At 38.7% G+C, this 144,179-nt stretch overlaps 1 protein-coding gene, 1 non-coding gene and 2 pseudogenes across 2 annotated transcripts; 3 read left to right on the top strand and 1 right to left on the bottom strand.

The window, feature by feature from the left end:
• The first annotated feature begins 17,615 nt into the window (after window positions 1-17,615).
• LOC120862325 lies at window positions 17,616-17,717 on the top strand. The gene has a single exon (XR_005720752.1). It is a non-coding gene; the product is annotated as a U6 spliceosomal RNA (small nuclear RNA).
• Window positions 17,718-57,837: 40,120 nt separating this feature from the next.
• On the top strand, window positions 57,838-110,143 carry LOC120862187 (transmembrane protease serine 11E-like). Its single transcript, XM_040238305.1, has 10 exons — window positions 57,838-57,926; window positions 77,091-77,207; window positions 81,078-81,199; window positions 83,644-83,711; window positions 92,731-92,894; window positions 96,989-97,027; window positions 99,730-99,907; window positions 101,396-101,655; window positions 102,717-102,859; window positions 109,048-110,143. The coding sequence occupies exons 1-10, from the start codon at window positions 57,917-57,919 to the stop codon at window positions 109,207-109,209; spliced, it is 1,263 nt and encodes a 420-aa protein (XP_040094239.1). The 5' UTR covers window positions 57,838-57,916; the 3' UTR covers window positions 109,210-110,143.
• LOC120862240 lies at window positions 90,005-91,489 on the bottom strand (annotated as a pseudogene).
• An 18,311-nt stretch (window positions 110,144-128,454) lies between the features above and the next one.
• LOC120861598 lies at window positions 128,455-140,681 on the top strand (annotated as a pseudogene).
• Window positions 140,682-144,179: the final 3,498 nt, after the last annotated feature.

Below are 144,179 nucleotides of genomic sequence, written 5' to 3'. Positions count from 1 at the left end.
GCTTCTGACTGACTGGCTATAAATCAGAGGTTCCCATAACCCCATCCTCCCTTGCTACCGCTTGACTGATTTGCTGGAACAGCTCATAGAACTCAGGAAATGAGTTTACTCACTAAATTACCTGCTTGTTACAAAGGATTTTTTTTTAAAATATAAATTAATAGCCAGAAGAAGCGATACACAGGGCAAGGTCTAGAACAAAGTAGTTTCTGTCGTCTTGGAGTTTGGGACCTGGCACAGATGATACGGAAATGTAATTGTAACTGAACAGGACCCTGATGCCTTCCTGGGACAGACCCTCCTCCATATCCTCTGCTTTAGTTCCTCTCTGAAGTGCTTGGATAATATTATTTAATGCTCATTTCCTGAAATGTTCTGCAGATGAAAAAAGCCTCCTTATCTCCAACACATGGACGATGTTAATTACTTGACAACCATGAACGCATAGCTCTAGGTCTCCTGGAACCTAAGGACTGATAATATTCACCTTGTGTGACCCCACCCTGCTACCTCACATCAGCCAGGGAACTTGATCAAGCTGATCATGAATCTTGTGACTCAATGATAGGGAAGCCTCTTTGCTGTTGTTGTTCAGTGGCTAAGTCATGTCCAACTCTTTGTGACTCCATGGACTGCAACACACCAGGTCCCTCTGTCCTCCACTATCTCATGGAGTTTGCTCAAATTCATCTCCACTGAGTCGGTGAGGCTGTCTAACCATATCATTCTCTGCCACCCCCTTATCCTTTTGCCATAAATCTTTCCCAGCATCAGGGTCTTTTCCAGTGAGTTATCTCTTCATATCAGGTGGCCAAAACTTCAGCTTCAGCAACAATCCTTCCAATGAATAATCAGGGTTGATCTCCTTTAGGATTGATTGATTTGATCTCCTTGCTGTCCTAGGGACTCTCAAGAGTCTTCTCCAGCACCACAGTTTGAAAGCATCAATTCTTGGGCATTCAGCCCTCTTTATGGTCTAACTGTCACATCCGTACATGACTACTGAAAAAACCACAGCTTTGACTATATGGACCACACTCCACCTCCCTCACTTGGCTTTTAAAAGTGCTTTACCAAAAGTTTTGGGGGAGCTCGAGGCTTTTTAGGGCATGAGCCACCTTATCGCCTTGCATGAAGTTGCAAGGAATGTTTCTCTGCTCCAAACTCCATTGTTTCAGTTTGTTTGGCCTCACTGTGCTTCAGGCACAAAAACTTGCATCAGCAGTTTGGTTCAGCAGCCTGAAAGCTCTCCGAATTTTTTCTTTTTCTAAAAAATTTTTTATTTATTTGGCTGTGTTGGGTTTAGTGGCAGCATGCAGGATCTTCGTTGTGTCATGTGGGACCTTTTGTTACAGAGTACAGACTCTCTAGTTCTGGTGCTCGGGCTTAGCAGTTGTGGCACACAGGCTCTGGAGCTCAAGAGCTCAGCTTAGTTGCTCCAGCATGAGATCTTCGTTCCCTGACCAGGAATCGAACCCCTGTCCCCTGCATTGGAAGGCAGATTCTCAAGCACTGAACCACCAGGGAAGTCCCTCAGAACCACCCCCCCCTTTTTTTTTTTTTTTTGAGTTTTTATGGAAGCTTCATTGCAGCGGCTTGAATGATTAAATCACTGGCCTTTGATAGTTGAACTCAATCTCCCACCTCTCAGTCCTCTCTGGAGGTAGGGAGGTGGGATTCAAGGATCCAAACTTCTAATCACTTGGTTGATTCCCCTGGCAACCAAACCCCACCCTTAGGTGACCTAGGAGCTTCCCAATAGTCACTCAACCCGGGTTCGATTCCTAGGTAGGGAAGGTCTTCTGGAATAAGGAATGGCTACCGCTGCAGTATTCTTGCCTGGCAAATCCCATGGACAGAGGAGCCTGGTGGGCTACAGTCCATGGGGTTGTAAAGAGTTGGACACAACTGAGCGACTAACACTTTCACTTTGGCTTCCCAAGTGGCACTAGTGGTAAAGAATCCACCTGCCAAAGCACGAGATGCAAGTGACACAAGTTCAAGCCTTGGATGGGGAAGATCCCCTGGAGAAAGAGATAACAACTCACTCCACTGTTCTTGCCTGGAAAATCCCATGGACAGAGGAGCCTTGTAGGCTACACTCCACGGGTCACATAGAATCAGATACGACTGAGCTACTGAGCACACGCAACATAACAAAATACACTTTTATGGCTCCAGTCACTTAGGAAATTCCTAGAGTTTTAAAAGCTCTGTACCAGAAATGAGGATGAAGACCAAATATATATTTCCTATTATAAATCTGAGAAATGAAATATTCCTGCCATATCAGTAAACAAAGATGTCACAGCCCTCAGAGATTCTGGCCCTCCAATTGCGAATTCCTGAGCCCTGAGGATGCCAGGAAGGAGAACCATACCTGTGATGGAGCAGCCATTAGGCTACAGCCACTCCCTACACTGAGCCTTGAGGAACTCAGGGACGGGGCTCAGGTAGCTGAGATGCATAAAGTGATTTCAGTGAAGCCTGACTCCTGCATCTTCCCATATATAAAAAAGTGCTAAATTCCTGCACTTGAGATATCTGGTTTTCTTTATTTCACAAAAATACTTTTGATGTTCAGACTGTGTCTTGTTGCAAACCTCTGTATAACCTGACTCCCACCCTCTTCCACCACCCCCTCCAACCCCTCCCTCGTCTCCTCAAAGCAGTGTCTCAAGGCTACTTGACATGCTGCCTCCTGGGTTTAAGTCCTAAACATTTCTTCCAAATAAATAAGACATAACTACCAACTTTTAAGTTGTGACTTTTTTTTAGTAGACAAATCATAATATTATAATTACATGCAATGTAAAGAGACTGTTATAATCCAGTGAAATAGTATTGTGGTTAAGAACAAAGACATTTTCTTTTCTTTTTTTTTTTTTTTTTTGCTGTGCAGCATATGGAAAAAGCAAGAGAGTTCCAGAAAAACATCTATTTCTGCTTTATTGACTATGCCAAAGCCTTTGACTGTGTGGATCACAAGAAACTGTGGAAAATTCTGAAAGAGATGGGAATACCAGACCACCTGACCTGCCTCTTGAGAAATCTGTATGCAGGTCAGGAAGCAACAGTTAGAACAGGACATGGAACAACAGACTGGTTCCAAATAGGAAAAGGAGTACGTCAAGGCTGTATATTGTCACCCTGCTTATTTAACTTATATGCAGAGTACATCATGAGAAACGCTGGACTAGAAGAAACACAAGCTGGAATCAAGATTGCCGGGAGAAATATCAATAACCTCAGATATGCAGATGACACCACCCTTGTGGCAGAAAGTGAAGAGGAGCTAAAAAGCCTCTTGATGAAAGTGAAAGAGGAGAGTGAAAAAGTTGGCTTAAAGCTGAACATTCAGAAAATGAAGATCCTGGCATCCAGTCCCATCACTTCATGGGAAATAGATGGGGAAACAGTGGAAATAGTGTCAGACTTTATTTTGGGGGGTTCCAAAATCACTGCAGATGGTGACTGCAGCCATGAAATTAAAAGATGCTTACTCCTTGGAAGAAAAGTTATGACCAACCTAGATAGTCTATTCAAAAGCAGAGACATTACTTTGCTGACTAAGGTCCGTCTAGTCAAGGCTATGGTTTTTCCAGTGGTCATGTATGTATGTGAGAGTTGGACTGGGAAGAAGGCAGAGCTCCGAAGAATTGATGCGTTTGAACTGTGGTGTGGGAGAAGACTTCTTGAGGGTCCCTTGGACTGCAAGGAGATCAACCCTGGGATTTCTTTGGAAGGAATGATGCTAAAGCTGTAACTCCAGTACTTTGGCCACCTCCTTCGAAGAGTTGACTCATTGGAAAAGACTCTGATGCTGGGAGAGATTGGGGGCAGGAGGAGAAGGGGATGACCGAGGATGAGATGGCTGGATGGCATCACAGACTCGAAGGACGTGAGTCTGAGTGAACTCCAGGAGTTGGTGATGGACAGGGAGGCCTGGCGTGCTGTGATTCCTGGGGTCGCAAAGAGTCGGACACGACTGAGCGACTGAACTGAACTGAACTGTACAGCATATGGGATCTTAATTCCCCAACCGGGGATTGAACCTGTGCCCCTATAATGCAAATGTGGAGTCTTACTGCATCACCAGAGAAGTCCCTAGAACATAGACTTTTAATCCAAATTGCCTGGTTTCTAAACCAGTTATTTCATTGACTGAGTACATGACATTTGAAAAGATATTTAATATCTATTTGTTTAGTAGGGATAATAACAGAACCTTCTTCATAGAGTGAATTTGAAGTTTTAGTGATTCAATATATCTAAAGAATCCAGAACAAAATCCAGTACATAGTAAACACTATATTATTAACTGTGATTGTAACAGAAGAATCTGTTATTAATCCTTGCATGTGGAATCTAGAAAGATGGTACTGATGAACCTATTTGCAGGGCAGCAGTGGAAACACAGACATACAAAAAAGACTTGTGGACACAGCAATGAAGGAGAGGGTGTGACAAATGGAAATATTAGCATGGGAACATTTACATTACCATATGTAAAATAGCCAGTGGGAATTTGCTGTATGACTCAGGGAGCTCACTCAACCTGGTTCTCTGTGACAACCTAGAGGGGTGGAATGGGGTGGGAGGGAGGTTCAAGAGAGAGGGGACATATGTATACCTATGGCTGATTGATGCTGATGTATGGCAGAAACCAACACAATATTGTAGAACAATCAACCTTCAATCAAAAAAAAAAAAAAACAAAAGAATGTTACCAAATCTCAGCTCATGCGCCCAATGAACAGGGAGGTCAAACAAATGGAACTGAGTTTGGAGTAAAGAAAGGTTTAGTGTAGCACCAAAAAAAGAGAGAAACTGAAGTTGAGCGGGACCCTGTGGGACTCTCCCAGGTATAAAAAACTTACTGTGTCTTCGTTCCTCTGACTCCATACCATTTCTTGGGCAGATTTCAAACATTTATGGTTAGAGAAATGAAAGAATTCAGAAACAAAGGAAAAACAGTCAAAAAACAATAGTGCAATAAGAAAGCAGAATCCTACTCCTCCCTCCACATCACCCCAAAGGAATATACATTGCAGTATACCTTTGAGTTCTTCTACAGGACCTATTGGAAAAGGGCATGGCAACCCACTCCAATATTCTTGCCTGAAGAATCCCATGGACTAAGGAGCTTGGGAGGTTACAGTTCATGGGGTCCCAAAGAGTTGGACAAGATTGAAGCGACTTAGCACACACAGGAACTATGGCTCCCCACCCAGGTGGAGAATAGCAACTACATACTGAGACCCCAGACAGGTTGGAACCAGAAGGCTCAGGATTAAGATTCCTAGAGCACTGCCCTGTTACCTCACCACCAACCAATCAGGAGAAAGTCACATACCCTACAGCCCCATCCCCAGATTTTACCTATAAAAACTCTTCTCTGAAAATTATAGGAGAGTTCAGGTCTGTGAACAGGAGCCAAGCCACCCCTTTTCCTTGTGTGGTCCTTTCTCTGCTCCAAACCCTGATGTTTGGGCTTATTTGGCCTCGGTGTGCATCAGGCATATGACGCACATGCATATGAGTGCCATACCCTTACCTTTGGCAACAAAATGAGTCAATAGCATTAGCTCCAACGGCAGGAGGAAAAAAAAAAAATGCCTAAACTTTCAATTGACTAGTTTGGCTAAAAGATCAAACAACTCCTAAGAGGACTTTTGCAGATAAGAACGAAAGGATTCAGAACAAGATGGTGGAGGAGTAGGTGGATGTGGAGTACATCTCTCTCCATGGATACATCAGGAATACACCTTCAGACACAGAACTGCGTGCAGAACACCAGCTGAGAGTGAACAGGAGTACCTGACCAGTGGAAAAGAATATATAGTACCACGCAAAACTCGGTAGGATGAAGGAACTAGGGGGAAAAACAGGAGTGTTAGTAGGACTGGACCTGCGTGGGGAACTGAAGCAGGGGTCCAATCCCCACATTGGAGCAATTGTCTGAGTTAGAGGAGAAACATTGAACGCTGAGAGTAAAACAGCTGATCTGTGGCAGCCTAAATGGAATGAGAATCAGACAGTCCTTACAGCAGCCATACATACCCCAGACAGGAATGCTGGTCCCCTGGAAGGTGCAGGGTGGGAGCTGGAGTTCAGGGATTGTGGAGCAATCCCAGGGTGAGGGCTGCTGTTAACTGTGGAGAGATAGACTCAGGGGATGTGAGGGAGGAGATCGTGGTGGGAAATGCTGGTGGAAGAAAGCCAGGAAGCTATGGAAGCAAGGCAATACTGCTGAGTCACACACAGTGGGTGGAGCCATCACCATAGCCTCTCTCTCCTCACCCGCAAGCATTGGCAGAAGAACAATAGAGAGGCTGGGTTATCAAATGCCTAACTCACTGAACTACAGAATAGGACTGCACCCAGGGTGCCCCTTTAAGTGCCTGATGCACCAATCTACAGAGTAGGACCCCAGCCAGGGGGACCCCTCTATGTGCCTGATGTGCTGAACAAGAGAAGGACCCCAGGCAAGGGAGCCCTCTAAGTGCCTGAATGGGCAGAGCTATGGAGAAAGACTGGCCAAATAGGCCTTCTGATCGCCAGCTACAAGAGGCTCAAAAAAAGATTCTGATAGGGCCATAACTCCTGCAGTGGAGGCAGACGTGTCCCTGTACACTTTGCCCCGCGAGGGTCCCTGCAAACCAAGCAGCTGTGCCACCTTCACACTCAACTCTCACTGGGGCAGAGCTGCCTCAGGCAAAAAAAATCTTTCGTCTATGCATGCAAGATCACTTCGGTCATGTCAACTCTTTGCGACCCTGTAGACTGTGGCTTGCCAGGCTTCTCTGTCAGGGAGAGGGGTTCTCCAGGCAAGAATGCCGGAGCCTATTGGCCAATACTGGTTGCCTTACCTTTCAGAACACTATTTCCTGTGGCCCTAGCCATCAGCTCCCCTGAGTATCTGGTGCTGCCAGAACCCCTGTGATCCAAGCAGCTGCACCACCTCCACACCTGGCCCTCACAAGGGCAAATCCAAGTCCTCCAGGGAAGCCTCAGGAGCAAATCCCAGTGGACAAACCACATATAGAGGTGGAAATAAAACCACAGTTGAAATACAGGGGCAGTGTGGCTAAGGAAGAAGACCCAAAACCTTCCCACCAGCTGTACAAGCTACAGATTAATTCCACACAATCACCTAGGCAGACTGTGTCTATGGAATATATAAAAGGTCATAGAGAACTCCCATAAAAGAAAATGTGCTAGTTCTGATGGCTGTGGATGTTGAAGGCAAAGACACACAGGAGTAGGGCCAGATTAGAATCTGAGCTGCCCCCACAGCAAGCCCAGAGATCAGCACAGTGGTTGAGGGCATTCTAAGGAGGTAAGGTGGACAGTGACTCCCAGCTAGGGAAAGGACTCTGACAGCAATGACTCAAGAAAAACATTTCTTATTCTTATGTTTTGACTTGTTCTGTAGATTCTTTTGGACTTTTTTTCTAACACCACCCCCCCCACCCCGTTGTAGTTGTTGATTTTGTTGGCAGTATGAAGTCCAATTAAGCTTTTGAGCTTTTATTCTCCTCAGTCACATTTTTTATTGTTGTTCTAAACCTCTGCCTCTAAGTTGGGCTTTTGCAGCTCAGAAGAGTTTTCCTTTTTTTCCTCTCTCTCTCTTCTATCTTTTTTTAATTTTAATTTTTAAACCTATTATTATTTTCTCTACATTTATTCCTTTGTTTGTCTTTCCTACTGTTCTTTTCCCCTTGCAGTTAATCTTTAATATATATAAATCTTTTTCATCTATCTCTATTTAATGTTGCATATCTATTCTTTCTTTCTTTTCTTTCCTCTCAACATATATGTTAGTTTTGTTTTCATTACTTTATTCCCCACTTGGCACCTTGCTTTAGTTTTGTTTTCCAGTTTGTGCTTTAGTTAGTTTTGTTCTTAACTGATAAATATAATTTTTGATTTCCTTTGTTCTCTGGGTCAATTTACTGTACTTTATTTTTGTTGGACTGTTTCGACTTTGCACATGAGTGTATATGTATATTCCATTATTTTAATTATTATTTGCCTGCTTCTGTAACTTCCATTTGTCTGGGATTCATCTTTGGTTTCTCATTTTTGGATATTTGTTTTAACCTCACTTAATACCATAACAAACCACTTGTGGAATCTTCAGTCCTGACCAGAGATCAAGAGCCTTTGGAGTGGGAGCATTGATTCCAAGACCCCAGAATACCAGAGAACTAACCCTAGGGAGTATCAAATAGTGAGAATTCACACAAACAAAACCACTTGAATACAAAACCGAGCATCATCCAACCACCAGTAGCACCCTGTGCAGGATGTCTCATCTAAACAACAAACAAAACAAAAATTCAAGCCCAATCATCATCAGACAGGATTAACACTTCACTCCCCCTTGCCCATCAGAGGAAAAACAAACAAACAAACAAAAACTCAGCACAAATCTCACCCTATGCAAAGCTTACACAAACCACTGGATCAACCTTCAGTTCAGTTCAGTTCAGTTGCTCAGTCGTGTCCAACTCTTTGCGACCCCATGAGTCACAGCACACCAGGCCTCCCTGTCCATCACCAACTCCTGGAGTTCACTCAGACTCACATCCATCAAGTCAGTGATGCCATCCAGCCATCTCATCCTCTGTCGTCCCCTTCTCCTCCTGCCCCCAATCCCTCCCAGCATCAGGGATTTTCCAATGAGTCAACTCTTTGCATGAGGTGGCCAAAGTACTGGAGTTACAGCTTTAGCATCATTCCTTCCAAAGAAATCCGAGGGTTGATCTCCTTCAGAATGGACTGGTTGGGTCTCCTTGCAGTCCAAGGGACTCTCAAGAGTCTTCTCCAACACCACAGTTCAAAAGCATCAATTCTTCGGTGCTCAGCTTTCTTCCCAGTGCAACTCTCACTTCCATACATGACTACTGGAAAAACCATAGCCTTGACTAGACAGTCCTTTGCTGACAAAGTTATGTCTCTGCTCTTTAATATGCTGTCTAGGTTGGTCATAAATTTCCTTCCAAGGAGTAAGTGTCTGTTAATTTCATGGCTGCAATCACCAACTGCAGTGATTTTGGAGCCCAGAAAAATAAAGTCTGACACTGTTTCCACTGTTTCCCCATCTATTTCCCATGAAGTGATGGGACTGGATGCCATGATCTTAGTTTTCTGAATGTTGAGGTTTAAGGCAACTTTTTCACTCTCCTCTTTCACTTTCATCAAGAGGCTTTTTAGCTCCTCTTCACTTTCTGCCATAAGGGTGGTGTCATCTGCATATCTGAGGTGATTGATATTTCTCCCTGCAATCTTGATTCCAGCTTGTGTTTCTTCTAGTCCAGCGTTTCTCATGATGTACTCTGCATATAAGTTAAATAAGCAGGGTGATAATATACAGCCTTGACGTACTCCTTTTCCTATTTGGAACCAGTCTGTCCAGTTCTAACTGTTGCTTCCTGACCTGCATACAGATTTCTCAAGAGGCAGGTCAGGTGGTCTGGTATTCCCATCTCTTTCAGAATTTTTCAGTTTCTTGTGATCCACACAGTCAAAGGCTTTGGCATAGTCAATAAAGCAGAAATAGATGTTTTTCTGGAACTCTCTTTTTTGATGATCCAGCAGATGTTGGCAATTTGATCTCTGATTCCTCTGCCTTTTCTAAAACCACTTGAACATAAGGGAGTTCACGGTTCACGTATTGCTGAAGCCTGGCTTGGAGAATTTTGAGCATTACTTTACTAGCATGTGAGATGAGTGCAATTGTGTGGTAGTTTAAGTATTCTTTGGCATTGCCTTTCTTTGGGATTGGAATGAAAACTGACCTTTTCCAGTCCTGTGACCACTGCTGAGTTTTCCAAATTTGCTGGCATATTGAGTGTAGCATTTTCACAGCATCATCTTTCAGAATTTGAAATAGCTCAACTGGAATTCCACCACCTCCACTAGCTTTGTTCATAGTGATGCTTTCTAAGGCCCATTTGACTTCACATTCGAGGATGTCTGGCTCTAGGTGAGTGATCACACCATCGTGATTATCTGGGTCGTGAATATTTTTTTTGTACAGTTCTTCCGTGTATTCTTGCCACCTCTTCTACCTCTACTTCTGTTAGGTCCATACAATTTCAGTCCTTTATTGAGCCCGTCTTTGCATGAAATGTTCCCTTGGTATCTCTAATTTTCTTGAAGAGATCTCTAGTCTTTTCCATTCTGTTGTTTGCCTCTATTTCTTTGAATTGATCGCTGAAGAAGGCTTTCTTATCTCTTCTTGCTATTATCTGGAACTCTGCATTCAGATGCTTATATCTTTCCTTTTTTCCTTTGCTTTTTGCTTCTCTTCTTTTCACAGCTATTTGTAAGGCCTCCTCAGACGGCCATTTTGCTTTTTTGCATTTCTTTTCCATGGGGATGGTCTTGATCCCTGTCTCCTATACAATGTTACAAACCTCCATCCATAGTTCATCAGGCACTCTATCTATCAGATCTAGTCCCTTAAATCTATTTCTCACTTCCACTGTATAATCATAAGGGATTTGATTTAGGTCATACCTGAATGTTCTAATGGTTTTCCCTGCTTTCTTCAATTTAAGTCTGAATTCGGCAATAAAGATTTCATGATCTGAGCCACAGTCAGCTTTTGATCTTGTTTTTGTTACCTGTATAGAGCTTCTCCATCTTTGGCTGCAAAGAATATAATCAATCTGATTTCAGAATTGACCATATGTTGATGTCCATGTGTAGAGTCTTCTCTTGTGTTGTTGGAAGACAGTGTTATGACCAGTGCGTTCTCTTGGCAAAACTCTATTTGCTCTGCTTCATTCCGTATTCCAAGGGCAAATTTGCCTGTTACTCCAGGTATCTCTTGACTTCCTACTTTTGCATTCCAGTCCCCTATAATGAAAAGGACATCTTTTTTGTGTGTTAGTTCTAAAAGGTCTTGTAGGTCTTCATAGAACTGTTCAACTTCAGCTTCTTCAGCATTACTGGTTTGGGGATAGACTTGCATAACTGTGATATTGAATGGTTTGCCTTGGAAACAAACAGAGATTATTGTGTCATTTTTGAGACTGCATCCAAGTACTGCATTTTGGACTCTTTTGTTGACCATGATGGCTACTCCATTTCTTCTAAGGGATTCCTGATGCAGTAGTAGATATAATGGTCATCTGAGTTAAATTCACCCATTCCAGTCCATTTTAGTTCACACCCAACATAGGAGCAACTCAATACATAAGACAAACACTAACAGACATAAAAGGATAAATTGACAGTAACACAATAATAGTAGGAGACATTAACACCCTGCTCACACCAATGGACAGATCAACAAAGGAGAAAATTAATAAGGAAACACAAGTCTTAAGTGATACATTAGATGAGATGAATCTCATTGATATCTTCAGGACATTTCATCCAAATGCAGAAGAATACACCTTCCTCTCAAGTGCACATGGAATATTCTCCAGGTTCGACCACATCTGGAGAAGGCAATGGCAACCCACTCCAGTGTTCTTGCCTGGAGAATCCCATGGATGGGGGAGCCTGGTGGGCTGCCATCTCTGGGGTTGCACAGAGTCGGACACGACTGAAGCAACTTAGCAGCAGTAGACTGCACCTTGAGTCACAAATCAAATCTCAGTAAATTTAAGAAAATTGAAATCATATCAAGCATCTTCTCCCACCACAACGCTATGAGACTAGATAAAAATTACAAGAGAAAAACTATAAGAAAGACAAACATATGGAGATTAAACAACACATTTCTAAATAACCAACAGGTTACAGAAGAAATCAAAAGAGAAACCAAAAAATTTCTAGAAACAAATGACAGAGAAAACACGACAACTCAAAGCCTATGGGATGCAGCAAAGCAGTTCTAAGAGGGAAGTTTATAGCAATACAATAGTACCTCAAGAAACAAAAATAACATCAAATAGACAACTTAACTCTATACCTAAAGCAACTAGACAAAGAAGAACAAAAAAAACCCCCCAAAATTAGTAGAACGAAAGAAATAATAAAGATCTGAGCAGAAATAATTGAAAAGGGAATGAAAGAAACAATCGTAGCTGGTTCTTTGTGAAGATAAACAAAATTGACAAGCCTTTAGCCAGATTCATTAAGAAAAAAAAGAAGATTCAAATCATAACAATTAGAAATGAAAAGGGAGAGTTTACAATAGACAATGCATAAATACAAAGGATTATAAGAAGCTATTAAGAACAACTATATGGCACTAAAATGAATAACCTGGAAGAAATGGACAGATTCTTAGAAAAGTTCAATCTTCCAAGACTGAACCAGAAAGAAATAGAAGTTATGTATGAACAACCCAATTACAAGCCCTGAAATTGAAGCTGTGACAAAAAAAAAAATCTACCCCTCACCAAAAAAGAAAAAAGAAAAACAACTCAGAACCAGATGGCTTCACAGGAGAATTTTATCAAATGTTTAGAGAAGTGCTAATGCCTATCTTTTAAAACTTCCAAAAAATTGCAGAGGAAGGAACACTTCCAAACTCATTCTATGAGGCCACCACCATCCTGATACCAAAACCAGACAAAGACAACAGACATAAAAAAGAAAGCTACAGGCCAATATCACTGATGAACATAGATGCAAAAATCCTCAACAGGATTTTAGCAAACAGAAGTTAGAAACACATCAAAAAGCTCATACACCATGATCAAGTTGGGTTTATTCCAGAAATGCAAGGATCTTCAGTATATGCAAATCTATCAATGTGATATATTATATTAACAAATTGAAAGATAAAAACCATATGATTATCTCAATAGATGCAGAAAAGGCCTTTGACAAAATTCAGCACCCATTTATGATTAAAACTCTTCAAAAAATGGGCATAGAAGGAACCTACCTCAACATAGTAAAGGCCATATATGATAAGCCTACAGCAAACATTAATCTTAATGGTGAAGAACTGAAAGCATCCCCCCTAATATCAGGAACAAGACAAGAGTGGCCACTTTCACCAGTATTATTCAACATAGTTCTGGAAGTTCTAGCTACAGCAATCAGGGGAGATAAATAAATAAAAGGAATCCAGATCAGAAAAGAAGAAATAAAGCTCTCACTGTTTGCAGATGACATGATACTGTACATAGAAAACCCTAAAGACAGTATCAGAAAATAACTAGAACTAATCAGTGAATTTAGCAAAGTTGCAAGATGCACAATCAATACACAGAAATCACTTGCATTTCTATATACTAACAATGAAAAATCAGAAAGAGAAATTAAGGAATCAATCCCATTCACCATTGTAAACTTACCTAAGGAGACAAAAGAACTGTACACAGAAAGTGATAAGACACTAATGAAAGAAATCAAAGACTACATAAACAGAGAGATATTTATGGGTAGGAAGAATCAATATGGTGAAAATGACCATAGTATAAAATGCAATCTACAGATTCAATGTGATCCCTATCAAATTACTAATGGCATTTTTCACAGGACTAGAACAAACAATTTCACAATTCATATGGAAACACAAAAGACCCTGAATAGCCAAAGCAGTCTTGAGAAAGAAGAATGGAGCTGGAGGAATCAACCTTCCCAATTTCAGATTATACTACAAAGCTACGGTCATCAAGACAGTATGGTACTAGCACAAAACAGAAATATAGACCAATGGAACAAGATAAAAAGCTTGGAAATAAACCCATGTACCTATGGGTACTTTATTTTTGACAAAGGAGGCAATAATATACAATGGGGCAAAGACAGCCTCTTCAATAAATGGTCCTGGGAAAACTGGAAAGCTACATGTAAAAGAATGAAATTAGAAGAATTCCTAATACCATATACAAAGATAAACTCAAAATGGATTAAAGACCTAAATGTAAGACCAGAAACTATAAAACTCTTAGAGGAAAACATACAAAGAACACTCGATGACATAAATCAAAGCAAGATCCTCTATGACCCACCTCCTAGAGTAATGGAAATAAAAGCAAAAGTGCACAAGTGGGACCTGATTAAACTTAAAAGATTTTACATAGCAAAGAAAACTATAAGCAAGGTGAAAAGACAACCCTCAGGATGTGAGAAAGTAATAGCAAATGAAGCAACTGACAAAGGATTAATGTCCAAAATATGCAAGCAGCTCATACAACCCAATGCCAGAAAAACAAGCAACGCAATCAAAAACTGGACAAAAGACTTAAACAGACATTTCTCCAAAGACATACAAATGGCTAACAAACACATGAAAAGATGCTCAACATCATTCATTATTACAGAAATGCAAATCAAAACTACAATATCACCTTACACTTGTCAGAATGGCCATCATTGAAAAGTCTGCAAACAATAAATGCTGGAGAAGGAGTGGAGATAAGGGAATACTCTTGCATTGTTGGTGGGAATGTAAATTGAAACAGCCACTATGGAAGATGGTATGGAGATTCCTTAAAACACTAGGAATAAAACCACCATATGAACCAGCAATCCCACTACTAGGCATATACCCTGAGGAAACAAAAACTTAAAAAGACACATATATACAATTGTTCATTGCAACACTATTTATAATATCTAGAACATGGAAGCAACCCAGATGTCCATCAACAGATGAATGGATAAAGAAGTTGTGGTACATATACACAATGGAATATTACTCAGCCATAAAAAGGAATGCATTTGAGTCAGTTCTGATGAAGTTGATGAACCTAGAACATATTATACAGAGTAAAGTGAGTCAGAAAGAGAAAGAGAAAGATCATATTCTAACACATATATACGGAATCTAGAAAAATGGTACTGAAGAATTTATTTACAGGGTAGCAATGGAGAAACAGACATAGAGAACAGACTTATGGACGTGGGGGGAGGGGAGGAGAGGGTGAGATGTATGGAAAGAGTAACATGGAAACTTACATTACCATTTGTAAAATAGATAGCTAACAGGAATTTGCTGTGTGGCTCAGGAAACTCAGACAGGGGTTCTGTATCAATCTAGAGGGGTGGGATGGGAAAGGAGATGGGAAAGAGGTTCAAAAGGGAGAGGATATGTGTATACCTATGGCTGATTCATGTTGAGGTTTGACAAAAAACAAAAAATTCTGTAAATCAATTATCCTTCAATAAAAAAATAAATTAAAAAGAATGAAAGGATTCATTAATCCACTGAAAAATGACTGCCTCTTGTCTATAAAAAAAGAGTTTTTGCTTTTTGAAAATGAGAAACTGTTAATTTCTTAATTTTACTCCCAGGGGTTTTCCAAATTTCAGACATTATTTGTGAGTGAGTCTGCCCAGCATTCAGAAGGCTAAAAGCAAAGGAAGGAAAGCTACAGAGAAGCATCAGTTTTTGTCCCAGGGCTTTGCAATGGAAGTGCCACCTGCATCTTTTTGGGGTGACACCTGTCTTCTCCAGGCATTGTGGTTTCTCCTGTAAATGTAACAACCATTTGTCTTTCTGACAACATTTAATTGTCAGGGAGTTTCTCAATAGGGATCTCTGAGCTAAAATCTCAAATTAGATGCATCTACCCACCCTTATATCATAATTACTCTTTTGGGCTTTTAAAAAATAACTACATACATCACCAGTTTCACAACTGCTTAAGTGAGTGGTAAGATTAGTAGGCAAACTCCTAGAGAAATCATGCTGGTGACCACAGTTATTAAAGTGCACACTGTTTAAATAGGTGCATGTTTTCCTAACCACTGGACCACAAAGGCATTCCCATGAAATGTTTGCATGTTGTCAGGAAGGCACCAAAGTTTGAAGATTTCTTCAACATAATAGTACTGACTTCGCACTTCAGAACAAAAATTAAGGGCTTTGTAACGGGGTTGCCTTAGCTTTATACTGCTTACTTTGGGATTTCCCCTGATAAACAATATCATGCAGTATTTTGAGTGGACATTAAATTTTCCCTTTTAAGAAACACAGATGAAATTACAGTTTGTTAGCTGCTTTATTACGGCTTCCCTGGTGGCTCAGATAGTAAAGAATTTGCCTGCACTACAAGAGACCTTGGTTTGATCTCTGGGTTGGGAAGATGCCCTGGAGAAGGGAACAGCAACCCACTCCAGTATTCTTGCCTGGATAACGCCACAGACAGAGGAGCCTGGTGGGCTAAAGTCGATGGGGTCACAAAGAGTCGGACATAACTGAGCAACTAACACACACACAGCTGCTTTATCAAGCCTTTATATGATAACTAGTCATCAACAATTCTTTCCTTAATCGGTTTTAGTTTGGTCGAATATTTCCCAGAGTAAAATTAGAGGACAGGATATTCCTGCACATATATAAATTAATTTATAATGAAACAATACACATATTAGAACTGAGAAAAGCAATAGAAATATTGATATCACTAATGAATAAACTATTTGGTCCAGGAGATGAAGTGATTTGTGCATTCTGGTGTGTAGGGCTAGCAAATTTTCTTAAGTTATTTCTGGACCCTTTACCTTAATTTCTAACTCAAATTAGCATTATATAAGTGATCGGACAGTTCATAGAGCAATACTGACACTGTGAATAAATTGGGCTTGCTACCTTCATTTCAGATCCTTTCTATCTATCTATCTTTCTGGTCAGATGAAAGACAGGACTTGGTTTAGCAGCTGTCTTTAGTAGAAGGGATGAATTCTGAAGGAGATCAGCCCTGGGATTTCTTTGGAAGGAATGATGCTAAAGCTGAAACTCCAGTACTTTGGCCACCTCATGCGATGAGCTGACTCATTGGAAAATACTCTGATGCTGGGAGGGATTGGGGGCAGGAGGAGAAGGGGACGACAGAGGATGAGATGGCTGGATGGCATCACGGACTCAATGGACGTGAGTCTGAATGAAGTCCGGGAGTTGGTGATGGACAGGGAGGCCTGGTGCGCTGCAATTCATGGGGTCGCAAAGAGTCGGACATGACTGAGCGACTGAACTGAACTGAACTGAAACCAAAGCTTACTCAGTTAAGCCCAGAATATCCATCTATACCGGTGATATAATACTTCTACTTTTGTTGATTCATCACTTTTAACAGAGTACTTAAGCCTTTTTATTGTGCTGGTGTTTAAATTACACCTTTCTATGTTCCCAGCATTCAAACTAAATAAACAGTTTCGTCACTGAGGTCTCTTTAGAGATAAAATAATTATTACTTTTTTCTTATGACATGTTTATTGTAAACATTTGAAAAACTACATTAAAATAGAAAAAAAAATCACAATATGAGAGACTCATTTTTTTGGATAAAAAGGAAAATTTGTGTTTGTTCTTAATCTATAAATAGTAAATAAATGCTTTTTACAGAAACTTTATTTATTTGGCTATGTCCCATTTTAGTTTCAGCTTGCAGAATCTAGTTCCCTGACCAGGGATCAAACTTGGGCTCCCTGCATTGGGAGCTCTAAATTTAGCCACAGGACTCACCAGGGAAGTCCGTTCACTACTGAAATTTCAGATTATACTTATAATCAAAATCAGTTAAAAAATTAATCTAGACATCATGTAAAGATAGTCATTGTTAGATTCTCATTTGTGTTTGCTTTTCTACTTATTTGGTATTTGATGATTTTCAGATCTAAGTAATATCAAAGTAATAATTTTTTAAAAATACAAGCACCATAAATAAACATCCAAGCAAGCTTCATGCTTGTTTCCACAGCAAATATACTAAAATCGGAACTACACAGAGAAGATGAGCATGATCTCTGCCAAGGATGACAGATGAATTTGTCAAGTGTTCCTTATTTTTCAGTTATGCAAGATAAATATTACACTTCAATCAAGGTGGGAAAAAAGTGCAGGCTTATATATTTTCATAACAAGACTGGCCTTACATGAACTGTGACAGTGAAATAATCCCTTCTGACATGGTGCCATAGCTATAAACATAGGTATCGTGGCAGATATTGGCTGCAGAGGCTCCTGGGCTGCTGAGAGAACACTTGTCAGCTTTGTTTCTGTGGGTGAGGCACTCTTCTGTGTGCTCCACACCCCTGCTTCATTGCAAGATGCACCCGAAGGCAGGATGCTGTCTTCCTTCTTGACCTGACTCTCTTTCTACTTTTGAGTTGCAGTAGAGTTGGATCATGGAGAAGGCAATGGCACCCCACTCCAGTACTCTTGCCTGGAAAATCCCATGGACGGAGGAGCATGGTAGGCTGCAGTCCATGGGGTCGCTAAGAGTCGGACACGACTGAGCGACTTCATTTTCACTTTTCGCTTTCATGCATTGGAGGAGGAAATGGCAACCCACTCCAGTGTTCTTGCCTGGAGAATCCCAGGAACGGGGGAGCCTGGTGGGCTGCCGTCTATGGGGTCGCACAGAGTCAGACACGACTGAAGTGACTTAGCGGCGGCAGCAGCAGCAGCAGAGTTGGATCATCATGTATTCTGTCTTCTTCCTCACCACCTGAGATTTGAATAAGAAGGAACTTCTCCGTGGAATTATGAGGATATTAACAGAGGCCTCTGAGCAGAAAGCACTTGGCTTTCACATCATATCAAAAAGAAAGGAGTCGTTGGAGAGGCAATAATTCTAGAATCGAGGAGTTTTAAAAATATGAGGAAGGATTTCCTCTCAGGCTTGTATTATTCAACCAACAATATGTGTTGCTTTTAGAATGAAGAACTTAACACTAGAAACGGAAAACTTAAGGGTGGCTGTGAAGGCCAAGGTTTAGGGGACTTTTTTGCTAACACTTTTTCCTAAAATATTATTTAGAGAAGTAGGGAAAATATATTTCCTTCTAAGAAAAACAACCTTGGCAAGATATCAACTTTTCTAGAGGAATCAGTCAATTCTATTTTTCTGTTTCTGATTGTTATGGATTCTTAAATAACATCTTAAAAAAAAAAAGCCTCTCCAGTGATAGTCTAGATTAAGCAGGTTTCATTGTCTCCACTGAAAATGAAGTATTGCTTATGGAGAATCATGCCTTATTTGTTGTACTTAAATGGTTAAATCTAAGGCTTTTCACTCATCCCCATTCCCACTCCCCTATGAGAGATGTTAATATAGAAAAGTCTGCCACCCTGGTGAGTAATATTTATTGAAACTTCAACTTTCAAATGCTAGTTTATGTGAAAAGACATCTGTTTATTTTTTATATTTGCATTATCTATGTTACCTTTTAGCATAATGTCTTGGGTATATCATTTTTCAGTAGTAAAACAATAAATATATATGGAATTGAGAGGTCCAGTCAAGGGAAAGCTCAATTAATTCTGACACTGCTGCTGCTGCTGCTGCTAAGTGTCTGACTGTGTGGGACACCAGAGATGGCAGCCCACCAGGCTCCCCCGTCCCTTGGATTCTCCAGACAAGAACACTGGAGTGGGTTGCCATTTCCTTCTCCAATGCATGAAAGTGAAAAGTGAAAGTGAAGTCATTCAGTCGTGTCTGACTTCTAGCGACCCCATGGACTGCAGCCTACCAGGCTCCTCCATCCATGGGATTTTCCAGGCAAGAGTACTGGAGTGGGGTGCCACTGCCTTCTCCAATTTTGAGACTAGAAGTCATAAAAAGAACATGTTTGCTACAAATCTTACTGGTTATTTCATTCTGAGCTTGAATATTGGCCATAATTTAGTTGAAGCATATGTGTTTATATAACCAGTATTAAAAAAGGTTATAGAAAGATTCCCCCAAAGTCTCAGCTTTCTCTTCTAGGAAGTATGCAGGCATTATAGAAAGTAAATATTCCCTTTCACTTTGTAATATTTATCCTTCTTTAATGTGTGAGGGAAACATTTAGATCATAGCCTGATCTAAGAAAAGCAATTTATTCTTTGGCAAAAATTTCTAATGCATAGTTTACTTTGACATACCTCTCTGATGGCGCTAGTGGTAAAGAACCCATCTGCCAATGCAGGAGACATAAGAGACATGGGTTCGACCCCTGGGTAAGGAAGATCCCCTGGAGAAGGGCATGGCAATCCACTCCAGTATTCTTGCCTGGAGAATCTCATGGACAGAGGAGCCTGGCAGGCTACAGTCCATAGCGTCACAAAGAGCTGGACACAACTGAAATGACTTAACACACACACACACCTCTCTGGATACAAGCCTCTGTTGTTTGATGTAAATGAATATTTTTGAATCACTTTTCAGGAGAAATAGCAAAACATATGTACCCACAGTACTTTCCTTAAGGCAAGGTCTCTAGTTGCATATGTGCTGTGCTAGGCAAGTTTCCTGTAAGGGCATATGCCACACACTAGGATTTTTGCCGGAGTTAGTTTCTACATATCATTCTGCGTTTGTCACACATAATGAGAGCTTGTGTATACACAAGTGGATGTGTAAGGGCCATTTGGCAACTATTCCATTAAAAACACTGCTCTGTGTATGTGTGCTCAATCGTATCCAACTCTTTGCAAGCCCGTAGACTCTAACCCTCGAGGCTCCACTGTCCATGGAATTTTCCAGGCAAGAATACTGGAGTGTGTTGCCATTTCCTACTCCAAAAACAGTGCTATTCTGCTTTTCAGAAACAGGAGGGCAAAGCATAAATTATTAATGCATGTCCTTTTCCAGTGGCAATAAAAGTGATATTTTAAAATCAGGGTAAGGATGTAAATTAATGAATAATTAGTGAGATTTAAAATTGAGAGATTTTTCAATTGAGGAAGATTTGAATTGCTTATTTCTTTTCTTTGGACAAGACTTATTAACTATTTGTCTGGTTCCTCACTGTGATGGATTTGAGAGCAAAGGATACCTTGCCATTGACTATTAATGATTACCAGTCATATTACTTCTTTTTTAGCAGATTAAAACTATCCTGGGATGGTTTTCTGGCTCACCTATTTCTTGGCTCATCATTCTCATTTACCAATTGTTATTACCTCATAATGCCTGTGCCTCAGGCAGAAACAGCTTCCAAGACCAGTATACTACTGTTTGCCAAAGAGAATGGCTGTTCCAGGCCTGTACGCCAAGTGTTTAAGGGCCCAACTGGGCTCTGGTTGTAAGTGGTAACCTCAAAGTTGTCTTGTTTATTCAGTTTTTCTACTTTTTTTTTTTTTTTGCATACTCTCTAAAATTATACATGGTAATTGGAAAACTTGAGGAGATTAAAAAAAAACTAGAATATATATCAGTTAGTTTAAAAAACAGATTGTACAGAAAATGAAAACAGAAAGGAATCTTTTTAAAATATCATTGGATTAATGTTTCCTCCTCCTCATTCTCTCTTCTCACTTCTTCCTTCTCCTTATACTTCTTCTTTTCCTTCTTTCAAGTAATTTCTAACATATCCAAAGGCAAGGCTATGCAGTTAGAAAATATTCTACTCCTGACAAAGAAAAACATAATTTAGTCTGTTAAAGAGATATTTATTGACCACATGGTCAGCTCACAGATTCTACAGACAAAGGTAAAACTGTGAGACTTGAATCCTAAGCAGTTCCTGCTGCATGGTAGTAGACATGAGCTTGGATTTTGTAGAATAGGGATGATCAGAAATTCTCAATTTAATTCTGTATTCTATGTGATTAATGTTTGAGATAAGTTACATTGTATTGTTGGCACAAATGCTTGTCCACTATTTCAGATACACCCTATGAGTGCCAGGAAAGAGTGAAGGTAGAAAATATTTCATTTGTCAATATTTCAAGACACTATTGGTTTAGGGAAACTCATGAAAGAGCTCAGAATGTCCAGTCTTACTGTAGGCCAATGAAGTCTGTATCTGAACATAGCTGAAAAGTTCAAGACTCTCAGATAAATCAGCAATGCTTTCAGAGATAAGGAAAATTTCTTCCTTCATTAAGTGATATTTATGTGTCTATTAAGTATAGTTATTCATTGTACATCCTTTGAATTTTTTATCCATTGAATTAAAAATTAATGTGATCCAATGAACAAATAAAATATAACCCTATCTCTTCAGTATATAAGGACATTAAAAAACAATGTTATGTTAATATTCTTATTATAGGAAGCATAGAACAAAGATGGAAGACTGGAGACAATGTTATCATTTGCATTATTTCAGCATCATAATGGTGGAATGTTATTATTTGCATTGTTCACCACCTTAAGAAGAGGTGGCAAGAATACACAGAAGAACTATACAAAAAAGATCTTCAGAACACAGATAACCACAATGGTGTGATCACTCACCTAGAGCCAGACATCCTGGAATGCAAAGTCAAGTAGGCCTTAGGAAGCATCACTATGGACAAAGCTAATGGAGGTGAAGGAATCCCAGTTGAGCTATTTCAAATCCTAAAAGATGATGATGTGAAAGTGCTGCACTCAATATACCAGCAAATTTAGAAAACTCAGCAGTGGCCACAGGACTGGAAAAGGTCAGTTTTCATTCCAATCCTAAAGAAAGGCAATACCAAAGAATGTTAAAACTACCTCACAATTGCACTTATCTTACACATTAGCAAAGTAATGCTCAAAATTCTCTAAGTGAAGTTTCAATAGTACGTGAACCAAGAACTTCCAGATCTTCAAGGTGGTTTTAGAAAAGGCAGAGGAACCAGAGATCAAATTGCCAACATCCTTTGGATCATAGGAAAAACAAGAGAGTTCCAGAAAAACACCCACTTCTGCTTTACTGACTGCACTAAAGCCATTGACTATGTGGATCACAACAAACGGTGGAAAATTCTTAAAGAGATGGGAATACTAGACCACGTGACCTGCCTCTGGACATGGAACAAGGGACTGGTTCCAAATTTGGAAAGGAGTACATCAAGGCTGTATATTGTCACCTGCTTATTTAACTTATATGCAGAATATATCATGCAAAATGTGAGGCTAGATGAAACACAAGCTGGAATCAAGATTGCTGGGAGAAATATCAATAACTTCAGATATGCAGATAACACCACCCTTATGGCAGAAAGTGAAGAACCAAAGAGCCTCTTGATGAAAGTGAAAGAGGAGAGTGAAAAAGCTGGCTTAGAGTTCAACATTCAAAAAATGAAGATCATGGCACCTGGTCCCATCACTTCATGGCAAATAGATGGGGAAACAATGGAAACAGAGGCAGACTTTATTTTCTTGGGCTCCAAAAATGTAGACGGTGTCTGTAGCCATGAAATTAAAAGATGCTTACTCCTTGGAAGAAAAGCTATGACTAACCTAGATAGCATATTGAAAAGCAGAGACCTTACTTTGCCAACAAAGGTCTGTCTAGTTAAAGCTATGGTTTTTGCAGTAGTCATGTATGAATGTTGGAGTTGGACCATAAAGAAAGCTGAACATGGAAGATTTGATGCTTTTGAACTGTGGTGTTGGGGAAGACTCTTGAGAGTCCCTTGAACTGCAAGGAGATCCAACCAGTCGATCATAAGGGAAACCAGTCCTGAATATTCATTGGAAGGACTGATGTTGAAGTTGAAGCTCCAATACTTTGGGCACCTGATGTGAAGAATTGTCTCATTAGAAAAGACCCTGATACTGGGCAAGATTGAAGGCAGAAGGAAAAGGGGACAACAGAGGATGAGATGGTTGGGTGGCATCACTGACTTGATGGACATGTGTTTGAGGAAGCTCTGGGAGTTGGTGATGGACAAGGAAGCCTGGCATGCTGTAGTCCATGGGGTCACAAAGAGTCAGACACAACTGAGTAACTGAATTAAACTGACTGACTGACCATGATAATATGCCATGATTGTGTATTGATTTCCTGATATATTTGGAATACACAGTCCTAGCACTGTTGGAGTTAATAAGAGTTGAGCCACTACTGTAGGTATTTTTTCTCTCAGAACTTTAAATAAATTTAGAATTTCCTCATGTAGTAATTATTGTATTCCCAATATCTGATCATTTTTTGGTTTCCCCTTTCCCCTCCATTGTATTGGAAAATAATCTTTCCTGAAGAGAGTAATAGAAGGAAATGATATAGAAATAACCAAAAAACGATAAAGTGTGTGAGGGGGATAGTCAATACTAGCAGATTAACTTGGAATAATCACATCAGTGGACTGAGCTAAAATTGAATGTAACTGAGTGGGTGCTCAGGTGTGTCCAATTCTCTGAGACCCTATGGACCATTATGGCCCACCAGACCTTTCTGTCCATGGAATTCTCCAGGAAAGATTACTTGTGTGGGTTGCCATTTCCTTCTCCAGGGAACTTCCCTGACCCAAGGATCAAATACATGTCTTCTGTGTCCCCTGCATTGTCAGGCGGATTCTTCACCACTTGAGCCACCTGGGAAGCCTAAGCCAAAATTGGGAAACGGCAGTTTAAAGGATGGTCAGTTCAGTTCAGTCGCTCAGTCGTGTCTGACTCTTGCAACCCCATGAATCGCAGCATGCCAGATCTCCCTGTCTATCACCAAGACCCGGAGTTCACTCAAACTCACATCCATCGAGTTGGTGATGCCATCCAGCCATCTCATCCTCTGTCGTCCCCTTCTCCTCCTGCCCCCAATCCCTCCCAGCATCAGAGTCTTTTCCAATGAGTCAACTCTTCTCATGAGGTGGCCAAAGTACTGGAGTTTCAGCTTTAGCATCATTCCTTCCAAAGAACACCCAGGGCTGATCTCCTTTAGAATAGACTGGTTGGATCTCCTTGCAGTCCAAGGGACTCTCAAGAGTCTTCTCCAACAGCCAGGAGAAAATGACTGAGTTGCAGAGCAGGAAAGACTAGATGGAGAAAGGAATGAGATATAAATGATAGCCATCAGTGAGAAGGTGGTCAGCGTAAAAAGAACTATGAATAGAAAAGAAATCTGTTTTTGGATTGACACAATGGATCATGAACTACAGCCAGAAATACCATCTGTCAACACTGTGGGTCTGTGGCTGAACATAAAGGCATAGATGATCTGATTGATCCACTTTGATTTCTAGCTCTGGGATTTCTCTAGTTTCTACTCAATATCCTATCATTACAATTCTTTATATCTGCTACTATCTTTCTCCCTTAAAAGCCAGTGGTTTTTCTGATACTTCCTTCTAGAGACTAGAGTCTTGCTTTGAGTTAAGATTCCCACTAGTAAGAATTTGCTGAGGTAGACTGCTGCCTGGATCTCTCTGCATGTTGCCTATTGACAGACTGCCTACCTGTCATGCCTTAATCATCTTCTGTTACATTTTTCTCACCTGGGATTTGATTGTTTCCTTGCCACTCTTTTTCCCAGATAGTATGTTCTACCTTGCTTTTTTTTGAGCAGACACTTGTGTAATACTAACTGTCCCTACTTGCCTTTAGTTGGAGCTGGTGCTGGACCTGTGTTCTGGACTGTCCCAACAATAAACAAATCGTGGTCCTCATTCATTCATTCATCAAACATCACTTATCATCCAATTATGTGCTTTGCCTTGTGCTTGGTACTTGAGACATAATGGCAGAAATAACCATGGATGGCACAAGCACTCTCACATACTCCTGATGAGAGTGTAAATTGATAAACTACAGTGGGGAGTAATTTGACATTATTCTTTAAAGTTGCACATGGACATTTCCTGTTATCTGACTGTTGCCTGGTTTTGTTTATATTTATAATAGGGCTTGTTTCTCTGCATTTGCTTCACTTCCATTTACAATATTCTATATTGTTTACACAAAATTTATCAGTGGACATTTTGCACAGGCACTTTTCATAATTACAAATTGAATTAAAAACTATTCACATAAATAGAAAGGATTTGTTAAAAATAACCCAACACAGAGAAGCCTTGCTATCCTTTGCTTATTCTTTTCTGACACTTTGTAGCCTGCATGACACAGCCAGAGCTTCACCTCTGGAGTTTATGTAGTTCCTTACAAACAGAAGATACTGACTCTACTCCACACTCCATCCAATCCAGATCGTTCACCTGTCAACATCCTGTTTTGAACTGTAGGGCAGCAGATCTTCCCCAAAGCAAACACAACACGCAATATTCTCTTCTATACGATTCTATCATACACAAGTGTGAAATACTCATACAGATGAAACATTTGTGACAACTGAGGAAAATATAACTTTTAAGATGTGTTTTCTGTGAGAAGGTGTGACCCACATCTGAATCAGTGATACCCTGTAGTCTTTAAAAAAAGGTCACATTTTTTCCCCTTATTTGCTGGCTCTAAAGGAAAACTGCTTGATTTCTGTTCTATTTAAGGCTAAAGCCTGGCAACACACCTTCTCAGGAAGGTAAGACTGAGTGAAAAACAAGTGAGAAAGTGGTTGAAGGTGAATGTGAAGAGGCGACTGTGAGAAGATCCCCTTACCACTTGTCTACATATGTCTGCAGCTTTATCAGCCTGTCACTACAAACTGAGGTTATCTTTTATGTTTGTGTCCAGATAATTAAGGAAATGACTGTCTATCCACTTGCCAGATGTTAGAACTCACTTATCTGCCACACCGTTTGGAGAGTTTCCAGGGTCCTGCCTTGGCTGTGGCTAGGAGCTCTGCTGTGGCTTCTCATCCTGCTGGCCAAGGGATGTTTGTTACCTCTGCCTCTAACTGCCAGCTCCTAGGAGGGAACACCATTCTTATAATTCTCCATAAGACAGTTGGGACCTTGCCAGGACATTTGCAAGGATTACATGGTGTGTGCATGTGTGCGTGCTCAGTCGTTCAGTTGTATCTGACTTTTTGTGACCCCATGAACTATAGCCACCAGGCTCCTCTGTCCATGGAATTAACAGCCAGATATTGGTGGTCATTTGAGTTGGGTGACATAGCAGTTGCCAGCACAATGTCAACCAAGGTCTGGCTGGTCATAAAAATATGTGAAGACTGTTGGTGTAAGAAAAGTGGCCATGACATTTGGCTGCAGAATCAGGAAAGAGCAGGAATAATATCAGTGCAAGTTGTGGTAACTGGCTCGCACATACTCCATTTAAAATGAGAATTTGCTGTTTTTAGAGCTAACTGGTTACTGGCCCATGGAAACAAACTCAGTTTTGCCAGGTCTGATTTTGTGAGAAAAGTCTGAAACTCATATTTTTAAGTGAAACTTTATTTTTCAATGCTGGGCACTCAATTTTTAAACTTTTATTTTAATATGACACTCAGTTCAGTCACTCAGTCATGTCTGACTTTTTGCGACCCCATGGACTGCAGCATGCCAGGCTTCCCTATCCTTCACCAACTCTGGGAGCTTGCTCAAACACATGTCCATCAAGTTGGTGATGCCATCCAACCATCTCATCCTCTGTCATCCCCTTCTCCTCCTGCCCCCAATCCCTCCCAGCATCAGAGTCTTTTCCAATGAGTCAACTCTTCGCAGGAGGTGGGCAAAGTACTGGAGCTTCAGCTTCAGCATCAGTCCTTCCAGAGAACACCCAGGACTGATTTCCTTTAGGGTGGAGTGGTTGGATCTCCTTGCAGTCCAAGGGACTCTCAAGAATCTTCTCCAACATCACAGTTCAAAAGCATCAATTCTTCTGTGCTCAGCTTACTTTATGGTCCAACTCTCATATCCATACATGACCACTGGAAAAACCATAGCTTTGACTAGACAGAACTTTGTCAGCAAAGTAATGTCCCTGCTTTTTAATATGCTGTCTAGGTTGGTCATAACTTTTCTTCCAAAGAGCAAATGTCTTTTAATTTCATGGCTGGAGTCACCATCTGCAGTGATTTGGAGCCCAGCACTACCATGGCCAAATCAAACACTTTTGTGGACTTCAGTGGGACTGTGGTCTATTAGTTTAGAATCACTCTTAATAGCTGCCATCATAAGTAGCTACTCTTGCAACCCAAAGCCTAGGTACACTTCCAGGTCCCTGCATTGCAACCATCAGGCTTTCAGTGGCATGTGCACACACACACACACACACACACACACACACACACACACACGCACGCACACACAGTGCCTATGTGGGAGAATTCCGTTCTTCTGAGGGGAAAACTCACATCATTTCCTCTAATGGAGTCTGGTTTTACCAGCTACTCAAAACAGTCACAGTGTTTGCCCAACTCCATCTCAATTAATGGGCTTCCCAGGTGGCATTAGAGGTAAAGAATCCGTCTGCCAATGCAGGAGACATAAGAGGCATGTGGGTTCGATCCCTGGGTTGGAAATATTCCCTGGAGTAGGAAATGGCACCCCACTCCAGTATTCTTGCCTGGAGAATACCATGGAGAGAGGAGCTTGGCAGGTTACAGACCATAGGGCTGCAAAAAGTAGGACACAACTGAGCAACTGACACACACACCTCTCAACTGATACTTTGTGTAAAAGAGCTCCTTTATAGTCAAGATGTCACTGCCCCAAATTCAGTAAAGTTTGCTTTCAGTCTTGCCTTCAAGGTAAAGCAAAGCAAAGTTGCAAGTGCACATGAAATATAATTTCATCACTTGCCCCTGTGGGAAGAAATTCTTGAACAAAAATTATGAACATAGCCTCTAAGACTAAATTAGTAATTTTCAGGTAGAGTATAGATTGAATCTAAATTTAGGAGAAACTGTCTTCAGTTCTGTGAAGGCAGCATTGCTAATAAACCACATTTATATTTTTATACACTTTCATATTTATGTGTATATATATATATATATCTACACTTAAGCCCAATCTTAGACCCCTTCCTGGGGGTTACTTTTCCACATTCAAGACTCCCCTCGAGAATAATGAAAAGCTACTTGTGTACAAGTGTGAGGGCCAATTTCCACATCAGAATGTGGAAAAACTGCATGCTGCCTTCTCATTGGAAGTTACTCCTGCTTCAAAATTTAAAGTCCATACTTCACTGGATAGTTTCAGGACCTCAACTGAAGGCAAAACAAATGGGTAAACAGAAGCATAGACAAGTAGAGTCCTTAAGTCTACCACTCATAGTACAAAAACAATATGATGCTAAGGAGAAGGTGAGAGGGCACCTCCAGTTTTTGGATAACCCAGCCATGTAGATGTCCCTTGTAGGGAAGAAATATTGGGTACATTGGAATTATACAACTAATGCCTTCTGTTCTGACTTCATGCTCATTAGACAATATTCTGAAACTTTGATTTTCCCAGAAGATTTGCTCCCAGAAGAGAACGTGCTGGCCAGGAAAAATTGAAAAACATGTTCCACTTAACCAGGTTGGTAATATTTCTCATCGTAAATTAATGAACAAGTTTTCTGGTTATACATTTCAGTTACATAAATATATAACTCTATGTACAAATATATTGGGAGTGTTCTATGTATGTTTCATACTCAGATATTTGATAATTTGATTTTAAATAGGCATTCACAGATGGCAACATGAGTAAATTAAAATATCATCTTGTATATTCACTTTTAGCTTTTCATTGTTTATGGACTTGAAAAAATGAATTTTTATTTCCTTTTCTCAAATTATTTTTCAAGGTTAAATAAATTCACATTTCTCTATAGGCAGAATTTGCACTACTCTCAAGAGGGAAGAAGTAAAGAAAATTCACATTTATCGACAGCTTAGTAGTTTTTGGCTCCTTAAATATATTATGTCATTTGTTCTGCACTATAACCCTGGGGTTAAAAAAAAAAGATATTCTCCTCATTTTATAAAAACAGGTTTAAGTGTGTTCAGTAAAACTTGCCCTGGGTCACATGATTAGTAAGTTGCAAGGCTTAGATTTAAATTTAAAGAAACTAAGATGATTATTTTATTTCTTCTGATTCATTACATATTTTTTAAAAATTTATGTATGCATGTATTTGGCTGCATTGGGTCCTTGGATCCTAGTTGTGGGATGAAGGATCCTTGTCAAGTCCGGGATCTAGTTCTCTGATCAGGGATCGAACCCAGGCCCCTTGCATTGGGAGGGCAGAGTCCCAGTCACTGGACCACTAGGGAACTCCCCTGATTTATTATTGACACATTGTAGCCTAAACCTCTAAAAGAACATATAATCATGTGTGTAAATAAAAGTTTCAATCTGCCCTAACCAAGATTTAAGTGGTGTTTCAGTGAGCCAGATTGAGAGAGGCGGTGCCTGAAGGCTGGCAGACATGCAGGGTTGTAGAAGAAAGGACTTTAGAGGTAGGGATTCAGGCCAGAGACACGAGCCAAGAAAATTTAAAACACAAATTATTCTTTGCAAGGAAGTGGGGAGGCACAGGGGAATCTGTGAAAATTCGTGTATAAGCCAGCTGAATGTAGCTCCCAAAGAATCAATTTAGTTGCAGAGAAATGAATGAATATGTTCATACATAGTAGGCAGTTGGCAGGAGTCATAATGTAGGATCAGCTGTATATTATATCTGAAATACATAAACTTATCTACATACTTAAACTCATATATAAAATTGGAAAACAAGACCATCAAATTCTCAGTTACTGTTTTCTCTGAAGTATGAGTTTGTTTACTTGATAATTGGACTAGGTGTAGAATTTCAGGTTCAAAATTTGTTTTCCTTCCATGTTTTGTTCTGTTGTTTCAGTGCAAGCAGTTTTTATTGTAAATCTGTTTCTATTATCCTATTATAAGGAATGTATCTTTTCTTTCTAGAAGCATCAAGATTTTCCTCTTTACTTGCTATCTAAGAGTTCACCATCTAGTGTCTTTAATTTTGTGTGACATTTTCTGGCCCTTTTGAGGTTTCATGTGTTTGCAAAGTTCTGGGAAATGCTAGTGATCACCTTCTGAAATATTTCTCCTACCATGTTTTCTCTAAATCTGCTGAAGGATGTTATGCCTGGTGGTTACAATCAGAAAGATTTGCTGATGGTCTTCTGGGTTGGGAATGCTCCTCATCCTTCTTAGTGTCACCAGCCCTCTAGCATGCTGGGCTATTTTTCTGCAAAAAGTGTCCAAATTTATCTTCCTGCAGGGAGGTAGATACTATTTACTTTGTAGGAGTGGGAAGAGAAATATACTAGAGTTGACTAGCCTGGCTCCTCCCTTTGTGGTATTTGAGGTAATTATCCTGCCAGTAGCATCTGGGTCTAGCCTCTTTTCCTACATTTCACCATATTGAGGCACGGAGAACTTGTGTTGCTGGTCTCAACTCCTAGGTTAAAACTTTCCCAAGAAAATCCTGGTCTTTGATCTTTCTCTTGTCTGTGACATTTACCTAGATAAAATGTCTTCTACTGTTAAGAACGAGCTTTTCATAGGTATGATATCAAGAACCGACAAACAATATGAAATAATGGAGAACACATAGAAAGAGTTCCCAGAAAGGGTTCTCAGGAATTGGTATTTGTTGTGCTTTGAATATTTTGATAACTACTCTAAGAAAAGGTTCTCAACTCTCAGATCAGTTTATGGAAAGGACTATTCATACTCATACTGATGCATGAGTATGTAAGGAAAACAGTCATCACAAATCTCTTGCCACTGAGTCCTACCTTTGCCTGCAGCTCAGTGAGAAGTAACTTGCATAGCATCCTATATGAGGCGGTAAATGTTTCTAGTATCAAGTTACAGTAACCTTTGCCCTGATTAAGGGTGGAAAAGAAGATAATACCATGTAAAACTTTTCATGCATTTACAGGAAAGAACTGCTATCTTGGTGTCAAATCTTGAACTTAAATAACAATGGTCTTGAATGTAGTTGCTGTCTTATTATAGTGGTCACTCAATGGAGAGGTAGTCCTGTTAGGGGAAGCACACTGACTGAAACCTCCCACCCTGGCCAGGCACCGTAGTAACCATTTGCATGAGTAGTTTTATGACAGGAGATCCTGATAAGGAATACGGAACTAATAAGCCACCACTAATAAGAGTTAGGGAAAGGTCGAAAGGAGACAGCGCGCGTCCGTCCACTTCTTGAGGTTAATTTGTAAATGACTGCGAGCCACGTGGCAGAGCAGTTCTCCTGGGTTCCCTTACTCTACTGCTCTCCACCCGGGCGCCCTTTCCCAATAAAATCTCTTGCTTTATCAGCACATGTGTCTCCTTGGACAATTCATTTCCGAGTGTTAGACAAGAGCCCAGTTTCGAGCCCTAGAAGGGGTCCCCCTTCCTGCAACGAATGGTAATTCTGGTGGGGACTCTTCTTCACTGAGACTGACATTTTGACCACTCGGGGTACTCAGGGTCCAGCTTGCCTGCCAATAGACCAGACCCAGCAGCCACAGCTGGGACCCTTTTGTCCCTGGTCTCCTCCTGACGCAGACAACTGGCCAGAGTGCCCCAACCGGTAAGGAATGAGACTTTATTGACCTCTCTTCCCTTCCCTCTCTCTTTCCTCTCCTTAAGCCTTCCTATCCTTCCCCATTTTTCTAGTCCCCCTGTCCTGGATGCAGGAATCTGGTCGAAGGGCCTCAGCCTGAGCTGAGGATTGGAGACTGATCACCTCTGCTTGGCAGAGAACTCGAATTCTGGTTCTGGTCTGGTCTGATTTCTGGTAGGGCCGAGTTCCAGCCCTCTCTTCTCTGGAGGGCCAGGGTAAAGTCCCATAATCCCTGGGTATCTGCAAGTGGCAGGAGACGTCTGTAAGGCCAACCCTTTTGCCCCCCTCTCCCGCCTCCTCCCCCTTCTTCTTTCAACCTGGCTTCCTTTCCTCCCTTTGAAATCTTTGAAGACCTGAGATATTTTCTTTTACTCTGTTAGTACTTGGATCTGAAGTTCTGTGTCTCTATAGGAGGTTTTCTGAGAGACTGTATTCTTGTATTTAAGGGAATGTCTGATGAGGACTTCCAGGTTTATATGTGTGTGTTTTAACTCTGTGTTGTGATCTTTGATGGCCATTTTGCTTTGTCTGGCCACCATTTGCTTTAGACCTGCCGTCATTTTGTTAGAACTGGCGCCATTTTGTTAGAACTTGATTTTCTTTCCCTGTGCCTTGAGACCAGGGCTCTTAGCAACACTTATCTAGACCATCTCTAAGTCCTGAGACTGAGGGAAAAGGAAGAAAAGACTTTAAAATTTTTATTTATTTCAACTGTTTTTTATAGACTAGTACATTTTTTATTGTAATATCTAATTCATGAGTAAACGTAGAAAATGAAGCTCAATCTTGCACTGTGTCTGTCTAAATATGTCTTGGTATGTCTTTGTCTTTGGGTAATAGTTTTGAGGTTAATTTGTAAATGAACTCTATTTAATTGGCTTAAAAAAAGGTAAGTGCTTACAAATCAAATAATTCTAAATTAAACAATAAATTTCAGGTTCATGTGAACTGGGAAATATTCAGTATGAAATACCTGATATTAATGTTTGTTTGTTGACCTATCTAATATAGACATGTCTTAGAGTAATTAACATGAAGTAGAATATTTTCATTGTACCTAGGTTTAATATAAGTTAAATATTACATCTGTTACAAGTTTGTCAACAAGGAAATTTCGAGCGAAGAAACTTCTAAAAAAATGTAAATGAGATATGAGCTTTTATATAAACTCTGCTAAGAATAATTATTCTTTAGAAATATCTGCCTAAAATAGTCTCTCCAGATTGGAGAGACTCTCCTTAAATTTCTAAGGGTTGTGCCAAGTGTGCTAAATGTTGGAAGTCTATTAAATAGTTAGGTCATTTCCAAATAAAATAAGATTTTGAAACATTTACTACCAAACACTAATTTCCCTTTACAGAGAAACTAAAGAGATTTGGGACTATAAATGAATAATGTTTGGTGCCATCCTAAAATGTTCTAAGAAAGCAAGGGTTTTAGAAATTATCACTGGTATTTATGCTCACCAATCTATAAAATGCTAATATAAAAGTTAGTTCTTGATTGCTAAAAGAAAGTAGGAAGTATGTTTTCAGTTTAAAAAAAAAGGTATGAAAAAATACTAAAAAGAGTTATGCATGATCAAGATTTTCTAAAATTGGATTACAATTAGTTAAAGAAATGGAAATGACACAGCCATAAAAACTGGCTAGAGTCAACTAGGTCCAAGATAGCAGAGCTGACTTTCACTAGACCTTGAGCCTTGGTATTTAAGCCTATTGTGACATAACAACAAGCTAAATGATACACTCATCAACATTGACTAAATCTGACCAAATGTTCTAAACCCTTTTATTGATCTTTTTGATAAAACTCCCTAAATAGAATTCTCTAGCTAACTTTGGGGTGCTTCAGAGGGCCCCTGAAACATCTCAAAGAGAGAGATTAAACTGTGTTTATTTGGTTGGTTAAATTACATGAAAAAGATTATCAAATGAGTAATAAATCTGTTCATGTTATAATGTATGGTAAAATTACTAATACAGATATCCAAGAAATTATATGGAGTTCTTAACATTTTGATATGTCCTGGTAATGAAAAACCTGAGGACTTCACAAAAGTTAACAAAGGACTGAATGAACCAGCTAATATGCTTATAACTTTTATGGTTTCTATCTGAAAAATTATAGGTTTGAATCTTGTGTTTTCTGGGAGTAGGGAAAACCTTCCTCTCAAACTAATTATGAAAATAATTTGGTAAAATTATACATTATAAAAAACCCAAATATGTTTTCTCTCTATCTGACTCCTCCAGAAATTTGAAACTCTTAGATTTCCAGTACGTTTATCAAATGAGCTAAGAAGATTATCTCACTAACAGGTACAAAAATCTCAAGAAATTTTTGAGACCTTAAAAAGGGAAGAATTCACCTAGATTTTTTAGCAAAATCTGTGATAAGCCTTTGGTGTGAGCTTCCCCTGTTCTATTTTAAAAGTTCTGTCTGAGACTCTATAAATGTTTCAGCAAAATAAAAAGTCTATAATCAATTATGGTTATATAAATCATCAGACCAAAATTAGTGAGAACAGATGTATTTTGCAAACAAGCTAGCCTTAATTTGGTTTTATTTGATAAAAATGAGGGTAATTTTAGGGAGAAAAAGATGTTTTTATAAACATTAAATCCCAGTTTGTTAATGGAGGTCTACCAATGGAGGTTGTAAGACTCATTTCTTGGATAGTTCTTTGCTGTTATGTGATGATGTAAAATTTAATTGAATTCTTCGAGAACACCCTAAGTTTGTTTCTGAAGCTTATCTCAGTAATATATCTTTGGTTGAAGATCAGATGCCTCATGACCTGCAACCAGGACTGGAAAAAGACATAATTGAAGGGACTGTCTCCAACCTGGATGGAGGGACTTTTTTATCAGGTACTCTTAACTAGCTCATGCACAATGAAACTGAAGGGAAATTAACTCTTAGATTATTCCCACTTCCAAAGGCCCCTACACTGCATTGGTCATAGAAAAGACAGCTGACTTGATCTCACCTTAAAATGATGCTCAAACAGAAGAGAAACTACACTACAGCAGGATGAAAAGATGATGACATCAGAGGTAGACAGCTTGCCCAAGATGCTGGGCCTGATTCATATGATCATTTATGTTTTCTTGACTTCTTAGACCTTTGCATATAAATCAAATGCTTTTCTATCCTAGGTCTGATTCTATGCTAGTTTTAGAAATCAATTCTGTTGTTGGGTTTGTAGCCAATTACCTATGTGTTGTTCTGGGTTACCTTGGTAAATTTCTCTACTACAAGACTCTAACTGGTTGGCCCTGAGAAAATTTACTTAAAAAAATTATAGTCATTTTCAGGTCACTGTAATATTACTAGATGGTATCCTCTCACTGGGCCAATTAATAATGCCTGCTCTGACTCAGGCCATAAATTTGAGCTTTTTTCTATTACTCAAGCTCAATCAGAGCAACAAGAAAAGTTTCAGCAAAGGAGGAAAAAATCTTCCACAATTATGGGATGGATTTATATAGATAACACCAGGCTATGGTAATTTAGGTTTAAAGTCTCCTCTGTGTTGGAAACAATTAAATCATACTAAGGAAAATCAGTCTAGTAACACTAGAAAACTGGGCTATGTGCCTTATAGACGGTGGTGCCAATATATAATTTCCCTGGAAGATAAAGATTCTACAGAGTAGACTGAGTCAGATGACCTGAGATATACTGGGCTACATCTAATGGAAGCTCTTAATTTAAGTCTTACTTGTGACTTTACTAATACTGCTGGCTATGTTATTTGTATTTCACCTGTTTTACAAAATTGCTGTTTCTTACACTGTCAAATGTGTGTCTGAAGCCTCTAATAGAATAATATATAGTCCCATAGAAGATCGATGATGGTAACACTGTAACTCTAGATATGGGAAGAAGCAACAAGAGGGAATATGTTCCTGGACCAAGATGCTAGTAAGACAGGTGGTCCAGAGAATTTTGGATACTGTTTTATGGCCTAGTCCAGTAACAGCACATTGAGTGGCCTGTCAACAAAATCTTTGCCAAACCTGAGAATGGACATTCTCAGCACCATGGGATAAAATGGTCATGAAATGTTCCCCTCAAAAGCATGGTCAAGTTTATGAGGAGAAAGGGGCTCTGCCAACTGAAGACTGACACTTGCCATCTACATCTACAAACATTAAATCAGGGCTGCTGCAACTGCTGAATTTCAATGCCCCTGAAAAGAGTTCAGGGTGAAAATCAGGAATGAGGCACTCTGTGCTCTGGGGAAAATTGGCAGAACAGGCCTTCAGATAGTTAGATCTTTTGAGGAGAAAATTTTGTGAGTCCCAATTCTTGCATCTTCTCATACCTAGAGAAACACTGACGTCATTAATGGTGAAACCTGCTTTGGCTATTAAGGAAAAGTTTATAATTAAGAGTCAAAATAGAGTAGCTATGGTTCAGATATCCTGGGAAATAACTTGGTGATGCTATGGGTGTACTTTCAGATTAGACCTTGTATTGCTAAACACTTGAGTTTTCTGAGTCATATCAGGCTTGGATGCCACCATTCTCAAAACAATATCTGTTGGAAGCTAGTAACTGCAACCTTACTTTTTATAAAACTAGGCAGCTGGCTACCTGGCTACAAGTCTCCCTGAAGTGCCAGGTCCAGACTGGGTTTCAGGCCTATTCTTCTAAAAAGAAATGAGATTTATTTTGTCTACTAAATTCCAGTTATCACTCCTCCAACTACTTCTAACTGGCTCTGTTACACCAAAATGGCAGACCAAGGGATTGAGATTTTAACCATACAAGGGTCAGATCTAGGACTTGGAACTCAGGAATACTTCCAATTCAGTATCTCTTCTCCAAGCTGAGGCAGTACTATGCTCCATTTTGACAGGAAGTTATCACAGTCATAGTTGCCTAAATCCCTAAATTAAAACTGAGTAGAACTCTGTGAGGCTCTGGAGTAGAGATCTGTTCTGTGTTCTCCATTTCTTGTCTGTAAGATATAGGCTTCATTCAGCCTCCTTGACTTTCCCTGAGTTCCAAAGGGTGGATTAGAGCAATTGCTAATGAGGGAAGGGAGGGGATACAGAAACAGGAGAAAAAAATCAAAGGTTGGTACGGCCTCCAGACAGACTCCTGGTTCCTACTCAAAGAAATATGCATAACAATGTCTTTGAGTCCCATCCAGGATCAGTTCAGCTCAGGTCAGTCACTCAGTCTTGTCCAACTCTTTGCGACCCCATGAATCACAGCACGCCAGGCTCCCTGTCCATCACCATCTCCCGGAGTTCACTCAGACTCACATCCATCGAGTCAGTGATGCCATCCAGCCATCTCATCCTCTGTTGTCCCCTTCTCCTCCTGCCCCCAATCCCTCCCAGGATCAGAGTCTTTTCCAATGAGTCAGCTCATCGCATGAGGTGGCCAAAGTACTGGAGTTTCAGCTTTGGCATCATTCCTTCCAAAGAAATCCCAGGATTGATCTCCTTCAGAATGGACTGGTTGGATCTCCTTGCAGTTCAAGGGACTCTCAAGAGTCTTCAACACCACAGTTCAAAAGCATCAATTCTTCGGAGCTCAGCCTTCTTCACAGTCCAACTCTCACATCCATACATGACCACAGGAAAAACCATAGCCTTGGCGAGATGGACCTTAGTCGGCAAAGTAATGTCTCTGCTTTTGAATATGCTATCTAGGTTGGTCATAACTTTTCTTCCAAGGAGTCAGCGTCTTTTAATTTCATGGCTGCAGTCACCATCTGCAGTGATTTTGGAGCCCCCCAAAATAAAGTCTGACACTGTTTCCACTGTTTCCCCATCTATTTGCCATGAAGTGATGGGACCGGATGCCATGATCTTCGTTTTCTGAATGTTCAGCTTTAAGTCAACTTTTTCACTCTCCTCTTTCACTTTCATCAAGAGGCTTTTTAGCTCCTTTTCACTTTCTGCCATAAGGGTGGTGTCATCTGCATATCTGAGGTGATTGATATTTCTCCCGGCAATCTTGATTCCAGCTTGTGTTTCTTCCAGTCCAGCATTTCTCATGATATACTCTGCATATAAGTTAAATAAGCAGGGTGACAATATACAGCCTTGACGTACTCCTTTTCCTATTTGGAACCAGTCTGTTGTTCCATGTCCAGTTCTAACTGTTGCTTCCTGACCTGCATACAGATTTCTCAAGAGGCAGGTTAGGTGGTCTGGTATTCCCATCTCTTTCAGAATTTTCCACAGTTTCTTGTGATCCACACAGTCAAAGGCTTTGGCATAGTCAATAAAGCAGAAATAGATGTTTTTCTGGAACTCTCTTGCTTTTTCCATGATCCAGCGGATGTTGACAATTTGATCTCTGGTTCCTCTGCCTTTTCTAAAACCAGCTTGAACATCAGGGAGTTCACGATTCACGTATTGCTGAAGCCTGCCTTGGAGAATTTTGAGCATTACTTTGCTAGCATGTGAGATGAGTGCAATTGTGCAGTAGTTTGAGCATTCTTTGGCATTGCCTTTCTTTGGAATTGGAACGAAAACTGACCTTTTCCAGTCCTGTGGCCACTGCTGAGTTTTCCAAATTTGCTGGCATATTGAGTGCAGCACTTTCACAGCATCATCTTTCAAGATTTGAAACAGCTCAACTGGAATTCCATCACCTCCACTAGCTTTGTTCATAGTGATGCTTTCTAAGGCCCACTTAACTTCACATTCCAAGATGTCTGGCTCTAGATGAGTGGTCACATCATCATGATTATCTGGGCTGTGAAGATCTTTTTTGTACAGTTCTTTTGTGTATTCTTGCCACCTCTTCTTAATATCTTCTGCTTCTGTTAGGTCCAGACCATTTCTGTCCTTTATCGAGCCCATGTTTGCATGAAATATTCCCTTGGTATTTTTAATTTTCTTTAAGAGATCTCTAGTCTTTCCCATTCTGTTGTTTTCCTCTATTTCTTTGCATTGATCGTTGAAGAAGGCTTTCTTATCTCTTCTTGCTATTCTTTAGAACTCTGCATTCAGATGCTTATATCTTTCCTTTTCTCCTTTGCTTTTTGCCTCTCTTCTTTTCACAGCTATTTGTAAGGCCTCCCCAGACAGCCATTTTGCTTTTCTGCATTTCTTTTCCATGGGGATGGTCTTGATCCCTGTCTCCTGTACAATGTCACGAACCTCATTCCATAGTTCATCAGGCACTCTATCTATCAGATCTAGGCCCTTAAATCTATTTCTCACTTCCATTATATAATCATAAGGGATTTGATTTAGGTCATACCTGATTGGTCTAGCGGTTTTCCCTACTTTCTTCAATTTAACTCTGAATTTGGCAATAAGGAGTTCATGATCTGAGCCACAGTCAGCTCCTGGTCTTGTTTTTGCTGACTGTATAGAGCTTCTCCATCTTTGGCTGCAAAGAATATAGTCAGTCTGATTTTGGTGTTGACCATCTGGTGATGTCCATGTGTAGAGTCTTCTCTTGTGTTGTTGGAAGAGAGTGTTTGCTATGACCAGTGCATTTTCTTGGCAAAGCTCTATTAGTCTTTGCCCTGCTACACTCTGCATTCCAAGGCCAAATTTGCCTGTTATTCCAGGTGTTTCTTGACTTCCTACTTTTGCATTCCAGTCCTCTATAATGAAAAGGACATCTTTTTGGGGTGTTAGTTCTAAAAGTTCTTGTAGGTCTTCATAAAACTGTTCAACTTCAGTTTCTTCAGGGTTAGTGGTTGGGGCATAGACTTGGATAACTGTGATATTGAATGGTTTGCCTTGGAGATGAACAGAGATCATTCTGTCGTTTTTGAGATTGCATTCAAGTACTGCATTTCGGACTCTTTTGTTGACCATGATAGCTACTCCATTTCTTCTGAGGGATTCCTGGCCACAGTAGTAGATATAATGGTCATCTGAGTTAAATTCACCCATTCCCGTCCATTTTAGTTCGCTGATTCCTAGATGTCGACGTTCACCCTTGCCATCTCTTGTTTGACCACTTCCAATATGTCTTGATTCATGGACCTAACATTCCAGGTTCCTATGCAATATTGCTCTTTACAACATCGGATCTTGCTTCTATCACCAGTCACATCCACAACTGGGTATTATTTTTGCTTTGGCTCCATGCCTTCATTCTTTCTGGAGTTATTTCTCCACTGATCTCCAGTAGCATATTGGGCACCTAATGGCCTGGGAGTTCCTCTTTTGGTATCCTATCATTTTGCCTTTTCATACTGTTCATAGGGTTCTCAAGGCAAGAATACTGAAGTGGCTTGCCATTCCCTTCTCCAGTGGACCACATTCTGTCAGATCTCTCCACCATTGACCCACCCGTCTTGGGTTGCCCCACAGGCACGGCTTGGTTTCATTGAGTTAGACAAGGCTATGGTCCTAGTGTGATTAGATTGACTAGTTTTCTGTGATTATGGTTTCAGTGTGTCTGCCCTCTGATGCCCTCTTGCAACACCTACCATCTTACTTGGGTTTCCCTTACCTTGGGCGTGGGGTATCTCTTCACGGCTACTCCAGCAAAGCACAGCCGCTGCTCCTTACCTTGGACGAGGGGTATCTCCTTACCACCACCGTGCCTGACCTTCAACGTGGGATAGCTCCTCTAGGCCCTCCTGTGCCTGCTCAGCCACCACTCCTCGGGTTCTCTTCCTGGCCACCGGCCCTGGCCTCGGGCTCGGGGTGGCTCCTCACGGTCACCGCCCCTGGCCTCTGATGCGAGGTCGCTTCTTCCAGCCACCCCGACCTCGGCCGTGGGGTGTCTCCTCCTAGCCGCCACTGGCCTTGGACGCTGGGTGGCCCTTCCCCGCCACCGCCCTGACCTCGGATGCAGGGTGTCTTCTCCCGGCCGCCACTGACCTCGGATGTGGGGTAGCTCCTCTCAGTGGCCGCCCCTGACCTCGGATGCGGGGTGGCTCTTTCCGGCTGTTCCTGTGCCGTCGTAGCCTGGCACTCTGGGCTGCTGTCCCTGACTTCCGACGTGGGGTAGCACTCGGCTGCACTTAGTGCGCCAGCCTGCCGCCGCCGCCTGTGCTTAGTGTGCCGAGGATTGAACACAAGATTCCTGGAGCACAGCTCTGTTGCCTCACCACCAACCAATCAAAAGGGGTCAAAAACCCTGCAACCCTCACCCCAAATGTTGCCTTCTGTTTCTGGGGACCGTAGATGAGCATCCTGTTAGGTCTCCTGTTTGGCCCCTATTTCATCTCTGAGAGGGGCCAACAGTTTCAAACTAAATTGCTGTTATTGCAAGGGTGAATGCTGGTTTCGGGCAAAAAATACCTTGACTTAGAGCTGGTAGAGAGAGACTCCTGCTCTGCTAGGTAGGCCTACGCCCATGCACAGCAAGAAGAAGTTACAGAAGAAAGAGACCTCCACCCCAATTCCCAAGAAGTATCTTGAGAATGAATCTCTCAGGGGAGAGTTGTTAGGGGAAGCACACTGATTGTAACCTCCCACCCTGGCCAGGCACCGTAGTAACCATTTGCATGAGTTGTTTTATGACAGGAGATCCTGATAAGGAATACAGAACTGATAAGCGACCACCAACCTGAAGAGTTCGGGAAAGGTCAAAAGGAGACAGCGCATGTCTGTCCACTTCTTGAGGTTAATTTGTAAATGACTGCAAGCCACGTGGCAGAGCAGTTCTCCTGGGTTCCCTTACCCTACTGCTATCCATCGGGTGCCCTTTCCCAATAAAATCTCTTGCTTTGTCAGCACATGTGTCTCCTTGGACAATTCATTTCTGAGTGTTAGACAAGAGCCCAGTTTTGGGCCCTGGAAGGGGTCCTCCTTCCCGCAACAGTCCTGTCTTCAGAAAAGATATTGAGATTTTGCCCTTAATGGATTTACTTGTAAAGAACTTCATGCATCTGATAGTACTACAAGAAGATTGCAATTAAACTTTGAAGATGTTGGGGAGGTATAAGTGTACAAAGAACTAAATAGACATTTCTCCAAAGAAGACATACAGATGGCTAACAAACACATGAAAAGATGCTCAACATCATTCATTATCAGAGAAATGCAAATCAAAACCACAATGAGGTACCATTTCACGCCAGTCAGAATGGCTGTGATCCAAAAGTCTGCAAGCAATAAATGCTGGAGAGGGTGTGGAGAAAAGGGAACCCTCTTACACTGTTGGTGGGAATGCAAACTAGTACAGCCACTATGGAGAACAGTGTGGAGATTCCTTAAAAAATTGGAAATAGAAATGCCTTATGACCCAGCAATCCCACTGCTGGGCATACACACCGAGGAAACCAGAATTGAAAGAGACACGTGTACCCCAACGTTCATTGTAGCACTGTTTATAATAGCCAGGACATGGAAGCAACATAGATGTCCATCAGCAGACAAATGGATAAGAAAGCTGTGGTACATATACACAATGGACTATTACGCAGCCATTAAAAAGAATACATTTGAATCAGTTCTAATGAGGTGGATGAAACTGGAGCTGATTATACAGAGTGAAGTAAGTCAGAAAGAAAAACACCAATACAGTATACTAACACATATATATTGAATTTAGAAAGATGGTAACGATAACCCTGTATGCAAGACAGCAAAAGAGACACAGATGTATAGAACAGAATTTTGGACTCTGTGGGAGAGGGAGAGGGTGGGATGATTTGGGAGAATGGCATTGAAACATATATAATATCATATAACAAATGAATCACCAGTCTAGGTTCGATACAGGATACAGGATGCTTGGGGCTGGTGCACTGCGATGACCCAGAGGGATGGTATGGGGAGGGAGGTGGGAGGGGGGTTCAGGATTGAGAACATGTGTACACCCATGGCGGATTCATGTTTATGTATGGCAAAACCAATACAGTATTGTAAAGTAAAATAAAGTAAAATATTAAAAAAATAAAAATAAATAAATAAATAAGTTAAAAAAAAAAAAGAACAGGTATTCAAAACAATGCTGTAGGGAATTCCCAGTAGCTAGCATTCTGCTCTTCCACTGCAGGGGGACATGGGTTTGATCCCTGGTTGGGAAACTAAAATCCTACAAGCCACACAGCTAGGCAAGAAAAACCAAAAAACAAAACGATGCTATAGAATTGAATTTATTGGCATGGGAAGACGTTCATGATATGATATATCCTTAAGTAGACACAAAGACTAAATTGAATGTGTGAGTTAGGATAGTTTTGGCAGACAGTAATAGAACATCCAACTCAAAATGAATTAATTTGCTTTTTTTTTTAAATATAGTATTTTTACTTATCTATTTGTTTGGCTGCACCAGGTCTTCCCTGTGGCCAGCAGGATCTTTGATCTTTGTCGTAGCATGTGGGATCCTTAGTTGTGTCATGGGAACTCTTAGCTGTGGTATGTGGAACTAGTTCCCTGACCAGGGAATGAATCTGGGCCCCTTGAATTGGGAGTGTGGAGTCTTAGCCATTGGACCACCAGGAGAGTTCCCAAAATGAATTTAAAGTGATATATTTATTTATTGCAATTATTAGATGTGTTTATCCAATTGGTCTAGACCAGAGACAGAGAAGGATTTCGGGTTGTTGATTCAGTGACCTAACAATGTTATAAAGGAACTAGTTTACTTCTCTTTGCTCTCTCACTCAAAATATATGCTTTATCTTCCAGCTGGCTCCCAAAATAATTGAAAGAAGTTGATTCCTCATTCACATTCAGAGGGAGAAGGAGAGAATGACAGACTATCACTTGCAGTACAGACCAAAGAGGAATCTTTCTAAAAGTCTCTAGCAACCACCCCCTAATTTATCATTAGCTAGAATTGCATCATATTCAGATTTCTAAACTCACAGGGAAAGGGAATGTGACTTTCTTCATAGTCAGACTGTCACTAAGCTAAGGTCAGTTTCCCAAATCAGAGTATTACTCAATGGAGAGTAGGATGATTTGCATTTGGAGAGTCTGATACAATGAAAAAAAAATCTATTTATTTAATGTCTTTGAATAAAATAAAAAATTATGAAAGTATTGGGCATTGGAATTATGTTTCTTTTACATTTGTTCCTTTTGCTTGCCTGTATGTTGTAGTCTTCTATAATTAAGTATGTGCTGTTGTTGTCTCATTAACCTTTTAGTATGGAAAACTTTCAAATCAACCCCAAAATGCAGGAAATAGTATAATGAACCCTCAAGTATCCATCACCTAGCTTCAACAGTTATCAACTTGTGATGAATCTTGTTTTTTGTAATAAGAGAAAAGTTGGTTTTAGTTAAAAAGAAAATCTAATTACCTACTTATCATTTTCTCTAATCCATAGAATTCACCTTTATGCAAATCAGTAAGATTAGGTAAGGTGAGCCCACTATTATTCTTGTCAGGTGCTCAAGATCCTTCTCAAATTGTGCCCAATGTATTTCTTTGAGAGTTTGGTATTGCTCAGTTTCTTACCCTATCTGTGCTTCTCAGAAATTCATGCTGCAGCATCCACAATGTCAAGAGGAAAAGCACATGATTCTAGGAACTTGGCATATGGATTAAAATGGCTGACTTGAAAGCATAGAGTTATTTTGAAATCTCATTTTTACTTTTAAAATCTGTGAAGATGTGCATTTTAGGCTATGTTTAATAGAAATGGAATTTCTAAATTACTCACCATTGAATAAATTTGATACTGTAGGGAAATGGTACATGTTGGTCTTATGGCTTCCAGGCTTCCACGGCACCTTGACAAATATGCCTGTGAACACAAGATCCCCAGTTTGAGAGGCACAGCCTAGGCTTCTCTCTGCTTTTAAAACCCTGATTCTCCCCTCTTTGTTTCCTTGATTTTGAAAGTGCATTCTCTTTAAGGACTTGGGCTTGATATCAGTGCTCTTGCTTTCCTCCACAGGAACCTTAGCTGGTGTGACTTACCCAAGGACCTAATCCTTAGTTGTCAGCCCTACTGACTCAGCTTGGCCAGGTCTGGCCCAGTACCCCGCAAGAAGATTTTAGATGTACGAAAACACAAGGGAGAAGATATGTGTTCATTTAATAGATATTTACTGAGTGCCAACTATGTGTCTGCATCTGAATGCAGAGTTCCAAAGAATAACAAAGAGAGATAAGAAAGCCTTCCTAAGTCACAAATGCAAAGAAAGAGGAAAAAAAAAAAAAAAAAAAAAAAGAATGGGAAAGACTAGAGATCTCTTCAAGAAAATTAGAGATACTTAGGGAACATTTCCTGCAAAGATGGGCACAATTGAGGGCAAAAACAGTATGGACCTAACAGAAACAGAATCTATTAAGAACAGGTGGCAAGAATACACAGAAGAACTATACACAAAAGATCTTAATGACCCAGATAACCAGAATGATGTGATCACTCACCTAGATTCAGACATCTTGGAATGTGAAGTCAAGTGGCTCTTAGGAAGCATCACTATGAACAAAGGTAGTGGAGGTGATGGAATTCCAGTTGAGCTATTTCAAATCCTAAAAAATGATGCTGTGAAAATGCTGCCCTCGATATACCAGCAAATTTGGAAAACTCAGGAGTGGGCACAGGACTGGAAAAAGTCAGTTTTCATTCCAATCTCAAAGAAAGGCAATACCAAAGAATGTTCAAACTACCACACAATTGCACTCATCTCACATGCTAGTAAAGTAATGCTCACAATTCTCCAAGCCAGGCTTCAACAGTACATGAACTGAGAACTTCCAGATGTTCAAGCTGGATTTAGAAATGCAGAGGAACCAGAAAGCAAATTGACAACACCCTCTGGATCATAGAAAAAGCAAGAGAATCCCAGAAAAACATATACTTCTGCTTTACTGATTATGCCAATGCCTTTGACTGGGTGGATCATGACAAACTGCAGGAAATTTTTAAAGAGATAGCAGACCACCTTACCTGCCTCTTGAGAAATCTGTATGCAGGTCAAGAAGCAACAGTTAGAACTGGACATGGAACAATGAACCAGTTCCAAATTGAGAAAGGAATATGTCAAGGCTGTATATTGTCACCCTGCTTAATTTAATTTACATGCTGAGTACATCATGTGAAATGCTGGCCTGGATGAAGAACAAGCTGGAATCATGATTGCCAGGAGAAATATCAATAACTTCAGATACGAAGGTGACACTATCCTTATGGCAGAAAGCAAAGAGAAACTCAAGAGTCTCTTGATGAAAATGAAAGAGGAGAGAAAAAAAACTGGCTTAAAATTCAATATTCAAAAAACTAAGATCATGGCATCTGATCCCATCACTTCATGGCAAATAGATGTGAAAACAATAGATACCATGACAGACTTTATCTTGGGGGGCTCCCTAAGTATTACTGTGATGGTGACTGCAGCCATGAAATTAAAAGACGCTTGCTCTTTGAAAGAAAAGCTATGACCAACCTAGACAGCATATTAAAAAGCAGAAACATTACCTTGCCGACAAAGGTCGGTCTAGTCAAAGCTATGGTTTCTGTAGTAGTCATGTGTGGATGTGAGAGTTGGACAATAAAGAAAGCTGAGCACCGAAGAATTGATGCTTTTGAACTGTGGTGTTGGAGAAGACTCTTGAGAGTCCCTTGGACTGCAAGGAGATCCAACCAGTCAATTCTAAAGCAGATCCGTCCTGAATATTCATTGGAAGGACCAATGCTGAAGGTGAAACTCCAGTACTTTGGACACTTAATGTGAAGATCTGACTCATTTGAAAAGACCCTGATGCTGGGAAAGATTGAAGGCAGGAGAAGAAGTGGATGACAGAGGATGAGATGGTTGGATGGCATTACCGACTTGATAGACATTATTTAAGTAAGCTCTGGGAGTTGGTGATGGACAGGGAAGCGTGGCATCCTGCTGTCCTTGGGTTTGCAAAGAGTTGGACATGACTGAGTGACTGAACTAAACTGAACTGAGCTGAACTATGTATCTGGCACTTAGCTAGGCTTTGGGAATAGTGTAGTTAAAAGAAAGGACAGAATCCACTGTTATCAGAGACAACAGGAATGTATAGACAATTATAAAACTAGCTAAGAAGTGCATGTTTTATGAAGTATTGTGTCCTGTGAAGCTCAGAGCAGGGCTCCTTAAGTGGCTCAGGAATGTGTTCCAAGAACATAATGCAGAATAATTTGGGAGACAAGGAATGAGTGTCTTGATAGTAGTTTTCTATATTTGAATGAAAACGTGCTCTTGTTTAACCACGCAGAGTGGCTTCTTAGAAGTAAAGGGATAGTCAAAAGCAGGAAATTGTTTCTAGGGTTTGCTTCTTACACTTATTACACTGATTTAGCAAGAAGGAATGAGCACAAAGACTTTGATTACTTTGGGATGGAAATTAGAAAAATAATTGTATTCTTTTCAGCCTGAAATTTTTCGGTGAGCATCTTTCACATGTGTTGGGAATTTTATTCAATTCTTGGTACTTTTTACTTATGTTGCTTCTTCTTCCAGTAGTGAAATTTCTTTGTTATCTTGGTGACATCTTTGTCATTGGTGAGTCCTTGGCCTTCTGTGGTGGCTTAGCTGGTAAAGAATCTCCCTACAATGGAGGAGACCCAGGTTCAATCCCTGGATCAGGAACTCACCTGGAGAAAGGAATGGCTACCCACTCCAGTATTCTTGCTTGGAGAATTCATGGACTGAGGAGCCTGGTGGGCTACAGCCCATGGGGTCTCAGAGAGTTGGATACAACTGAACAACTAACACTTTCACTTTTTCACTGGTCTTTTGTGAAATCTTTGCCAAGCAGAATCAGTTGCTCTATTCTTACTTTTCCCTTAACCCCATCTCATAACAGGTGGAGCTTCGAACCATCGGTATTGGTCTCTCCTCCTGTGCCTTCCTGGTTGAGAAAGCAATTAATCATTCTACTTGCTAAGCTCAGAACTCTGTATGGTGGTGGTGGTTTAGTTGTTAAGTCGAGTCCGACTCTTGTGACCCTGTGGAGAGTAGCCTGCCAGGCTCCTCTGTCCATGAGATTCTCCAGGCAAGAATACAGAAGGGGGTTACCATTTCCTTCTCCACAGAACTCTATATAGTACTTAACTATAATCCATTTTTAAAAGAAGTATATGGGCTAACTGGATTAAAATTTAATTTAATTTTATAGTGAACTGATTATTTTGATCACTTTATCATTAAAAGACTATATCAGTCAAAAATTTTAACTTTATTTTTTCCTTCTTGTTTCTCAGCAAAAGAATGGGGTAGTGGTGGTGACATTGGCATTTGTTCTGAAACCATCTTGATTGAGTAAATTTGATGTGACACTTATTTCCCATTGAGTAATTCAGAAACAAACACACCCCAGCAATGGTGAACTCCTCTAAGGTGGAGATAGAAGGATAGGCTATGTTGACGCACAGTTAATCAGGGCTGAGTAATAGAGCTGAGTGAGAAAACAAATGAAGAAAGCCCTGTGCCTACCCTTTGTATGCTCTTCTACAGATGTATAGTCCTGACCTCAGGTTACTTAAGCCAAAGACTGTCTTGTATCTGGACTTTTTCTTTTCCATTGTTAGCCCCCCTTTCTTCTCCATTTCAGGTATTCAACAGACACAAAAATCTGTCACTATAAAGTGAGAGATTGGGCTTCCCTGGTGGCTTAGTGATAAAAAATCCACTACCAGTGCAGGAGACATGGTTTCAGTCCCTCATTTGGGAGGATCGCACATGCTGTGGGGCAACTAAGCCCATGCATCACAACTACTGAATCTGTGCTCTAGGGCCTGAGAGCCACAACTACTGAAGTCCCCGAGTCCTAGGGCCTGTGTCCCATAAAAATGGCAGCCATCCAGTACTGCCAAAAAAAAAAAAGAAAGAAAGAAAGAAAGAGGCTCTTGATATAGAATTGCTATTGTTCAGTCACTAAGACATGTCTGACTCTTTGTGACCCTATGGACTGAAGCATACCAGGCTTTCCTTTCCTTCACTGTCTCCCAGAGATTTTGCAAATTCATGTCCATTGAGTCAGTGATGCTATCTAACCATCTCATCCTCTGTAGCTCCCTTCTCCTGACTTTAATCTTTCCCAGCATCATGGTCTTTTCCAGTGAATCAGCTCTTCACATCAAGTGACCGAAGTACTGGAGCTTCAGCTTTAGAATCAGCTTCCTATTGAAATCTCCAAAGTGAAGCCAAAAATTGGGGACAGTCATCGCCCTCTGGTAGGAGTAGATACCCTATGAAGTCAAAAGATTTGCTCTCCTAACAACTACCAGCACCCAGCTCCGCATATGTATAAGGAGACAACAAGGGAGAAGAGTCCCCTGCATGGATCACTGCCTTGTCATAGTGAAAGGGCTTGTGTAACTCAATGAAGCTATGAGCCATATCACCATATCAAGATGGATGATCATAGTGAAGAGCTCTGACAAAATGTGGTCCACTAGAGGGGGATATGGCAACCCACTCCAGTATTCTTGCCTCAAGAACCCCATGAATAGTATGAAAAGGCAAAAATATATGACACCAGAATATAAGCCCCTCAGATCTGAAGGAGTCCAACATGCTACTGGGGAGGAGTGGAGAGCAATTACTTATAGTTCCAGAGAAAAATGAAGCAGCTGGGCCAAAGTGGAAATGATGCTCAGTTGTGGCTATGTCTGAGGGTGAAAGTAAAGCCTGACACTGTAAAAAACAATATTGCATAGGAACCTGGAATGTTAGGTACATGAATCAAGGTAAATTGGATGTGGTCAAGCAGGAGATAGGGCTTCCCTGGTGGGTCAGATAGTAAAGAATCTGCAATATGGGAGACCTGGGTTCGATCCCTGGGTTGGGAAGAACCCTTAGAAAAGGAAATGGCAACCCATTCCAATATTTTTGTCTGGAGACGCCCATAGACAGAAGAGTCTGGTGGGCTACAGTCTATAGGGTCGCAAAGAGTTGGACATGATTGAAACATTAACACTTTCACTTTTCAAGCAGGAGATGGCAAGAGTGAACACTAACATCGTAGGAATCAGTGAACTATTAATAAAATAGATGGGCGAATTTAATTCAGATGACCATTATATTTACTGCTGTGGGCAAGAATCTCTTGAAAGAAATAGAGTAGCCCTCATAATCAACAAAGAGTTCAAAACCTAGTACTTGGGTGCAATCTCAAAAATTGCAGAATGATCTCAGTTTGTTTCCAAGGCAAACCCTTCGTCATCACAGTAATCCAAATCTGTGCCCCAACCACTAAGGTCAAAGAAGCTGAAGCTGAATGGTTCTATGAAGACCTTAAAAAACTTCTAGAACTGATACCAAAAAAGATGTGTTTTTCATCATAGGGGATTGGGATGAAAAAGTAGGAAGTCAAGAGATACCTGGAGTAACAGGCAATTTGGCCTTGGAGTACTACATGAAGCAGAGCAAAGGCTAACAGAGATTCATCAAGATAACATGCTGGTCATAGCAAGCATCCTCTTCCAACAATACAAGAGACAACGCTACGCATGAACATCTCCAGATGGTTAACACCGAAATCAGATTGATTATATTCTTTGCACCTGAATATGGAGAAGCTCCATAAAGTCAGCAAAACAAAACCTGGAGTTGACTGTGGCTCAGATCATGAGTTCCTTATTCAAAATCCAGGCTTAAATGGAAGAAACTAGGGAAAACCACTAGGCCATTCAAGTATGACCAAAATCAAATCTGTTGCGATTATACAGTGGAGGTGATGAATAGATTCAAAGGATTAGATCTGGTCTGAAGAACTGTAGATGGAGGTTTGTAACATTGTACAGGAGGCAGTGACCAAAACCAAAACCATCCAAAAGAAAAGAAATACAAGAATGCAAAGTGATTGTGTGAGGACACTTTATGCATAACTGAGGAAAGAAGAGAAGCAAAAAGTGAGAGAGAAAGGAAAAGATATAAGCAACTGAAAAGAGAGTTCCAGAGAACAGCCAGGAGTGATAAGAAGCCTTCTTAGCAAAAGAAAACCCATTCTGAACAAAGTTAGGCTGGTCCCATTCCACTTGTAATATGCAAAATGCCTGCTCTGGCTGGACTGATGTGAAGTCCACGTCCACATAATCTACTCACTATCTCTCCACTGCCCAGAAATATTTAATGTTCTGTTTGTACTAGATTAGTCTCTTATTCCATGAATCTCTGAAAGATGGAAGAAAACAGGACCTAGTATTTAATATATTTCACTTGATTCTAAAGATAATTAAAATTTTAAAAAGCATTTCTGAATAATGCCTCAAGTTTTGAACCCTAGAAAAATGGGCATAACAAGTATATAGACACATTTTAATGAGCATTTAAAATAATTTACTTTTGTTTAATTTCATAACTTTTCAGTTCTATATGTCTGTTTTGCAGAGATAAAATGATTCTTTTAAAATATTTTTTATTTTTGTGCTCAGATGTATTTTCTGTTGATCTATGAAATGTTCTGTACAAAGCTGTATGGTGGTACAGTTGGGTTAGATACTTTTGTTTTTAAAATCTGGACTTAGCCAAATATATTTCACCATGTTAAAAACAGTATCATTCTATTAAAAATTTGATTGCATAAAAAAAGGCCTTCTTAAATGAACAGTGCAAAGTAGAGGAAAACAATAGAATGGGAAAGACTAGAGATTTCTTCAAGAAAATTGGAGATATCAAAGGAACGTTTCATTCAAGGATGGGCACAATAAAGGACAGTAATGGTAAGGACCTGATAGAAGTGGAAGATATTAAGAACAGGTGGCAAGAATACACAGAAGAACTAGACATAAAAGGTCTTAATGATGCAGATAGCCACAGTGGTGTGATCACTCACCCAGAGCCTGACATCCTGGAGTCTGAAGTCAAGTGGGCCTTAGGAAGCATTACTACAAACAAAGTTATTGAAGATGATGGAATTCCAGCTGAACTATTTAAAATTCTAAAAGATGATGGTGTTAAAGTGCTATACTCAGTATGCCAGCAAATTTGGAAACCCCAGCAGTGGACACAGAACGGGAAGAAGTTAGTTACATTCCAATCTTAAAGAAGGGCAGTGCCAAAGAATGTACAAACTACTGTGCAATTGTGCTCATTTCACATGCTAGAAAGGTTATGTTCAAAATCCTTCAAGCTAGGTTTCAGTGGTACATGAACTGAGAATTTACAGATGTACAATATAGATTTAGAAAAGGCAGAGGAACTAATTTTTGTTGGCTTAAAGCTTAATATTGAGAAAACTAAGATCATGGCATCAGGTCCCATCACTTCATGGCAAGTAGAAGAGGAAAAAGTGGAAGCATTGACCAATTTTATTTCCTTGGGCTCCAAAATCACTGCAGCTGGTGAAATTAAATAATACTTGCTCCTTGGAGGAAAAGATATGACAAACCTAGACAGAGAGATCACTTTGCCAATAAAGGTCCATCTAGTCAAAGTTATGGCTTTTCCAGTAGTCGTGTACAAATGTGAGAGTTTGACTATAAAGAAGGCTGAACACCAAAGAACTGATGCTTTTGAACTGTGGTGATGGACAAAACTCTTGAGAGTCCCCTAGACTGCAAGAGATCACACCAGTGAATCCTAAAGGAAATCAGTCTTGAATAGTCACTGGAAGGACTGATGCTGAAGCTGAAGCTCCAATACTTTGGTCACCTGATGGGAAGAGCTGACTCATTAGAAAAGACTTTGATGCTGGGAAAGATTGAAGACAAAAGGAGGAGAGTGCAGCAGAGGATGAGATGGTTAGATAGCATCCCTGACTCAATGCACATGAGTCTGAGCAAACTCTGGAAGGCAGGGAAGGACAGAGAAGCCTGGCACGTTGCGGTTGATAGGGTCAAAAAGAGTTGGATATAACTTTTGGAACAACAATGTGACACATCACTGTGGGTTTCCAAGACACCTAAATCCACAAATATATTCCTCCCAACTCAGCTTCTGTGTTGCACAGGACACAGGAAAGACAGTCCCTCCTAACTCAGACACATGGAGGTAACTCTGAATACATTTTCTTCACATGATAGGCAAAGGATTCAGTTCCGTTCAGTCACTCAGTCATGTCCGCTCTTTGTGACCCCTTGGAAGCAGCATACCAGGCTTCCCTGTCCATCACCGACTCCAAGAGCTTGCTCAAACTCCTGTCCGTCGAGTCGGTGATGCCATCCAACCATCTCATCCTCTGTCATCCCCTTCTCTTCCGGCCTTCAATCTTTCCCAGCATCAGGGTCTTTTCCAATGAGTCAGTTCTTCGCATCAGGTGGTCAAATTATTGGAGTTTCAGCTTCAGCATCAGTCCTTCCAATGAATATTCAGAACTGATATCCTTTGGGATGGACTGGTTGGATCCCCTTACAGTTTAAGGGACTCTCAAGAGTCTTCTCCAACACCACAGTTCAAAAGCATCAATTCTTCAGTGCTCAGCTTTGTTTATGGTCCAACTTTCATGTCCATACATGACTACTGGGAAAAACATAGCTTTGACTAGACGGACCTTTATTGGCAAAGTAATGTTCCTGGTTTCTAATATGCTGTCTAGGTTGGTCATAACTTTTCTTCCAAGGAGAAAATGTTCTTTTAATTTCATGGCTGCAGTCACCATCTGCAGTGATTTTCAGTTCAGTTCAGTTCAGTTCAGTCGCTCAGTCGTGTCTGACTCTTTGCGACCCCATGAATCGCAGCACGCCAGGCCTCCCTGTCCATCACCATCTCCCAGAGTTCACTCAGACTCACGTCCATTGAGTCTGTGATGCCATCCAGCCATCTCATACTCTGTCGTCCCCTTCTCCTCCTGCCCCCAGTCCCTCCCAGGATCAGAGTCTTTTCCAATGAGTCAGCTCTTCACATGAGGTGGCCAAAGTACTGGAGTTTCAGCTTTAGCATCATTCCTTCCAAAGAAATCCCAGGGCTGATCTCCTTCAGAATGGACTGGTTGGATCTCCTTGCAGTCCAAGGGACTCTCAAGAGTCCTCTCCAACACCACAGTTCAAAAGCATCAATTCTTCCACGCTCAGCCTTCTTCACAGTTCAACTCTCACATCCATACATGACCACAGGAAAAACCATAGCCTTGACTAGACGAACCTTAGTCGGCAAAGTAATGTCTCTGCTTTTCAATATACTATCTAGGTTGGTCATAATTTTTCTTCCAAGGAGTAAGTGTCTTTTAATTTCATGGCTGCAATCACCATCTGCAGTGATTTTGGAGCCCAGAAAAATAAAGTCTGACACTGTTTCCACTGTTTCCCCATCTATTTCCCATGAAGTGATGGGACTGGATGCCATGATCTTCATTTTCTGAATGTTGAGCTGTAAGCCAACTTTTTCACTCTCCTCTTTCACTTTCATCAAGAGGCTTTTTAGCTCCTCTTCACTTTCTGCCATAAGGGTGGTGTCATCTGCATATTTGAGGTTATTGATATTTCTCCCGGCAATCTTGATTCCAGCTTGTGCAGCCCCCCCCCCAAATAAGGTCTGTCACTATTTCCATTTTTAGAAATACATAAACCTAAATATGGGCTTCACAAATGGCTCAATGGATAAGAATCCATCTGCCAATGCAAGAGATTTAAGAGACTCAGGTTTGATCCCTGGGTTAGGAAGATCCCTGGAGTAGGAAATGGCAACCCACTCTCATAGTCTTGCCTGAAAAACTCCATGGACAGAGGAGCCTGGCAGGCTACAGTCAATGAGGTCGCAAAGAGTTGTATGACTGAGTACAGCACAGGACAGGACAGCACAGGAAACCTAAGTATATAAGAATATAGGACCATATAAAGAATTTCTTTGAGTTTGGAATGTAGATTTTCATAGAGAAAAAAAGTCATGAGGTCCTGTTAAAATGAGTCTAACAAGTCTTAGCCCAAAGTCACTCTGGCGAGAATGTGTTCCTTTGAACAAGAGTATAATTGAAATTTTAATAAAATTTTAATGTGAAGTAGAACATAGTATGTGAAGCTAGTATTAACATTTAATTAATGAAGATTTCATTTCTTAAGGGCTATAAGACAAGAAAAGATTAATCTCATAACCTGGAAATTTTTACTTCATCATTGTTTCCTCTTTGTTTCTGGCTGAGTTGTAATTTCAAGTGAGTAGACAGAGGCATGAGGAGAAGGGGATGGCACCCCACTCCAGTACTCTTGCCTGGAAAATCCCATGGATGGAGGAGCCTGGTGGGCTGCAGTCCATGGGGTCGCAAAGAGTCGAACATGACTGAGTGACTTCACTTTCACTTTTTACTTTCATGCGTTGGAGAAGGAAATGGGAATCCACTCCAGTGTTCTTACCTGGAGAATCCCAGGGACGGGGGAGCCTGGTGGGCTGCCGTCTACGGGGTCGCACAGAGTCGGACACGAATGAAGTGACTTAGCAGCAGCAGCAGACAGAGACATGATACTATATATTGAATAACTTCGAGTAGATATGCATGTTTTTCTTCAGTGTTATCTCTTAGTTAGAATTAAAAAAGCTGAGGTATTGCTCTCTCCAATCCCAAGTACAGAATGCCCCAGTGAAGAGGTTTCTTGAGTTACCATTAGAGAATGATTCCAGTTCTTGGCAGCCTAATCCCACACTTCACTGTGGATCCCAACTTTTACAGCTGTTCAGATGAGCCATTGGTTAAATGGCTGAGGAGAAGTATTCAACCATACTTATTTGCCTTCTTTACAGTGATTTTTAGGATTGGTTCCACATACCTCCTTTCTCCGTCCTTCCCTCTCTTTCCATGCATATTTTTGAGAGCCCATATGTCTTAGGAATAAAGTTACTGTCTGTTAAGAATTTACAGTTTAGTGGGGTTGAGATAAAATAAACAAAAATTTCTAATACTTTATGATAAGTGTTATGATACTATGAGAACATAAAGGAGAAACACCTAGTTTACAGGAATTAGAGGAGGCAGTTTAAAAATTTTACCTGACACTAATACACAGACGTTTGCATATACATGTGTCAGTACACATTTTAAAAATTATATTATTATATTCTCAGAAATAAGATAATAATGACTGTGTTGGCGGATATGCCTGTCTCCACCATAGGAAACACCACTGTCCTAACTAAGGGTTAATATATGCAAACTATATGAATTTTCTAGGAGAATGATGGCACATAATTTTGAGATATTAATGCTTTTCTAATCTTTACTGTATTTTCAATAAATACCAAAGTGAATCTTTTATTATATGCATGGTAGAGTGGAAAGCATGTCAGATTAGTTAAAAAAAAAAAAGGTGTTATATAATAGCTTCCCACAGGGTCGTGAAGAGTCAGACACGACTGAGCAACTTCACTTTCACTTTTCACTTTCATGCATTGGAGAAGGAAATGGCAACCCACTCCAGTTTTCTTGCCTGGAGAATGCCAGGGACGGGGGAACCTGGTGGACTGCCGTCTATGGGGTTGCACAGAGTCGGACACAACTGAAGCGACTTAGCAGCAGCAGCAGCAGTTATCTATTTTACACATGATGGTGTATATGTGTGTGTGTGTGTGTGTGTGTGTGTGTGTGTGTGTGTGTCAATGCTACTTTCTCAGTTTGTCCCAACCTCTCCGTCCCGGGCTGTGTCCACAAGTTTGTTCTCTATGTCTGCATCTATGTTCCTTCCCTGTTGTACAGCAGAATCCAACACAACATTGTAAAGCAATTATCCTCCAATTTAAAAAAAAAAAAAACAATCACCCTTATAAGCAACAAAAATAATGTCTTCTTTTATATATATTTCCTCATAGTGCCTTTTATTAATAAACAAAAATATTCTTTAAAGAAATAGGTGTTAGTACTATAAAGAGGTATTAACAGTGATTTTGACCAATTTAACTTAATTAAACCAAAGTTTCTTATTGAAAATGGACTGGAAGAAACACAAGCTGGAATCAAGATTGCCGGGAGAAATATCAATAACCTCAGATATGCAGATGACACCACCCTTATGGCAGAAAGTGAAGAGGAGCTAAAAAACCTCTTGATGAAAGTGAAAGAGGAGAGTGAAAAAGTTGACTTAAGGCTCAACATTCAGAAAACGAAGAATGGCATCCGGTCCCATCACTTCATGGGAAATAGATAAGGAAACAGTGGAAACAGTGTCAGACTTTATTTTTTTGGGCTCCAAAATCACTGCAGATGGTGATTGCAGCCATGAAATTAAAAGACGCTTACTCCTTGGAAGAAAAGTTATGACCAACCTAGATAGCATATTCAAAAGCAGAGACATTACTTTGCTGACTAAGGTTCGTCTAGTCAAGACTATGTTTTCTCCCATGGTCATGTATGGATGTGAGAGTTGAACTGTGAAGAAGGCTGAGTGCTGAAGAATTGATGCTTTTGAACTGTGGTGTTGGAGAAGACTCTTGAGACTCCCTTGGACTACAAGGAGATCCAACCAGTCCATTCTGAAGGAGGTCAGCCCTGGGATTTCTTTGGAAGGAATGATGCTAAAGCTGAAACTCCAGTACTTTGGCCACCTCATGTGAAGAGTTGACTCATTGGAAAAGACTCTGATGCTGGGAGGGATTGGGGGCAGGAGGAGAGGGGGACAACCGAGGATGAGATGGCTGGATGGCATCACTGACTCGATGGACGTGAGTCTGAGTGAACTCCGGGAGATGGTGATGGACAGGGAGGCCTGGCGTGCTGCAATTCATGGGGTCGCAAAGAGTCGGACACGACTGGGAGACTGAACTGAACTGAGGTTGAGAAAGACTTTTATTTTCCTAGATTTAAATATCTGCCTTTATTGAAAAAATCTAGTTTATATGGTTTATAGTAACACTTTTAAATTATCATAATCTGAAGACAATAGCTTTTAAGTTCCCACTCCTAGAAAGTACCAGTATCATTTATGTTTTCTTGCTCCCTATAAAATTTGACTTTGTCTTACTAGTAACACAGTCTCCATCAACTAGCCAAGACTCGTCAGACTGGTTCTATTTAGATCATCAGTGACTTCCCTCTTCTCCTTAATCCAGCCCTCAAAGTTGCTGATAGAGTCTGGATACACACACTTGATTGCAGACCTTGGTCTCCACAGGAATCTTCCCTGCTGGTCAGCAATGTATCGGTGAGTTCTCTTTTCCTGTGTCTAAAGTTAACTTGTTTAAAATGGCATGAACCACATCAAGGAATGTGTAGATCTCTAATTCATTATTGGCTTAATATGGAAAAATACTTTTGATATTTAAACTGAAATTTTGTCAAGAAATAGATTTCTCTTCTTTATATAGATTTAAATAGATTTATATAGATTTAAATATATTTCTCTTCTTTATATACTAGTGTTCCCTGTCCTCTTCTGTCTCATTCCAAAATGTTTTTCTATACACTTTCAAAACAGTTCAACAAAAGATAAAGATACATGGTGTTTGACAACTGTCTTTTAGTTTGTTTTGAGGAAAATAGAATGTGTTTTTACCTTGAGTTCTATTTGTCCCAAGTCATGTTCTATATTACGGAGAAGGAAACAACAGCTCACTCCAGTGTTCTTGCCTGGGAGATCCCCTCCTGGTGGGCTACAGTCCGTGACTAAACAACAACAACAATGTTATATATTATAGTGCATTATACTATATTATATACTTAATTAAAATTATACATGAGAAAAAAACTGAAACCAACCTTAAAGATTAAACTTATGCTTCTTTCTGTAAGTAAATAGTATAAATGTTAAAAACTATATATGTTTTAAAAGAACAAGAAAAATTTAAGAAGACAATGGGATGAAATTATTATAGTTGGATTTTCAAAATAAACCCAATGATGTACCTAGACACAACTTCTCTAATAGAGAAATTATAATTATTTTGAGGCTGTTTTCTTTAAAAGTTAGAAACTAAATAGTAACAAGTTTACAGTGTACTAGTTTGGACTCTGAAAATTTTATCCTCATATTAAAATTTTATTTTCTCTGATTAAAATCTTAGCATGTTATTTTTTTAAAATTTCTGCTTTGGGAAGAAAATAGTTTGAAAAGTATAAAACTCCTAATGGGATCTTAAAAATGAAGAACATGCAGGCTCTGTAATTGATAGAGAGTCCTACAAAGTTATGAGAAATTTAATACCCTCTATGTTTGTTCATGAGTCAACTCAGAGCTAGAGATATCACAAATTTAATCAGACTTTTCAAGGCTTCCTGCCTTTTTCGAGTACTTCTCTATAATCCATGATGGTTTTGTATCTACCCTTTTGTCTGCCTTACTTTTTACAATATTACTATAGAAAATGGCTTTTATTTAAATATATAATCCAATCAAACTCAAGATTCTAAATTTTATTTCAGGCTACATTGATCTGAGTCTGGATTTTGTGTAGGGGAGTTATAATGTGGGGATATTGGAATGAATTTTTCTGAGTATAATCTCTAATTTGAAGCAAAAAATATTTTCAGTTCTGCTTCATCATAGATGAAAGATATGTATCAACAGAAAACAAACAAAAACTTCCTGATCCAAAAATTGTATAGAAAGTGAAGCATAATTATGTTTGAGTCAGCCTAGGTGATGTTCAGAGAATGGGTAGAGTCAAAAGGGATTAAACTTATTATGCACAATTGCTGGAATAAATGTACCAACTAGAATGCTTTGAAGAAAGAGGTATATTGAAATATATAAGAAATTTCATTTTTTAACAGTGATTGTTATAGTTTTTTATTTTTTACTGAAATATAATGTATATATAGTAAAGTATGCATTAAATATTTTTACAACTCAGTGAATTCTCATAAGCTGAACACACTTGTGTCAAAAGCACTCAGATCAAGAAATCAGCGCTCCTGAAGCTTTTCCTTTCTTCATTTAGATTGACTATTCCCAAGGATTTCCATTCTCTATAGGCAATTTCTTTTTAAGGCCACCGGTTCATAACTGGGAAGGCAAATCAGAAACAGGTGGAAAAATTTATCAAATGACATGCTTCTTTTTTTTCCCCCTCTTATTTTAACACCAAAAACATATTGTATCGGGGTGTGACCGATTAGCAATGTTGTGATAGTTTGAGGTGACCAGTGAAGGGACTTAGCCATAAATATACATGTATCCAATTTCCCCAAACCTTACTCCCATCCACGGTGGCATACAACATTGAACTCTGCTACTTTTTCTTTAAACATATTTCTGATGTGCTTCTTCACTACTTCTTCACTACTTCAGCTACATAGCTCCTTCATTACTTTACCTGTTCTAAATGAAAACCACTATTTGTCAACAAAGGTCCGTCTAGTCAAGGCTATGGTTTTTCCAGTAGTCATGTATAGATGTGAGAGTTGGACTATAAAAAAAGCTGAGTGCTGAAAAATTGATGCTTTTGAACCATGGTGTTGGAGGAGACCCTTGAGAGTCCCCTGTACTGCAAAGAGATCCAACCAGTCCATCCTAGAGGAGATCAGTCCTGGGTGTTCGTTGGTAGAACTGATGTTGAAGCTGAAACTCCAATACTTTGGCCACCTGATGCGAAGAGCTGACTCATTTGAAAACACCCCGATGTTGGGTAAGATTGAAGGTAGGAGAAGGGGATGACAGAGGATGAGATGGTTGGATGGCATCACTAACTCAATGGACATGAGTCTGGGTAAACTTCAGGAGTTGGTGATGGACAGGGAGGCCTGGCATGCTGTGGTTCATGGGGTCGCAAAGAGTCGGACATGACTGAGCGACTGAACTGAACTGAACTGAATTTTAGAATTTAAAAGTTAGAAGAAATTCAGATCAGGTAAATATTATTCTTCAAATACTATTGTTTTCTCCAAATTCTGATTTTATACTGTTCTTTGAACATGAAGAAATCAACACATTACTTTTATAAAAAAAAAAAAACAGAAGGTTAAAGAAAACTTTTTCAGGTGTAAGCTTACAGGGAAGAGATTTTGGAAAAGAAGAATATATTTATTAAATAATAATATAATATATAATAATATAATAATCTTGATGGATATGTCTGCCAACTGTATTCACCAGCAAGCACTGACAACCAGCAACCACTGACAGCAGACAGAATTTATAGACATTAATATTTCACATGTTTAGACAGATGAAGGTAAACTGAGTACTATTCCAATGAAACAAAATGGACAACTTAATTTTTACTCAGTAGGATAAGCATTATCTCTCAACTTATAACCCATGGATCCCCTCCATTAAATTCACTGGGTACTTATTAAAAAAAGTTCAGTTCTCATTCAAGAATTCCCATGAATCTCTGGTTGAGGTATGGGAATTGTATTTTTTAAAGTTACACAGAGTAATTCTGATTTACTGTAAAGAACTGATACAGTATAAAGCCATAAAAAGAAAGGAACTTTTAAGACAGAAAGAACTTAAAGTAGAAATGAAATAGGTCAGCTGTTAAAAAGGTGGCCCTTTGTTTTCTTTAAATCGGTATAACTATATCTTAACGGAAGGTGTTCTCTTCCTGGTCACCTTTTCCTCCAAGGGAGAAGAGTAGTCATTTACACAACATAGTGATGATTAAGGAAGAGAAGATAATTTCAGAATGTATGGGAAACTGAGGGTGGATACAGACATAATTTGGGTAGTTTGTGTCTGACAGAGAGAGTGTTTTTACTTGGCTTAAAAATGTGTTTGCTTACAGGGAAAAATCTCAATGTAAATTTAATCTAGCAACATCTTCCTTTCTGCCCTGAAATTAGTCAACAGATAGTGATAACGAAGGGTGAGGTGTAGGTCCAGAGATGCTTTATGATGGTGCTCCAAGTGTTTAATGCTCTGTGTCACTTCTCTTTCAGCTGAGATCAATCCTGGTCCATGTAACAACTTTTAATGAGTTCTCATTCTGTACTAAGTTCTTTGTGGAAGAAACTGATTTGTTGAGCACCTATATTATGTATTACACCTTTTGTAAAATGCTATCTGATTTAATTCTGACAATCTTTTGAGAAGCTGTTATGATGATCTCTCCTTTAAAAGATGAAATAATTGCAGCTCAGGGTTAGTGAGTGTTGGATCGAGAAACTGACCTTGACCTTTCTGGCTCTGTAGTCTATTATTTTTACTATAATACTGTCTATTGTGTGTAGGAAGCTAAAAGAAGAGTCTTTGGAAAAATTTTCTTCCTAAAAGAGAAATGGAAAACACACACATATGCATATACACACATGGAGAAAATGTGGATGCATGTGTAGGAATACCTGTTTATATAATGTATAGGCAAAGAGACAAGTCAATACCAGTTAATATTAAAGAATGGACATATATACCAAAGGAGGAAGGAGGGTGGTATAGTTTTATTTTCACTGATTGATCTTTATAAATGTTTTGAATAATTCATAGACTGTCCTTACTTAATTTTCTTAAATTGTATTTAAACAAGATGATGTGAACTAACTTTACTGTACCATCTCAAAAGTGATCAGCATTCAATTATATAATTGCTTTCTAAAAAAGATTGCAGCATTTGCTATAGTGTAAAAATCAAGTTTTCCTTAGTGCACCATTTCATGGAAGAAATTCATTAGTCTGTAATAACTGTAACTGTCTAGTGAACCTCTGTTATTATTCATTTTTGTCTGCTTTCCTCCAAAATATCCTTGTTTCAATATAATATGGGAATAAATAGAAACATTCAAAAAATAAAACAACATCACAGCTTTCTTGTCAGCACTGAGATTTACAAGTATGCCTGATGCTTTCATCCTTGAGGATGGGGACACGAGGCAGTTGTGGAGCAGGTCTTCTAAGACTGTTAGTGCTGAAATGGGCGTTCTGTCTGCATTTCACGACTTTCTCAGGATTAGAGTTTAGAGGAATTCTGCTAAGTACTTTTCAAAGCGCACCCCTTTGACATACTCTCATTGAAGATGGTGGATGAGAATTTGAAGAATGGTCTCACGGTTTCAAGCATAATTTGAAGGTTTTGAAATGAGTGGGTTAGAGAATAAGAAAATTTTAAGAGGTTGAGAAAGAAAAGTGGGCTGCAGAGGTACCATGTCATGCCAGAACCTGCAAGCCCAGCCTTCTCCTATGTACATACATGGCCTGCATGATTGAGCAATTTCTGAGATTTTTAGAATAATAACCCCAAGATGATAGAAATAAGCTTATGATATTTGTCAACAACAAAATAGAGAGAAATGCTTCCTGTCTACCAGCCTCAGAGGTCTACTTAGAAGACTATCCATTGAATGATAACATTGTTCCTTGAAAATATAACTTTTATATCTTTTGACACATGAGACAGTTAAATCAGCATAGCAGTAGCACTACTGAGGTAGATAGAGGAGGCATTGTGGGGATGGTATAGCACTGTGATTAAGAACCTATGTTTGCAATCAGATAGACCGAGGTTAGGGCTTCCCTGGTGGCTCAGATGGTAAAGAATCAGCCTGCAATACGGGATACTCAGGTTCGATCCCTGGGTTGGGAAGATCCCCTGGACAAGGGAATGGCAACCCACTCTGGTATTCTTGCCTGGAGATTCTCATGGACAGATGAGTATAGCAGGCTACAGTCCATGGGGTTGCACAGAGTTGGACATGACTGAGCCACTAACACACTCACACACACACACACACAGAGACCTGAGTTAATTACCAATTCTGCCATTTATCACCTCTGGGCAAATATTGTTACTTGACTAAGCCTCAGTTTCCTCATCTAGAAAACAGGTATAATAATATAACCATTGTTTTTTTAATAAAGATTAAATGCACATGATATTTTAGAACTGTAGGTAGCGCACAGCACAAGTGAAACAAATGATGGCAATTATTACTTTGTTCTGCACTGACTTATAGCTAAACTTTAAAGAGTGCTAAATCCTTCTGTATCTGCTTCTGCAGCTTCAAAAAAGATATCATTTGACATCTTCAGATGAAAGATTGCAAGATACAATTTAATGGTGACTCTATGATACTTTGGAATCTAAAATATCTGATTGCAAACTCCAGTCTATCTGATTGCAAACATAGGTTCTTAATCACAGTGCTATACCATCCCCACAATGCCTCCTCTATCTACCTCAGTAGTGCTACTGCTATGCTGATTTAACTGTCTTATGTGTCAAAAGATATAGAATTATATTTTCAAGGAACAATGTTATCATTCAATGGATAGTCTTCTAAGTAGACCTCTGAGGCTAGTGGACAGAAAGCCTTTCTCTCTGTGTTCTATAAATTAAGGGATACCACGGTCAAAGATTAGGTAATTCACATGTGATCACATGAATGAGTGAGTCAGTCCATACTAAAGATGGAATCTGTCCTCCCAGTTCACCTGTGTACTGAGTCCAGTGTTACCAAGTAGAAGAGTTAAACTAACACAGGTGTCTACCTGACCCAGGAGATATTATTGTTGCTGTTGTTATTATTGCCATTTGAATTTGTATAGAAATATATGGACTTTAAAAAATTGATTATTGTACATTAAAAGCCTATCAGGTCATAGTAAAATTCAGAAGATATATATCTGTATATATAGTAGGATATATATGGATATACATATATATGGATATATTATATATGCACATATGTTCTTTACACAAAACTTCAACATATATTCTTGACACCTATCAACAACTGTGAGGCAGACAATTTTAATATGATCATGATTTTACAGATAGGAAAACCAAAGATTAGGAAGACTGACCCTTCCAAATCTCTAAGTTATTGGTAGAACCAGAGTTTGAACATACACCTCGAACTCTGGGCTTGAACTCTCTAATACTCCCTGCTGCCACCATCACATCATGATTCCTAGAATCTCAAGTGCTTTTTTGGTTGTACTGTGTGCTCAGTTGCTCATGGACTGTAGCCCGTCAGGCTCCTCTATCCATGGGATTCTCCAGGTAAGAATACTGGAGTGGGTTGCCATGCCCTCCTCCAAGGGATCTTTCCAACCTAGGGATCAAACCCAACCCCGGGATCGAACCTGCACTGCAGGTGGATTCTCTACCATCTGAGCTACCAGGGAAGCCCACTCTCTTGGTTAAGCAGAGATAAATTTCCTTGCTCTTTAAATAATTAGCTTAACCTTAGTGTCTCCACTTCCCTAGTCCAGAAAATAGCAAAGATAATAAATGATACATATAAAATATTTCAAAGCAATCTTTCAAAACTTAAAATACATTCAAGTCATAATTAAGCACTTGGATATATATTACTGGATCCAACAGCAAAGCTAGATTTGGGCTTCTTAAGCAGAGTTCTAAAGCTTTGCACTAAACTGTATATTTCATGGCTGATCATTGGCTTGCTTTACAGATTTTTAGAGCTAGACAGCTCCAAAGATGAGTACTTTTACACATTTTCTTTACCAGTTGAATCCTTTTTACACACAGGTCAATTCAGTTCAGTTGCTCAGTCATGTCCACATCTTTGCAACCCCATGGACTGCAGCACGCCAGGCTTCCTTGTCCATCACCAACCCTCAGAGCTTGCTCAAATAATGTCTATCGAGTTTGTGATGCTGTCCAATCAACTCATCCTCTGTCATCCCCTTCTCCTCCTGCCTTCAGTCTTTTCCAGCATCAGGGTCTTTTCCAATTTGTCAGTTTTTCACATCAAATGGCCAAAGTATTGGAGTTTCAGCTTCAGCATCAGTCCTTCCAATGAATATTCAGGACTGATTTCCTTTAGGATGGACTGGTTGGATCTCCTTGCAATCCATGGGACTCTCAAGGGTCTTCTCCAACATCATAGTTCAAAAGCATCAATTCTTTAGTGCTTAGCTTTCTTTATGGCCCAACTCTCACATCCATACATGACTGCTGAAAAAACCATAGCTTTGACTAGATGGACCTTTGTTAGCAAAGTAATGTCTCTGCTTTTTAATATGCTGTCTAGGTTTGTCATAGTTTTTCCTCCAAGGAGCAAGCGCCTTTTAATTTCATGGCTGCAGTCACTATCTGCGGTGATTTTGGAGCCCAGGAAAGTAAAGTCTCTCACTGTTTCCATTGTTTCCCCATCTGTTTACACACAAGATTCACGCAAACCCCTGCTGTATGGAGCAGTGTTGCTATGGGTGAAGTGGGACTGAGACTTGGAGGCCTTATCTGCTCTATCATCTCTGTATCCCCTCAGGCACATGAGAGAATTGAGCGATTTTTCAACCTGCTTTGAAAGCAACTTAATTCTTCATTATGAAGTAGGAATAATGACAAAGCCAACATTTGTTGCCCATATGCTGTTTACTTGTCATGATGCCAATTGCTCTATATGTGTTATTTCATTAACCCTTAAAAGAACCATACAGTTAGGATCTATCATTATCTCTATAGGAGGGGAAATGTGGACCTAGAGAGGGTTAACTTGCTTGCAGCAAGTGAGAAGTAGAACTGGGCCTAAACCCAAGCTGTTTGACCCCAAAGCCCAGACCTATATCCATATACAAGAAAATAGAAGTTATTTGCATAAATTCATAGAACTTGTTACAATGAATACTAAGTGGAATCTTGGTTTCCTTTTTCTATTAGCATCAGACTTATTACTCATATCTCAAAATTGTGTGGCCAGGAAATACTAAGTAAAATACTTTATGTATCTCTCATATATAAAACTTCAAGATAATTAGTAAATATATTTCTTGAATGTCCTCTTGTTACAAAGATAATTACATTAAAAAATCACAATTTACCTTGGTAGCAACTAATCTGTTTTGCATAATGGATTAGTTCCAGTTCAGCTATGACTGCTGGAAACTTAAAGTGTCTTATATAAAATGTCATTTTATTTCAGTTTAATGTAAGGCAAGTCTGGAGTTAGGAAAGTAATGGCTTATAGGGAGATTCACCAAGTATTTAGGAATCCAGGCTTCCATTGCTGTGCTGTCCCATGACATGAATATACAGCCTCCCAATTAGGGTTCAGTGTGATTGCCTGAACTCCAACTAGCAAATTAGGATTCTACCCACTGGGATAGAGACTCCATTGGTCAGAACTTAAATCCATATGGAGATTTATGAATAAGGGACACTCTTCTATTTTCCAGGGGGCCCTATGTCCAATCAAAAGTCAAAGATTCTACAACTAAGGAAAATATTTGGAATAGGCACCTATGAGTCTCTAGCACAGACATGCTAAATTTGAATGATGAGAGATATGTCCTGTTGTGAACAGTAGGCAGATAGATATATGGGTATGAAGTTTAGACAAGTGATCTGCATTTACAGATTTGGTAGCCATTAGCATTTAGATGTGAATTAAAGCCACAGACATTGGTGACTGAAAATATTTAGTTCTTTTGGATAAGATGATACTTTGCTTATACTTTTATGGTGTTAATTTGGACTATTAATTCTATCTTATGTTAATATGAATCTGAGCATATTTCACTGCTACTATACAATGACAATACATTAAATTATAACTAAGTTAAGGTGAGTATATAATTCAATGATTAATTTTACAAATTCATGCTCCATCCAAAAGTTAAAACTCAATACATCCATTATATTATAGGTCAGCAATTGGTACAAGAAATTTACTAACCAAAAATCCCACTTTTGCAAGAATCATATAAACATTAACAGAATCCATACATTTTCCAATTCTTCCTCATTGTTAAATTAATTCATATGGGTTTTATTATGTGCATAAACTTCTAGATTTTCTAAGGGATTCTTTGTATATGGCATACAGTGCTTGCCAGGGAAACAACAATGAGGAGGACACCACAGAGTCTTAACACATGTTCCAACTAGCACATTCTAATTTTAAGGCCCATCAGTGATTTGTACAAAATGCAATTTTATAAGTTTGGGACTTTTAAAACTGGCTTAGGATGTAAGTAGTCAAGAAACTTTATGACTTTCTCATATAAAACTCAGGTTATTTCAAATGACTTGCAGACTTGTAATTTGACCATGCCAAATAATCTGGCATCATCCATCAGAAAAATGATACGTATGAAAAATTATGCTAAAGTTGATTGCTTAGAAAATTGTGAATTTTAATTGTAATATTGTTGAACATTTCTTAGATTATTTGAGGCATGGAACACTAGCTTTGGTGGAAACTAAAGCATGTGTAGATCAATTAAAATTCCACATGTTTCCTACAAATGAAGAAAATGAGAGCATATTCAACGTCATTTAAATCGGGAATTACAGGTTGCTGGAACTTCTGGGATGTTGAATTTGCTCTCTCAGATTTCTCATCTGAAAAAAACTTACATGAAAGGACTTAGTTCTTAAATAAAAGGTCTAATACAGAGACACATGTCACTGGTCTTTCAGTTCAGAGTTATTTCTGCTACATCGTGTGAACTGTTATAAGAGGCATCTAGACAAAGTCATGGGAAAGATTTGGTAAGAGGACATCTAATGCTACAAAAAAATTCTGAAAGTCAGTGCTGTACATTAACAGCTTCAAGAATGTCTCTGGCTCAGTTTTCTCAATCATTTTTTTCTTCTGATACTCCTGCCAAAATTACTCATGCACTCCCTGTTGGTGCTTATTTTTCTTCCACATTTTCAAGTGCATACAATTCCCTATGGCTAGCTGCAATGATGTCTCATCAATATTTCTGTGTGAAACTGCTGCCTTTAAAATTGCCTACTCAGGTCATTTTGACTTACTATGTTGACCTGGAAAGAGTTTGAAGAAAATGAAGCAAATATCTTACTGTAATTAAGGACTAAAATAGCTCACTTTATAAGTATATAGACCCATATCCAGTTACTTAAAACAATCTTTATATTTTTGTATACCATCTATCTGTGACTATAAATTTCTAGAGGTCAGGCAGATTGCCAACCTAAGTCTCAGTTTGTAGTTTGTGCTATACCATATCTGGCTGGGAACTTAATAAAGAGCAGGTTGATAACACAGTTGAGATCAGAGACATTCCCTACTGTTGAATTGCCATTAATGCTTATATAATAACATGTGTCCAAAAAAGTCTGATGATACCATATGTGTAATCACAAATTCCTTTTAATGTAGGCAGGATGAAAGATATTATCACTTGAGTTTTATGGTCAGTTAAATACAAGAATCATTAAGCTACGGGTTTTGTCTAAGTTAACAGTTAGTGGTAGGGTTTTCTGTCTTTTCCAACATTTACTAAAAACTTACTATTGTATTAAGTAATACAATGCTTATTAAAAATTTACTACTGCATTCAGTAATACTGTATTCTTATGTCTATGATTTTAATAACTTTTAGCTTCTTTATAATGTGAAAATGCCACACAGAGGCATTTCAGTAATTAGTGAAGTGTTGTTAGATAAAAAATTATCTTAAAGCTTGATATAATTTCACATTGCCCCCTCCAAACATAAAATTGTTTTCACTGAATAATAATTGGTGCTATTTTCTAGTATTGAGGAACATATTAAGATTATTATAAAACTATTTTTTGTTTCTATGCTAAGAATATTATGGAGAATATTGTTCATGACATTACAGAGTATTCTTTCTATTAGAATCTAAAAGAATTTCACTGCAGCCAAATAATTGTTCAGGTTTTATCTTATGGGTACCATGAAGAATGTACATGAACAGGGTTTATTTGTTTTCCTTGTTTTGTTTTTGACTTCGCTGCTAGAAAGCTTCAAATTTTGTGGTCCGACTTAAGGAAGTATCCAGATGGGGAATTATGATAAGTAGTTTTAGTACTAGTCTCATTTTGTGTTTTCACTTATGTTTTACTTTCTTCCTAAATCTCTAAATAAAGCCATATATAAATGTAATTTAATAGTATATATACTTTAATAATTATATAAATGTAAAGTATATATCTACTGGAGTGGGTAGCCATTCCCTTCTCCAGAGGATCTTCCCGACCTAGGGATTGAGCCCAGGTCTCCTGCATTGCAGGCAGATACTTTACCGTATGAGTCACCACAGAAACCCATATATCTTTAGGAGGGTACCTTAAATCAATCTAGAACAAAATAAAATATAAATAAAAACATTTATAATAAAAACAATGAGCTTCCCATCATTTATCTTGGTGCTATAAAAAGAAAATGGAAACAACTGTCTAGAAATTAGATTACTACTTTGTTATGATTGTAACTTCTCTTTGAGAACTACTCATAGTTTTTATTGTAGGGAATACACACATAATTTAGTCCAAGGGTCTGGCTGACACTATCAGATAATTTATATGTATATTCGTATAACAGTGGACACAACACAAACATGTTATTTGTAACTTTATAAGGAGTAATGCATTTGTATTTCTTAAAAAAAAAAAAACAAAACATGGCAATGAAAACATATGATCCATGAACATATATTCAAAATTTTAGTTCCACCTTGGATATTTTAATAGTGTTGTTCTAGTTTATAGTAAGACTCTAATCTCATAAGATTGAAGATCTCACCAGTACCTGTGGATACAAGTTTTCCACAAAGGACAAAGTATCTGAAATATTTGTGTGGATGAAACAAGCAGGCACACTCTATGATGTAGAGAAATGAGCTAAATATAAAAGAAAACCTGAATCAATATTTATCAATTGATATTTTAAAAGTGAAGCACTGACTTAGGGAACTGGTAATGTCATAAGTTGCACGCTCAGTTGTGTTCGACTCTGTGTGACCCCATGGACTGTAGCCTGCCAGGCTCCTTTGTCCATGGGATTTTCCAGGCAAGAATACTGGAGTGGATTGTTGTTTCCTCCTCCAGGGGATCTTCCCGACCAAGGGATCAAACCCATGTCTCCTGCATTGGCGGGGGGATTCTTTACCACTGAGCCAGAGGGGCAGCTATGGGGTCACAAAGAGTCGGACACCACTTAACGACTGAACATGAGCATGAGAACGTCATAAGGGACTATGCTGTTACTTCATCATGGTATCTTTCCTTATGCTTTTGTTTGGATACTGTAATTATGTACAGACATTTAATGATCCCAAATAATATATGTCTCCTGAAATTAATGTCCCCTTATTTTAATTTGTCACTTTTCTGTGCTACAATAATACTTAACAGTAGATAGATAAAATCACAGTTGGAAAATTATATATTTTAAACAGGTAAAATAAACATATTAGCCAAAAGTTTAATTATTACATTAAAGTGTTTTATGAAAATCGTGCTTTACTTAAATAGTAAATAGTCTTCATAATGACTGACTTCTCTTGTCCTGTGTGTAATATTCCAGTTTTGTGTGTAAGACTGAGGCAGACCAGAAGTGCTATGAAAGACTGGAGGTTGAAACCCATACTGTGGTACTGACAAACGATCAGTTCAATTTGGAGTAATCAACTTCTATTCAATTCCTTCTGTGAATGTATCTTGAGCAGCAGAGTGGTCAGAGAATAGAGATAAATAAGGCTCAGACATTATCCTCAAGGGAACTCAAGATGTATATTCTGATGTTGACACTTGAAAGTGAAAGTGAAGTCACTCAGTCGTGTCCCGCTTTTTGCAACGCCGTGGACTGTAGCCTACCAGGCTCCTCCATCCATGGGATTCTCCAGGCAAGAGTACTGGAGTGGGTTGCCATAGGGGTGAATGAAACTGAAGTGGAGGGGACTTTTCTGAACTGAATCTTATGTATACAGAGGAATCTATGATGAAAGCAAAATACAAACTCTAAGTTACTCTATATAGGAGGCAGCAGGAGCAAAGACAAACAGCCAGAAAGCTCACGGGGAAGAAGGGGAATGCCAGGCCAACTGAGGCCAATTTGGATTTCAGGTGGTTTCAGTCATTGGCTCTATCATTTCCAGAAGAAGTTTACCGCAACAGACAATGATTTAGAGATTAGGGAGATAAGCCGCAGGATGAGTTTTAGTGAGACTTGTTAGAACAAGCTCAGTGGTAATGGGATTAGAGACATGTTACATTAGATTTGCCATGTAGTTGAGACTAAAAAATGCAATTATTATAAGTTCTCAACACAATTAACGTTGACTTATAGGACGGTGCTTACAACAGCCAGCAGTAATCTGTGGCCCAAGAGCCAAACCTGTCCCACCATCTATTTTTGTACAGTGCTTGAGCTAAGAATTATAGCTTTTAAATGGTTGAAATGAATAAAAAAATTTATAAGTGAAAATTATACAAAATTCAAATTTCATTGTGCAGAAATAAAGTTTTATGGAACACAGCTGTGTTCATTTTTGTATATATTAGCTGTACCTGCTCTTAAACTACAATGGCATAGCTGACTAGTTGCAATAGAAATCTAGAAATCTGCTACAGTTACTATGGGACCTTCACAGAAATCTGTTAAAGTTACTATGAAAGTGAAAGTTGCTCAGTCCTGTCAACTCTTTGTGACCCCATGGACTATACGGTCCATGGAATTCTGCAGGTCAGAATACTGAAGTGGGTGGCTTTTTCCTTCTCCAGGGGATCTTCCCAACCCAGGAATCGAACCCAGGTCTCCCACATTGCTGGAGGATTCTTTACCAGCTGAACCACAAGGGAAGCCTGCAGTTACTATGAGGCCTTCACCAAAAACTTTGCTATCTGTGGCTTAAGTAGTTAATAATGTATTGAGATCACCAGCTTTATAGACATTGTGCACATGTTCATTCAAAACAGCTCAATTGGATTGAGCAGATGAAACATTCCAGCTAAGAATATTAGCACTGCTTACCCTTACAGAAGGGGCTTCCCTCATAGCTCAGTTGGTAAAGAATCTGCCTGCAGTGCAGGAGATCCAGGTTCGATTCCTGGGTCAGGAAGATCCCCTGGAGAAGGAAATGGCAACCCACTTGCCTGGAAAATCCCATGGACAGAGGAGCATGGCAGGCTACAGTCCCTGGGGCTGCAAGAGTCAGACACAGCTTAGTGACTAAACCACCACCACCCTTACAGAGACTGGAGAGCGAGTTCAATATCCATTGTTAAGCAGTCCATGGTGGTAGTTTACATTGGCATTTGTTTTGGTAAACTTTCCTCTGGAGCACTGTGAGCCTTGTACGGTTCTCCAATGCTTGCCGTGAGGTTTATTTGAGATAGTATAAATACCTTTCCCCCCTCACATTTCTGTTAATGCTCCTGCTTTTCTTTTTATACTATTCTAGAAAATGACACATTGAGAAGTGATCATGATAATGCAACTCTGGACTTGCCTTCTGGCAATGTGGGGCTTATAAAAATATGCTGTGCTGTGCTAAGTCTCTTCAGTCGTGTCCAACTCTGTGTGACCCTATGGACTGTAGGCCACCAGGTTCCTCTATCCTTGGGATTCTCCAAGAACACTGGAGTGGGTTGCCATTTCCTCCTCCAGTGTCTCTTCCTGACTAAGGGATTGAGCCGGAATCTCTTAAGTCTCCTGCATTGGCAGGAGGGTTTTTTACCACTATATATAACCATATTTTTTGCCACATATATAACCATATTTTAACTGCTATGTTCACCTGTTACATTCACTGTTTAGTTAAACATGTCCTCAGTTGAAAAGAAAAATCTTAGAAAGAAAGAAATTTGATACCACTGAAGCTATTAGAATTTATCTAGTCTCTCTGAAGGTAGTTTTACATGAGGAGGTTCAGATAATTTTCGACAGACCCCAATCATAATTGGACAAGGGTTTATGTGCAGGAAGGGGTTATTTAATCTGTTGATATGTAAAATAGATTTATTCCTCTATTTTTTTTTTTTAGCACATTTCCACTGCATCTAATTTGGAGCAATTCAACACTGAGTCACTTGCAGAGGGAGCAAACCAAAAAGTAATTAAGAAACAGGGTTAATCAGCTTGAAAAGCAATGGGGAAGGGAAGAGATGTTTCCAATGACAAAATCTCAGTATTATGGCCATTGCCATTATTATTTAATTAAAATAATGATAATAATAATTCTTAATATTTGTACAATGATTTTCTACTTGGCAGCTCAAAGTAATAAAATATTTTATCATTTTTTCTCTCTAAGAGCTTATCAAGTTAGGAAGGGACTGTAGTTCTTATCCTTGTCTTTCATATGTAGAAAATAAGGGAGAGAATTGAATCTTCTGGTATCACACTGTACAATAAATAAGCTGGTGGTCAGAATCAAAAACATACTCTCTTAATTGTTTATTTAGAGTGTTTTTAATGGATTCTCTTGGTTTATTCTATGCTACCCCTATTATTTCCCTCAAAGCCACCGAATAAAGTAGTTTTGAGAGGTGAGAGAGAGGAACAGAAGACGCGGTAGTATCTCAAACAAGTTAGTGATAGGAACTCCATGAAAAGACATGTATATTAATGCATATATATGGAATCTAGAAAAGGGGTACAGCTGAATCTATTTGCGTGGCATAAATAGAGACGCAGGTGTAGAGAATGGACATGTAGACATGGGTGGGGAAGGAAAGGGTAGGACAAATGGAGAGAGTAGCATTGATATATATATACACTATCACGTGTAAAATAGTTAGCTAATGGGAAGCTGCTTATAGCACAGGAAGCTCAGTTCAGTGCTCTGTGATGACCCAGAGAGGATTGGGTGGGGAGGATGGGAGGGAGGTTCAAGAGGGAAAGGATACATGTATACATATAGCTGATTCACTTTGCTCTACAGCAGAAACTAACAACATTATAAAGCAACTACACTCTAATCAATTTTTTAAAAAGACATGTATAACTGTCCTCCTTAGTTTCTCTCTCATTTAATTTGAAAGCCATGATATTTCCTTTTAAAAAGAATCCATCATAAAAAATACATAAATTAAAAGTTGCTCACTTACCTTTGTCATTTCACTTCTTACTATTAAAAATTTTGTGTTTTTCTAATATACTTTTCTATGTACACACACATGTACTTTTATTATTAACATTTACAAAAGCCAAACATAGGATGCATATTATTCTGCAACAGTTTTTCATTAAAACAGTTCATTGGTCTTTTGTATGTTGATAAAGGTAAATACTACCTCATAAATTTAGTGGCTGCGTTTTAAAATTTTCTATCTCAATGAAAACTTATTGTAGAATAAATATAACTTCTGTCTTATATTTCACAATTTTACACGTTCGTTTGATGATTATACCAATTGTTTCCTACAATTACAAATTATATTCATCTAGCATGTGTTGAAATTAGTTATGAAGCCCTTCCCTCTGCGTATTCCCTCTAACATTTTGCCAATGTCTGCTGTACACATCTCCTTTCTTCTGCAACAAGTGAATAGCAAGCATTCAGGGATGGAGGGCCAGGAATCAGTTCATAAGCTTCTCAAGCATGTCTTCACATAAGAAATATGCACAAGTGGAGAAGTGTTTTTATACTTTAGTAATCGTCATTCTAGGAACAGGTGTTTGGAATCCCACTTAAATGAGAACTGGAGATGGAAGAGATTGGGGAGAGGAAGATAAAGTTTCCTTGGCTACAGCCCCATGGGGAAATCACAGAACCAAAGGAGGAGACCACGTAGATCCCTGGAGCCTTCACTACATCCCAGTGACTTCAGCAGGGGCAGAGGTCTGTAGTGATGACACTGTTGGCTTCTGTGACAGTGTTCCCAGTGAACAGGACATTGAGACAGAGTCAAGATGGGATAAAGATGTGCCAGCGACCAAAGTGATTACACCACTTCCTAGTCCTGTATCAAGCTTCCCTGGTGGCCCAGTGGTAAAGAATCCACCTGCTAATGTGGAGATGTGGGTTTAATCCCTGGGTCCAGAAGACCCCCGGAGGAGGGCATGGCAACCCATTCCAGTATTCTTGCCTGGGAAATCCCATAGACAGAGGAGCCTGGCGGGCTACAGTCCATGGGGTCACGAAAGAGTTGGATATGGCTTAGTGACTAAACAACAAGTCCTGAGTCACCAGGAAATGGAGTCCCCTTGATTTCTGTAAGCAACGATTATTTACTGTAAAATTCTTCACAATTTTCAAGAAGTTTTCACATTCCATTCATGATCTCATTCAGGGTCCTACAGTCAACCATATGCTTTAGATGGTGGGTGGCCTGTCACTTATTGCCAGATGGAGCAACTTAGTTCAGGGCCCAAATAACTTGTCCAAGCTGGTAAGGAAAGGGTTGGACTTGGAATTCTCTTTATTCTGAATCCATCTTCCAGGATAACCCTCTCCTTTCCCCCAGTTCTCATGTACCAGGCTTCTGTGGAGACAAGAACACATGCCTTGTTTCTTCCAGCATGATAAATACCCCAAGAAATAAAAAATAACAGCATCATGATTCAACAACTTGACCCACTCTGACTTTTCATTTTCTCTAACTTTTGAGTTTGTTCAGAAGCTGTTGTAACACAAGGGAATGGTAACTTTACTAATCAAACAAAAAGCAGGTTGATCAGCATTTTTCAGTAACATATTTTTGAAAGCAGAACAAATGGGAGAGGTTGAGGAAGTTGCATGCAGAGGGGATTTCCTGCAGCATTGCTAAAGTTTAGAGGTAAACATCAGTTCAAACACTCTGGCTATGTGTATCCTCGAAGTCTGTTTCAGAAAACTATTATGAGAACAGAATTAGGAGCTTTGCCTGGAACCTGGTATGGTTCAAGCTATAACATATATCATGTGCATGCTAAGTGATTTCAGTCGTGTTTGACTCTATGGGATCTTCCTGACCCAGAGATTGAATGTCTCCTATATTGGCAAGCAGGTTCTTTATCACTAGTGCCACCTATGAAGCCCCAAAGTTTAGGATTTAGGGAGTTCCCTGGTGGTCTATGTGTTTAGTCACTCAGTTGAATTCAACTCTTTGCAGCCCTTTGGCCAGTAGCCCACCAGGCTCCTCTGTCCATGGGAGGAATTCTTTTCCAGGCAAGAATACTGGAGTGGGTTTCCATTTCCTTCTCCAGGAGCTCTTCCAGACCTAGGGCTTGAACCTGCATCTCCTGTGTCTTTTGCATTGCTGGCAGATTTTTTACTCACTGAGCCATCAGGGAAGCCCTAACATGTATCATAGGCCATTTAAAATTCTATGATGGAAATAGGCTTTAAACATTTTCATAGCTTGTACAGTGCCTGAAAGTATCTTGCATGTGACCGGCTCAGTAAATCATAGCGAACTCTTACATTGCACTTGCTACATGCTAGACACTGTTGTAGGCACTTTACCTACAGTAATTCATTTAATCCTTAATGTTAATCCTCTGAGACTGGTGCTATCATTATCATCTTCATTTTTTGAGCAAGGAAACTGAGGCACAGAGAAATCAAATTACGGGCCTAATGTCAGGCAACCAGAGACAGGAATGGCTTCAGCAGCCTGGGATTGTGGTATGTTTTAAACCAAAACAGTACTCTTCCTTCTGAGTGTCCTAAATTAATTCCCCAGGAATATCTGTTTCACCTAAGGAGTGAGTGTGGTGTACATTATAATGTAATCCATCCGTTTGTTTTCTTTCTCAGGTCATCTGTGGTGAGGGCCAGGAAGAGGGCTTGTCTGGAGCCCTGGGTTATTGGCCTCATCAGCTTTATTTCCTTACTTGTCCTGGCAGTGTGCATTGGACTCATCGTTCATTATGCAAGATACAGTAAGTATGGGTTGCCCTGGCATCATGTGATTTACCTCAAATATTTCCTGATCTACGTTTCTGTTTTGATTTGTCTCAGGCTTATTCATTCATTACCATAATTTGTTCGCATGGATAGTTCAAAAGGATCTTTACCTGCTTTGTGACTCATTTAATCTGCATAAGCCAAAGAAGATTCTTCTATCTTTGATGTAGCAATGCTTCCTGCTGGGAATATCATGCTAGTTTTCATATTCACTGACAAGCAATAATCAAGTCTTAATTATGGGAAAATCGTAGGAAAGGTAGAGTCCAATGTTTGAAAAGGTTTGAGGTCATAGGATTTTAAATCATCTTGATTTGAAATAACACCAACTCATTGAAATCCTGACAGTTCAATAAACTATACAATCAGAGATTATAAACTGGCAGGCTCTATTCTGTACTAGTAAGTTGGAAAAATGCTTATAGCAGTATATGTTGAATAAATGTCTATTGTTGTTATTTTAAAATCATCTTGGGATATATTGCAAGTGATTAAAGAAGACAGGATATGCTGAGAAGGTTAATTATAAAGAGGTTCACTCTGTGGTAATCAGGTACCTCCCTGCTAGATGAACCATGAACACTGGTCTGTTATTAGAAAAGTCCCCAGGGTACTTCAGAACTGTTTTTCCAGGGCATAACAACCCTTCTGAAGTTTCCTTCTTACTGTCTCAGGTTTTAATTAGTTGACTCCATTTTGACCTATTAGTTTAATATCTCCCTTAGTAACTAGATAATGTGTTGATATTTAAGACCCTGTAACCAAAGAATCTAATCACATGATTCTAATTTAATTGGGAATTTGCAGAAGTTGCTTTCCTGTGAAGAAAGATGGTGATCTGTAAATTGGTTATCTTCTGCTAACAGACACAAATCCAATCTTTATTTCCTAAACAAGGTGGATTATTTCTGGGAAATTTAAAGAAAAAGTATTTAAAGATTTTTTTGAAGAGGGGATAGAATTTGCCTACATGCAGGTCTTTGAATTTGTAGTATCTGCATTTTGATAATTTCTCTGAAACATGTTTTTAATATAAAAAGAATAGCTAAAATAATTTTATAATTCTACAGCTCTGTTCTGAATATACTAAGTCTCATTATGCTGCAAACATCATTAGTCATCTCCATGGATGTCTAAGACTATGTTTATGCACTTTTGTATTTCTAGAACTTAGCAAGCTCCTGGCACATGTTAGATAATTAATGTTTCTTGAATGCTGAATGATGAAAATGAGTGAATCATACCTATGATATTTTCTTGGAGCATATTTAGGCTTGTCTGACTTAACAAGGAAGTCCTAGTAATGTTAGGGATCTCATTACTTCAGTGAGAGAAAATTTTCCTTAGTACTTCTTTGCCTCTTTCCAAGTCATGTATTATAAAGCTTACAAATTTTACTCATATACATACAATAAAAACCTGGTAATATTTCTTCAGTACCCTGTTCCTATATATCCTATTGTTGGGATGATCACCTGAGTAATATGGAACACACAACTTCCATTGCCCATGCAATACACCTGAATAAACAGTGATTGTTATGATATGTGTTGCTGTCATATTTGTCCCCTATCTTCTGTTTACAGATGTAACATAAGAACAGAGTAGATAAAGCACATGAGCGTTTAGGAGCTGGCATGCCTAAAGAACCAAAGTGAGCCAAACAAATCTATTGTAGAAACAGAAAGATAAAGATGGAGATGATCAGGCTTGGAAAAACATCATTTTGGCATAAAACCCAGGCAACGTAGAACTGTGTATTTAGTTTGTGTCTGGTGGCCTTTGGGACTATGTTTCTATCTCTTCAGTAACTTGAACAACAGCGGTATGTCTCCTATGAACATCACTGTGGGTTATAGAATCACCTACAATGACTAATTTCCTGTTAGAATATTATTAGCCAACTCATGTTCATTTTTCTTACTTTTCTGTTAACACTCTCTGGTATTTTTCATCAACTACACATGCCATATAATTCTGTCAACTGGAAATGTGCTTTGACACCTAGCAACCTATTTGACTCTATCAGGCAAATTAAAATATTGATTGTAGTAATTTGTTAATTTAGTTGTATCATATGAAATTGCTGATATTTGACCATTTTTAACTTATATAAATGGCAATTTCAAACAATTCAATCTAATAATTAAAAAAAAACAAGTCTAAGGATATAGAAGAGTATGTTCACCTCTTTTTTAGAACCTTACTATTCAATGTATGATTTGGTACCAGCAACATCAGCAGAACGTAGGGGCTTGTTAGAAATGCAGAGTCTTGGACCCAGCTTTAGACTGAAGGAAACTATTGGTCACTATTTCAATATATTACAAATCATACTTGAAATTGCGTATATTGTGATCTGTTTGCATTTCAGGTCACACAGGCCATTCAGGGCCAGGAAAGGAGGAAGGAAAATCCTCCCTAGACCCTCACTTAGGTAGCAAATGCTCAGGAGAGCTTGACCGTTCAGCACCATCCATCCCCTTTACAAATCACTACTCTTTCCCTAGGTCTTGTCCAAATCTGACCAGTGGCTTCCCTTTCTACCCCAACAAATCCTCAGGATGACCAGAATGATCTGGTAGAGTCTTTCTTTCTTTTTTTTTTTTTTGATAGCTCTCATGCATAACTAGAGATTTCTCCTATAGCTTCAGTGAGTGAGTTTGTTTTTTTCCATTTGAAGAAGCAGTGTATCATGAAAATGTGTGCTTTGGGAGTTAGATGTTAGGTTGAAACCCAATTTAATCTTTTCTGGCCATCATGCTGAGGTTGGACAAATGCATTTACATTTCTGAGACTACAGTCCTTACTGTTAGATGTGGATAACACTGCTTTCTTATGAGGGTTATTTTAAACTGAGTGAGACATGTGAATATGCTAGGGATACAGGTGTCTAATGTTAATTTCCTTTCCCTCTGGTGTTTAAGGGAGAGAAAGAATGAGAAGCAAGAGAGAAACTGAGGTTGAATGAGGCACACTCCATTTTCCTATTATAACCATACACAACAGTCTTGGTCACCATTGTATTCCTAATGCTTGGCACAGTCTCTCACACAAAACATAGTCAGCATTAATATTTCATTGGAAGAATCTTCTTAGCTCTGTGCTTGCTTCACGTAAAGGAGAGTAGAAGAAAAGCTATGCTGCATTAATTCTTCAGCAGACCAAAAACTTGGGCTGCTTGAACTGGATGCAGAAAGTGGAGACACTGGCTAAAGAAAAAAAAAGCCAATGCCTCTGGCTGGACGGAGAAAATAAATGGAGAGCCAAGGGAACCAGGTGAAACTATGTAGTGTCCCTGGAGGGTTACCAAGGTGGCAACTCTAGCTCCTTAAAATTCTATACACTGAACTCCTGGCATTTTAATCCCTACCTTCACTTCCTTCTTTAGCCAGAATAAATTTTATTATTCTAGAGTCCTTGCAGCCAGAATTGATGGGTAATTTACGGAATTGGGAGAAAGCTACATTTAAAAGATAAAAATGTGTTTGCTCTTGGGAAACTTCTGAATCTATTCAGAAGCTCAGACGGCCTGACTAGCTGCTTCTTGTGGTTTATTCAGAAATATCCATGTGACTAATTAGCCTACAGGAACACCGAGCGTTTTGTATGGATTTTACACTCTAAATCTTACAATGATTTTACACTCTAAATTTATAATGATGAATGTTGTTGTCTTTTATTTTTGAGATAACCATGAAGCTCAGAGCAGGATGATGGAGATGATCTGGGTGGGACATTTTTTTCTGTCTCAGTCTGTCTAGCAACTACCAAACAAGGAAATGCCTGATGCTTTACACACATCTGAGAAAAAGTATGATACATTTTTGCCTCTTTCCTTATAGATCAAAAGAAGACCTACAATTACTACAGCACATTGTCATTTACAAGTAACAAAGTATATGATGAGTTTGGAAAAGAGGCTTCTGAAAATTTCACAGAAATGAGCCAGAAAATTGAATCAATGGTAAGCATTTCCCCCCATTTCTAGGGCATTTGCTATCACTTTCTACCAAAATTTTTAGTATCCTAGCTTCTCAAACATCCATTCAACTGATCTTGTATATCTTTGCAAAATGGGGATAGACCCTACCTGAGAGATATAAAACAAAATTGACAATACATGATTTGGAGGAACTAAACCTAGAGACCTTTAGTCTTTTCTATTTGTCTTTCTTCTTACCCTTCTTTAGCTAGTGATACACTACTGATCAGCAGAGTCCAGAAATTCTGAGAATGTGAGGGTGACCCAAAATATGGTTGCTGTGTCATTGATTTCCTCAAGAAGAGACCTTTAGCAAAAGACACAAGATTGAAACTATTCAGACACATACTTGAGTAGTATTTTAGTACTAAAAAGTATCCAACCTTGGACAAGTTTTTGGTACATAAATCTATAGGAAATCCTTGGATATTCATCTTTATCCTTCGGTCATCAACATGTATCCTGAGGAATAAATGAAATATTTAAAATAGTGGAAAGCTAGGCATGCATGCTAAGTCGATTCAGTCATGTCTGGCTCTTAGTGATCCTTGCGGACCATAGCCTACCAGGCCCCTTTGTCTGTGGGATTCTCCAGGCAAGAATACCGGAGTGGGTTGCTGTGACCTCCTCTAGGGCATCTTCCCAACCCAGGGATCGAACCTGCATCTCTTACATCTCTTGCATTGGCAGGCGGGTTCTTTACCACTAGTACCACCTGGGAAAACTTAGCAGTATAGGCCAAAAGAGCAAGAGCCTGGGTGAAGACTTATCATTGTCAGACTACATAGAGAATAATTTGGAAGTTTCTTGATAGTCTGTGAGGTAATTAGTGAAATGATGTGATGAAAAGCACCCTAAACTAGGAGCTGGGACACCTACTTTTAGGACCATCTATTAGCCAGTGATGTGTCATTTGGCACATCTCTGTCATTCTGGAAAAAGTCCCTTATGTGAAAATTAAGCCACTAGACTAGAAAATTCCCAAACTGTTTTCCAATATCCTGAGAGAGAACAGAATGGCAGTGGTCCACCTGGAAACTGTCTGGTAAATAGAAGACTAAGGATTTGGATACTTTGCTGAGGAGAAGATCAAATCCTGGTTGAATTCATATTTGTAAACACCAAATCAGGGAAATATCAAATAAGCTCTTTTTAAGGAGATATATCTGCTTAAAGATATGTATGCATATATATATATATATATATATATATACACACATACATATTTTAAGAATATATATATAATATGTAATATATAATAAAGGAAAGGAAATGGAAGTAAATATATTAAGTAAAAATGCAACTATTTTTCTTGTTTTTTGTGCCAGTCACTAAATTTTGTATAACATTCAGACTGACTTAAACATAAAGGAATATAAATAGGACTCTAGTACTCTTCAAAACAAGTAATTTTGAAGATATTTGATTAAAAAAAAAACCTTTAAATTTATTTCCAAATGAATGCTGTCATTAGAGGGCTCAATTGAATTGTGCTGATTTGTTCATAATTTAAGTAATTGTCCTTGGGAACAAAGACTCAGAAGTCAAACAAAATGTAAGAAAGAATAAAAAGGCTCATTTTTTGTCATTTAGTCACCAGCTCTTAGTATCTGTGTTTGGTTCCTAGGTTGCTCAGTGGTAAAGAATCTGCCTGCCAAAGCAGGATACCCAGGTTTGATCCCTGGGTTGGGAAAATCCCCTGGAGAAGGAAATGGCAACCCACTCCAGTATTCTTGTCTGGAAAACCCCATGGACAGAGGAGCCTGGTGGGCTACAGTCCATGGCATTGCAAAGAGTCAGACACAACTGAGCAACTAACACACACACACCCATCAGCTATGTATCCCAGTTCATCTGAGCCTTCCTAAGAGCATCTTGAGTGCTGAATTGGGTGTAGATTATGACAGGATATTTGGTAACATTTTTCACTAGGTTTGAGAACCATGTGACACCATTATGCATTCATTCTGACAAGTACTAACCAAGCCTAACTCTGCTTCTGAGATCAGATGAGACCCAGTGTGTTCAGGATGGTGTGGCCATGGATTGAATTTATGACCTACCACCTGCCACAGTTTTTTTCATTTCCTTTGTCCACCTACAGTAAAAGTCTCTATCTCATAGTGTGAATACTTCTCTTGCTTTTCAAAACCCAGTCTGTTTACTCTCTTTTATCTCTTTCCGAGTATAGCACAGCAGACATCACTCCTAGCCCGCCTCCTATGGTTCCCCAGCTCATATAATTCTTAAGGCAGAGTTCAGTCAAAATCACTGAACAGAGTACGAAAAGAGACTCCTCAAGTTCAGCAATTGTGAAATGTTGGTCAGTGTGTTTTGTTTTTAAAAAAATGTTTTAAGCTTTGAATAGGTTTGCAGAATTTTAGAAAATTATCCTTGCTGACATATTTTGAATATTTTTGGAACAGGTAAAAAATGCATTTCATAAATCTTCATTGAGGGGAAAATTTGTCAAGTCTCACATTATCAAGTTCAGGTATGTAGATCTAAAATACTGACTTCTGATTATAATTTGAAACTAAAGCTGTTAATCTGGTCAGTAAAAAATAGTTTGAATTGTTCATATGTGATTTAATTTAACAGATTAATTTTGTATCTGTTCTGTGTTGTCGTGGGTTACAACGTGCCTTACTCATTCTTTGAATCCAAAAGAAAGAATTTGTAAGACGATTTTGAGGAAAAATGAAAGTGAAAGGCTCTCAGTTGCATCTGACTCTTTGCAACGGCCATGGATTGTATAGTTCATGGAATTCTCCAGGCCAGAATACTGGAATGGGTAACGTTTCCTGTCTCTAGGGGATCTTCCCAAACCAGGGATCAAACCCAGGTCTCTGCACTGCAGGCATATTCTAAGTGTTATCGGTGGCTATATTATAGAATTGGGTTTTTTGACTTGTTTGTTTTTTGGAAACTAGTTAGAACAAATAGGGACCTGAGCCACATCTCTTGGTTTAATAACAAATAAGCATCCTATGTAAAATAGTGTAGTAGAGGAGTTTTTTATTTTCTCTTCTTGGTACTCCTTCCTACCATATTTCTTTCCTTACATTTCACTCATCTGGTTTTTTTTTTTTTCCTTTGCTATAAATATTTAAGATCTCAGATCTGTTCATCAGTTCAGTTCAGTTCATTCACTCAGTTGTGTCTGACTCCTTATGACCCCAGGAACCGCAGCATGCCAGGCCTCCCTGTCCATCACCAACTTCTGGAGTCTACCCAAACCCATGTCCATTGACTCAGTGATGCCATCCAACCATCTCATCCTCTGTCTTCCCTTTCTCCTCCTGCCCTCAATCTTTCCCAGCATCAGGGTATTTTCCAATGAGTCAGCTCCTTGCATCAGGTGGCCAAAGTATTGAAGTTTCAGCTTCAACATCAGTCCTTCCAATGGATATTCAGGACTGTTTTCCTTTAGGATGGACTAGTTGGATTTCGTTGCAGCCCAAGGGACTTTCAAAAGTCTTATCTAATACCACAGTTCAAAAGCATCAATTCTTCAGTGCTCAGCTCTCTTTATAGTCCAACTATCACATCCATATATGCCTACTGGAAAACCATAGCGTTGACTAGACGGACCTTTGTTGACAAAGTAATGTCTCTGCTTTTTAATATGCTGTCTAGGTTGGTCATAACTTTCCTTCCAAGGAGTAATGTCTTTTAATTTCATGGCTTCAATCATCATCTACAGTGACTTTGGAGCCCAGAAAAATAAAAGTCTGATGCTGTTTCCACTGTTTCCCCATCCATTTGCCATGAAGTGATGGGAGTGGATGTCATGATCTTAGTTTTCTGAATGTTGAAGTTTAAGCCAACTTTTTCACTCTCCTCTTTCACTTTCATCAAGAGGCTCTTTAGTTCTTCACTTTCTGCCAATAAGGGTGGTGTCATCTGCATATCTGAGGTTATTGATATTTCTCCCAGCAATCTTGATTCAAGCTTGTGCTTCTTCCAGCCCAGCGTTTCTCATGATGTACTCTTCATATAAGTCAAATAAGGAGGGTGACGATATAAAGCCTTGACATACTCCTTTTCCTATTTGGAACCAGTCTGTTGTTCCATGTCCAGTTCTAACTGCATATAGGTTTCTCAAGAGGCAGGTCAGGTTGTCTGGTATTCCCATCTCTTTCAGAATTTTCCACAGTTTATTGTGATCCACACAGTCAAAGGCTTTGGCATAGTCCATAAAGCAGAAATAGATGTTTTTTTGGAACTCTCTTGCTTTTTCGATGATCCAGTGAATGTTGGCAATTTGACCTCTGGTTCCTCTGCCTTGTCCAAAACCAGCTTGAACATCTGGAAGTTCACGGTTCACGTATTGCTGAAGCCTGGCTTGGAGAATTTTAAGCATCACTTTACTAGCATGTGAGATGAGTGCAATTGTGTGGTAGTTTGAGCATTCTTTGGCATTGCCTTTCTTTGGGATAGGAATGCAAACTGACCTTTTCCAGTCCTGTGGCCACTGCTGAGTTTTCCAAATTTGCTGGCATATTGAGTGCAGCACTTTCACAGCAGCATCTTTCAGGATTTGAAACAGCTCAACTGGAATTCCATCACCTCCACTAGCTTTGCTTATAGTGATGCTTCCTAAGGCCCACTTGACTTCACATTCCAGGATGTCTGGCTTTAAGTGAGTGATCACACCATTGTGGTTATCCGGGTCGTGAAGCTCTTTTTTGTACAGTTCTTCTGTGTAGTCTTGCCACCTCTTAATATCTTCTGCTTCTGTTACATCCCTACCATTTCTGCCCTTTATTGAGCCCATCTTTGCATGAAATGTTCCCTTGGTATCTCTCATTTTCTTGAAGAGATCTCTAGTCTTTCTCATTCTATTGTTTTCCTCTATTTCTTTGCATTGATCACTGAGGAAGGCTTTCTTATCTCTTCTTGCTATTCTTTGGAACTCTGCATTCAGATGCTTATATCTTTCCTTTGCTCCTTTCCTTTTCACTCCCCTTCTTTTCACAGCTATTTGTAAGGCCTCCTCAGACAGCCATTGTGCTTTTTGCATTTCTTTTTCTTGGGGGTGGTCTTGATTCCTGTCTCCTGTACAGTGTTAGGAACCTCCGTCCATAGTTCGTCAGGCACTCTGTCTATCAAATCTAGTCCCTTAAATCTATTGCTCACTTCTGCCGTATAGTCACAAGGGATTTGATTTAGGTCATACCTGAATGGTCTAGTGATTTTCTCCACTTTCTTTAATTTCATCAACCATCAGTAAATAGAATCCAAGGCATAACATTTAAAGCAAAATACTATACGAGGATCTTAAAATAATGTATTATCTTCATACAAATTATTTGTAATTTCCAGAATAAAATAGCTGCTATTTCCAACAATGTTTCAATGACAAAAGCTCCAAGTTGCTCATCAGCCTATTATTTAGTTGCCCACTTTCTCTTGAAAATTCCATACTCTTTGATGTTCAAAATATTCCTTTTTCTTGGATCTGTATCTGCTTCTCCAGTTATCAAATTTTCATTCTCTCAAGGGGACTTCATTCACCCACATCCTGGTTTCCTAGGCTATGGAAATCCAAGTTTCTATTTCCAGTCTAAATTTATGTCCTGGTTCTAGAACTATATGCTTGCCCATGCACACTTCCATGTGGGTGTTTCACAGAAAATTCTCAAACTCAAGAAAAACTTAATTGTGCTAATAAGAAACCTGGAAGTCATCCATGCTCCTCCCTTTCTTGGGCCACTTGAACTTCATGAATAACTAAGTTCTATCAATTCTACAGGACTGGGGAAACAGAGACTTTTGGAGAACACAAATAAAACTCTGTGTGCACCAGGACCCAGGAGAAAGGAGCAGTGATATCATAAGAGAATGAGTCAGACTTGCCTGTGTGTGCTTGGGAGTCTCCAGAGAAGGTGTGGGTCAACAGTGGCCTGTCGAGGGGTCAGGGGAACTGACTACAACAGTTCTGGGAGGCTTGGCATGCTGGCATAAGTCATTTTGAAGGAGGTCCCATTACTGCCATTCAGTCACTCAGTTGTGTTCAACTCTTTGTGACCTCATAGACTGCAGCACACCAGACTTCCCTGTCCTTCAGCCACTCCTGGAGCTTGCTCAAATTCGTGTTCATCTACTCGGTGATGCCATCCAAACATCTCATCTTCTGTTGTCCACTTCTCCTTCTACCTTCAACCTTTCCCAGTTCAGTTCAGTTCAATTGCTCAGTTGTGTCTGACTCTTTGCGACCCCACAAATCTCAGCACACCAGGCCTCCCTGTCCATCACCATCTCCCGGAGTTCACTCAGACTCATGTCCATCGAGTCCGTGATGCCATCCAGCCATCTCATCCTCGGTCATCCCCTTTTCCTCCTGCCCCCAATCCCTCCCAGCATCAGAGTCTTTTCCAATGAGTCAACTCTTTGCATGAGGTGGCCAAAGTACTGGAGTTTCAGCTTTAGCATCATTCCTTCCAAAGAAATCCCATGGTTGATCTCCTTCAGAATCAGGGTCTTTTCCAATGAATCAGCTCTTTGCATCAGGTGACCAAAGGATTGGAGCTTCAGCTTCAGAATCGGTTCTTCCAATGAATATTCGGGACTGATTTCCTTTAAGATTGACTGGTTGGATCTCCTTGCAGTCCAAGGGACTCTCAAAAGTCTTCTCCAACACCACAGTTCAAAAGCATCAATTCTTTGATGCTCAGCATTCTTTATTGTCCAATTCTCATATCCATACATGACTACTGGGAAAACCTTAGCTTTGACCTTACAGACTTTTGTCGGCAAGGTAATATCTTTGCTTTTTAATATACTGTCTAGGTTTGTCATAGCTTTTCTTTCAAGGTGTAAGCTTCTTTCAATTTCATTTCTGCCATTACACAGCCTCAACTATCAGCAGAAAATTGGATTAAAGACTTAGTGAGCATAGCCTTGCCCACCAGAACAAGACCCAGTTTTCCCCACAGCCAGTCCCTCCCATCAAGAAGCTTGCACAAGCATCTTATCCATCAGAGGGAAGACAGAATGAAGACCTCAGTCATGGATCATAACCTTGCCTAATTCAATGAAACCATGAGTCATGACATGTAGGGCCACCCAAGATGGATGGGTCATGGTGGAGAGTTCTGATAAAATGTGGCCTACTGGAGAAGGGAATGGCAAACCACTTCAGCATTCTTGCCTCAAGAACCCCATGAACAGTATGAAAAGGCAAAAAGACATAACAGTGAAAGATGAAGCTCTCAGGTCAGTAGGTGTCCAATATGCTACTGGAGAAGAACTATTGCTCCTTGCAACTAAAGCAAAGACAAACCTAGACAGTGTATTAAAAAGCAGAGACGTTACTATGCCTACAAAGGTCCATATAGTCAATGTGATGGTTTTTCCAGTAGTCACGGATGGATGTGAGAACTGGACAATAAAAAAGGTTGAGTGTTGAAGAATTGATGCCTTTGAACTATAGCGGTAGAGAAGAATCTTGAGATTCCCTCTGGACAGCAAGGAGATCAACCAGTCAATCCTAAAGGAAATCAACCCTGATTATTCATTGGAAAGACTGATGCTGAAGCTGAAGCTCCAATACTTTGGCCACCTGATGCGAAGAGCTGACTCACTGGAAAAGACTCTGATGCTAAGAAAGATTGAAGGTAGGAGGAAAAGGGGATGACAGACGACAAGATGATTGGATAGCATCACCAACTTGATGGACATAAGTTTGAGCAAACTCTGGGAGATGGTGAAGGACGGGAAAGCCAGGTGTGATGCATCCATGGGGTTGCAAAGAGTCAAACATGACTGAGCAACTGAAAAACAACAATCAATTCTATCTTCTGAATCACTTTCTAATTTGTTTACCCCTTCGTCTCAGAAATCTTTCTATTCATTATTCTTTATTCTGTTACCATAATATGAAGATGTGAAAATTTGTCAGAAAGATAAAGCCATTCTTAGAGATACTGATTTGAGATATTAAGTGATCCTATGAGCCCAAAATATGAGTCTGACATAAAGGAGGAAATGAAAACTGAGTTGAAGACATTAATTTGCTCAACATCAACTCAGAGTATTAGAAAGTGTGGGTGTCAACAAAATTTCTCAGAAAAGGGGTAATGCAAGAAAAAAAAGGATCGCGAAGAAAACTTGAGGACATATTTAAGGAAATAGAAGAAAAATAGCAAACTAGGAAATAGACAGGGAAGGAGCAGGCAAAACAAAGAATCGAGAGAGGCACCACTGAAGCTAATAACAGAAAGCTCTAGTGAGGGAGTGGTCAGCATTGACAAGATTCCTGAGAGACCGAGTAATATGACTAGAAAGAATCCAAGGGAAATGTCAATGAGGAAGTCATTAGTGTTTAAGTAGAGAAATGACTCAGTTGAACAGAAGGGGAGGAAGTAGACTGCAGTGAAGTAAATGTGAGGTAGAATGTAGTTTACCGATTCAAGAAGGTTTTCTGTGATATGAAGGTGTGAGGTAAATCATATAGCTAGGGTAGAGGGAGGTTTTGTTTTTGTCTCTATCAGCCAGCCAGTAGATGAGTAGTTTATGCGAAAGAAGAAAAGTGTAAGTAATGGATGTATAGGGGTGCTGCAGTGAAAAGGGGGATGAGATATATAACAATGATCCCTTTAAATCTCTATTTTTCCAGATTACAAAAGCAATACAAAATTGTATAAAATTCAAATAACACAAGATTATAAAAAACAGAAAGCAAAAGTCCCCTCTTTAATAGTTTCATGCCCAGAAATAACACATCTTTCCCCCCCCCCCCCAAAGTCATGGCAACTTTATTGTCAGTGTGTGGCGGGGGCCTCAGTCATGATAGAGACACAGGAGGCAGCCAAGGAGGGTGGGAGGGTGTCCATATAGCCCTCCCAGAAGGCCTGGTGCTGGGAGTCATCCAAGGAGTGGACCAATGCCCAATACTGATTAATCATTCAATCATTCACAGGGTTCCATGAACTTCTCCACAAGGTCCACACACAGGTCTCTGACATCCTTATTGTGGGTCAGCTTGGAGGCCACATTCACCAGCCCCCAGGACCTGGCTTCCATCTTCAAAAAGACACAGAGTTTTCCACAGAGGGCACTTTGATCTCCTTCAAGTCCTGGAGACTCTCCTTCTCTAAGTCCACATCATTGTCATCCACCCAGGAGTCCACAACTCCAAGGGTCCAGTTCAGGATCATGAACTCAGCACAGAAGGCAAAATCCCAAAAGCTCAGAGACTGCAGTTTTTTCCTTCCCTGTCTCAAAGCAATTGTTGGCAAAGAAGGCAATAGCTGCATAGTCCCTGGCCAGTCGCTCGAACAGGAGGAAGTGCTACTGGGTGTTGTCGACCAGGGAGCCCTTCATTTCCTCTACCACCTTGAAGACTTGCTTAAAGTTATCAGACTGTCTCCAGTAGCTCTTGAGGGTGATGCAAGTTTTGATGCCTACGTCATCCAGGCCTTTCTTGGTGCCCTTGGACAGATTCTTGCCCAGCGCCTCCCACACGAAGGCCTGGTTAGGGGCAGAGTCCCTCTGGATGAACAGTGTCTGTTGAGAGGGCAGGATCTGGAAGATGAGCTGGTGCCGCAGTTTTGGTGGTGCATGGAGCAGATGCTAAGCACATGGAAATTACCGTAATGGTCCATGGTGTCGCTCTGGAGCATTGCTGCTGTGGCCCTGGGCTGCTTCAGGATTCCCCAGCAAGTACACCCTCAGGGCCACCACGTTGCTCACCAAATCACCGTCCAGCCAGAGGTGATACACATCCTGGTTGATGACGGTCATGTTCCCCATGAAGATGTCCAGCTTGCTGGTCAGAGCAATGCCAAGAGCCCCAGTAGGAGGAAGGACTCTTTGGCCTGCACACGGCCGCCCAACACATCTTGTTAGTAATTTACTTTTAATATTTTCAGTGACTGCTTATAGATTTAGCTGACTATATAGGTTTTCACTGCAAGTGTATGTCAAGATTGATTTAGCCATTGCCCTTTTGATGGGCACTTGGGTTGTTACAATATTTTTTTGATTTAAAGATAAAGTTAAGATGCTGTATGTATACATATCTTCTTGCACCAAAAGAGTGTATTTTGAAGATTAAACTTCTAAGAGTAGAAATGTTGCATCAGAGAGGATGGATAATCAAATTTATAACAGATAAATCATCTTGCAAAAATGAGATTCTAGTTGGTATTCCTACCTACAGTTTGGGAGCACAGGAGTTGATGCAGCATATGGGTGAAGAGTAAGATTCTTTGGGGTTCTGGTTCGAGATGGTGAAGCAGGAAGAAGAAACTTACCTCCTCCCATAGACTCCCTGAATCTACAGATACAGAAGAAACAATTTTCTCTTAAAATAAAAACAAAACAAAACCCAAGGTTGACTGAGTGACTACTGCACATTGGGCAAATGAGAAGAAAGTCACACTGAAGCAGGTTGGAGAGGCTGGGACACAGTCTTGCCATGAATCCTATTTTGCCATACCAGGAAAAAATCTCAAACCCAGAGATTCTCCCTGATGAGTGAAAAGTTTGAACCCCAAATCAGGCACCTCAACTTTTAGGACCTGTACCTAGACACAAGTGTCCAAAACATCTAACTCTGAAAATGAACAGGAGTCAAGCGCCGAGATTTACAAAATTGTATTTATCTGGGAGATGGCTCTTAAAGTACCCATGTACCTGGACTCACCCTCCTCAGGGCCCAGCACAGTGGCAGCCTATTGCACCCAGACTGAAAGGGAACTGGTTGTGATTGTGAAAGAAGGGATAGAGTATAGACTGAGAATGAGAAAGAGTAGTCAAAGGTGGTTCCAAAGCAGTAATTCATTCAAATAATGCTAAGGCTCATTAACACTCTATTGTGGAAATAAAACCAGATGAAGTCAAGACAACTTGGTCAAGCTTTCTAATGTCTTTAGGATTAGGAGTTGTTTAGAAGAGCCTGAAGATTACTTGGGAGAAATTACTGGATTTAATTAATCCTGAAAGCCAAAGGCAGAGTTGGTTTCTTATTTACCCTACATTTTATTTGATAATTTTGAATGTTTGACAAGAAAATTGTCTTTTGATGTTAATATCTCAAGTATTTAACTAGATCCTGTGGTGGTAAGGAAGATCATAGGCTACTAGCTGAAAGGCTGAGATAAGAGTTTTGAATGTGGCAAACAATAGGAATATTGTTGTTGTTGTTCAGTCCCTAAGTCATATCTGACTCTTTGTGACTCCATGGACTATAGCACGCCAGGCTTCCCTATCCTTCACTATCTCCTAGAGTTTGCTCAGACTCATGTCTGCTGAGTCATGATGCCATCCAACCATCTCATCCTCTGTCACCCCTTTGTCCTCCTGCTTTCCATCTTTCCCAGCATCAGAAATATAGAAGAAAACAAATTAGATCTTTTAAAATTGCATTTACAGATTTGTTTTCTGTGTTTGTGTTTCAAATGAGTTATAAAGAAAAAATAGAATATGATATTGCCATAAATCTTATTTGGAACTTAACCTTTTAAAACTGTATTTCTCTCTTTTTTTCTCTTTTTGGTCCACAGTCAAGAGGAACATGGAGTGTTGGCTCATATGCTGCTGATTTTTAGATTTCCTTCTACTGAGGACCCTGAAACCATCAATAAAATAATACAACATGTTCTACATGAAAAGCTGCAAGATGCTGTAGGACCCCCTAAATTAGACCCTGATTCAGTTGAAATTAAAAGTAAGTTTATTTCTTCTAATTCAATTTTCTTACATAGAATAACTTTGGTCTTGGGCACTAATCTTTAAAAGTTTTTGGATATTTTTCGTTATGTCTTGCCACCAACAGAATACTTCTTTGGGACTAAATTGATCCAAATGAAGTTTTTAAAATTTTAATACTACCTTAAACTTAACATCTCCTCTGCAAGTCTGTCATTAACTCGTGAGCCTGGTTTCTTTTTCTATATTGAGCCTTACCCTTTAGCTATAGGATCCAATGAATGGAAAAAGTGGCTCTGTGTATTTATTCCTCTTCCTGTTGCTTACTTTTTATGTTCTGAGTGTGATGGCTTATATGCCACTGATTTTTAGATTTTGTGAAAGATTCGTGCCATCTACCTATTTTCATTCAAATGACATTAATAAACCTTATTAGCTTCTTCTCTCGGAGAAGGCAATGGCAACCCACTCTAGTACTCTTGCCTGGAAAATTCAGTGAACAGAGGAACCTGGTGGGCTGTAGTCCATGGGGTCACTAAGAGTCGGACACGACTGAGTGACTTCACTTTAACTTTTCACTTTCATGCATTGGAGAAGGAAATGGCAACCCACTCCAGTGTTCTTGCTTGGAGAATGCCAGGGATGGAGGAGCCTGGTGGGCTGCTGTCTACGGGGTCACACAGAGTCGGACAATACTGAAGTGACTTAGCAGCAGCAGCTTCTTCTCTTAGGCCCTTTGCTGATGAAAAGTATATCGTTTACCTTTTGGCAAAAATTATTTTTGGTATATTTTACAACTAACTGGAAAAATCTAAATTTTTTGTTTTTGTCAGGGCAAGGGAACAAGATAAACAGTGATAGGTCCTCATAAGTAGAAAGAAAACATATAAGACCCTCAGGGGAAATATAAGATTGGTTAAAAGCTCAGTCATGTGCTATAGTACAGTGTTAGTCTCTAAAAATGGTGTACCAGCCACATGTATATTCTTAAAGTTTCTGGTAGCCACATTAAGAAAGTAAAAGTAAACATGTGAAATGTATTTAATTAATTTATGCATTTAACCCAATATATCCAAAGTAGTACTATTTCAACAAGTAGTTCATATAACTGTGTACTCTTGAAATAATAATGTAATTTATAATACATTGTATTTACAATGTAATTCATATTGACAAATAGTCCATGTAAACATTTTTCATGAGATTTGAAATCAATTGTATATTTTATATTTATGATGCACTTCAGTTTAGCCACATTTCAAGAGCTTACTATGCACATGTGGCTGGTGAATAAAGTATTGGATATGGCAGGACTAGAAACTACAGAATAAAGCACAAGTAGAAAGAAGGAATAAAAGTGCTAATATAAAAGTTGACAGATGTAACTAGAGACCAAACCTGGTGGTTAGTCCCTCTACTTGCTTGAAAAAGGAAGCCCACTAATCAGGGCCAGCTATTAGTATGTAATTTGTGGGGCCCAGTGAGAAGTGAAAGTCTGAGACTCTTTTGAAAAGTGATTAGGCAGTGCTGTTAAAGGTACTAAGATATATGATTTTTCTTTCATGATCTTTCTTGATTTGTCATGGTATTTTTATCTATTAATTAATGACATTTTAAATGAAAAAGTGGAGAAGGAAATGGCAACCCACTCCAGTACTCTTGCCTGGGAAATTCCATGGATGGAGGAGTCTGGTAGGCTGTAGTCCATGGGGTCGTGAAGAGTCAGACACGATTGAGCGACTTCCCTTTCACTTTTCACTTTCATGCATTGGAGAAGGAAATGGCAACCCACTCCAGTGTTCTTGCCTGGAGAATTCCAGGGACAGGGGAGCCTGTTGAGCTGCTGTCTATGAGGTTGCACAGAGTCGAACACGACTGAAGCAACTTAGCAGCAGCAGCAACAGTAAGTGATAAAGTCAAAATTTTAAATTAGTAGCATGAGTTTTGCTGATCACCTTTATATTGTGAAATGTCAATTTCAAATGCAAATATGAAAGCATTTAATTTTTATTTGGAATCATGAAAATTATACAACTGTATTTCATAGCTTATCCATGCATGCATCTTGGTTACCAGAACCAAAGAAACGCTAGAGAAGTCTAGCTCAACATTGTTTATTTCCTTTCTAGATACAGGCACATTTTACCAGTGCTCTCTACCATCAGCTTATGTGAGGAAGGACCAAAACATCCTTCTATATCATTATTTTCAGCTAAAGCTTTTGGCTAATACAAAGAAGTAACAGGCACAAGAAAGGGTATGGTAGGTCCCTTAGTCATTTGTGTTTATTTGAATGCCATTACTTCTTTAGTGTTCTAAGCAAGTTCTGGTTCAAACAGAAAACTTGGCCTCTTGGGGCTGTCAGTAACCTCTGTTTATATAGTTGTAGACATCAAACACTGTCTTGTACTCATTTTGAGTTTGCTGAACATTATGGGTCCATTGGAATTCTTGGTTTATAGGCTATCATGAATAACACATGCAAAAGGGGTAGCGTGACTCCATGGACACATGCTATATATCTCCTCTGCCCATGCCATACTCAATTATCCTATCAAACTGCAACTCCAAACACAAATTATGACATACAATTATTATGAATTTCAACACAGTGAGCATTAAACCAAGTGCAAGGTCATGCTGAGAATAGGACTTGGTGCAGATATACAAGTCATGCATCCATGAAGTCAACTGTCAGCAGTATGTAAAAAAAAACAGAAAGAAATTCAACGAAGTAAATTTAAAGGTCTAACTAGCTTTATTTAATGATTTACGGATTGGGCAGCACTCTGCCTTAGCGGACAGACGGGAACTCTGAGGAGCTATACAAAATGGAAGATTTTTATGGCCAGAAGGAGGCAAGACAAGGAAGTTTTCTGGCAAAGTGGATTGTGTCAGGAAAGGGCAACTTCATATGGGGGACGATGGGGGTCGGCAGACAGATTACTTCACTAGTGCTGACTAGGTAATTCCAGATTCACTGATTAAAAGTCACATTCCTGAAATAAGTTGAATCTGCAATTAGGCTGGATGGTAAGTTTGGCTTACTGATATGGGACTTAGCACAATGACGCCATTTTGAGTCCCTTATTTATTTTTGTAATATTATCAACATGCAAAGCCTGGATTTTCTCTAGGAAAAGCTTGAAATAAAGAACAGAATATCGAAATAGGGAGACTTGTGGTGGTGTTTTTAAATATTTACTGAGAGTAAATGGCGACTTCTTCCTTATTGTTTCATTTCCCCCAAATGTAGCCAGAATAAAGTCAGAGAAGTCTTTCTAGAAAATAGATTTTTTGTGAATTAATACTATTAAATACTAGAAAAATTAACATTATTATTATTTTTTTTATCTTTAGAAACCCTGTTTTGCCATGTTCAAAGAAATAGGTTCATTCATTTGAAATCTACTGAATCAGGAAATTTGAGTATTGAGAGTTTTATGTAACTATTGGTTGGTTTAGCATTTGGATAGGATTAGGATCTGATTGTTGAGCTAAGGAGCCCCTGGCTAGAGCTGAATGACAATTTGAGAGCAAGTTGTCTTTCTGAAACTTTAGCAAAAAGAAGACCAAGAAATGGACAGCATTGTTTTTCAATGGGAGTGAGAACTAATTTATGGACATGCACTAGGGTATGTTGTATAGATGGAACTATGCTTATGAATTTGGTAAAACAAATAATACAAAACTGAAACAATGGTCAATAAAAATATGATTGCATTTGGGGAATCAATACTGCAATTTAGAACAGGATTTCCCCATAAGCTATGGACTACCTATATCTTATTTCTTGCTATAAAACTCAGATTCCTGGGTTGCAGGACAAACTCAGAATTACTGGGAAAAGGAAACGGAATTTACATTATAAAGATGCTCTTCAGGTGACTTTTAGCCACACTAAAGTTTAAGAAACCGTTCAAACCTCCCTTCTCCCCAAGAAAATGAATATACTATGTCTATGATAAACTGTGTTGCTTTTTGAAAGTTTTACATCATAGAGATACTATTTTTTAATGGAATTGAGCAACCTTTAGTATTTTAAGTACTCAGTGGCATTATGAAATTCTGATGTGCAGACCCTATTCTACTGACCATTTCTGTGTGTTTCAGAAATCAACAAGACAGAAACAGACAACTTCCTGAACAACTGTAAGTTTAACACATTTATTAAAATTGCATTATCTGAATGAAAAAAGTTAACTCTAGATTATTGAAGTTTACTTTGTCAGTATTATGGGGTCAGAATAAAGTTTGATTTGTGCACATCTCATGGTGTTTATCTTACCTCTGAAGTACCTTCTATTGCAAAAAGATAAAAACTAGGAGGATTTTGAAATGGATGTATGGGGCCTGTGGCAGATGTGTAGTAGAAGTGAGCAGTACAGTTGTTAAAGAAAAGCCAAAAATATTTCTTAATGTTCTGATTGTAGATATCTACAATATATCCTCATGAAAATTTTCTAAAGATTCTATAGTACTTCTTTGTACATCGATATTTTTCAGCTAAAGGCAGAAACTTAGTGCTACTCCACACTAAATAAAATCTTGATGTTATTAACTCATATTATAAAAATTGCTGACAATTATGGGACTGGGGTTCTCCAAGCCAGGCTTCAACAATACATGAATTGTGAACTTCCAGATGTTCAAGCTGGTTTTAGAAAAGGCAGAGGAACCAGAGATCAAATTGCCAACATCTGCTGGATCATCAAAAAAGCAAGAGAGTTTCAGAAAAACATCTATTTCTGTTTATTGACTATGCCAAAGCCTTTGACAGTGTGGATCACCACAAACTGTGGAAAATTCTGATAGAGATGGGAATACCAGACCACCTGACCTGCCTCTTGAGAAATCTGTATGCAGGTCAGGAAGCAGCAGTTAGAACTGGACATGGAACAACAGACTGGTTCCAAATAGGAAAAGGAGTACATCAAGGCTGTATATTGTCACCCTGCTTATTTAACTTCTATGCAGAGTACATCATGAGAAATGCTGGGCTGGAGGAAGCACAAGCTAGAATCAAGATTGCTGGGAGAAATACCAGTAACCTTAGATATCCAGATACACCACCCTTCTGGCAGAAAGGGAAGAAGAACTAGAGCTTCTTGATGAAGATCAAAGAGGAGAGTGAAAAAGTTGGCCTAAAGCTCAACATTCAGAAAACTAAGATCATGGCATGTGTCACTTCATGGCAAATAGATGAGGAAACAGTGACAGACTTTATTTTTGGGGGCTCCAAAATTACTGCAGATGGTAACTGCAGCCATGAAATTAAAAGATGCTTTCTCCTTGGAAGGAAAGTTATGACCAACCTAGATAGCATATTCAAAAGCAGAGACATTACTTTGCCAACAAAGGTCCGTCTAGTCAAGGTTATGGTTTTTCCAGTAGTCATATATGGATGTGAGAGTTGGACTATAAAGAAAGCTGAGGGCCGAAGAACTGATGCTTTGAACTGTGGTGTTGGAGAAGACTCTTGAGAGTCCCTTGCACTGCAAGGAGATCCAACCCGTCCATCCTAAAGGAAATCAGTCCTGAATGTCCATTGGAAGGACTGATGTTGAAGCTGAAACTCCAATACTTTGGCCACCTGATGGGAAGAGATGACTCATTTGAAAAGACCCTGATGCTGGGAACGATTAAAGGCGGGAGGGGAAGGGGACGACAGAGGATGAGATGGTTGGATGGCATCACTGACTTGTTGGACATGAGTTTGGGTAAACTCTGGGAGTTGGTGACGGACAGGGAGGCCTGTCATGCTGCAGCACATGAGGTTGCAAAGAGTCGGATACAACTAGCGACTGAATTGAACTGAAGTGACAGGACTGGGGTATAGGTGGATGAAATTACTGAAGGCCCAAATAATATCTTCACCCATATTTTAAAGGTACTGACTCAAGGCACAGTGTTTCTTCCTCCTATGGCAGAATACCCTACCATGATTTAGAGAACATATTTGATATTTAACAGAATTACACAATACCTTTATATTAAAAGATGAAATCTACTACTCACCAGCTCAGAATGTTGGTTAATGCACAGGGTTAACTAAATGTAAAACCAAAGAATAATCCCATTACATGGCATATCTTTTCACTACTAGTATTTGTTGGGAACTTGTTATGTACTGGTGCTATGTTAGTCAATAGGGACATAAAATGGGTGATTTAATCCTTGCTTAAAGCAGCTTACACTTCACTGAGACTAGATATATGAGACTAACACATGAAAACAGAATTACAAGACAGTAGTTCTCAAACAGGGGCAATTTTGACCCCCCCCCCCAAGTGACTACATCCTATTGTGGCATTTGGGTTATCATGATGGTTGGGGGGCAAGGATACTACTGGTATCTAATATGTATAGGCCAAGGATCCTTTTAAACATCCTGTGATGCACAAGATGGACCCCCACAACAAAGAATTATCTGTCTGAAAATGTCAGTAATGCCAAGATTGAGAAACTCTGTTATAAACAATACTCTATTACTAATATTAGGTATATATACATACAATAATTTATGTACTAATATATACTAATCTGTTGTATATAGAGATAAATATATACATATGTATATACATACACAGGCTTCACAGTTGGCTCAGGGGTAAAGAACCCACCTGCCAATGCAGGAGATTCAGGAGACTTGGATTTGATTCCCATGTCAGGAAGATCCTCTGGAGAAGGAAATGGCAACCCACTCCAGTATTCTTGCCTGGGAAATCCCATGGATAGAGGAGCTTGGTGGGCTACAGCCCATGGGGTTGCAAAGAGTAGGACATGACTGAGCATGCACAACACAGTTTGATATGTAAAAACAGTTGCTAACAAATGCATCCTCTCTTCTGCAGGTTGTGGGACACGAAGGAACAAAACCTCAGGACAGAGTCTCAGGATTGTTGGTGGAACAGAGGTACAAGAGGGTGAATGGCCGTGGCAAACTAGTCTGCAATGGGATGGGATCCATCGCTGTGGAGCAACTTTAATTAATGACACATGGCTTGTGAGTGCTGCCCACTGCTTTAGAACGTGAGTATTGAACCTTGAAAATGACTGGATGGTGGTGGTGGTTTAGTCGCTAAGTCCTGTCTAACTCTTGCGACCCCATGGTCTCTAGCCTTCCCAGGGTCCTCCATCCAAGAGATTCCCCAGGCAAGAATACAGGAGTGGGTTTCTATTTCCTTTTCCATGAGAATGACTAAGGGTAAGCAAAGTGCATTGGGCTTAGTAGGATGGAAATACCTCATGAGAGATGAGTTTAATACAAATTAAAGATTATATACATACATATGTATCTATATGCATGTTTTATCACAAAGGGCTTCCCTGGTGGCTTGGTAAAGAATTAGCTTGTGATGAGGGAGACCTGGGTTCAATCCCTGGGCTGGGAAGATCCCCTGGAGAAGGAAAAGGTTACCCACTCCAGTATTCTGGCCTGGAGTATTCCATGGACTGTATGGTCCATGGGGTCCCAAAGAGTCGGATACAAGAGAGTAGGAAACACATAAATATTAGTAAGAGGTTTTATAGTCTAGAAATAGAAATGGTATCAAAGAACATGTAGATAAATTATCCACTGACAATTACACAGTAATTTATCAAAGGGAGCAGGACTTTGAGAATTATCTCTGGACATTGAGCTTGGTGTGAAAAACAAGAGCCGTTTCTCAGGTAGATTCTACATATCTACCTGAGATAGATGCTAAGTGAATTGTTGTTTTGATCCTGATGGAGAAATTCTAAGAAAAAATTATATATGAAGAAATTTGATAGTAACAAATTATATTGATACAATTGAATAGATTGACTAGTTATATTTCAAGGAATTTTGATTCAATCTTCCAACCCATTGCAAAATGCCTGAGGTATACAAGATAAGTAATGCTTTGTTAAATTATTGTGTAGCGGTTTTGATTTTCAGAGAAATGTGTGGATAGGCAACATGGTATACACAGAATGCATACAGTTCTCTCATTCTGTACAAGATATGCTTTCCATACGTCCCTTGGAGTCACTGATGCCAAGAAATATCAAAAAGCCCTAGGATCTGGAGTGGGTGACTCAGTATGCAGAATGAAATGCACATCCTAAGAAAACATGCATGTGTGCTCATTTTCTCAATAATGCCAAGTCTTTGCAACCCTGTGGACTTTAACCCTCCAGGATCCTCTGTCCTTAGGGTTTTCCAGGCAGGAATACTGGAATGGGTTGCCATTTCCCTCTCCAGGGAGTCTTCCTGACCCAGGGACTGAACCTGCATTTCCTGTGTCCTCCTGCATTGGCAAGTGGATTCTTTACCACTGAGTCGCCTGGGAAGCGCTAAGAATCATGACACAGTGGTATTTCCACCTTATCTGACCCCTGAACTTTAGATTGGAAAGCATTTGTATCTATGCATAGAAACTATAATTTTAAAAGGAAAACTTACGTTGACATGTGTGTGCTAAATTATTTAATATAAATAGTTATATTAGTAACGTGGTAAAGTGGGATTTGTTCCTCATACTTTATCCTCAGGTATAAGGACCCAGCCAGGTGGACTGCTTCTTTTGGAGTCACAATACATCCTCCAAAAATGAAACAAGCCCTCCGCAGGATAATTGTGCATGAAAAATACAAATATCCATCACATGACTATGATATTTCAGTCTTAGAGCTTTCCAGGCCTGTTTCCTACACAAACGCAGTACACAAAATTTGTCTCCCCGATGCATCCCATGAGTTCCGCCCTGGTGATGAGATGTTTGTGACAGGATTTGGAGCACTGCAAAATGATGGTGAGCATCTGAGGAGAAAGTCAAATCATAATAACCTAATTTGCTATGCTAAGGCATTTAAAGAATGGAATGCCGTTATGCCAAAATATGTTGGTGGGTTGGTCACATGGACCTGGGCCAATCAGGTCCTACTTGGGAACTAAGTGACTTAGAAGATATGTAAATTCCTTCATACTTTAGGTTACTTTCAAGTACATCACTACAACTATAGTAATGGTGCTTGGTAAGATGGCTGAAAGAGTGAATATGTCTGAAATTTTTACTAGGGTAATAACCACGTAAGACTGTGAAGCGGGAGTGTTAGTTGCTTACTGTGTCTGATACTCTTTGAGACTCCAAAGACTGTAACCTGCCAGGCTCCTCTGTCCATGGAATCCTCTAGGCAAGAATACTGAAGTGGTTTGCCATTCCCTTCTCCAGGGGATCTTCCTGACCCAGGGATCAAACTTGGATCTCCCACATTGCAGGCAGATTCTTTACCATCTGAGCCACCAGGGTATTAACCACATAAGAGATTAGGGATCATTAATACTTACACCCAATTATGAAGATCAGAGAATCATAAAACCACCATCTTTTCCTTACTGAAATTAACTTCTAAGCTTAATAACGATGTAGAAATTAGTTAAGCAACTTGAGGTTCTTTTCTAGGCACCTAACTTCATTTAAAATAGTTACACTTCATTTCCCAAATACCACTGTATCTAAAAAAATACATTCCTAAGATACTATGTGCCATCTCATCCAATCAGTCAGTTCAGTTCAGTAGCTCAGTCATGTCCGACTCTTTGCAGCTTCATGGACTGCAGCACTCCAGGCTTCCCTGTCCATCACCAACTCTTGGAGCCTACTCAAACTCATGTTCATCAGGTTGGTGATGCCATACAACCATCTCATTTAAAATAGTTATACTTCATTTCCCAAATACCACTGTACCTGAAAAAATACATTCCTAAGATTCTATGTGCCAGCTCATCCAATAACTAATTATAAAAGACTTTCTTCAGGTTTATAGAATATATGTATATATATAAATATGAAGTCTATTTTTTTCCCTTTAGGTAGCAGTCAAAATCATCTTCGGCAAGTACAGGTAGATCTCATAGACACTAAAAGCTGCAATGCACCCCAAGCTTACAATAATGCCATAACTCCTACAATGTTATGTGCTGGCTCCTTGAAAGGAAATAGAGATGCGTGCCAGGTAAGTGATTGAGTGCATAATTTTTTGTTCACCTTTTATTCTGAAATAATTACCGCTCTACAAGAAGTTGCAAAGATAGTACAGAGGGGTCCCCTAACTAGAGTAGAATATAAAAGCTAGGAACTGATCTTGGTACAAGGTGTACTTGCTTTTTATCACGTGTGCAGATTTGTGTCATCATCACTGCAGTTAAGAACTCTTCCATCACCACAGAGATCTTTCTTCCTTTATAAAAACATCCATTTCCTTCCCCCATCACTTTATCATCACTAACATCTGGCAATCACCAATCTGTTTGCCATCTCTATAATTTTGTAATTTCAAGAATGTTGTATGAGTAGAATCATAAAGTAACCTTTTTTCAGAATTCCATTTTGATTTTTTTATAGTTTATATATTACAATTATTTTTTAAGTAGATAAATTAAGATTTTTAGTTGGAGTTTCAATATCAAACTCTCAAAAATTCATCGAATAAGTAAACAGAAAAGAATAGTAATACAGTAGACCTGAAAAGCACCATGATTTATCTATTAGTGTTTTTAACCATACTCTCTCTTTGTAGGAAAATTGTATGGTTCCTGTAAGTTAAATACACATAACTTATCATAGTCTACTGGTGTTGAGATTTTACTAGTTTTAGTTGGATTTGAAATAGAAAACATACTTCCCCTAAAGCCTCTTTAACCTTTCATCATTCCTAATATTAAATATTAATAAATATAAATATTAAATATTTCCTTTCTATAAATACTGAGAGCCACATCAGACAAGTTTTTGCTTCAAGTGCCAGATGTAACTTAGAAAACTTAAGAGGAGAAAGGAAGTCTATTTACTCATCGTCTGTTCTTTCTTCCCTTCTGGTTTTCTAAAATTTTTTAAAAAATATTTTTAATTGGAAGATAATTGCTTTACAATATTGTGTTGGTTTCTGCCATACGTCAACATGAATCAACCATAGGTATACATATATCCCCTCTCTCTTGAACCTCCTTCTTACCTCCCACCCCTCTAGGTTGTCACAGAGCACCAGGTTTAAACTCCCTGCATTATACAGCAAATTCCTACTAGCTATCTATTTTACATATGGCAATGTATACGCTTAAAATTCTTTTTATATCATTTCTTTTCTGTTTCAGAAACTTCCTTTAGCCATTTTTTTTAAGTGTAGATCTGCTAGTGTCAAGTTCCCTTAGATTTTCTTTGTTTGCAAAATTCTTTATTTCCTATTTATTTGTAAAGCATAATTTTGCCAGGCATATAATTTCTGCTTGACAGTTTTTTTTTTTTTTTTTTTTTTTAGTGCTTAAATCATGGCCTCTGTAATTTATGATAGAACTTGCTGTGATTAGAATTGTTTTTCTCTTGCAGATGAAGTGTCATTTTTTTCTTGCTGTCTTTGTCTTTAGTTTTCAGAAGTTTGAGTTTGTATCTTGGCATGGATTTCTCTCGGTTATACTGCTTAGGGCTTGCTCAACTTTTTAATCTGCAAGTTTATGCCCTTTGACAAACTTGGGAAAGTTTCAGCCTTAACTTCCTTGAAAAATTTTCAGCTTCATTTTGGAATCCAATAATAAGTATTTAACACTTTCATTATGCTCTCAGAGATCTCTGAGCTTCTGTTCATTTTTTTTTTCCATTCCTCTTTCTGTGTGTTCAGATTGAGCAATTTCTATCATTCTATCTTCAATTTCATTGATTTTGTTTTTACTTCCATCATCTCCTTCATTTTTCTGTTAAGCACTTCTAGTGAGCTTTTTATTGGATTTTTTGTTTGTTTCATGATGGAAATTGCCCATTAAGACCTTTTTGTGATGACTGCTTTAAAATCTTTGTCAGATAATTCCAACATCTGTCATCTCAGTGTCAGTGTCTGATTGATTGCCTTTTCTTATTCAAAATTTTCTGATTCAAAATTTTCCTGGTTCTTGGTATTGGGTGATTTTCAGATATATCCTGGACATTTGGGATATTATGTCATGAGTTGCAGCATCTTATTTAAATCTTCTGTTTTTACAGGACTCCTCTGGCATGACAGTGGAGGGGCTGGGGGAATGAGGTAGCCCTTCTCCCATTCATTGTCCCCTGACACCAAGGTGGGGAGAGACCTTTGTTACTGCTGGATGGAGGTGGAATTGCAGGTTTCTCACTAGGGTTTCCTTTGTGGCTCAGCTGGTAAAGAATCCACCTTCAATGCTGGAGACCTGGGTGTGATCCCTGGGTTGGGAAGATCCCCTGGAGAAGGGAAAAGCTACCCACTCCAGTATTCTGGCCTGGAGAATTCCATGGATTGTCACAAATAGGACACGACTGAATCACTTTCACTAAGTGTGGGATGTTTTGTTTTTTTTTTTTCTTTTAAGATGGGAGAAAATTATTAAATTTATTTTATTTTATTTTTTGGCCGTGGTGTGCCTGGCATACAGGATCTTAGTTCTCCGACCAGTGATCCAACCCATGCTCCCTGCACTGGACTGCCAGAAAAGTCCTGAAACTTATTAGATCTAATTTTTAAAAAAATATATACCATTTTCCCTCCTCACCCTTCTTGGTGGAGGAATGGAAAATCCCCTCACACGCTCCATTTAGGGGATTTCACATATAAAGTCTGGGATGGTGAGGATGAAGTAAAAAAAAATACCACTCTGGATGGGGGCAACTTGTTACTGCTCCCCTTGTGGTCTCCACTGACATCATGGGATAGTGGCCTTATCATTGCTTGGCTCTCCACTTGGTCTGTTGTGACATCACCCTAGAGGGAGAGAGAGTTCTGCCTCATCGATATTGGCAGTTAGTCCATGCTCCTCAGCTGGTTACCACAGGGGAGGGAGAGGAAGGCTTCATCATTACCTGGCAGGGATGAAAGAGAGGCTCCCCACTCAGCCTCCTCTGACACCAGTCAGGTGGGAATTGGACTTCCTTAGATTCTGTAAGGGTGGAAGTCCAGTCTCCCCACTTGGCCCTTGCTGATAGGGTTGGGATGGGACCACACTTTTTTTCTGTGATTGACTCACAGTGTGTACACATCAATCACCCAGCTTATACATTATCAACTCATGACCAATCTTATTTCATTCCTACATATTTTAACCCCCAATCTTCTTCTTCCCATCCTCAACTCCAGATCTATTTTGAAGTAAAACACAGTTGTGTATAATTTCATTTGAAAATATGTTACCTCTTCTGTTAATACAATGCCTTTTTGATGATATTATTAGGTGTGAATGTCTCATAACTTTGGGGAACTAAAGAGGAGAAACCAAGTTTGGCCTTGTGATTATAACACACTGCTTTTCTGTTTCAGGAGGAATCGGGTACTTCCCCCTCTCAAAAATCATCAATAACTTTATATGCAGAAATCTTTACTTGGATCTCTTACTCCCTCCCATGTCAGCGGCAAGTGGCTACCTCCTCTTAAAATATGGTCTTGTTTTGGGCTCTATAATCCTGAAATATGCTGATTTCCCCCTCCCTCCTTTTCCAACAACTCATTTCTGTTTCCTTATTTTGGTTTCTCTTTATTTCCCTCTCGGCCTGTCTCTAAGCTTGGCTGTTCCTTAAGACTCATCTTTTTTTTTCTCTCTACCTATACCTTCAAAGAAATTACCTTTTCTTTAAGTTAGCTGTCACTTTAATGTCTTCCAAATATACATCTCCGAAATTAATCTCTTGCTCAAATTCAGTCTTGCATTTCCACCAAACCATTTCCATTTATATGTTTTAAGTTGTTAGTATAAGACAACTTTTATATATGTTCCATCTTAAATGCAACAGGCATTCAGTCAATTCAGTCGCTGAGTCATGTCTGACTCTTTGCGACCCCATGGACTGCAGCATGCCTGGCTTCCCTGTCCATGAAATGTTTTTTTCATTTCAAGTTTCTCATTTATGTGGTTGGCTTTCATTATTCTTGAAAACTTTTACTTTTAAATCTCTTTCACATGTAATCAAGTAAATCATAGAGTATTTTCCCCCTTACTATTTCTTCCATATTTATCTCTTTATCTCCATTCTTTCTGTTAAGAACTTAATTTATTGCCTCATTGCTTCATAATCACTAAAACTTGTTTCTTGTTTAGTTTCTGGCTTTAAGTTTCTGTTATGATATGTACATTCTTTTGTAAAAAAAATTTAGTGGAGTAGTTGATTTACTATGTTGTGCTATTTCCTGCTATACATCAAAGTGAATCAGCTATACATACCCATATCCTTGAATAAACGTTCCTGCTCTGTTTCTCATTAAACCACTCACTAAAAATAGCTGCCTTTAAGAGAAAAATAGCAGTGGATACAGACCAACGGACCCCTCAAAAGTTATGCAACTTTATAACCAGAGAATTAACAATATCATCAACAGCAAAAATAATTGTACCATGAAAAATAACTTAGTGTAGGTAGGCAGATTGCCCAGGGTGGCTGGCGGCTGACTGAGGAAAAGTTAAAAATGCACAAAAACAATAGAGTAGAAATACTAACTAGCAATACTGGCTTGCTGAGGGTGAGACAATGCACATGGGAGGGTAGCTCTGGACAGAGGAGGAAGTACAACCTGGCAGGACCTGAGAATTAAGCAAGGATGGGGTCTGCCTCTCTGGGTAGGGAGAAGTGTTCCTGGGCATAGACACTCTTAACATTGTCTTAAACTAGAACCTCCAAGGAAGGCTTCTACCTGTGCAATAGCTGAGCTGAGACCTTTTTTTCTGGAAATTGCAGTTCTACTCCCATTATTCTGGCTCCCTTGCCCAAGTCCAAACACCTATAAGCCATCACAACTTCCACTTTGTACTGATGTAACTCACCTATTCACCAATCACATGTGAGCTAACTAGTGTTAACAGAACCAACTGTCTCTTTCTCCATTTGATAGTTGCTGGACATCACCTTAGTTTTCAGCTTGTATTGCTGTTAGACTCACTGCTGTCTTTTTCCCTTAATTACTTTATTATCAGACTCATTCACTCCTGTCTCTTAAACAGATTTAAGCTTTGTAGTTTCTGGCATATTCCACTTCTTTTTCCTAATCTGCTATGTCTTCACAGAGGCCTAGGTGTCAATTATCAAAATGATTTGTTATCCGATAGCTTCATACAGTACACTTTGTTTCTATCAGTACATTGTACATTCCTTGAGGGGAAGGCTCATGTGTTTAGACTCTTTTTACATCTCCTACCACATATGAGAGTATAAGGAAATATACTTACTGGTGAATTGATTTCAAAATTACAAACACATTATATCTAATTGAGTTATTATTAGTGTTAGTTAATACTTTTATGTAAATGAAAGAAAATTCTCAAATTAGTGTAATGTAAAGGAAAAAAGCACAGACTTCTCAGTGAAATCACTCTGGATATTGAATAGCATGTGATATCAGGAAAATTGCTAAACTCTGTTAGTTTCAGCTTCTTCATTGCTAAAATAGAGAAAATGAAACCTAACTCCATGCTTTGCTGCCAGAATTACACGAGTTAATGAAATAATATATTAATTATTAAAGCACTTCATATAGTGTTGAACATATAATGAGTGATCAGTAACTGGAGATCCCAGGATTTTGGGGGAAGATCAGTCAGCACCTTGTTTTTATGACCCATATAAAAGAAATAGCCTACTGACTTTCACAAGGCATAAACAACTGGAGTTTGTGTTTATATATACATATTCACTAAGTTGTTTTGTGCCAGGCTTTATGCTCAGCACATTATGTACACTGTCTTATGTAATCTTCAAAATTATCATTGCAGGTAGGTATTATTAGGAGCATTAGCAATAAGTAAATTAAAGGTCTTAGCCAGCTTGGAGGGGCCAGAATTGAGCTTTAAACCCAGGTGTCTGACTCTGATGTCCATGCTTTTTATCAGTACTAAACTCTTCACCCTTCTTTTAGGGGATGTGTCATACAGATAGAGTGTGGGCAGTTATTTGTCAGATTTATCAGATTGGGGCTGTTCTGCCAAGAGATGGAGTCTTTTCATCTCAGAGTACTGAACCCTGAGTCTAACCAGCTCTCCAGGCAGGGGAGCTCCTCTTTTATGTGAATTACTGGCATAGATAAAGGACATCACTTGTCATTTGAGCACACTGAAGATTTTTTTAAACTGCCCCTTTCATTAAATTCACGTTAAGAAATAACACATTTCTCTGTAATAAGCTGCAATATTAATTACTAATGTCTCTCTTCTCCTTTAGGGTGACTCTGGAGGACCTCTGGTTAGTCCAGATGCTAGAGATATCTGGTACCTTGCTGGAATCGTGAGCTGGGGAGATGAATGTGGGCAACCCAATAAGCCTGGTGTTTATACTAAAGTGACTGCCTTCCGGGACTGGATCACTTCCAAAACTGGTGTCTAAGAGAGAACAGCCTAGCAGAATGGAACACACTTTTGTGTACAGGTCATTCTTAGAGGTACAGAATTGCCGAAGTCATCATGCAGGTCACCTAGATCTGACCAATCAAACTAAACCGTCTGCTATTTCCTTCCGAGCTCTTCTCCGCACAACATCTTGCTTCTACCAGATGGATTCTGTCTCAACTTGCAGTCACTTGTTTTTCTAGAAGTTTTCTGTCATCAAATTTTGACTTGTTGACATAAATCTCTCTCATGTGTGTATGCAGTTTGAAGTGATCCCTTGCTTCATTTCGCTGGCTTTTCTCAACTCAGTAAATTTCCACTTTCAAGGTGCAGGACAAAGAGTAAAATGAAATATGAAAAGAAAAAAACTACATTTTTTACATACAGAAAAGTATTAGGTGTTTTTTCTTAATGCAATGAAGAAAATGATCATTATGAAAGGTCAGGTAAAGAGACAGCAGAAAACCAAATACTTCATGACGGTGAAAGAATGGGAACTAAGTTAAGGAAATAAAGAGAAACCAAGATATAATTTATTTGCACTTCCAGCAAACTGACAGAGATAAATGTGGGGAAGATTCTATTTTCTTGTCGCCTATAATAATTATACAAACTCTATGTAATGTATTTGTTTTAAGTTAAAGCAAATAGTATTTATTTAACATGGCACTAATGAGAATGTCAACATATCATAATAAAAAATAAATATCATCAATTTGCTTGACGTTATGATAATCCACAAAGAAGGGGAAGATGGGGAAAATGTTACTCGTCAATTTACTGCGAATTCCTTTCAAATCTGAGGCTAGAGTGAAAATTTACCTAAGAACAAGCAGTGTATATTATGTGGTAAGAGTTTTGTATGGTTGGGTGGGAGGAAATAAAAATAGAATCTGTATGAACAGTTGAATGAAATGGTATTATCACCAAGAGCTTGTGTGTTTGTATTTAAAGTTTTTCCACATTGCATAGCTGTGAAGGGAAATAAGATCCAGGTGTGAGTGTGTATAGTTGTATAAATGCAGCTAAAGGTCAAACCTCTATTTTGAGATGACTGCTGATTCTGGCCTGACCACTCCACCTCCTCGCCCTCATTTCCAGTCTGTTCTTACACCATGTGTCTCTTAGACTCCTCTGGGCTCAGATGGGAGGATATTATGGGGAATTTATCCTGAGATGCCTCCCTGCTACATCTAGCACGACCCTGAATTGCTCACTGCCTGGATAGAAAATTGATAGAAAAAGCCTAATATCAACCACCTTCCTGATTTCAGCTCTGATAAATTACTATTGAACTGTTAGATATACAACATTCAAGTGATACAGGCACTATGAAGTTAGGATTGGTTTCATGTTAGTGGTGAGATTTCACTGAATCTTTGCATTACCCTGTCCTCATTGTGTATAACTACTCATATGACTTCTGTATTGTACCATAACCACTTTGAAAGAAACATTAGTAGAAAAAAAATCCACCTAAATAGCATTGGCATATGAACTGATACAATTTAGGCACTAGGCTAAAATATGACATGAAATCTGACATGAATTTACTGTTAAATATTTTGTAGACATATATTTAATTTAATGAATTCTTTTGAAAAAATTGAGGAAAACGATGAATTTTAAAGAAAGACTTAAGTACAGTTCAGTTCAGTTCAGTTTAGTCGCTCAGTCGTGTCCGACTCTTTGCGACTCCATGAATTGCAGCACGCCAGGCCGCCCTGTCCATCACCATCTCCCGGAGTTCACTCAAACTCACGTCCATTGAGTCGGTGATGCCATCCAGCCATCTCATCCTCGGTCGTCCCCTTCTCCTCCTGCCTCCAATCCCTCCAAGCATCAGAGTCTTTTCCAATGAGTCAACTCTTCGCATGAGGTGGCCAAGTTTCAGCTTTAGCATCATTCCTTCCAAAGAACACCCAGGGCTGATCTCCTTTAGAATGGACTGGTTGGATCTCCTTGCAGTTCAAGGGATGCTCACATTTCCTACCATTTCCTCTTGTTTGGGAGAAGGCAATGGCACCCCCTATCCAGTACTCTTGGCTGGAAAATCCCATGGGCGGAGGAGCCTGGAAGGCTGCAGTCCATGCGGTCGCTGAGGGTCGGACACGACTGAGCGACTTCACTTTCACTTTTCACTTTCAAGCACTGGAGAAGGAAATGGCAACCCACTCCAGTGTTCTTGCCTGGAGAATCCCAGGGATGGGGGAGCCTCGTGTGCTGCTGTCTGTGGGGTCACACAGAGTCGGACACGACTGAAGTGACTTAGCAGCAGCAGCAGCCTCTTGTTTGAGTATACTTCACAGTTAGGCCTCTAGGTGGCACCCGGAGTCTGTAGGTAAAGAGAAGCAAGCTCTTAGGGTGTTCAAGTAATGATGAAAGCTGTAGTAGGCATTCTGTATCAGGGTCTTGTAAAACCAAAAGGATACAATTCATCTTTAAGAAGGTGTTTAAAAATTAATCCATATAAATTGACAGCATGTTAGTATTTTCCACATTTCTGGAGGTAGTTTCCAAATTAAAGTAAAATTTGCAATGTGATAGGAATTTTTTTGGCAAACTTGAAGAGATTTAAATTAAGAAGAAATTTTAAAAGTTCAATTTCACAGTGGCATCATGTTTCTCAGAGAAATATTTCTCAAAAGATCTTATAAACGGAGGTTTGGCCATAGTGAATATATAAGTGATAGTTCAAACTTAATGTGCACAGAGAAATAGATAAAACTATCATATTTTTAAAAGAAAATTTTCTTTGAAAGTTAACTTCTACAGGATTTCAGATCCTCCCTAGTAGCTCAACTGGTAAAGGAACCGCCTGCAATGCAGGAGACCAGAGTTCAATCCCTGGGTTGGGAAGATCTGCTGGAGAAGGAAACGGCAACCCACTCTAGTATTCCTGCCTGGAGAATCCCATGGATAGAGGAGCTTGGAGTACAGTCCATGGGGTGGCAAAGAGTCGGATATGACCAAGTGACTAACACAACAAAGGGTTTCAGCATTCTTGAACTTGTCTTTTTTAGCCATTTCATTGGAGAAAGTTAAGAAGTCATGACTGAAGTAATATTTATTAACTGTGCAAGAAGGCAGGCATTTCTCAGCTATATTTTCTATCTCTTTTCCCACAGTACCTAGTAAAGTACTCTGCATATAATAGTCTTTCAATAAATGTTGAACTGACCTTTTATTTCTGTATTCTGTATTATGCAGAACGTGTAGCTTTGTTACTATTTACAAATCAATTTTAAGAAGTAATCCAGATTTTACACTGGGTGATATAAGCCAGTTATTTAAACACACTAAGCCTCAATATACTCATTTTATAAAACAGGGGTAATAATATTCACCTCAAATGAATGCTGTAGAGATTAAAATGAGATATTTAAAAGTGCTTAACTAAGTTCTTAGAACATAGCAGGTGCTAAAGAAATTGTGTGATTATAACTGTTGCTGTAAGCTACAGTGTTATATGATTGCTACTTGATTATTAATAGATTGAATAAGTATTTTTAAGATGAAAAGATGATTAGATCAACAGAGTGGGCTGGTTTCTTGTTTAATTTTAATTCTACAAAAGAACTTTTATTGAGATCATTCCAAAACATATTACCAAATTGTTTGTTATTTTCATTTTTCATTTCAACTTTTAAAAATAATAAACCTTTTTAACTACAGAGCTACTGGACCATATGAAGCTCTACAGTCTAGTTCAAACGATGCCTCCTCTATGAGGTCTCCTCGACTCTCTCAAGTGGAGATATTCTTTTTCCTGAAATTTCTGACCACTTAAAATAATTTTTATAATCAGATAATCATAGACTCACACAGAGCTGTAAAATATAATACATGCATGCTAAATTGCTTCAGTTGTGTCTGACTCTGTGTGATCCCATGGATGGTATCCTGCCAGGCTCCTCTGTCTGTGGGATTCTCCAGGCAAGAATACTGGAGTGGGTTGCCATGCCCTTTTCCAGGGGATCTTCCTGACCCAGGGATGGAACCCACATCTTTTATATCTCCTACACTGGCAGTTGTTGGGTCCTTTATCACTAGCGCCACCTGGGAAAACCAGAAATATAATACAGAGAGATCCTATGTGTTCTTTATCCAGTTCATGGAAATGGTAACGTCTTGATTAGCTGTAGTACAATACATAACCAGGAAGTTGGCCATGAGACAATCTATCAACCTTATGAGAGTTTCTGTTTTTAAAACATGCAATTATTTGAGTGTGTGTATTTAGTTCCATGTAATTTTATCTCACAGGTGGATTTGTGTGCCACCACCAAGTCACAATGCAGAATAGTTTGGTCAAAGGATCCCTCATGCTATGCACAGCCATCTGGCATCATCCCCATCCCCAGTGCCAGTCTGTAATCCCTGACAAACATTAATCTGTTCTCCATCTGTATAATTTTGTCTAAGAATGGTATATATTAATAACTGGGATCATACAACATGTCTCCTTTGGAGGCTGGCCTCTTGACTCAGTATAATTCCTTTAAGATCAATCCAAATTGCGTGTGTTGTGCCCACACATGACAGTTCATTCTTACTTTATTGTCGTGTGTGTTTCACAGTATGGGTGCACTGCAATTTGTTTAACCATTCATACATTGAAGGGCATTTGAATTGTTTATAGTTTTTGGCTACTATGAATAAAGCTACTACAATATTTGTATGTGGATGTGTAGGTCTTTGTGCGAACATAATTGTTCATCGTTTGTACCGTTCCATTTTTTTCTCAATCTTAAAGTATTATGCAGACGCACATCAATTGTCAACCCTAACTTCCTTTGTATACAAAGTTTACATTTACCACTGTTCCTGCTGTACCATCCTATGCACTTACTGGCCACTTAGAAACTGCCTGGCCAATATATGTTCAAATACAATAATGTTATATCTTAATAGGGTTATTATATTAATATCTTTTTATGTAAACATAGGGAATTTAATGATCAAATTTTGTGACATTCAATAAATTCACAAAAAATTTTCAAAGAAATAGATTTTAGCAGAAAGCAAGTGCAGCAATGATGTTTATTAGGTCTAGAATGTTTCTCTTATTAGTTCTAACACTTCTGGTGGTGTAAATTGACAAATATTGGTGATGCTCAGATTTCTTTCTGCAAAAAGAAGCAGTCATACCATGGATTGGGTGACTTAAAAATAACAGAAATTTGTTTCTTGTGGTTCTGGAGGCTGTGAAATCCAAGATCAGGTGTCGGTTATAAAATAAATGATAGGTTTAATGTACAACATTATTAATACAATTAACATTAAAAAGTAATTCTACATTTGAAAACAAATGTGAGGACATTATTAAATAAATTGCATGCAATGTGCCATTACAAATGGACTTTTTGAACTGAAATAGAAATAATGGCCACCCACTCCAGTACTCTTGCCTGGAAAATCCCATGGACAGAGGAGCATGGTAGGCTGCAGTCCATGGGGTCGCTAAGAGTCGGACATGACTGAGCAACTTCCCTTTCCCTTTCCCTTTCATGCATTGGACAAGGAAATGGCAACCCACTCCAGTGTTCTTGCCTGGAGAATCCCAGGGATGGGGGAGCCTAGTGGGCTGCTGTCTATGGAGTCACACAGAGTCAGACATGACTGAAGTGACTTAGAAGAAGAAGGGATCAAGTATCATTGGTTTTCTTTCATTCAGTTCAGTTCAGTTGCTCAGTCGTGTCCGACTCTTTGTGACCCCATGAATCGTAGCACGCCAGGCCTCCCTGTCCATCACCAACTCCTGGAGTTCACTCAAACTCACGTCCATTGAGTCAGTCATGCCATCCAGCCATCTCATCCTTGGTCGTCCCCTTCTCCTCCTGCCCCCAATCCCTCCAAGCATCAGAGTCTTTTCCAATGAGTCAACTCTTCGCATGAGGTGGCCAAAATACTGGAATTTCAGCTTTGGCATCATTCCTTCCAAAGAAATCCCAGGACTGATCTCCTTCAGAATGGACTGGTTGGATCTCCTTGCAGGTCAAGGGACTCTCAAGAGTCTTCTCCAACACCACAGTTCAAAAGCATCAATTCTTTGGCGCTCAGCCTTCTTCACAGTACAACTCTCACATCCATACATGACCACTGGAAAAACCATAGCCTTGACTAGATGGACCTTAGTCGGCAAAGTAATGTCTCTGCTTTTGAATATGCTATCTAGGTTGGTCATAACTTTTCTTCCAAGGAGTAAGCGTCTTTTAATTTCATGGCTACAGTCACCAACTGCAGTGATTTGGGAGACCCCCCAAAATAAAGTCTGACACTGTTTCCACTGTTTCCCCATCTATTTCCCATGAAGCGATGGGACCAGATGCCATGATCTTTGTTTTCTGAATGTTGAGGTTTAAGGCAACTGTTTCACTCTCCTCTTTCACTTTCATCAAGAGGCTTTTTAGTTCCTCTTCACTTTCTGCCATAAGGGTGGTGTCATCTGCATATCTGAGGTTATTGATATTTCTCCCAGCAACCTTGATTCCAGCTTGTGTTTCTTCCAGTCCAGCATTTCTCATGATGTACTCTGCATAGAAGTTAAACAAGCAAGGTGACAATATACAGCCTTGACATACTCCTTTTCCTGTATGGAACAAGTCTGTTGTTCCATGTCCAGTTCTAACTGTTGCTTTCTGACCTGCATACAGATTTCTCAAGATGCAGGTCAGGTGGTCTGGTATTCCCATCTCTTTCAGAATTTTCCACAGTTTATTGTGATCCACACAGTCAAAGGTTTTGGTATAGTCAATAAAGCAGAAATAGATGTTTTCCTGGAACTCTCTTGCTTTTTCCTTGATCCGGCAGATGTTGACAATTTGATCTCTGGTTCCTCTGCCTTTTCTAAAACCAGCTTGAACATCAGGAAGTTCACAGTTCATGTACTGCTGAAGCCTGGCTTGGAGAATTTTGAGCATTACTTTACTAGTGTGTGAGACGAGTGCAATTGTGCAGTAGTTTGATTATTCTTTGGCATTGCCTTTCTTTGGGATTGGAATGAAAACTGACCTTTTCCAGTCTTGTGGCCACTGCTGAGTTTTCCAAATTTGCTGGCATATTGAGTGCAGCACTTTCACAGCATCATCTTTCAGGATTTGAAATAGCTCAACTGGAATTCCATCACCTTCACTGGCTCTGTTCGTAGAGATATTTTCTAAGGCCCACTTGACTTCACATTCCAGGATGTCTGGCTCTAGATGAGTGATCACACTATCATGATTATCCAGGTCGTGAAGATCTTTTTTGTACAGTTCTTCTGTGTATTCTTGCCTTCTCTTCTTAATATCTTCTGCTTCTGTTAGGTCCATACCAATGGTTTGCCTTGGTATGCTCCTTTATCGAGCCCATCTTTGCATGAAGTGTTCCCTTGGTATCTCTAATTTTCTTGAAGAGATTTCTAATCTTTCCCATTCTGTTGTTTTCCTCTATTTCTTTGCATTGATCGCTGAAGAAGGCTTTCTTATCTCTTCTTGCTATTCTCTCGAACTCTGCATTCAGATGCTTATATGTTTCCTTTTCTCCTTTGCTTATTGCCTCTCTTCTTTTCACAGCTATTTGTAAGGCCTCCCCAGAGAGCCATTTTACTTTTTTGCATTTCTTTTCCATGGGAATGGTCTTGATCCCTGTCTCCTGTACAATGTCACAAACCTCAGTCCATAGTTCATCAGGCACTCTATCTATCAGATCTAGTCCCTTAAATCTATTTCTCACTTCCACTGTATAATCATAAGGGATTTGATTGAGGTCATACCCGAATGGTCTAGCGGTTTTCCCTACTTTCTTCAATTTGTGTCTGAATTTGGTAGTAAGGAGTTCATGATCTGAGCCACAGTCAGTTCCTGGTCTTGTTTTTGTTGAGTGTATAGATCTTCTCCATCTTTGGCTACAAAGAATATAATCAATCTGATTTCTGTGTTGACCATCTGGTGATGTCCATGTGTAGAGTCTTCTCTTGTATTGTTGGAAGAGGGTGTTTGCTATGACCAGTGCATTTTCTTGGCAAAACTCTATTAGTCTTTGCCCTGCTTCATTCTGCATTCCAAGGCCAAATTTGCCTGTTACTCCAGGTGTTTCTTGACTTCCTACTTTTGCATTCCAGTCCCCTATAATAAAAAGGACTTCTCTTTTGGGTGTTAGTTCTAAAAGGTCTTGTAGATCTTCATAGAACCGTTCAACTTCAGTTTCTTCAGCATTACTGGTTGGGACATAGACTTGGATTACCGTGATATTGAATGGTTTGCCTTGGAAATGAACAGAGATCATTCTGTTGTTTTTGAGACTGCATTCAAATACTGCATTTCAGACTCTTTTGTTGACCATGATGGCTACTCCATTTCTTCTGAGGGATTCCTGCCTGCAGTAGTAGATATTACGGTCATCTGATTTAAATTCACCCATTCGATCCATTTTAGTTCACTGATTCCTAGAATGTCGACGTTCACTCTTTCCATCTCTTGTTTGACCACTTCCAGTTTGCCTTGATTCATGGACCTGACATTCCAGGTTCCTATGCAACATCCACTGGATCATGGAAAAAGCTAGAGAGTTCCAGAAAAACATCTATTTCTGCTTTATTGACTATACCAAAGCCTTTGACTTGTGGATCACAATAAACTGGAAAATTCTGAAAGAGATGGGAATACCAAACCACGTGACCTGCATCTTAAAAAATCTGTATGCAGGTCAGGAAGCAGCAGTTAGAACTGGACATGGAACAACAGACTTGTTCCATACAGGAAAAGGAGTATGTCAAGGCTGTATATTGTCACCTTGCTTGTTTAACTTCTATGCAGAGTACATCATGAGAAATGCTGGACTAAAAGAAACACAAGCTGGAATCAAGATTGCCAGGAGAAATATCAATAACCTCAGATATGCAGATGACACCACCCTTATGGCAGAAAGTGAAGAGGAACTGAAAAGCCTCTTGATGAAAGTGAAAGTGGAGAGTGAAAAAGTTGGCCTAAAGCTCAACATTCAGAAAACGAAGATCATGGCATCCAGTCCCATCACTTCATGGGAAATAGATGGGGAAACAGTGGAAACAGTGTCAGACTTTATTTTGGGGGGCTCCCAAATCACTGCAGATGGTGACTGCAGCCATGAAATTAAAAGACGCTTACTCCTTGGAAGAAAAGTTATGACCAACCTAGATAGCATATTCAAAAGCAGAGACATTACTTTGCTGACTAAGGTCCGTCTAGTCAAGGCTATGGTTTTTCCAGTGGTCATGTATGGATGTGAGAGTTGGACTGTGAAGAAGGCTGAGCACTGAAGAACTGATGTTTTTGAACTGTGGTGTTGGAGAAGACTCTTGAGAGTCCCTTGGACTGCAAGGAGATCCAACCAGTCCATTCTGAAGATCAGCCCTGGGATTTCTTTGGAAGGAATGATGCCAAAGCTGAAATTCCAGTACTTTGGCCACCTCATGCGAAGAGTTGACTCATTGGAAAAGACTCTGATGCTTGGAGGGATTGGGGGCAGGAGGAGAAGGGGACGACCAAGGATGAGATGGCTGGATGGCATCACTGACTCAATGGACATGAGTCTGACTGAACTCCAGGAGTTGGTGATGGACAGGGAGGCCTGGTGTGCTACAATTCATGGGGTCGCAAAGAGTCGGACACGACTGAAGTACTGAACTAAACTGAACTGTTGCAATATTGCTCTTTACAGCATCAGACCTTGCTTCTATCACCAGTCACATCTGCAGCTGGGTATTATTTTTGCTTTGGCTCCATCCCTTCATTCTTTCTGGAGTTATTTCTCCACTGATCTTCAGGAGCATATTGGGCACCCACTGACCTGGGGAGTTCCTCTTTCAGTATCCTGTCATTTTGCCTTTTCATACTGTTCATGGGGTTCTCAAGGCAAGAATACTAAAGTGGTTTGCCATTCCCTTCTCCAGTGGACCACATTCTGTCAGACCTCTCCACCATGACCTGCCCGCCCTGGGTTGCCCTGCGGGCATGGCTTAGTTTCATTGAGTTAGACAAGGCTGTGGGCCTAGTGTGATTAGATTGACTAGTTTTCTGTGAATATGGTTTCAGTTTGTCTGCCCTCTTATGCCCTCTTGCAATACTGGGCATATAGTCACACTTAGCAAATTGCCTTTCAGGAGCCCAACTCAAAGCATGGTGGGTTTAACAACCACCGTTACTCAGTACAGACCCTGGATTCCAATTTTTGATGCTGTTGCCCTGATACTATTAGATGCCCTTCTCAGCTTTAGCATCCTTTTTCAGAAATAGCAGCTCCAAATTGCAGGCTAATTTACTTCTTTGAGTTTATCTTCACCAAGATCTTGGCCTTAGAATTTTCATTTTGTTAGCTTTATGATGTCTTCAACGAGTTCTTAACTATTTTACCCATTTTTCCTACTATAATTTTCAGGAATGTTGGTCTCATTTCCTTAGTCCATCATCTTAGGAAATACCAGTTCCATGCATTAAAAAAAAATTAATCTTGTTTTTTACTACTCACTATCTAGGTAGCTTTTGATAAGGTATAAACTCTTTGAAGTTCAATTTCCTCAATTGTAAAGTGGGAGTGACAATATTTATCTCATGTTTAATCACTAAATTGTATCCGACTCTTGCAACACGATGGACTGCCCTCCAGGTTCCTCCGTCCTTGGGATTTCCCAGGCAAGAATACTGGAATGAGTTGCCATTTCCTCCAGGGGATCTTCTCAACCCAGGGATCAAACCTATGTCTCCTGCTTTGGCAGGTGGATTCTTTACCACTGAGCCACCAAGGTAGCCCATTTATCTCATAGAATTGTTGAAAAAATTAATATGAAAGAGGTATATAGAGACATTGAAAAATAAAAAAAGTAAGGCTACTAGTGTACCTTCAATGAATGATAGCTATTATTTTTGCTATATTAATAATGATAATAATTCTTAAGGTGATGATGAAGACAGTAAGAATTCTAAGTAACTCTGTCTACCACATTGCCCTAATCTCCTAATCTAAAAGTGGTATAAAGTTAATCTGACAATATTTATTTTAAGTGAATCAACATAGGCTTCATGTAATGACTACTTCCAATTTTAGATTTGCCCAAGCCATACTTTTAGTAATTTCTCCATTTTTTTAACCCCCAATTTTTTCTGATTTAGTGGCAAATGATTTTCACTAATAACTTTTCTCAGTTAAAAACTAAACTATGTTATCTCCACTCTTGGACTCCTCTCATTTTATGATTCATCAAAATCTCATAAACATTAGCTATAACACTACACATAATTTCATTTGTAAGTACTGTTAGTACTTAGGCATGTAATTCATCTTACAAAAGACTGAAACTCATCAAACAGCAATTTGGTCTCTTATAATCTGTCTTTTTATTGAGTATTAGACTTCAGTTCACTATGTTACAAGAGTTGGCAAAGAATATCAATCTTCCTTCAGCCTTTCTTTAGTAGGAATAGATTATATAATGAAGTTATATTTTTAGTAACAAAAATTACCAATGCACAAAAAATGGTGTTTTAATCTAGAGAATTTATAGGAAGTGGGCAGGCAGTCTAGTATCAGAATATTTGATACACACACATCATTTGAGTCATAGACCTATAAACTAGGTTATCCAGATTCCTTGAGAATATGAAAGTAATATCCTAGTATGGACCCATGCATTCTAGAGATAGAGAATCTTGCAGCTCCCATTCTAAATTCACTACATGACATCTTGGTCAAAAACAATGTCATGAGTTTGATAAATATCAAATAATTCCCTAGGGCTTGATCATGATGAACTCTTGATAAAACTGAGCTTCTTGTTTTGCTATTTTGAGAACTAAGTCCTGTGAGAAGTATGCTTATTAAGAAACAGTGCCCTTTAAAAGGCTGCTGGTAGCTCTCCAGACAAGCTAAACCAAAATATTGCAAATGCTAAATAAAAAAATAATACAAATAAGAGCCAAATACCATGTAGGAATTCCCTGGTAGCTCAACTGGTAAAGAATGTGTCTGCAGTGCAGGAGACCCTAGTTTGATTTCTAGGTTCAGAAGATCTCCTGGAGGGAGGCATAGCAACCCACTCCAGTATTCTTGCCTGGAGAATCCCCATGAAGTGAGGAGCCTGGTGGGCTGCAGTCCATTGGTTCGCAAATAGAGATGACTGAGCAACTAAGCACAGCACAGCACTATGTAAGAATAAACAAGCAATAAAAAAAAGGAGAAGAGGTGCTTGCTTCCTGTTCCTGACAATGAGACTGTAAGTGCCTATTGAGAAACTGGAGTGTATGCAAAATTAGTATAAGATGTAAACCCTGTACTTTAGGATCTTATCATCTTCCTGGGGAAATAAATATGGCAAAAATAGAACAATAAATAATAATTAATTGTTATGAGGTATGTCCAATATTATGGTAGAAAATAATAAAATTAATGTGGGCCAGAGTAACTTCAGAAGGTTCAACAGAATAGAAAATCTTAAGGTGGGTTTGAAGGATTTTGAAAATTTTGAGAAGAAATGTATTTGGATGTAAATGTCATGATACAACTTGGAGAAAATATAAGCCCAGGAAGAGAAAGTACTCTCATAAGATGGATAATTCCAGCTGTTAGGGAGCACTTGATTAATTTTTATCTGAGTTTGTTAAAACACTGAGAACTCATAATTGAATTGAAACTGGAACATCCAGTCTATGGGAATGTTTTGGAACACATGTACATTCTATAATGTACTCATTTAGAGAATGGTGATTCAACAAAGCCATTAATATAATATGACATATTTTTCCTTTACAATGGAGAGGGCTTTTGTAGTTATGGGACCAAACAGAGAAAAATAGCATAAGTACTGAAATTTTAGGCTTTGTTTAGGGTTTAAGAAAGGTTCGTACTGTTTCATAAGCAACGTTGTTTATCCAAGAAAAGTTGAAGGAACACATCTTCTGAAGTTGCTATTTTTGATTTGAGAAGCAAATCAAAAGAAAAAAGAGATGCATATGAGATGATTGGGGCTTCCCAGGTGGCTCAGTGGGTAAAGCATCCTCCTGTAATGCAGGAGACTCAGGAGACATGGGTTTGATCCTGGCTTGGGAAGATCCCTTGGAGGAGGAAATGGCAAACCACTCAAGCATTCTTGCCTGGAGAATCCCATGAACAGAGGAGCCTGTCGGGTTATGGTCCATAGAGCTGCAGAGAGTCGAATATGACTGAAATGACTGACATGCATGCCTGCGCATGAGATGATTGATATCTAACATAAATACATAATATACATTAGCTTCAAATCTTTGTCTTATTTTAAGAAGGTAACTGATAGTAAATGTCATATACATATGAGTTATGGATTATATTTCTAATAGCTGTTTCAACAAATAATTTTCTGAATCTCAGTAAGTATGTAAAGAGAAAGTTTAAGTATGTGCAGAGTCCAAAATGTGGTTTTCCTGAAGGATAGGTAGCAATTCTTACAGTGGTGATTATGCCAGTTTTGGAGACTTGAATATTTTTCCTAGGAATTTTTCCACCTGATATAAATTTAGAATTTTATTTTCAATAAAATAATTGCTTTCCAACTTGTTTCATAAGAACAACATTACCTTGATTACAAAGCTTAACAATGACATTAAAAGACAATAAAATTATGTCATTCTCTTTCAGGAGCATGAATACAAAACTCCTAAAGAAAATAAGATATCAAACCTAGTAAAATATAAAATATATCACATTTTATTTGCACTTCAGTTGTGGGTCATTGTAATAGAAATATGTTTGATTTAACATTTAAATATCAATTTAATTCACAATATTTATCAAACAAAAATAGAAAAATGATTATCTCAATAAATGGAAAAAAGCATTTGGTCATATTCAAAATTAATTTATTATAAAAATTAGCAAACTAAAAGCAAAAAGAAACTTCTTTAATCTGATAAAATGATAGTAACTATCTTATTCAATGGTGAAATACCAAAAACATTCCCTAAAAGTAGGAACAAGAGAAGGATGCCAGCTATCACCCATTCTATTCAACAGTAACTAAAATTTTATGATGTATGGCAAAAGTAATCAATCAACCAATCACCTAAAAGAAAATAAAAATATAAGCAATGAAAAGGAAGTAATAATATTGTACTTATTTGCTGATGTAGGTGTATGCTAAAAATCCAAAATACTATACAAATAGAAAATTAAATTAATAAATGAAGTTTCTCAATATGAAGTCAATATACTAGTCAAGTGTAATTATATATGCCAACAATAAATATAACAAAATTTAAAGAATAGTACCATTTACAAATAGTATCATTTTCCAGAGGTCATGTACAGATATGAGACTTGGACCATAAAGAAAGTTGAGCGCCGAAGAACTGATGCTTTTGAACTGTTGTGCTGAAGACTCTTGAGAGTCCCTTGAATAGCAAGGAAATCAAGCTAGTCAATCCTAAAGGAAATCAGTCCCAAATACTCATTGGAAGGATTGATGCTGGACTGAAGCTTCAATCCTTTGGCCACCTGATGTGAAGAACTGACCCATTGGAAAAGAACCTGATGATGGGAAAGATTGAGGGCAGAAGGAGAAGGGGGTGACAGAGGATGAGATGGTTGGATGGCATCACCGACTCAACTGACATGAGTTTGAGCAAACTCTGGGAGACAGTGAAAGACAGGGAAGCCCGGTGTGCAGCAGTCCATGGAGTCTCAAAGAGTGGGACATGACTTAGTGACTGAACAATACCACCATCAACAACGATTTACACTGGAATAGAAAAAAACAAATACATGAGACTGAACCTAGGAAAACATGTATAAGCCTACTATTCAGATACTTATAGGACACTACTGAAAGAAATTTTTTAAAAATCAAAATAAACAGAAGAAATCACCAAGTTCCTGGGTTGGAAACTTCAGTATATTAAGAAGTTAATTCTTCCCCATTTGATATATAGATTCAATATTATCCCAAAAAATGTCTAGAGGTTTCTTTTTGGAAATTGATCAATCAATGTAAAATTTTAAGGAAATATAATGGACTAATTATAGCCAAGACCATTTTGAGAAAAGAAAAAAAATATGGGCTTGCATACCATATATCAAGTGTGAACAGAGAAAAAGTTCTGTTCTAGATGTATTAATTTGCAATCAATCACAGATGATAAAGAATGAGGCCCGTTGTGCTTTGGGCAAACAGGCCTCTTAGATACTTGGGTAAATATCTCCAGTAGATTTTGAATAACCCTGGACTCTTGAATCTTCCCATACACTGAAAAGCATTAATATCACTGACTTGAAATATTTGTTTTTTGTGACTAGCAGTAGTCTTTTACTAAGATGTATACTTGACAGTATGTATTTCCTAGCCAAAAATCATACAAACTGGTTTTATCCACTATCACTTTGGAGCAGTTTCCTCAGAGCTAACTCAGTGGCTGTCTCCAAGCTATAGTCCTCAGTAAGACCTTGAACACAACTTAAACTGACAACTCTTATGCTGTGTGTTTTTAAGTTGACACATGACATGATGTGACTTCAATAATTAAGGTAGTGTGATAGAGTACACTAAAAAATTAAAGTAACTATAAAAAATTCAGAAAGAGACCCCCATTTGGTTTATATCAATACTTGATTTATAACAGAGGTGGCAATGCAGGTTAGTGGATAGAGAATTGCATGTGCATGATTTCAGTAAGATGTGCAGGGTCAATTAATAGTCATATGAAAAAAAATGCATCTTTACTCCTTCATAATATACACACAAAGGAATGCAATGTGAATTCATGATCTAAGTGCAGATACACTAAGGTTTTTAGAAGAAAACACGCAAGTATATCTTTATGAAAGGCAAGGAATTCTTCAACAAACTCTGTACATATACTCATAAAATACTAACCTTAAAAGGAAATACTGGCAAATTTTAAACTAAAATTAAGAGATTCTGTTTTTTAAACACCACCAATGACTTGTTCCACTTCCAGCAATGGAGAAATATCTTCTATCAAGCTTTTCTAGAATTAATAATTATAAACCTTGGAAAAAATATAAAAACCATATGAAGGTAGTACAGAGTGACCAAAAACTGGCAAAAACTGTCTCGGAGAAAAATAATGAAGAGAAGGGACTATACTGGGTGAAATTTAAAAGCTGTCTCAAAGAAAACTAAAGAAGAGAAAGGGCTATACTGGGTGAGATTTACATACATATAGTTTCTTGCCAGAGAGCACTGGCCAGTCCAGGTGAGGTAGAGGAGCTAAAAACTAAGCAGAAAACCGCAGTATAACAGGCTGTAGGAGTCAGAACACAAAGACTGGGGCTGTAGCATAGTTGAAAAGTGAAATATGTGAAATAATGATCATAATGATCATTTTCACTGGTAATTAGGAAAATGAAAATGTAAACAACAATGAATTAGAATTCATTATATCAAAATGGTGGTGATGTTAGTTATGTTAATATCAATGCCTTGTGAAAAGTCTTTCGTCAGCAACTTCTACCTAGTTTACAGCTGGTTTCAGTTGAAGAGGAAGACTCCAGAATGATGAAACTGGTCAAACACAGAGTTAGAATTATCTTGATTTACCAAAAAGCTATTTCTTAGGTGTACCTTTTAAGTGACCAGACAAAGATTAGGCTATTAGTTTTTCCTAAATAGCCAAGTCAAGGAAGCTTGTCATTTCCTGGATGACTCTTATCTTGAAGTCATAGAAATATGACAGTCGTTGATGCTAGTCAGACGTTTCACTTTATTTGTTCTCTGTGTTTCACCCAGCCCATAAAAATGAACCAACCAACACTGAATGTAACACATAAACCTGGGAAACTCTGATCATCTTAAAAGCTCCACCAGAAAGCCCTTATTTTTATTACCACTATTATCGTCATCATCATCAACATCATCACTATCTTTGTTCCTGACTCCACCATAATAACCACAATACTATGTACAGGTAAATGGAATTTTATTTGGGAGATTGTTTACAAAAGCTAACAGGCAATGGCACCCCACTCCAGTACTCTTGCCTGGAAAATCCCATGGATGGAGGAGCCTGGTAGGCTGCAGTCCATGGGGTCGCTAAGAGTCGGACACGACTGAGCGACTTCACTTTCACTTTTCACTTTCATGCGTTGGAGGAGGAAATGGCAACCCACTCCAGTGTTCTTGCCTGGAGAATCCCAGGGACAGGGGAGCATGGTGGGCTGCCGTCTATGGGGTCGCACAGAGTCGGACACAACTGAAGCGACTTAGCAGTAGCAGCAGCAGCAACAGGTTGCTACAGAGTAGCTTCTAGTTTTTTGTTCATTAGTTGCTTTTTATAATTTAGATTTTTATTTCTGGATCCATGCTATTGTTTCTGATATCTAAAGGCCCTGTAAAGACTCTGGGAAAATTTCAGAAATTTGGAAAATATTAAATTTTAGCAAAATTTTATTTGCTATTTTAAAAATAATCATTCATAAGAATACCACTGGGACTTCCCTAGTGGTTCAGTGGTTAAGGTTCCACATTTCCAGTGCAGGGGCATAGGTTTGATTGCTGGTCAAAGAACTAAGATACCACATGTTGCAAGGTGCAGCCAAAAAAAAAAAAAAAAAGGAATACTACCATTATTGTTTTCTAATAGTGTAACAAAAACCATGTTTTCTAATATGAATTTTTAAAGAAATATTTTATAGACCTGAATGCCATTATAGATTTTTGGAATAATATACTTTACAACACAGACCCTAAAGAAGCACCTGGCAAACTGCAGGGGGCCCTCAAAACTTAATACATTTCCAAATAGGTTCCTTTCCAGACTCTAGGCTTTCCTAGAGTTCTGGAAGAAAGTTGGTGGTGGAGGCTCTTTGACTTATTTGATCATTAATTATTAATACTTTCTTCCTTATTCGTAAGCCTCTCCCTATGTGGCTCAGATGGTAAAGAATCCTCCTGCAATCCGGGAGACCTGGGTTCAATCCCTGAGTTGAGAAAATCCCCTCGAGATGGAACAGGCTACCCACTCCAGTATTCTGGCCTAGAGAATTCCATGGACTGTATAGTCCATGGGGTTCTCAAAGAGTCGGAAATGACTGAACAACTTTAACGATGGAAAAAAAAAAGTATCTTTATAAGATTTGGGAAATTTTGCATTGGAATTATGTTTTATGCTCTTCACTATATAACAGAACTCAGGTCCATCCAATTCAAATGATTGGAAATGAAGGTTGAGTAAATGAGAACTACACTTTGTAAGGGTTTGTAATTCAATTGCTAATTCAGTGTCAGAATTTGTTATAAGGGAAGTCTGATCTAGGATATGATACTGGGTATGGGCTGTGGGAGACAAATTATTGTGAGATAAATGTTTTAAAATTGTGGATAGTGTAGTTACCATCATTTTTAACATCATTATAATTTGATCAAGGTAAATGGTTGAATTATACCAGAATAGCAATGAGTTGTTCATTGCAGTAGATTCTGTCCAAAAGTGAGACAGGTATAATTTAGTTTAGCATATGGAGTTGGTTAAATTTATTGAAGATTAATTTTTACCTTACTCTCTTTGTTAAATGAGAGGTTCATTTAGGAACTCAGATTTTTACCTTTAAAAAATTATGGCTAAAATATATACTTGATAGATGAGAGTAAATTATTTCATGAATGGACTTTTTTGGATATTTAGAACATGATTTTAATGATTTCAGCTGTTACTAAAAATAATAATCAATTTCAGAATGCAAACATCATACTTACTAGAGGTTGAATAAATCATAAACTGTGATATTTTATATATAAAAAAATCTCCTCAATTGTTTATGATCAGAAGAAATTCACAATTAAGGGGGAAAAGCAATACCAGTTCTATAGTCAACACTGTGCATTCTTTAGAATTTTTAAGAACAATCTAAAAGGGACCTTCAAAGAAAAGCATTTTATACACTGTAATATAGTGACTATTTTATATAGAAACCATGTCAGCTACTTTCTGTACTATGTACATAATTTAGGCTATATAGTGCTTGAGTCTCTCAAGCTAATATTCATGTCTCAGAGAGACTAAGCTACCAGCCTAAGTCACAATGGCTAATTCAAAACAAATTTAAGACTATCAAAGTGAATTTTTCTACTTATTAGCAGACATATATTTTCAGATATTAGTAAGATTATAAATAATATTGTTCACATTAATTATATGCTCCTTTTAAAGTGTGATTCATCTAATATAAGAAATATTGTGCCCAAATAGTTTTTTTCTACGAAAATTAGATTATACAAATGAATTCTAGTATAAAAGCACGTATGTCGCCAATCCAGGTCCGATGCATGATACTGGATGCTTGGGGCTGGTGCACTGAGATGACCCAGAGGGATGGTACAGGGAGGGAGGAGGGAGGGGGGTTCAGGATGGGAACACGTGTATACCTGTGGCGGATTCATGTTGATGTATGGCAAAACCAATACAACAATGTAAAGTAATTAACCTCCAATTAAAATAAATAAAAGAAAAAAAAGCACATATGGAATGTAGGGAGTTTCTTTGAAGAGCTTTCACAAAGTTGGCATAGGGTAGTGTTAATAAACAAGTCATCAAAAGAGATATAAGGAAGAGGTAGGATTAAAAATTGAGAACAGAACAGAGACAAATTAAGACTGGGTGGAGTTGCACAGGTGGGGCATAGTTACCTATAATCCATTTTTAAAGGATCTTCTCTACAAAAGTCAGTTAGTTCTAGAGGGACTAGAACAAAAATGTTCTCCTGCTCATAGAAAATATTTAATTTGACACATATCTACTGATTATAAACTCTTCTGTTTTGTCATTTTTTGTTTAGCATAATGCAGAAAACAGAGATTGAAGAAATAGTTGACGCTATTTTGAAATTTGAAATTAGATTTGTTTGTGTGTGTTATAGGTGCAAATGAACTATTTCATGACATCATGTCTTTTAAGATATGAAGAATAATGTCCAAACTTTATATAAATTAGATTAAGCCTAGCAATATGACCTAACTGTAAGCCTAGATCACTCTATCTGTATGATGCCAAGTTACAATATTTTCTGATTATTTTTCATCTAATTGGTTGGTTGTAATGATGAAAGTTATCTGTTAAATTATACTGTATAGATAATCCAAGCTTATTGTAGAAACATTAGAGAGTATAGATAAGGAAGAAGTAAACAGAAAGAAAAAAGTCTATCCATAATCTTAAAACATGGGAAGGCAAAAATTGACATCACGATGCTTTCTGACACACTTAAAACCTATAAATGATGTTATATGTTTGTGTTTATAAATCTATATATGACTGTGTATATGATGTAGCTGTAGTTTGCAAAGGTACAATCAGATCATGTATAATGTTTTATAACCTGTTTTAAGTAAATAAAAAAGGTCAGTTGATTTCTCCTCATCAACATGAGAACATAAACCACACTATTTTGCTCACTGTTGTATCCCCAGCAGCTAACATAGCACTCAAAGATGATCTGTTAAATGAATGAGCATTAGGGTCTATCCTCCTTACACATTTGAGGCTTCTGTGTTTTAAGCTAACACAAAGATATGATGCATAAAATATAAATTGTATTGCATGAGTTGGAGGAAAGACAGGTAAATTTAGAATATTTATCATCTAATTCAGCACAGCACATCATCTGATTCAAGTCACCTTCCTTGTTTTGGTAGACACACCAGTGTATTTTCCCAGAGAAGATCTTGGCCGTTATGGAGAACCATCCTTATTTTTCTTGGAGTCGTGGCAATCTTGGAATTAACTATTGGTCTCCTCATCCATTTTCTGGCAGTTGGTCAGTATTGGCTCTCATTTTCTTAAAAATTGACAAGAAATAACAGGAATATTAAATTTCTTTATGGAAACTTTCTTATCTACTTACTATTTTATTTCAACATAATTTTATGTTATTTGACACCAAAGTTTGCAATTTTTTGGAATCAAATGCCTCTTTGATCCAGTCTATAAGTTATATCACCAGCTATGGGAGTGTGGACAAGATTGAAATGCTCAGTACTGTGATGCCAGTATTCATTGTCAATAAAGGTGCTTGTAGAGTAGGTTTGTAGCTAACTTGTATCTTTTGGTAAAAAAAATATACCCCAAACTTCAGAGATTCCCTACTCTTCTTGGTTCCTTCTGATATTGGTTATTAAGATCTACACACACAATTGTGTCTGACTCTTTGTGACCCCATGGACTGTAGCCCTCCAGGGTCCTCTGTCTATGGGATGTTCCAGGCAAGAATATTGGAGCGGGTTCCCATTCCCTTCTCCAGCAGATCTTCCCAACCAAGGGATCAAATCTGGGTTTCCTGTATTTCAGGCAGATGCTTTACCGTCTGAGCCAATGCTTGTGCTCTGATATTGGTTAAGATCCATTTGGGGAAATTTCCTGGTGGTCCAGTGATGAAGAATCTGCCTTGTAATACAGGGGATGCATTTCGATCCCTGGTTGTGGAACTAAGATCCTACATGCTGTGGAGCAGCTAAGTCCGGGGCCAAAACTAATGAGCCCACATGGTCTGGAGCCCTTGTGCACAACTAGAGAGTCTGTGCACCACGATGAAAGATCCCACATGAGGCAATGAAGATCCTACGTGCTGCAACTAAGACTTGATGCAGCCAAATATATAAACAAACTTTTCTGAATAACATAATTGACAAGCAGCTGTGGATAATCCACTAATGACTTTTCTAATAGTGGATAGTCAAGAGTGGTTAAATGGCTGAATGCTCATACTAACTTGTCCTTATTTTTAATAACATTCCTTAAGTTTATATCCAGAAAGCTTGTTTTATTTTTATATTTCAGGAAAAGTAAATCCTGAAATTTGTAGATCCAGTTAATATTTTTAAAGAAACTTGGTATGTGTTATTCCACTTGATCCTCACACTAGTTCTCTGAGTCTGGGAGGGCAGGTTTTACTACTGTCCCTACTTTCACATGCAGGAAACTGAGGCTCAGGAAAGTCAAGTGACTTCCTAGATATCACAAGCTTTTTAGCATAGTTGAGCACAAACCCCCATCTTAATACTTTAAGTGTATTATTCTAACAATACTTTTTCATGATTTTCCTGTTTTATTCCTCTGAAATATATCACCCTATGCAGTAATGCAATGTGGATATATTTTGCTTGATTCAGTGACAATTTCAGTTCTTTTTCAACCTAGCCTCTTCTCCTTTGTTTTTACCTAACCATCTTAATAGCAAATTTCAAAACTTATCCTTTGGAAGCATAGTGGATGCTCACAGTCTCTTGCCTGCCTTGTCTATCTACCACCTCTCCATAGTCGGAATCTTTCTATCTACTTCTTATCTCTACTCATTAAAAAAAATAACTTTATTCACATAGTTTCCTTATAGATAGCTCTCTGAGTTTTCCAAATCAGGTTCCCATGAAGAAGCCTTGTCAGTATGGTAGTGGGGACCAGTAGCTTAATTAGCTAGCCTTCCAAAATATGGTTTGCATTTTAACAAGTCCCTTTTTTAAAAGAAACAATTACTTAGTGGAAAGAAGTGATGCAAAATGGAGCACTACAGTTATCCTGGCTTGAGCAGGAAGTGCGTGGGATGACAATTTACTCTTGAGTTTCTTTCCGTGATCAGCTATCTACCATTTCAGATTCAATGCTAGACAAGCTTATATTACCTAAATCTAAATTAGTTGAACTGAACTTCTTGAAATAAAATTAGACACTCAAACTTTGTTGTAAAAGTTGTTTGAAGAAATTTTGGAAGATGGGCTTACTCTAGGATTCTGGTTTACGAATTAATACAGTCTTTGTTAATACTGAGGGTAACTAGAGTTGGTTGAGAGCTAGGGGGATCTCTCATTCAAGTGGTGATAAGTTAATTTCCCAGTACTGATTATTAATTTTGAGATAAAGATATGGAGGGACTTGAGGTCAAGTTTTATTTTAAAAATTTTTTTAAGTATTTGTTTATTTCACAGAAAAGACTTACTATTACCAAGGTGATTTTCATATTTCTGGAGTCACATACAATGATAATTGTGAAAAAGCAGTTTCATAGGCCAGCACAGATCTGAACAAAGATATTGAGACCAAGGTAAGTCAGAAGTTTATTTATTTTCTTATAAATTTGGTTAAAACATACATGGTAGCTTTTTTGTTTTTTCTCTTGACAGATGTCTGATGCACTTCAAAATTCTAGTGTATACAAAGAATATATAAACTCAAAAGTCATCAAACTTCTGTAAGTAAAAATTCATTCACGATCTTATGGAATGAGAAGTAGATAATATACCACATCCACCTCAGCTTTAAATAACAACAATAGCAAGAAACAGGGATAGAGGAAGAGAGAGAGAAGGAAGGAAGGGAGGAAAGAAGGGAAGAAAGAAGGTAAAAAGAAAGGGACTAAAGAGTTCCCCATAAATTATAGCATCACTGTATTGAACAAATTTCTATTCAGAAAGAAGTGTTCTGCTCAAATCTTTAATCTCTGTAGTTGAAGGGGAATTATAAGGTTGTTGGTGGCAGTCAGTCCTAACTGACTTCTATGGTAAAAGATAATCGTAACTGTGCAAAACCAGAAGTTCTAGCTGATTGTTTTGCTACTGATACACTAATCATCTCTTTTCCCATTCATACCCATCTGGCCATATTTTTTCTAAAATAATCCTCCTTTGTTCTCTCTCATAATTTCCATCTCTTTAATGACTGGAGAAAGTGAATCTTTTAAGGTAACTTTTGTCTAAGCATGTATTGTAAGTGCGCTTGGTGGTGGTGGTGGGGATGAGAGATGTAGGGAGGCAGTGTCACAAAGCATAGGTGATGAGTGACACAGCGAGCACTTGTGAGTCTGAACTCCCTAAACAAAACAAAATGAAACAAAAAATCCAGCTAGCCAACCAATCAACCAACTAACCAGCCAACCAATCTACTTTCTTACAGACAAGCAAAAATCTTCAAAAGGTCTTCAATTAATCATAATTATTTGAAAATAGAGTTGAAGTTTTTTTTAAAATCGTGCTTAATATGGGTTTTTGTTTGAAAATATCCCAAAATGAATTTATCTTCTTTCCTGATTAATAAAAATGATGTACTGAATATGTAGATAATGGAGATTGTCTTCATGCTTTACAGTTATCTTTCTGAACTTTCTCATTGCATACATCTATTGGGTTGGGCATGTATAAGAATCTGTAGGAAGAAGTTTAGTACTGGTTCCCAAACACATACTAGAAGTTATCTTTTGAATACTTCCAGACCCTACACTTAAGTTCTCATTTACCTTTTTCTCTAAAATTAAGCTATGACAAAATATCTATATAAGAACACTATTTTTTTCTACATTACAATAAAATTGCAAGCCAATTATTTGTTGGCCAGTAGTCAGTTTCTTACATATGTTTGAAATATTTTGATTTCTAGTTTGTGGTTCACATTCTTTCTCATGAACAATAATTCTTAACCAGTTAGGTTCTTAGGGACCATTACACTTTATATATACTGAGACAATATCTGTATTATTTTTAAATATATGTAAAGGCAATATAATAATTAAAATGTGAGAAATCTAATGTGTTCATGAAACATCTAAAAAATCAGAAGGCAGCACACTAGAATATTTCTGTTATTTCTAGTCCTGATTCCAATGGCTCAAGTGTACAGTTAGAGTTGACATTCAAGTTTCCTCCAGTAGAAAAGAATAGCATGAGGACTAAAATCAAGGCTATCTTACATCAGATGTTGAAGGACAACATGGCATCCTGGAATGTGGTTCCCACTTCCATTAAAGTTACAGTTTTTTTTTTTTTTTTTACATTATTACGTTAAAAAAAAAGGACTGGAAAAAAAAATGAACCAAAATTTTTAGAAATTTTCTTAAGGAAAATTAGTTTTTTCCCAACTGTGGCACTCCTATAGTTGAGGTGGTATTAGAAAGAGAAGTGTTATAGAATCTTTGTCTGAACAGTGATAGAAATAAGTGTTAAGCTACAGGCATGCTTGTGAGTTTGGAAGGATTGGCTGTAATGGATGAAAAGGGGGTGAAAATAATAACTGAAGCCATATTCCTCCTTGTCCTATGCTTAGTCACTCAACTGAGTCTGACTCTTTGTGATGCCATGGACTGTTGCCTGCTGGGCTACTCTATCTACAGGGATTCTCCAAGCAAAAATACTGGAGTGGGTTGCCAAGCCCTCCTCCATACATTCCTCCTTCAATTCAGTTCAGTTCAGTTGCTCAGTCATGTCTGACTCTTTGTGACCCCATGAATTGCAGCACGCCAGGCCTCCCTGTCCATCACCAACTCCTGGAGTTCACTCAAACTCATGTCCATTGGGTCGGTGATGCCATCCAGCCATCTCATCCTCGGTCGTCCCCTTCTCCTCGTGCCCCCAATCCCTCCCAGCATCAGAGTCTTTTCCAATGAGTCAACTCTTTGCATGAGGTGGCCAAAGTACTGGAGTTTCAGCTTTAGCATCATTCCTTCCAAAGAAATCCCAGGGCTGATCTCCTTTAGGATGGACTGGTTGGATCTCCTTGCCATCCAAGGGACTCACAAGAGTCTTCTCCAACACAATTCAAAAGCATCAATTCTTCGGTGCTCAGCCTTCTTCACAGTCCAACTCTCACATCCATACATGACTACCGGAAAAACCATAGCCTTGACTAGATGGACCTTTGCCTTTTACTTATGTCAGGATCTCATTATAAGCAACAGACTTTGGGTTTTCTTGATCATTCAGTGTAAAGATTGCAGGAGTAAGGGTAAAGTTGAAGATTAGGGAATTCTCATTGTTTCTTGTGGAAGAATAGAAGTAATACTATTAAAGATAAAGTTTGCCTGAAATAATTCCTTAGAAAACAAGGGAAGAAAATGATAGGATTTTGTCCTAGTACAGAAAGTAATTATTCATAAATTTTTGATGGTTTTGCAAAGATCTTGAAACTCTAAACTCTAATTATTAAAAAGTTTGTTAGGTGATAAGCTTGTGTTTCCAGAGCCCAGTTTTGTCATTCTTCCAGGCTGACAATTGATCCTAGTATCCTTGAAGGCTATAATGGCCACCAACTGCCAGTTACAGCTCCTTTGCTTCAATACAGTCCCTGTTACCAATGGACCACTCATGAGTAGTGAGTTTGAGTTAGAGCTTCTGCAAGGAGCAAGATAATTCCATTGTGCTTAGTCATTAGGAAAGAAGGTTGTACTAGTTATGGCCCCTCTATCTCCTAGGAATTCAGGGTCAACACTTTTCTATGTGCCTTTTTTTTTTTAAATGTACTCTTTTTTATTTCTCTCTAAGGTCTCTTTCCAATAGAAAAGTTTAAGTCAAAAAAAAAATTTAAGTCAAATTCTCAAAATTTCACAATTCAGTCTAAGTAATGAGATGACTTCTAAAGAGCAGGGTAGGCACAATAAAATGTAATCTTAATTGCTATTTTTCTTTAAAATATAAACAACTCTATTTCAAAGTAGTGAGAATTATCATAGGGAAAAAAATCCAAAGATTATGCTCAGTGCTTCTTTTAGTAAGAGTGTCAGCTTCTTATTTCTCTAAATGTTTACTTCAACTATTATAAAACTGAGAGATTTGCTTTTTTATTTCCTTTTCCTTTGCCTATACCACCTTGTAGAGATGAGGAGAGATGGCCAAAATTGAGCAAGTAGGAGTCAGAGGGGTTGATAAATAATACATGAACTAATCTGAATAGTTAAATGTTGGGTGTAATTGGGTTGAGAAATTTAGTCCTTTGGTTGAAGAGAATTGCTTCGTGATATTTTATTAACCTTATGTTTTCGTTTCTTAATTTCAGAAATCAGCAAGAATAATGTTGAAGTGCTTACCAACAACTGTAAGTTTAGAAATTTTATTATAAATTTAACACTTTCATAAATAGTTCCCCATCATCTTGCTACAAAGTTTCTAGAAGTATTTCATTTTGGAAACCTGTATAGTCTTTCAAAATTATTGGCAATGCCACATATCTATCTAGTGTTTCTCTTTGAAAAACGCTATTTGTAATGGGTTGTCCAAAAGGGTGAAGTGAGAATTATTTTTAAAAAATGGAATCATGAAGAATATCATGCTGAATTAGTTTTTTTTTTTCTTAAGTGAAGGAAAAAAGGAGGGTAATAAGAAACTGAGGGTAATAAGAAAATGCAAAACTAGGCTATATAAAATGTGTTTATTATAAGTTAAAAAAACAGTCTATACTTTTCAAGCCAATTCTCTTTAGAGTATCATGTGGTCCACAGTTTGATACATCCATGCATTCATTCATTCAGGGATATTTATGGAGTATATGTTGTCCACATGGGGCTTTACAGACAGCATTGTACATGCTATGTAAGACATTAATGAAGCAAAGTCTCCACCTTTAAAATTATGCAATCTACTTGGGGAGACTAGAATTATAATAGATAGATACAACAAAGGTCAACAGTTGAAAGATTCTTGAAACTGGAAAAGAGGAAAAGTAAAAGTCATCGAAACAAGGATGGAGTGCTACCATAGAAAAAGTACATTCTGGAAAGAAACAGCATTGGTTAGGAGATGCAGGACAATCATTGAAGGATTTCAAGAACTGTTTTAAAATGTATTTCTTATAAAGCATCATCAAAGTTACCTGCTCTTGTACAAATAAATGCTTTTTTCAGGTTGTGGGAGAAGACTGACCAACAGTATCACAGTAGGCAACCAAATTGAACTGTGAACAGGGAAAATGCCCTGGTGGGGGCCTGGCCATGGCAGGCAAGCATGCAGTGGAAAGGCCAACACCACTGTGGTGCCTCTCTGATCAGCAGCAGGTGGCTCCTATCTGCAGCTCACTGCTTTGCTAGGTAAGTTTGAAGGTCTAACTAAAGGTAAGATTCTGGTTGCAGATCTATTTAGGAGGTCTGTGAAGGTTAACCTAAATGCGTGACATTCACCAAGACTACCTGATATTTACAAGTACTCTCATAATTCAAGGGCATTGAAGACATTTAAGGGCTTCCTAGGTGGCACTAAAGAACTTGCCTGTCAACACAGGAGACTCCGGTTTGATCCTTGCATCAGGAAGATCCCCTGGCATGGCAACCCATTCCAATACCCTTGCCTGGAGAATCCCCATGGACAGAGGATCCTGGCAGGCTACGGTCCGTAGGGTCGCAAAGAGCTGGACACAACTGAAGCAACTGAGCTCACACACATGCAAACAAAGGCATTTAAACGGGGGCAACTAAGGGAAAAGCGAATGGAAGCAATTAACATTTTCCAAATAAGGGCTTTTGCCTGATACTATGTGCTTTACTTACATCATTTCATGTAATCATAACAATAATTCCATATGAAAGGTGTACTTGAAGCTATTTAAAGATGAGGAAATCGGGTTTAGAAATGGTGATACAACTTGACCAAGATCCTACCACCCTTAAACAACAGGAACCGAGTGTGAACTCAGGTATGTCTAAATTCAGTTACAAGGTGCTTATTTGTGTTGTGCTCTAGGAATTTACAATCTACCTGAAGAAATTTAAATGTGATATATTAAAGGTATTATGCAGCATAGAGTGGTAAGTGTCACACGTACAACACAGATGTTAGTATGCTCTATGGACACTTGATGAAGATAAAGAACATATTCTAGCTGAGATATGCAGTTGCAAGTTTTGTTCCAGACTCTAAAGAGATAAAGTTTGTTTGATTAGAGTAGATAGATCAGAAAGAATAATGCGTATTTTGAGTTGAAAAAATAGTCATCTTCAAATGTGTTGAGATGTAGAGACACAAGTCGTATTCTATGGACAGCAAAAAAAATATAACTATTTTAAGTAAAGAAGATTTGTAAATGGAAACATTAGAAAATATAGTTTTATTCATCGGGGACACCTCTAAATAACAAGATGCTTACTTACTAAAGAAACACAGCTATTGAGTGTGTGGAGTCACTGAAGTCTTCAGAATGGGAGAAGGATTCAAGAGGGTCACAGTTACGTGAAGATCTTGAAATCTTAAAAAAAAATGCACCTGACATTTTGAAGAAAGTGATAGTAATTAAATAGAATGTTAGGGCCTAAATTGAGAAAGAATCTCAGAGGAACTGGAGAATCTGGTCAAAAAATCTAAATTAGAAGCCAAGATTCATTGACTTGGTACATATAGTGGAGTGACTGGGTGAGAACAAGTTGCAATTTTTTATGTATGCAGACAGACGTCAAGAGCCCTGCCACAGGCTCATGGAGTCCAGCGTACATGGCATTATGTGTGATTCTGGACCCCATGCACTGAGGCTGCTCATGTGATTGCTCTCCAACTCAAATGCATAGAAACCAGATGGGGCTGAAGTAGCAGGAGACATCAGTGACTGTTTAGGAGGATTTGTAGTGGGCTAACAGCTCCAATAAGGGCTTCCCTGGTGGCTCAGAAGGTAAAGAATCTGTCTGCAATGCAGGAGACTGGGGTTTGATCCCTGGGTTGGGAAGATCCCCTGGAGAAGGAAATGACAATTTCCAACACCAGTACTCTTGCCTGGAGAATTCCATGGGTACAAGACCCTGCTGGGTTACAGTCCACGGGGTTGCAAAGAGTCAGATATGACTGAGCAACTAACACACACACAACATCTCCAATATAGGGTTTCCTGGTGGTTCAGATGCTAAAGAACCTGCCTGCAATGAAGGAGACATGGGCTCAGTCCCTGGGTCAAAAAGATCCCCTGGAGAAGGAAATGGCAACCCACTCCAGTATTCTTGCCTGGGAAATCCCATGGAGAGAGGAGTCTGGTTGGACACGACTTGACAACTAAACAACAAACAACTCTAATAGTCCTTAGAACTATTTTTATATGTCTGCAGCATTTATGACATCCCCACATCAAAGACATTTTTAAGACAAGAATTAAAGTGCTTTATAATACTGTTTGGGAAACATAGCTTAAAGTTATAAGATAACCCCCGAGAATACCATTTTGACCCACAAATTGAGTGTATTTTAATTAAATTGTGTCCTCCAGGAAAAATAATTCAGAAGATTGGACGGTTAACTTTGGAACTGTAGTAAATAAACTGTATATGACATGGAAAGTTCAAAACATTATTATTCATGACAATTTTAGTGGCCCTGGGATTCATGATGATATTGCCCTTGTATAGCTAGCTGAAGAAGTCTCTTTTACGAAGTATATTCATAAGATTTGTCTTCCTGAAGCCAAAATGAAACTCTCAGCAAATGACAGTGTTGTAGTTACAGGATGGGGAAGCTTTTGTATGAATGGTAAGTTTATGTGAATGGTAAGTTTTTCTGTAAATATGTAATAGCTTCATAGGAATAATTATTTAATCGATCACTCACTCTTTCATGCAATTAAGCAATTCATTAAAAAAAAAAAACTGAAAAGAAAATGAAGTGATGGGACCAAAAAAGCATGGCATTGTCTTCAGTTTCTGAAATATCTCTGGGAATACAAACTGGAAAATTTGGAATTTCTGTGTGAGGCAGCCCGCTATAATAAGCATTAGAAAGAAATCAGCCTAGCCTGGGTCTGGTCTGCCTCTTGGTGACCAAAAGAATCTGCTTTATTCTACAAATTGTTCTTTGTATTAACAAACAAGGTTAGGATCTCCATAATATGCAGAATTTGTTGCCCTTAGGTCCTCCTCCAGTGATACTTCAGCAGGCCTTTTTGAAGATTTTTGAAAAGAGAGTTTGCATGTGCATTATCTGGCTTGGTGACTGATACAATGCTATGCGCTGGATTTATGTCAGGAGAAGCAGATGACTGTCAGGTACTTTTAGATACATTATCAAATCATTTTTCCCAAGTACTAATTCAGTGGAAGTTTTTACCAACTTTTTTTTTTGTCTTAATGATTTTCACAGAGTAGCTTCTTATTTCAATCCACCTAACAAATATTTATTCATCTCATTAATGTACCAGACCCCAGCTCAGAAGCTGGAGATGCAGTGGTGAACACAACTCTGCTCTCAGGAAGATTTCAGTCTAGGAATCCATAGTTACAAGGTAATAAAATAAATTTGGCCCTATTTTCTGGGCAACCTGCAGACCTAGGAGGCTGCCTCTTCCTTATCCAGAGATGCCACTTGCACATGTCATCCATTCCACAGAGGCTTCATCATGGAGTCACTTTTGCCATTGTTAAGGTTGGACTCATTACAAAGTCAACTTCTAGTCTTCCCAGCCCAATCCAATCCAGTTGTAGGCACTGTGTTCTGGTTTGTAATTGCCCTGGGTTTTGAAGAAACTCAGTAGTTCCACAGTTCTAAGCCTGAAGAGCATGAACTGTCTGCACTGCCTAGAGCCTATTGAAAACTCCAGAGGAGAGACAGAAATGTTTCAGGACAAGAAACATTTTTTTTTTCTTGTTTTCTTCTAGAATGATTCTGGTGGACCACTAGCTTACCCCACCTCTAGGAACATCTGGCACCTTGTTGGAATAGTAAGCGCAGGAGAAGGGTGTGGTAAAAAGAATAAACCAGGTGTCTGCACTCGAGTGACTGCTTATCATGACTGGATTACTTCCAAGACAGGACTCTGAAAGAGAAGTAACTTTGGAACATAACAGAAAGACAACTATAGGATATTCTTATCCATTTTCTCAAAGTATTTTTCTTTTTATTGTTGACATACCAATTATTTCTTACATACAAATGAATGAAGGTCTTGAATAATGTTTTATATTATCTAAAACACTATCCATTCATTCATTTATTTATTTAACTAATATAGGAAGCAGAAAGAAATAAAAGGAAGATCAAAATATTTTTTATTAATACCCTAGTTCTGATTTACCTTGCCATTAAATTAGAAATATGTATTTTTCAGAATTTAAAAAATTCACATTTTGTTAGTATGAGAACAAATATGCTAGATATACCAAATAAATTATTTTTCATTCTATAAATTACAAATTCATTTTGTTCAACTGGACTGTATAAGACAAATAATGGACATTCACATTTTATTTATATTTGAGATAGTTTTTATAATCTTGTGAAATCTTATAATCTTGGAATGGAGAAGGGATATCAGAAGTTCAGCTAGACCAATTCATAGAGTGAGGAACGCTAATAGGAAGAATTATTTGCTTCAAGTCATTCTTCAGCCTTTGATAGGCTGTAACCCTCACATAAATTTTCCCTCAATAGAATTTAAATTCAAAATGAGTCGAGAATTTTAAAATGACTTAAAATTGTAATTATTTATATAATATTTTCTTCATGTCCTTCTTTTGTCATTTGTTTTCATTCTCTTACAGCAAAAGTAATGTGAGGTCCTCTAGGGAAGAGGATAGTATGGCATCTATTACAGTAGCTCTCTTGACAGTACATGTGCAGTTACACAGAGGGCTGATTTTGTAACCTCTGTGAATAATTTACCTTTTATAATTTCCTAAAAATAAAAATGTAGCTTAAAATTTCAAAAAACAGCTAAAATAAACTAAAAAATTCTCTTCCTTCAATTGTTTTTGACATTACTTTTTTCCTAAAAATAAAAATGTAGCTTAAAATTTCAAAAAACAGCTAAAAAAAGCTAAAAAATTCTCTTCCTTCAATTGTTTTTAACATTACTTTTGCTTTTTTCTTTATTGTAAATTGTGACTCAAATGACAAGCACAGTGATGTGAAGTCAATCCATAACCAAGTATGACAAGATGGTGCTTTTTTCTTCCTCACTCTTCACTCAGGACGATCACACATATTTATTGAACACCCACTGTATTTCAGGAAATGTCAGATATAGACACAGTATCATCTTTCAAGGATACTGCATTTAGAGGATAAAGATAGGCAGTAAAGATATAAGTAAGATAATCTCAATAAGTGTTACAAAGAAAAAAAATGATATGATAGAAAATAATAGGGCTAATGAGATGTACTTGAGATTGGGCCATCTGAACAACTTTTTCAGAACAGTATCCTCAAGATTGCCGGGAGAAGTATAAAAAAACCTCAGATATGCAGATGATACCACTTTAACAGCAGAAAGTAAAGAGGAAATAAAGTGTCTCTTGATGAAGGTGAAAGAGGAGAGTAAAAAGCTGGCTTAAAACTCAGTATTAAAAAATTAAGATCATGACATCTGGTCCATCACTTCATGGCAAATAGGAAAAATGTGGAGGCAGTAACAGATTTCCTCTTCTTGGACTCTGAGATCACTGTGGATGGTGACTGCAGCCATAAAATTAGAAGATGATGGCTTCTTGGCAGGAAAGCTAGGACAAGCCTAGACAGTGTATTAAGAAGCAAAGACATCACTTTGCCGACAAAGGTCCATGTAGTCGAGGCTATGTCTTTCCAGGAGTCATGTACTGATGTGAGAGCTGGACTATAAAGAAAACAGAGCACCAAAGAATTGATGCTTTCAAACTGTGGTGATGGAGAAAACTATTGAGAGTCACTTGGACAGCAAGATCAAACCAGTCAATCTTATACACATTGGGAGGGCTGATGCTGAAGACCCAATACTTTGGTACCTGATGCAAAGAGATGACTCATTGGAAAAGACTCTCATGGTGGGAAAGATTGAGGGCAGGAGGAGAAGTGGGTGGCATAGGGTGAGATGGTTAGATGGCCTCACCAATTCAATGGACATGACCTTGGGCAAACCCCAGGAGACGGTGAGGGACAGGGAAGCCTGGCATGCTGCAGTCCATGGGGTTGCAAACAGTCAGATGTAACTTCATGACTGAACAACAATGACAAATAGAAAGCTACTGCTTGCTCCTTCCTGAATCTATGTTCAGCGATGTCATATGAGTAGCTAGAAATTGATCATGGTGTATTTAGACATTGAAATTGATCAGTGCTACAAATTGGCTCCTAGTCCCTATCCCTGAGACCTGGTTAAGTATTTACCAGCACACCACTGAATGTAGCTATGTATTACTCATTTGCACTTTTAAAAGAAATCTTCACCAGATGATGGGCTTCTCTGGTGGCTCAGATGGTAAAGAATCTGCCTGTAATATCGGAGACCTGGGTTCAGTTTCTGGGTCAGGAAGATCCCCTGGAGAAGGTAATGATGCAACTTGAGCATGATTTCTATTCCAGGACATTACAAACTAGCTTTCTGACCATTGTGTCAAGATATTTTGTTAAATGCCTTAAGGAATACCTGCTTAGCACTTGAGGTACATAAGTTGTTACTAGTTTTCATTTTTCATGATTTCAATGTAAGGAAGTTTTAGAAACTATTTTTGAGACATTTCATAAATGTCAAGCACATTTCAGATTTGCAGTTTACAGTGGTTAATTAAAGGATTACAAAAAATCATATGTTTTAATGTTTTACAAAAAGATCATATAACAGATTGTTTTCTTTATAATTATTATAATTCTTTGTGAAAGTAAAATAATTCTATTGTACTTTCTTAAGTTGTTTCCTCAATAAATTTAGTCACAATTCACACTCATGGTTGAATAAACAAAACTTTATTTTAATTAAACATAGGAGTATACAAGAATTCCATTAAATAACTATCTTTGGTTTCATATGTTTATACTGTACATCAGATTTATATCATCTATAAATAAAAAAGATTCAACAAAGCAGAAATCACTAGCCAGAGTAATGAGAGTCTGTCCCCACATTTTCCTTCCCAGTCATTTGATGAAAGAGAAGGGATTAAAGGGCATCAAACCAAGCCATGATCAGAGCAGGGACAAAGTCTGTTATCAGGGAGTCTAGGAGAATTTCTTTGTTCTGCTTAAAATCTACTCCACCTCTGGACTCATCACCCTTGCAGAATAAAACCTAAACTCTTTATTATGATTTCAGTTCAGTTCAGTTCAGTTCAGTTCAGTCGCTCATCCATAAAAAGCTTGACACTCTTCCTACTCTTTAGTCAGGTAACGTTTTGGGAGTTCCCTTCTTACCAGGAAGCCTTTTCTGACATCCCTAGTCTGGTGTTCCAGATTGCCCCAGGCATACACCTGTTACTATGCTTTCTACAAAATGGGAACATCTATTTTTGCATCTGAGTATCCTACTAGACAGTTTCTCAAGAGCTCTTTTCTGTCTCTGTGTTCTTGAA

This window comes from Oryx dammah, unplaced genomic scaffold (assembly GCF_014754425.2).
Source record: "Oryx dammah isolate SB20612 unplaced genomic scaffold, SCBI_Odam_1.1 HiC_scaffold_3, whole genome shotgun sequence".
Taxonomy (NCBI): domain Eukaryota; kingdom Metazoa; phylum Chordata; class Mammalia; order Artiodactyla; family Bovidae; genus Oryx; species Oryx dammah.
Note: the sequence above shows the minus strand (reverse complement) of the source record. Positions and strands in the feature narration are given on the sequence as shown.

Bases quoted from the DNA above. Each gene is read 5' to 3' on its own strand.
- LOC120862187 (XM_040238305.1), top strand. The intron at 77,208-81,077 runs GTAAGTATGGGT...CTTTCCTTATAG, and splicing joins CGTTCATTATGCAAGATACA to ATCAAAAGAAGACCTACAAT. The intron at 83,712-92,730 runs GTATGTAGATCT...TTTGGTCCACAG, and splicing joins TCTCACATTATCAAGTTCAG to TCAAGAGGAACATGGAGTGT.